Below are 121,896 nucleotides of genomic sequence, written 5' to 3'. Positions count from 1 at the left end.
GAAGGTGAATAAGAAACAGATAAGAGTTGCAATTACAGAGGTCGAGCTGGTAATGTGCCATCAGCTGGCATTTTGTGGAAACATTTTAAAAAGGCACTTTTCTCAAAGCAAGAACAATTTATTTCACATTAAAGGCTCTATAATTAGATCCCCAGGACTGAAGCCAGGTGTGTTTGTAATTCAGGTAATTTGCTGAGTTCTATTAGCATTTAAATAATCAAAGCTAAGCTTTGAAGTGAGGATGCCAGTCAGATGAGGGAAGCTCATCTTGAGCTGTGCCATTTCCATCTTTGCTAAGAAGCAGTGCATGAATTTACAGCCCAGTGTAACAGCAGTTGCTGAGGAGAAAAGCCTCCAATAAAAGAACTCCTATATGGAAAGAAACAAGCAGATATCTTCTCAAATATGTGTGCTTTTGATGTACCTGATTTTAAGTGATGTTAGGCAGCAATTGAGGTTTGGTCTCATCAAATATTCACTTCTGGCTAGTTTATTAATAGAGGGCCAGTTTTATTTATTCCCCTTGATCATCACACAGATCCTGTTCAGTCTCACTGCTTTATCCTTCTCCACTCCTGTCTTCAGTACACATGAAATTGAGGATAATGCACATCCTCACCCAGATCTGCTTTCATTTTCTATCAACAATAACCCTCTCACCTGACATCATCCTTCATTCAGGTACTGTGCTTTCAAAACACACATCTCCTTTCTCTGCTGGGTTCATTGCTGTGCTGCTTTAAACAAACCCACTTGCCAGCTGTTAAAACAGCTGGATGCAAAAATCACTGTCCCACACCAGTTGATATTGCTGGTTTCATTCCATTCTAAGCAAATGAAGAAGGCAGAAGGCAGAGGCTTAGTGAAATTGTTTTAATATTATCCAGGCAGTGAATGAAAGGACCCAGCCTGCTATTCTGCCTCTTACAGAGGGAAAGGTAAGGAAGGGTTTGGTGACAATGCCAGAGGAACTTTCAAAGAAAGAAAATCTCCTAAACCCAAGTCTCGGGACATGGTCTACTCACATAGCACAGAAATTTGTATACAGAGATGAAAAAGCTGCTGTCCCAAGAGCTGCTGCAGACAGATGAACACTTTCAATTCCTCCCACTTGTCTCCCTCAAGGAGAAATGATCTATCCCTCAGCCCCCTGGAGGGGAAATCAACCCAGCTCTCAGCTCCTGTGTGTCTGAGGCAGAGCAGACAGGCTGAAAGTGCAAAGTTCTTTCACTGCATCAACTCCTTCCTAACAGTGATGGAGAGTGGAGGGAAAGGAAATCGCTGGAAGAGCTGGTGCCAGGCAGGGGAGATGGCTAAGGGCACTTTTGTCCCTCTGGAGTAGCTCCTGCAGGGTGACCTGTGGGGCAGTTGCCACTGTTCCCTTATTGATGCCAGAGGCTCCAGTGCAGCACCTCAGCTTCTAAAGGGGTCTGGCAGGAGGCAGCTGAGCTCCCTCCGGGCAGAGTGGGGATAGAAGGACAGACATCCATGGGCAAAGAAGCAATGCAGAATCTACATGATAGACATAGAGAAAGGGGGGGATATAGGGATAGGGATGGGGATAGGGAAAAGGATAGATAGGGATAGGGATAGGGACAGGGACAGGGACAGGGATAGGGATAGGGATAGGGATAGGGATAGGGATAGGGATAGGGATAGGGATAGGGATAGGGATAGGGATAGGGATAGGGATAGGGATAGGGATGGGGACAGGGACAGGGACAGGGATAGGGATGGGGACAGGGACAGGGACAGGGATAGGGATGGGGACAGGGACAGGGACAGGGACAGGGACAGGGATAGGGATGGGGACAGGGACAGGGACAGGGATAGGGATGGGGACAGGGACAGGGACAGGGATAGGGACAGGGATAGGGATGGGGACAGGGACAGGGACAGGGATAGGGACAGGGACAGGGACAGGGACAGGGACAGGGATAGGGATGGGGACAGGGACAGGGACAGGGATAGGGACAGGGACAGGGACAGGGACAGGGACAGGGATAGGGATGGGGACAGGGACAGGGACAGGGATAGGGATGGGGACAGGGATAGGGACAGGGACAGGGACAGGGACAGGGATAGGGACAGGGACAGGGACAGGGACAGGGACAGGGACAGGGACAGGGATAGGGATGGGGACAGGGATAGGGACAGGGACAGGGATAGGGATGGGGACAGGGACAGGGACAGGGATAGGGATGGGGACAGGGACAGGGACAGGGACAGGGACAGGGATAGGGATAGGGACAGGGATAGGATGCAGGTCCCGGCTCTCTGCTGCTGCTCGCTATGCCCTGGGCAGAGGAGCTCGGTGCGGAGGTGCGGTGCCTGCAGGTCCCGGGGTCGGGGCTCCAGGGCGGCCACCCGCACCCGTCCCGCCGGGGCAAAGCGGAGGAGAGGCGCTCTCCGTCCCTCCTCTCCTTCCCTTTCCTCTCCAGGGTCTCCTGCAGTCGCTGCGGCAGCTCCGGGAAGAGGAAGGGCAGCCGAGGGTGGGAGATGAGCCGGGGGCCGGGGCTGAGGCCGGCGGCTGCGATCCGGAGCTCCCGGCTCCGGTCCCGGCCCCAGCCCTCCCCGGCCAGCCGAGGGACAGAGCCGGTGAAGGAGTGAAGGAAACGCCTGTCCTCCCTCCGACAGAGACACTTCTGCCGCTGCTTAGGGACGAGGATGGGTGAGCCGGAGCGCAGACGGGCTGCGATGGGAGCAGCAGAGCCCGGGGCGGAGCGGGGCAGGCCGGGGCTGCCGCCGGGAGCTGCCGCTGTCCCCGCTGAAAGCCTCGGAGCGGCTCCCCCCGCAGCTCTCTGAGCTCCTCTCACAGGTTTCTGGAGCAGATGGAGGAGCTGAAGCCGGCACCGGCTGCCCAGAGGTTCCTGAGTCTCCGGTTCAGCAGCCATAGCACCAGGCTGCCCTCGGACCCGACACGGCAGTGGGGCACGGAGCAATAAACTTGGTGCCAAGCCTACATCGCCTTTTTTGAGTGGGGTTTTTTTTCGGTCACGGTTTAGCAGATGGTCAGAGGATACAAAACCCCCTCCAGACCGCTCGTCTCCCTCTCCATCCTGACTCTGCCTAGAACGTCCCACCCGTTCTGGAAAGCCTTTTGCTGGAGGGTCGCAGCAGCAGCAAGGATGCTGGTTGTATCTTTCCATGACTGTCAGTGACCCTGCACACTGCACTGAAATGGGACCGTGGCAGTGAGAAAGCCACGCCTTTCCCGACGGCTTCACTGCTGCCACCAGGGAATCCTCCCCGGAGGATAGGGGTTAATTCCAGGTAGTGTCCTACACACGCCGCTGTACCGTGGGCTGAGCCGCATCAGTGCCAGGCTTGGCACAGGGGGATTTCTAAAGGCAGAGGGGCTCCATGGCTTTAAAAATACACCGGGCAGCGCTGCCGCTGCAGGAGAAGGGGTGCGAGGGCTTCAGCACCCGGGACAGACGCCAATCGCCCCGAGCGCCTGCCCGGGGCTCCCTGCAGCCTGCACTCAGCAAAGGAAGGGACAGCCGCAACTCAGAGATACTGTATCACGATCACCGGGAGAAACAATCCGTGTTTAGGATGAAAATTAATTTCTCCCCTTGGAAAAAATGAGAAATGAGGCAGCACTTCATTGCAGGATGGCCACTCCATACATTTTTATATTTGTGTTTTGATCCTTGTCTGATGGCCTCATCTATTAATTTCCTTCTCAAGCTAACTAACATGCAGGGAGAGAGCCTGGGTGGGATGTGGCATAGTTTTATCGAAGGTTTTGTCACTGGGAGATGAAAGGAATCCAATTGCAGCCTCTTCCTCAGAACAGGAGGCTGTGTACAAGCAGCTCACACTCTCCAGCTCAGAATGGCAGCAGGAGGACAGACACCACCGGCAGGATGTGCAGCAGGTCAGGGCAGCACCTGGGGCAGGTCCATCCATCAGCAGATGGAACCCACATGGTGCCAGCCCCCAGGTTTGTGGTCCTTAGCCTTACAGGGCTGAAAAACAAGGACACAGAATCATCTTGCAGGGGAAGGGACAACGTCACCTCAGCTGAGCTCTGTCCATCGTCATCACAGGATCCACACATGGGCTGCCAGCAGAACCCTTGGTGCTCTCCCTCTCTGATCTGAGCAACCAGAGCTGCTCTAACAGCCTCATGTCACCACACCTCCCATCCCATCCCCTGGGAAGGGGGAAATGGGACAGATTCCCAACCCTAAAACCAGTCACAGTAAGCTTCTTAGAAGACCCTGCTGCTCTGCCAAGGCAGACATTTTACTAGGGAAATGCCCAGCTGAGCATGGACAACGCCTGGATCTTGACTCTCCACTACTGGGCTATAAAGCCTAAAGTTCATATTAATTTACCAAGGTGATAACACTGAGATAAACAAGTGACTTTTATAGCTTTAACAATGATGAGCTGAGTTCTGACATTTCTGCTTTAGCAGAACTGTAAGATGGATAATCGAGGGCAGAATTTGGCTGTGAAAATACAGCTGCTGCTGTGCTGGGCAGTCATTTAATCCCACCTCTACACTTTGTACATGGAATACAGCACAAAACTTCCTGTCTTAGAAAAGTATTGTTGAGGCTGAAGTCATGCTGCTGCATCTTATTTATCTGCCATGGAACACAGAAGATGAAAAGGAATGAAGCAGTAAAGAAAAGATAATCTCAGGGTCCAACTTAATGACTAAAATCGTGGGAAATTAGATTGTTTCACAGGGACAGGTCACTCAAAGCAAAATATTTCACATCTGAGATTTTAATATTGTGTCTCTCAATTTCTTGCTGCTGGGTTTGTGCTCCAGGGGCTGCTGTACAAAAATACCCCAAAAAACAGACACAAAGGAAAACTCAGAGCAAGCTACAAATATTTTTGTACAGAGCGAGCAGTAGAGAATACCTAGTGTGTAGGGGGGTGTGAAAGGAAAGAAACAAGAACTACAACAATAACAGATTCTAATTATCTTAAATTGGACACTCAAAATCAATGAATAATTCTGGTTTATCTTCTCCCATTTTTGCAGTTTACAAAACAAACTAACACCTTGGCACAAACAAACACACAGCAAGAGCAGCAGGAAGAGAATACTTGTAATTAATTAACGAATTATACAGACACTGCAGTACAGATTGTTAATTTTAAAAATGAAACTATCAGGATCTTAGCTAATTTTTAAAATAGGAAAGTGTTGGAGCACATAATAATAGAAAAAACTAGTATTGCCTCCATATTCTGAAAAGAAAAACACTGAGGAAAAATAGAGCTCTTATAATAAAATACTTCATCAGAACATATGCAGAGTTGGGCTGACTTTGGGATGTATTAGGTAAAAATAGCAAAAGTAGCATTTGAGTGTGACTTCACAACCTTGAGAATGTCCTTTCTAGTATAATTTTGGTAGCTGATCATGTGAACAGTATGTGCACATGTTTGTACATAAACACCATGTTAAGACATTTAAGACATGGGAAATATATTATCATTCTATTATTATTATTTTGAAAGTGTACTCAGGAGATTCTTTTAAGATCTATGTTCATATAAAGAGTCAACAAATTATTACTAGACTGACATTCAACTTACTCATACATTTGTTGTTGTTTCAATTTAAAATAACAAGAAACATTAGGAAAATGTAAAAAAAGCCATTGCTTCACAATTTAGAACTCTTGCATTTCTGTAAAAAGATTAATTTTTAGTTATACTATAAGCACAAAGACAACAGTGGAAGAGAAATTTGAAGCATTTCTGTACTTTTGTAATTCCTTATTTAAGAATAGGCAGTTGCTAGCTAATTTTAAGACATTCAGCATGTAACAAAACAAATAAATACTTTTTGGTTTTGATACATTAAATTAAAGATTTTGTTTTAACTCCTCACAAAACACACATACACACAAATTCACCCGTTCTTTCTTTGGGACAAATTCTGATACCTTTCTGAATAACACCAAAAGCTATCTATTTAAATTCTCATCAAACAAGTTTCTTTCTTGTAAAAGAAGATTATTGCTGAATCTGACTGATTGTTCTTTAAATTTTATTGATGCAGGGTCAAGCCTTACCATCAATTCTTAAAGAAATCCCATTATTTAAAAGTTTGGCTGTTAATAAACACTAACGCTTTTCAGCGGTGCCGACGCCGATTGTCGCGGAGGGCTGGAGGCACTCGCTCTCAGTGTGCACTGAGGTGCAGATTGAGGTGCTGCCCTTGTTGGTAAAACACAAAATCTCAGTGGTGATATCACCTCAGCAGCAATGGGAAAAAAATCTGGGATTTTCAGCACACTCCGTGGTGTGCGGTGGCCGTGCGTATTCCATATATAGAAGGAAAGCACGTCCTGAAAGTCAATTTATCTTCATTCTTGACTCTTCAACAAATACTCATCTGAAAGCCTGTTGTTTCCCCTGTAAAAGGCAATTTCCTTATGGAAATCTTCTAACTGAGCAAAGTTTAGAGGAGTTTTGGGATTGTTTCCCATCTCTGTAAATCTGACCATAGGGGTCTCTTGAAAGAGAATTGCTAAGAATTTCCAACTGGACTATGTAATCACAGCGCCTGGTATCAAGAGGAGGGGGAGTGACATGAAATCACTGACTTGTGACATACATTCCTCAGCAACAGCAGCTGCTGCCTAATGACAGCTAATAAAGGGAATCTTCCCTTGACAGAGCTGCATGCCTGCAGTGGGACTGGAATGTGCCCAAGATAAACCCACTGATAACCTAGGAAGCAGGGATCACCCAAAGAGTATAAAAGACAAGCTTCAGAAGACAGACTACAGGACAAGGAAGAGAGAGACTTGAAGGGACATCTCAGAAGAAACAGCTTGAACTTCCCCATTCCCAACCAAGTCAGCGCCATGGACACTAAAGGCTCATTTTTCTATGGCTTCCTCTTGCTGCTGCTCATCCAGCTCCAGCCCAGCAGAGCCAACCCTATCTACAGCCTCAGCCCTGCCAAAGAACTGGCCAGCATGGAGGTGAGCACTCTCATTTTAAACTTTTGGGGTGTGAGGTGTGCTTTTGGAGTGTGAGCTGGTGCTTTGCCCTCCTTTTGCATGACTGGACTGCAATAACCACATCAGCCATCGCATGCCAGGGGACAAAGCCTCAGCTCTACAAAGGGGTTCAGAGAAGATCTGTAGGGAAATATCTTCCCTTGTTTGGTTCACCTGAGCTCCTGGACAGCAGTGGGAACCAAAACTGGGATGTTGTAGGATATCTGCTTTGGCATTTCAGTTATTTTTCTTTTGAAGATACATCTTCCTGGGAACAAAGTTCCAGGGAAGGAAAAAAATCATCAGAGTAGCTCCATAAGAACAAACAGAAAACTTTGAGGTGGGGTCCTGTCTGTCCTGCTGTCTGTCTATCCCTGCTCCACAGGGCAGCCATGTGGCTCTAGCTTTGTGAATTTGAGAGATCTGGTTGTGTATGGATGATGAGGAGGCAAAGCGGAGCACCCAAAGACAAACTTTTAGAAATATTACTAGAGGAGTAACAATAATTTAGTGTGGCTCGTCCAGAAAAGCTTCCAGAGCTATAAAGTTACCAGCTAAGAATTTTAATAAATTATAAAGAAAATCCATTGTTACAGCACAGTACAAACTTGAGACTCTGATGGGATCTGAAAGCTCAAACCTTTCCTTGGGCTGGTACCAGTACCCAGCTTCTCAAAGCTGTTCTCAGGCCCTAAGAACAAACTCCCTGAGCTAATAAGGACAACTGAAGCTAAGCTGCCTCTGGGCTGTTTTCAGCAGCCAGGAAGAGTGGCTTCCAAATGCACTCACTGTCAGGCAAGCCATAAGGCTCATTCCTCTCTATTCATATTCTAGAGATGTGAAATTACATTCCTCTAATTGGTTGAGCTGCCCTTGAGGAGGTTATCTGACACAAAGCTTTACAAATTACAAATGGTACCCAGGAAGCAATCACACATGATTTTACCACACAGGTATTTTCAGTTACTTTTAAGGAGTAATCCTGCAATCCCTGGGGCAGAGATTAGTGAAAACACCAAGAGTTTCTCCAAGTGATGTCCACTGAAATAGCCAGGGGTGAAAAATCAGCAACTTCTGGGAATGTGGGAGCGGGCTATTTGGCTAGAGGTTCTCTCAGACTGTACCATGGGTGGCTGAGTGGTATCTCCCTGTGCAACCCACATCTTGCATCCTCTCCTCTGCCAAACTATCTTCTAACCTTGCCAGTAAAACACACATGGTGGCAACCAGCTTCACAGGGTGAAGCTGTATCTTCCCATAGATGGAATTGCTGTGAACAGGGAAAAATAATGCAGAGGACAGAACCCAACCACCACCAGTAAGGCCAGGATTTAACCTGTCAGTCCCTAGGGTGGGCTATCAATAAATGCAGAACAGAATCACTGGAAGAGTTAGCAAATGACCACAAAACAAGGAGTTTCATTAATTTAATTCTTCTCTTGCAGGCTCTGCTGGAACGACTGGAGGATAAGTTTGCAATGATTGAAGCCCTGGAGTCCAACCCTGACCTGCAAGAGCCCAAAACCCAGGAGGAGATCCTGTCAGAACTCGCCGACGACAGTGACAACCAGAAGGCTGAACCCAGGATCGCACCCAACGCCCCTCTGTCCTACAGGAACCCCTTCCTCAAGAGACTGAGGGGGCTGCAGATGCCCAGGATGATGAGAGATTCTGGCTGTTTTGGGAGGAGGATTGATAGGATCGGCTCCCTGAGTGGGATGGGCTGCAATGGTGAGTCCTGTCTAAGCCACTTCCCTGAATAGCACAGACCATGTCCGTGCCGTGGGACAGGGAGGGAACAGCTTCTCATTTAAGTCTTTAGAAAGACACAGTTTGAGAATGGAATTAATTTGAGCCCAGTATTTAAGCTAGTGCTGGTTTTTCAAAAGCACTGCTGACAATGGTGACATGTACCAAGACAAAAACAGATTCTAACAACATTTATTTCATGTTTGGTTTGCAGGTTCCCGGAGAAATTAGGATCAACTTTCCTATTCCCTGCTCTGAAGAATGCTTTACAGTACCCCTTCCTCCCAAGATGAAAGCCAGATGCTTTCTAAGCTCCTCAACAGAAAGTTATTCCTATTTTTATTTATTTATTTATTTATTTATTTGATGTTTTTTTAAAGAACATTTCTTACGCTAGCACTGACAGACCATCTTTAAATAAAACTAACACATTAGACATCTGTGCTGGACCTCTCTCCTGTCTGTTGCATTAAATTATCTTGTGTTTGCCTAAAGTTAAAAATCTTAAATTTTCTTGGTATCCTGGTACCCACAAGCCTGGATCTTACTTACATGAGACAGAGAAAGCATCAACTTGGTAAAAATGAAAATGAGTTTTTGACTAGAGGCTTTTCCTCTGCAGTAAAATGCTAACAGGTTAGCAGGGAAAAAAAACCAACTTGCTTAACATTGAAAGATCATCACAAGTCCTCCTATAGTCAGGGTTTCAGTAATAAGAGAGTCCTTTTGCTGATTTAGATTATTCAGTCAGGGGAACTGCCACAAATGCTTCATGCAAGCAAAAGTTACATGAAAAGAAATAAATAAAATCATAACACTCCACAAGTTTTAAAATAACCAGAGGGAGGAAAGGGAATTAATTGTATCTGTTTTCTAGCAGTGACCAAATAAAGGTTACGAGCATCAACAGAAAGATACATCATTAACTGTGTCTTGTCTCACTCTGCACCTGGCTGAGATGCTGATTCCCAGAATTTCTTGAAGGTTCCTCAAAGGGTTTGAATATTATCATGATGTTCCTCATGAGAGGGCAGGTGGGATCACTTTACACAGCAGCTTGTACAGAACATTTATCACTTTCTGGGAATGGCTCCTCACAAAGCTGTTCTAACACAGCTAATGGCAACACTGGAAGTCTCATTAAGATTTATTTAACCTTAGTTGCTAGAGTTCACACCTAGGAGCTGAATTTGACCTAAAACATATTCTAGTAGCCCACCAAAGAAGGTAATATTGCCAAAAACACATTCAGTCAGCATCCCAAGGAACAAAGAGCTTGGATCCCCATGTGAGCCCTGGCAATGGCATCAAGCCCAGCTCAACACAACTGTCCTGTGAGTGACTGCACGAACTGCTAGGGACTGTGTTATTTTGAGCACCTCATGAGCCTCATTCCCAGAATCTCAGGGCATTCCCAGTCTCATTCCCATGTACCTGAGTACCCTGAGAAGCTTGTTCAGGGCTTAAGAAGGCAGCACCAGGACAGACACAGCTGGAACAGTCCAATTCTGACTCTGCTTATGCAAATGCACCTGGGGACAGAAATGCTACCTGGTGAGGATAAGGTATGGAAGGCAGGTGTTCCAGAGCTGCTGACAACAGCTCTCAGGCACCACAGCTCCAGGGAAAGGGTAAACTCAAGCACACACTCCTCCTGCACAGGGCCAGTCACAGCTAAGGCTGCTGCAACACTTAACTGGGGCTCATGTCACACATCACATTTCTGACACCCTCCCAGTCGCTCCCTGTACTGCTGACATGGGCTCCAAGAGGGATCTGTGTGCTCCTCTCCACACTGGGCCTTGGGATTCTTTCCTAGGGAAGAAGGGCAGAAGTCCAAGCTGAGGGAATAATTTTGCTGCACTCCAACAGGAAACCAGTGTCATATAAATCCTCTCCTTCCAGCAGCACCAGCTACAGATAAAATACTTTGTGGAATAGTGTCCACACAGATTTCCCTGAAAGAAAAATAAATAAATACCCAGGTTAAGGTTCCCAGCAGTATCCATGGGAAATCTCTGCAGTGAAAGCTACAGTGACTTTGCATTTAAGCAGTTTCACAGATCAAGGGGGTGTGAAGTCACCCTTTGGGGAGCCCTTGTGGGGACAATGGAGCTTTGTCTTCTAAAAAGGCTTTCCAAACACACCCACTGCAGCCCGATGGGAACATGCAGATGGACCCCTCCACACCAGCAATGGGAAACAGCCTGACTTCCCCTGTGCTGCTGAAAGTAGAAACAATTCATGTACTCTAACAATAGCTCTTGCTGGAGCTGAATTTTACCCAGTCAAGCACAACTTGCACAGACACTGTAAATTGTCCCTCCCTGTCAGCCCCTCAAGGCACAAAACACTGATTAGTTCAGTGGAATGTGCTAAAAATGGCAAGAAGAGGCAATGCTGCCTGACCTAAAGCCAGGTGGGTTCAGTATTAACAGCAAGCCAGTTCCTGGTGGAACAAGTCTGTATTGGCTTGCAGACAGTATGTTAATAGACCCTGAGGTCTGGGAGAACCTAATTGAGGGTAAGCAATCGAGGAAAAAACCATTTCTGACTGGATTTTTACTGCTACTCCCATACACACACTGAGCTGTAAAGCACCCTCAGGGAAATCTCACAGCCAGGTCAGAATAGTGCTGTGCTCAGGAGTAAGCACTGGGAAAAGCTGAATGGGAGAAACTGGACAGTGATCAGCTCTACAGGCAAACATCACCCCTAAGGATGAAAAAAAGTTGCCACTGTTGCTATGAGAGCTGGATCAGAGAGAGCAGGGAACAATCCTGGAACAGCCATCGTGTAAATGAAGCAATATCCCAGTAGGACCAGGGAAGAGACCAGGCTAACACCCTCCACAGAGCTATCGTGACATTTGCCACCTCCTGCCCTGCCAGACTTCATTCTAACTTCCTAACAGCGTTTGGCAGCACCCATGATGGGCCCTGCATAATTCAGCAGCTTGCTTTGCTTTGGTTTCTGAAACAGTAATTCCATTAGTGTGCTCCATGCATTCTGTAAGGCATGAGCCTTGTTTGGAATAGGGGTCTGCTTGGCATGGGGTATATTTGCAAATTAGATTTAGTGATTTCTTTGCCCCCTCAGACACTGCACTATCCCTATCCAGCCTCTCACTAAACCAAATGCTTCCACTGAAATCCAAGTTGGTAGGCAAGATTGCCAAGAGGAGCTGTCAGCACTGCTGGGTTTCTCTAAGAAATCCTATGTGAAGTCCAGGGCACACACCCTCCCAGTGCTGCAGGGAGACGTGGAGCTGTGCCAGGTCACATCCCAATCTGGCTGCAGCCAGCTTGCTTGATTTACTTCCCCTGAATCTTGGCCCCCAAAGGCCTTTGCTGATTGACATCTGCTTGATAAGTGTGTCCTGCACTTTTATGTGGGAAGGAAGGAAGATTTGTAAGAATGTCTCCCCTCTATTACCATCTCCTGACTGCTCTCTTGGAAAACCAGCACAATCCTGTACTTAAAGAGCAGAGGGGGGAGGAGGAGAAGTTTATGAAAACAGAAGGCAGCTAGAGTCAGGCCAGTCATGCTGGGAATTGGGAGGATAGAAAGGAAAGATAAAACTGGTGTGTTAATTCAGACATCCCAGAGAGACATTCTCTCTGTTGATATAGGCAACAAAAAGCTGCTGGGGGAGTCAACAAAGGTCTCAGAGTTGTCATGTCTGATCTGTTTGTCGTAAGTTTTCAACACAGTATTGTTTTCTACTGAAACTGTATATATGGGTTCCAGTCTCAGCTCCAAAATGCTTAGAGGATCAGTAAGATGTGTGTTAAACCATACATAGTCCATACAGGAATTGAAGCAGCCTGGAGAAAGGGTCATCCTGCTCACTTTTAAACCATGATCTCAATCTCCAGACCTCACTGACTGACTCCCCTTCCTTCCCAGACAGCAGTGGAGCTCACTGATGTCTCATCCCAGCTCCCAGGAAGCCTTTTCAGACACTGCATTTGAGCAGTGGATGCAGAGGAGGCTGAGTGTGTCCCACTGCCGCTGAAAAGCCCTTCAGCACCCTGGACAAGAAGAGCAGCTTCCCTCTCTCCTTCCACCCCTGCAACAGCCAAAGCTCTGGGCAGCCATCCTCTGTTCCTTCCAGTGCCTGCTGCATGATCACAACTGGGAATGCACATGCCTGTGAGGATGCACACACACTGAAGAGGCAGCTTGTATCCTGCTAGCAAAGCAAAAATTTAAAAAATAATAATAATCTCACTGGACACCAATAATTTTTTTCTGCTAGGGCCCCAGTGTGTCGTTACAGGGACATGGTTGGACTCAACAAATCTATAAACCTCTCCCATTCCCTCCTGTGTTGCTGCATTTATGACCAAAGGCAGCACAGAGCTGAAGCAGTTCCCCCAGTCCTTTCTCCTGATGACTCCTTCCTACCCCTGCTAGGGTATCCCTCCTATTCCTTGCTTAGTTAAGACCACTGTGGCACTTCTTCAGCTCCTCAAATCAGATTTTCTGCCATTCCCTCCCAAGAGATGGTTTTACCTAACTCAGGCTTTCCCTGGCATGATATACCCACCAAGGGAGAGCCAGAGGGCAGGAGGCAGACAAGCTGCTGGCTAACTCTGTGTTACAGAGCCTCAGAAAGCTACCACGTGCATCCTGTGCAACACAGCCCCCTGATGCACAGAAACATGGAAAGGCAGTGAGCTTTTTGGGTCAGATTATTTCTATAGTGCTCAAAGACTTGTATTTTTTGGCTGTAAGCATGTGATGAAAACTCAAAAATTGTCACAAATTCTTTTCTGTAAGGCAGACAGCAGGACACAGCAGGAAAGATAGCCACAAATTAAATAAACATTAAAGATGGAATTAAGATCTTTCACATCCTGGAGAGGTAAAACAAGAGGTGCCACACTGTAGTCTAAACCTCTTTCATAAACTTACTGGGAGGAAGGTGAGTTCCCAGGTAAGAAAAGCAGCACAATGTGCACAATTTATCTCCTTATCAAACATGGCAATTCCCTCCTTTGAAACAGCTGTTGTGAGAATGTGGAACTCCAGTGGTCACAACCTAATGGATCACAGCCATTCCTCTCTGCCTGGCTCAGGGCACCTTCTGCACAAACTGTTAGATCCACACAACTCACAAATAGCAGCTACTCAACTACTTCAAATCATTCTCTTGGATGTTGCCATGTTCTACTAGTTTTATTATCATAAAGGGCAAAAATAAAACAATACTAGAAACATCAAAAGGCCTTGAAAGTGCTGAAGGAGACACACAAACATTTTACTCTCAGACATGTTACAGCTACATGAATACTTCCCAAGTGCCATAGTTCAAATAAAAATATATTCATACAAATTTAAAAAAAATACAATTTATATACACACACCATGGAATTAGCTTACATCATTTCATAACAAAAAACAGTGCAAAAGAAAACCACAAATGGAAAGGTAAGTTGCTACCACTGGAATGGTTCACAGTAATTAATAATAGTAAATAATAATTCAAAACTGCATAATTAACACTGCACAGGAAACCACGAGGCAAGGGAGAAGGCCCCAGACTAAGCCCCTAACCTTGCCATCAGAACTAACCCAGTTCTGGGTTATCTTTCCCTTAGTGTTGCTCTGTTAAAATGTTACAGGCACCTATGTTAGAGTAAGTTTCTTGATAAATCACTAAGCAACTACAGCCAGGGTAGAAGTAGTGTGTTGTAAGAAGGGAATTAAGTAACTGAAGTGTGAGAAAAAGACTGATTCAACACAAGCTCCTTGGCATCAGTCCTCATCAGAAGGGAAATGCTGCATCTCCAAATGTCAGCTGAACTTGAAATTCCTTTTCTGCAGGCTACAGAATAGTAACTGGACACTGAGATTTCCCTTTAGAGCAGCTGACAGGGTCACCCACCATCCTCACTGAAAATTTCTTTACTGAAAGAATGAAAGGGTGTGTTTTCCAGCTGAAACATTTGAATAAGATGCCCAGACAGAGCAGACAGTGCTGCCAACAGGTACTTGGGGAAGCATCTGGTGCCCAGAAAAACCTCAACAAGATTCTCCAGCCTGACTTGTCTGAATTGACCAACTCTAGCCTCAGCAGCAAAGACATCCTGCAGCAAAATACCCTGCTGTTTGTGTAAAGAAATAAAATAGGACCAGCTCATGGCAAACAACCTAAGGAGCCTTATTCATGTGCAGGAAGAGGAACCCTCCCTTCCACACACACTCAACATGAGCAAGAGGAAAAACATTTGTCATGGGGGGACACAGGGCATTCTTGACAGGTGCTCTAACAGTACAGGATTGCCAATTCCACATGAGTGATCTGAAATCCCACAAAATCCCACAGGATTGTTACGATTCGTAACTACTCAGGAGCACAAATCTTTTGAATGAAAGGTAGCCTAACATAAGCATATTTCAAATGTAGAGTCCAACTTCAGGGAGTGCAAATTGGTGCTGGAAGATTCCTGGGACAGCTCAGTGCAAGACCAGAGCTCAGGGAAAAGGCATTTTAGACAACACCTGCAGAGACTATCCTGACAGAACAAACATCCTTACTCTACTTAAAGGGAAAGAAGTCACAAATCAAAGAGTAGTAGCTGATGCCAACTCCTATTCTCTAAGGAAACAGAGAAAATCAACAATTGCCTTTCTTCTGTCCCAATTCCCACCTAAGCAGCTCCTTATGGCAGACAACAGGTTAACTGGATGGCTCAGAGGCTGAAGTAGAAGCTTTTCTGGAATACATTCCCCATGTAACTTGTCCCAGGATCTTGGCTGAGAGAATGCTCTGTGCTTTATCAAGCCAATCAGCCCTGCAGTCCCTGAGGCACAGCACTGGCTTCCCACTGAGGGTTATCTGCACAGAGAACTCAGGAGGGCAGGTACCTGCTGGAACAATACAGGTGCTGGCCAGGATGGTACCTGCTAAAGCACTGAACTGGCTCCAACTGGTTCCTAAGTGCTGATTTTACCCTTATGGGTTGCAAACATTATCCCAAACATTTTTAGAGCACAGACAGCCCCACTTATCACCTGTAGGAGATCCTGCCTTAGTCACCAGCACTAAGTATCCCTCCTTATGGCAGCCTGAAACTACAGCAGTTCCTTCATGACACAGAGATAACTCAACCAAGCCCAGAGACCGTCAGTTCTGTTTGCCTCCAGCAACACTTCTCCATGCTCTCAGGATGTGGAGTTCCCTGGTCTCTGACTCCAGCTGGAAAGGTGCACCAGGCTCTCACTGTTTGAGCAGTGCAAGGACAAAGTGCCTACAAATGCCAAGAAATGCAGGAATGTCGAAGTGGAGTGCCACCAAGCATCTCAGAACAGTCTCTTACAGGGAAATATCAACAGCTAACAGGAAAGAGATATCCCTTTCTCTGAGATGCTTTGCAAATGTATTAAACATTCATAAACCCAAACAGTAACTGAAATGTAACCATTTTGAACTCCAAATCTGCTGAGCTGCTCTCAAAAGTCATCTGCTGTCAAAAACATCACAGAAGAAACACTTCCTCATGAAAGAAGGACAGAAATTAATGAATCCAGAGTGAAAAAACATGGGCAAAGGATATATATATAGAAAAGAAGTATGTCTGTCTTGCAAAGACAGGTGTATTTCCAAAATGCTGGATTTTTTAATACTGCTTTTGCAAGAAACCACCCTCCAGAGCAGCTACTTGATATCTGCAAACTTCAGTATCTCCTCTCAGCGGTGACAGCAACCGCCTTCTCACACTAATAAGGCAACAGTTGCAGGAAAAAGGGAGGAAGAGGAAAAGGGAGACATACAGGAGGAAGGGAAAGATGCTGCAGTTCTTTGCCCAGAGTAAGGGCAGTGGAGGGAAATGGTTCTTTTTTCCAACTCTCCAGAAAACCCCAACACAAAACGGCAGAACACGCAGTGTCAGGACAACATCTGATGGAAGGAGATAACTGGGGGAAAGGGGAAGAAAACACCTGGATCAAGAGTTGTCAAACCAAGTGCCTGAGGCCAATCAACAGCTCTGGGCTCAGGCAGCTCCTCTAATTCTCTGGCAAGCAAGATGTTTTCCAGTTCCCCAGGCTTGATATGCATGTGAGAAGCCAAACGGCGAGTCCTGGGCCTGGTGCGGCCCAAGCAGAATGCGAGTGTGTGTGCAGGCTTGGAGGAGGGAGGAAGCCACACTGACAGAGGGGCAGGGGCATCAAATGGTCTGATAGTGTTGTCTCAGTCTTGCCTGCAGGAATTCATGGGTCAGGTTGTGCCGAGTGATTATCCCAACAACCTTAAACAGGAAGAAAAGAGGAAGAAAAGATAAAAGTCAATATCAGAGATGCGCCACTAAGAGACATCCATAATAAAGTGGTTGTTCTTTTCAACACCCCAAAAAGAGGAAACCTGAAAGCAGTTCTTGACCAATGCTGAGTTAAAGTGGATTCAAGTTGAAATTCACAGAAACAAAGTCCCTCCCCTCTCCCAACATTTACTCTCCAGGCAAGGATGCTGATTTAACTACACCCAAACAGTGTAACCACTGTTATGGTGTCTGGCACCAGCAGGAAGGGAAATCCTTTCCATGTCAGATGGCATAAGGATGTAAAATCCTTCAGGAAGTGAAAACTGCAGTTGGAAATAACAAAGCTGTCTTTTAGGGCTTCATTCAAGACATTTCTCATATTACACATGGCATGACTTCAGATAGCTCCTATCAGATACATTCAAGGAAGCTCTAAAGGCCAAAACAGAGAAATGGCCAATTCTAGCTAAGAGGTGACTGCACACTGGCAGGTGACAAAAGGGACCCCCTCCCAGCCTGCTGTGGATGCAGTCAAACCACTCGTTTCAGCTGATGAAACACCTCACTGATTTTACACATAGAAAGATTTTAGAACTAGGCTGTTCTCTAGTACTGCAAGAGCATCTTGTACTAAACTGGGACAAGCCAATATCTCCTGTGTGCAACTCATAGGCCTTGCAGAGTAACTATGGGGAACCCTGAGGCAGAAAAAGCAGTGCTGCCTTACAACAGACCACATCAGGCTTAAGGGAAACAGTTCCTCATTGTGGTTATAGGAGGCTGCTGACATCTACTGACTGTTCCTGAGCATTGTAGATGGCAGAGACAAGGACAGTGAGTCAAACACAAACCATTTAAACACTCCTTTGCTTTGCTGCTCCTTTGAGTAGGAACAGAATACAACTCCCTTCCTACAGAAAAACCTCTTGCCCCGACATACAGGAAATTTTGCTCCTGGCTTTGAATAAAGCTGTGAAAGGAAAGGCAAATTAGTAGCTTCTGATGAGCTCAAGGCCTCTCAACAGATATGAAAATGGGACAGCTTCTGTCCCACACAGAGCTTCTGAGACAGGAGAGATGCACACCCAGCTCTTTGCAGGTAAAGGGGAAGCAGGCTAGGACCCAAAAGATGGCAACAGTCACAGTAATCAAGCCTTCATGGCCCTAAAAAAATCACATTCTGATCTCTTTAAAGCATTTCTGTTTGATGTTAGAAAAGATCTTAATTGTCCCAAAGATGGAAAATGTTGCACAAATACTGTGGCTTCCTTGCTCTGCTAAGACAAGACAAGGACTCACCTCTCCAACTGCATTCACAACCGGTAAATGCCTGAGTCCCATTGTCCTGAACAGGTTGAAGACTTGTGACACATGAGTATTTGGAGAGACAGTAAAGGGTGATGGGTTCATGTATGGGGTGACATCCTAAGAAAGAAAAACCATCATGTTATTTACCAGAGGCATTTTCACTGTTTTTGGGAATCATTAACAAGCAACTCCTACAAGTCCTCCACGGCACTGATGCCTGGACAGAATATTTGACTGTGGTCATCTTCTATTTCTGCACTAATATGACACTAATTTGGTTTGGTTTGTTGAGAAGCATTGGACAGGCAACACCTTATTTTAGAAGTAAAGCACAAATGGACACTGTTACCTCACAGCAGAGGATTTCCACATGCAGAGAAAGCTGAGCGCTTGAGGAGCACAGGATGTTGGTCACTGCACCAAAGAGTGTATCAAACATGCTCTCAATGTTTGTAGTTGTAAATATGTATTAGAAGACACTGTCACACTGCAGTGCATATCTTACCACTATCATACGAGGGTTCAGCAATGTGAGGTCCAGATCATGGATATCTGGATAGCGGGGATAATCCTCTGACATCTCTGCGTGGGACAGACGGGGCTGACTTGCACTCTGCAATTGAAAGAAACTCCTGTCTCACCATTCCAGACAATGCAAGCAGCACAGCAAACCATGCTCCCTAATTGTTTCCCCAGATCTCCTCCCACACCCACATCCACCTTCTGCAGAAGTGCTGTTACCCAAACCTATGCAGACTTTTAGCTGATAGAGAATGGACCTGCTCCCCAACCTCTGACAAATCTACACTCGACACTGGAGGGCAGCAGAAACCAGCCTTGTGGGAGCTGGGCCTCAGATACTCTCACTGATCTCAGTGACACAGCTGACATTGCTCTGCTAAGACCTCTACACACAGCAGTAAACCACACAGTACATACCACTGGGTGCTCTGTTTGCATTTAATATCTGCCCTCTATTCTCCAGTTCTGCATATCCTTATGCCATAGATTAATATCTTATATTCTTCGTATCTTCATGCAACAAATGAGTCTGCTGGATTACTTTTTAAACACTGGCTGTCCTTTCCTTAGGGATATTTTCAACTTCCTTTACCCTAAGAGCTGTAAGAGTGAATTCACATTACCTGTCTGCAACTTTTAGAATACACATGCATTCCTTAAAGTGTAAAAATAGATATATTCTTTTTGGCAGCCCATGAACATTGTTCCCAGCCTCCTCAGCTGAGAAGGCAGGGATGTCTCTGCTGCAATTCCTGAACAGGAAGACTCACCGACTGGCTCTCGGAGTAGCAAACCCCCCGGTCAAGAAGGGTGACCAGCTGTGAGCGCAAGATCAAGCCATGGAAGGTCAAAGGTCTGAAGCGTTCCTCCATGGTCCACTCCTCACTGGGAGACTGGTCAGGGTACAGGTTGGGGTAAGGAGTGTATCTGTGATGGATTAAACACCATGTGTTACAAGCTTCACATACCCCAACTCCCAAAAGAGCAGCTATTTCAGCTCTTTGCAGCTTTCTCCTGAACACTTCAGGGACTCTTGCTAGGGACAAGCAAGTCTTCAATCCACAAAAAAAAAATAGGAGAGAGGGGTCAAGAGCCATGAAGTGGTCAGAGCAGCAGAACAGGAGTCTCCTAACTCAATTTCAAATCACTTGCTATTAAAGCAATTTTCAGTGCCAAGTTACTCAGGTTCTAATAAAAGCTGAAGCATCTGGCAAAATGTCAGGGTCAGGATGCTGCCATTCATGAAAGTCACTATCACTGACTTAGGAAATTATCCACTAGACTGTGCTTCTGCTTGGAAGTAACAGCAAGGCAAGCCTGGTGACTCAGCCCAGTTACCAGAATGTAATCATGGGATCAGTATCATGGCACCAGGTCATTAGCTGGGATTAAGTGAGCTTTCCAGAGCTCTCACGCTTTTGCAGACAAGAGGACATCGGTTTCTACAGAGACCTTCCCAGGTACTCCATCCTCTCCAGGAAATGTCTGTATAGGTGTTTGAAGGAAATGTAAGAAGTTGGACATAATCAACCCACTTGCCTGGGACTTAGTCACAGGTGTGACCCACAGCACTGGCTCCTCAGACCTGACAAATCACTTCTAAAACATGGACACCAGCACTGGCTCCACTGACATATGAAACGACAGAGACTGTATGAAACACTCTTTACAATACATCTCAACATATGGAGAAACCCTGTTTCCATACATTTGTGCCTACCAGGACCTCACCTTCTCTCCAGCATCTGTTGCAGCAGATCCTCCTTTTCAGGAGGCTCCTCTGTTGCTATGTGCTCATCACACATGTTCCTCAGCTCACTCGAAGGGTAGGATTTCATGGACTGGCTACGCTTGCGCTGCTCTCCAGCTCGGGTGAGGATGCTGGATTTCTGGATACAACAATTTTCACATACTTACTAAGCAAGTCAACAATTATCCAAGAATGACTATGAACTATTAGGTCATAGCTTTATGCCACCACATAACATGTTCATTAGCCACTGCTGCTGCAGGACTTGCAATAATAGCCAATAGGACTGTGCAATCCAGTAACAAATCCAAACGTTTCCATGTCTATGCTAAACAGATTACTTTGTCCTCTTAACTCTTGCCTCTAGGAATGCACCCCACTCTTTTGTCTCTACCATCACCCAGAGAATAGAATGAAATGGAGTTCTTAAAAATTTTGTATTGCAGTAGGTGCTTATCTCTGACCTGAATTCTGCCCAAAAGCCTAAATAACTACAGCAAAACAAAGCTCTCTGCTCTTCAACCTATCAAACAAGCAACTCTTTACCTTGAATTTGATGTTGTTACTTATCAGCTGATTTCCCTTCATGAACTCCCTCTCATTGCCCCGATTCTCTGTCACCACAGGGAAGGCATGATGGACAGTCGTGCGCAGGATGCTAACGAGGGACTGGATCCGGGTGTGTGGGTACACGTAGGTCAAGTTGGGTTCCATGATGTCACTGGCTCGTAGTCTGAAGAAACAGAAATTCAAGATTGCTGCATGCATCACATCAGTGACAGAAGTCTGGTGATGAACAAACATGGAAACAAACCAGTCCCTAAACAAGATCCTGAAGGAATCTGATGCCGTTAAGTTCTGATAGCTCCTTTTTTACCTGTATGTTCACCTTCACTGTGGTATCAGCAGTGATAGCACATCTGATTTTTTAAATTTATTTTCTTTTTATAACAAAACATTGTATCAGTAATGCACTAGAGGAAAGGTAGAATGTTCTAATTTATAATAATGTTTCTAAACACTACTGGGAAGAAACAACAGGTGGGAAGAAGATGACATTCCACAAGAAGGGAAGTCCAATGGAATGTTTTCACAAAGTTCTTGCTGAACCTCCCAAATGCACCCTGCAGATTTACATCCATCCACCCCCTCAGAAAGGGCTTCAGCATCTCTTCCCTGCTGCAGGCCTGGTGCACAAGTCCTTTCACAGCAGCCCTCACAGTTGCTCCTCAGAGCAACCAGGTTCGTTGGAGATGAAGCATCATCCTCCTGCATTAAAGCATTTCTGAGCAAGAATCCCCACCACAAACTCTAACCCACAGCCTGGCCATGAGGAGCAGCCTTACTTATCCATTTCCACCTCTGTTTCCCACTCCAGAAGAGGCACTCCTCGCAAGTTCACATGGATGTCATAGATGCCTTTGTTGAAAAAGTCTCCTGTCCACTTGGCTACCTGCATGGCAAACACAAGGTCTACTGAGTTGTTGTTCCAAGACTTCTTGGCTTATGACAGCCCTGAAAGTAATAAAGATTCAGGGCCAGCACATGTTCAAGCAATCTGCGGCAAGCCAGAGCTAAGGCCCTGCACTCACCATGAGGGTGATCATTATGGGGAGCCCATAGGTGATCTCGTTGGTGGACTCAATGAGGATGACAGTCAGGCTGATGGTCATGCGGACCACTCCTCCCAGGAATGCTGCTGCCCCGATCAGTGCAAAGGTTCCTGAGTAGATGTGATCCAGGCCAATGTAGCTAGAGCAAAGCACAGAGCCCTCAGATTAGAAAAACCTGCCTGAGAGCTCATGGTGCACCTGCAGCACATCCCTCACACGCACACTTGATGCACCTTTTGAGGAGGTTGGCGACCAGGCGTCCGAAGGCAGCCCCACAAAGCAGTGATGGTACAAACAGACCACTGGGCACAGAGATCCCATATGTCCAGCAGGAGAGTAAGAAATAGAGAAGGAAGAACAGGGATAGGGTGACTGGGCTGAAAGTACCTGCAACACAAGAAGAATCATGACTAAAGGGGTACAGGTCTGTCCAAGATAGAGTCTTGCACCATCAACCCCTCAGCTCACAGCAGGCTCATCTCACAACAGCTACTGAGCCTCCCAGTCCAAACACACAGACAATGAGTAAGTGAAAAGAGAGGAAAAGCAGGCCTTTCTTCCCATAAAGGAGACTTTCACCAGTTGTACTAGCAGTCCTCCAGAACCATGAAGGCCTGAAGATGCTCCTAGCCTTGTGGCATTGTTTCAGGTAAGATGAAGCTCTGAAGCTTAAGTGTGGGATGAGGCAGTCTCTTCTAAGTACTCACCGTCCTGGTGGAAAAGCTGCAGGATAGCTGACTCTTGAGGGTTGAAGAAGAGCGTGGCCATGTCATTGTACGTTTCATTTGGGCAAAAAAAAGTTTTGATGCTTGAATTCACATCCTCTGATATATCCTAATGCAGGACACAAAAGACACAAATAAAAATTTAAAATTCACTGTCTCCTACATTAGCCTTTGGGCAGAATGGGAATAACACTTCTGTTACTGTTAGCCTTGCTTTGGCAAGTTCAAACATCAATAGCAGACATGGGGCCTGCAACATCAATAGGCTCCTTGACTCAGAGCCTGAGTTGCTTTGTATAAAAGCACAATGTCGTTTTCATTATTACCCTAAGCTCCTGCAGCCCTCCATGGGCTCTCACTGCAGTTCTGTTATGTACTGCATGCTGTCAAAGGCTCATTACATGCCTGTGCTTCTCTGCAGGGTGAACAATATGACAGGGAATATAATCTTCACATAAGAATCTCTTACCTGCAGGCTCAGGGTGTCATTGCCACTGTGCCTGCTGGAAGACATCTGCCGGCATTCCCCCAGAACCATGGAGGCTACAAAGACCGTGACGGTGGTGGTCAGTGACACAAGCAAGCTCTCCAAGACTCTGAAAGACACAACACAAACCATACATTGAAGCCACACTCAGCACTGTAACCTATTCCCAGTTCTCAAATGACTTTGATAAGGCTGCAAGAAGCAGCAGTCACTGTAGCTTAGCATCAGAACAAGGGACGCAGCAAATCAAGTTGAATTATGACTTGGTTCCCAGGGATTGCCTTAGCTCCCCTTTTTAATTGCTTGCCCCAAAAAGAAGCTATTTCTGCCCAGAGAACACACAGCAGTCACACATGAAAAGCCCCAGGGTTCAGTAATGAGGCTGTTCACACAGAAACAATGTTCTGTACATCTTTACAGGGTCAAAGGGTAGATAGAGAGACTGTGCATCACCCTGTCCAGTCCTATCTCTTTTCTAACTACTGAAATACACTTCTTTTCTTTTTAAACCTGAGCTTTGTGTTTAGGAGATGTCTAGAGCAAACAAATAGCTACTTCCAAAATAACACAGAAGATCCCTCTCTAAATAGCACAGATACTGTGGATTTAATTAACCAACATGATTTATGAAAGTGAGATCAGCTATTCCTTCCACATCAGTTTGGACAAGGACACAAAAAAATCCTGCATGGAGACAAAGCTATGGTTTGTTCAGCCTTTATTATAAAGAGGTCCCTCCACTGCCCTTATTAGAGGGACTGCAATTATCTCTGTATCACCGAAATCATCAAAAAATTACAGAGACTGGAATATTTGGTTTCTGTGTTCACTTTTAAATTCTGTGTAGGCTTCATTTTGTGATTTTTAAAATAACCAGTCTGGGATTTCCTTCAATCCTACTCACAGGGACTTCCAGACTGATGCTTTTGCTATGGGAGCAGAGATTCCTGTGCAAGCTCAAGAGAGCACATATACCTGACCAGCTTTGGCTTGGGATGAACATTGCGCATGCGGTACTTGGCAAGTCTCTTGTTCAGGCAGTTAAAGGTGGCTCCAAGAAGGCCTCCTACAATCCCCATCAGAATGAAGAAGCCCAAGTCCACAGCTGTCCAGAGGTGGCATTTCTTATCAGACTCAGAGCACTGTGCAGGAAAAGCATAGAAAAAAGCATTAAAGTAATTGCTGCAGTTTCCTACCAATGCTTCTGTCTCCATTACTAGAGATTTTGAGTAGCTAAAACTAAAGGGGAACAATTCTGTCTGAGGGTATCAACGTATTGCAGCTAAGTATCAAGTGCCTTCCACTGAAATACACGTGTCAAAAGAAGCCTCCAAACTAACAGACAGAAGAAACACAGGGCTAAGAAAAGACTGGAGCATGGGGAAGTAACAATAAATCTTACCTTAAACTCCCCAAAGTTCAGCAGCCCAGGGAGCTGGAAAGACCCCCAGCTTCCAAACTGAATCCCAGAGCGGAAAAAATTTAGGGTGAAGGTGGCAGCCATGGAACAGAAAAGCTGTGAAAGGAGAACAAAAAACAAAAAAAAAGGAAAACAAATGTTCCTAAAATTAAGATTGGTACAGTCAGTTCTTTGCTGAGACTTATGGCTGGGGGAAGGAACTGACTGTGGAAGAGCTCAAGCTGCAGACTGCCCAGGCACAAAAGCCCCTCTCTCCCAGGTATACTAAATCTGCTGCCTAAAGCTGTCCCATAGTTCCAGATAATACCAGGCTCATCTCTGCCCTTGGTCTGTAGTAGTTCTGGAATACCGATGGAGCAGACAACCTCCCTCCTGCCAAGAGAGCTCAGGAAGAGACAGGATAATCTGAATGCCCTCATGGATAAGCCCCTACCAAGGGGAGCCCTCTTCTTAAGGAAGAGACAGACAGCCAGAATCATCACTCACCACTTTCCATGTAAGTCCCTGGTTCCAGAAGGAGGAACCCTCTTCCAGACTAAAAAGAGTGCCTCCAATTGGGGCTCCAAAGGCAGCCGCAACTCCTGCAGCTGCTCCAGCAGATACAAAATCCCTTTTATCCCTGAAATGAAGAGAAGAACAATCTCAGTTTAGCAAATTAGAGCTCTGGAGATGCTTAGGTTCTGCAATGTAAAAGATCATCCCCATTTATGGATATATCCCAGGGATTCAGGAATGAGAGCTGGGAGCAAAGCTGGTCGTGGCAGACCATTTTGTTTATTTGTTTATTAAGCTGAAGCATCTTGCTCTTTCTGTAGAGTACAAACATAGAGCAGAACTCTGGTACTACACAACTGCCAGGTGTGTGAGGAACCATCCCAAACCATGGACTTCAGTGTAATTTGGAAGAATTACAGAGATGAAAGTGCAAGAATTTGTTCACATTCAGGAGAACTAGCTTTCTCTGTAGTATATCCTAATCAGAAGGGGTGAGTAACTGAGCTTTCAACCATCTACATGACAGGTTTGAAATGGGTAGAGATCTGCTGAGCAGCACAAGAGAACATCTGTGAGCATGAAGATCAGAGCAGCTTGGAAGAGTCACATCCTGGTGTTGTCTTGCTGCAGAATAACTGCAGAACTCTAGAAAGAGACTGATAAAACAACTGACTGGTTCAGCCCAGCCCACCACCCTTCTCCCAAGGAAGTCTGCTCACTCATCCTCCTCTCCCCTCCTCCACATCCTGGGTACAGTACCTGTCACTTCGGAAATAGGGAAAGTTAAACTGGATCTTCCTCAAAGAGATGCTCTGGAACTACAAACAAAGTAAAGATTTAGAAACACAGGAGATAGAAACTTACTCTTCCAAAGCAGTAGTGTGACCAGGACAGTGATTCAGGCCAGCACTAACCTGTGGCAAGCCTGCACCCACAACAGCACCGCTGTGAATCATTGGACCCTCCTTCCCGACAAAAAGACCTGGAAAAACAGGGCTCATGAGGAAACACACTTATCCCACTGCCTCCCTCCCTTGCTGACAAGGCCAGAAGAGATCAGCCCTGTGCCCCACCACTCCCATGCCATGGCACAGCTCAGTGTGCCAAGCCTGCAGCTTCTCACATGGAGGTGCTGACCTCCTGCTCTCTCAACAACCCCAAATGTTTGTGAAGACTTGCAGAGATTCTGCACTCCAAGTGGGTGGAATCATTGAAAAACCACTGTTACAAGGACTCTGAACTCTTCAGGTTATTCTGCCCTGTTGCCTTCAGGCTGCTCCTGACAATGTGTCCTGGAACATTCCACGTCTCTCTCCTGGATTCTGCCACAAAGAGTCACATCTGACTAGCCCACTCAGAAAAACACCTTTTTCCCCTCATAGTCCTGATCCTTCTGTTTATTCTCTATAAATGCACTCAGGGCTCATGACTCTGCTACAAATCACCAAAATTATTTTACTGGAAAGACAGGGCCCTCTGTGCCCTATGTAAGCAGGGAAAGCATTTATTCCCCTTCAGTGACTCCTTCCCCCAGTAAGATCAACACACCAGAGCCCTCCTTACCTCCTGCCACACTGAAGAGCACTCCTGTAGCTTTGCACACCACTGTCCGCAGACGCACAACCCCTGGAACCTTCACTCCATTGAGGTAGCACTTAATTTCAGGAATTCCTGACCCAGCTGCTACAGGCTACGGAAAAGAAACACTGACATTACGGTACACTGATTTCATACCTGACCAACAACATCTCATCAGAGAGCAAAGGACCAAGAGACCCTGCTTAGCTAAATCAAATAGCACTGTGAAGCTAGTTTGATGTTTTGGGGCAGAAAGTGTTTTTAGCAAGGATATTTCATATCAAGGAACTGTGTGAGAGGAAAGGAAAGTTGTGTAAAGAGCAGCAATGGACTGAAGTCTTACTTGGATCAGGACGAGAAGACTGGCAAGAAAAACAAAGGTCAGGTTGAACCCCAGCAGCTCCAACAAGGACAGTGCAAGGCAGCCTTTCTCAGTGCATTCCTCCACCGCTGCAGGGATCAAGGTCAAGGAAAACAACATTCCCCACACACACCAATACCTGGTACATTAATACCAAGTATTAATCACTTGGTAATATCTGGGCCTCCCACTGGCATCAAGAGCCAAGCTTGAGCTTCCTAATGCAACCAGAGCAGCTAACACAACCTGTCAGGAAGCCAGGTTTCCTTTTCAAAGCTCACTACTGAATTATGAGGAAGGGAAACCACTCATTCTTTCAGTCTCTGTTTATGTACCTGATACTGGAAGCATTTCTTGGTTTCAAGGGCTGAATTACATAAGCAAGTTGAAAACTTGCTTAATCATGAACAACATGCCCAGTGGCAGAATTGTGAGTCAGCTGTTTTGAGCAAAACATAGGAACAGAAAGGAAAAGGTCACTTGAGTCTAGCAAGGCCCAAGGTAAAAGATACAGCTCTGTACCACCTGAAACTTGAGCTGGGTAAAGAGCCGCACAAAGAAATCCACAAAGAGGCCCACCTGGGAAAAAGAAGACAGAATTGCCATCAGGAATTTCTACATACAAATAACAAATATCACCCTCTAGTTAACCCTCTAGTTAGTTTTACCAGAAATATTTAAGCAGGGAAGAACAGAAGATGAAAAAGACAAAAGAAGCATCGTGCAGAGTAAAACAGCTTTAGAAACTCTTCCCTCTCCCTCACTGGTACAGATCCATCCTAGAATTATTCCTGAAGAGATGCACTTCTGCATCTGATTAGTAGTCTTAGTAAAGTACTAATCTGGCAGCATTTTTAATACCCTCAACATACTTAAGGGTACAGAAGAAAACTGGTATTTAATTGAGGCATAAACTGTCATCCTTTTTTATTATGTTGTTTGCTTTGGACAAGTTTTCCTGTTTGCAAAATTAAAGGATATGCCAGACTACTTTAAAAAGAAAACCATGCAAGTTCTAAAAGAAAAAGCTTCCTGAAAAATAGTCATGCTGTAATTCCCAGAAGACAACTCCAGCTACTAAGCTCTCATGACCATGAAAGAGAATGCTTCCTCTTCTTTACTCCTTAGCCACTGACTTCTAAATTATTCCTGCTTAGTCTCCTGAATATTCCTCATTCCCCAAAGAGCACGATCCTTACCAGTCCTGTACAGACTCCAATAGCAAAAACCAGCACCCACTTCACTGCTTCGTATCTCTGGGCTTTCTGTTTGGAAAGAGAATTAAAAAAAAAAAAAAATCAAATAAAATAAAAGCAACACAGAAACAGGGATTTTCTGGAAGGTGGGTTTAGGCTCGACAGCTCAACAGCCAGAAGGATAAATTAACAGAAGATTGTGACAACAGCAAGTTGAAAATAGGACACTGAAAGACTCAACATCTTGCTCTCTTTAAACCTGAAGATAACAAGAGATGCTGGGAGCTATAATCTCCACAATATTTTTTGTAATAGTGAAACTAGGAGAACACATATAATTTCTGTCATAAAGAAGAAAAAAACCATAAAACTTCCTGCAGTGGAGGAATGACATTCACAGAATGACCTGGGTTGGAAGGGACCTTAAAGCTCATGGACAGGAACAACTTCTCCTTCCAGGCTGTGTCAAAGCCACATCCAAAAAGTCTTTGAACACTTCCACAGTTTCTCTAGATAATTTCCATAGTTTTAACTTATGAAAGAACAAGGTCCTACCTTGTTGTCCATGCTCTCCAAAATTTCCAAGTAGGGGTCATTGATACAGCGATCATAATCCAGGCTCTGAAATGCCAAAAGGTCAATTTAGGAGAATCAGCTGCAACAGATGGTGAAAAAAGTATGTCTAGAAGACCTTGTTAAAGACTACAGAAGTCATTACTACCCCCACAGTAGATTTTCCAAACAACAGTAGGAGAAAGTACTCCTGGAAACAACTTCAAATATTTTGATCATTCAGACCCTGAAAACCACAAAGTGAAAGAAAAGAACTATTTCACTGCTCAAGCTGAGAGAGACAGGGAAACAAACAGAAGCACAACTGATTTATATATCTTTATGTTAGAGAAGTCACATTGTATAGTTTTATACTTCTTTAAGTGTCTCCACTTTGACAGTGCAGAGGATCACACTGGATCTTTATATCCACCCTCTCACCGCAACTGCTAGGAGCACTAGCTAGGAACTCCTCTCCAGATGAACAGTATCAATTCTTCAGTTTATCACAGCAGGACATTAACAGCAATAGTTTCCCAATCACACTCATGGAACTCCACCAGTTCTATCCATATCTTCACCTTTCCAAGCCAAGCAGTAACAGGCTGGGCTGGTGACACCCATAGTGACAGCAACTGCTCTAAATACTTCAGGGCCACCATACAGTGATGCAAAAAGCAAAAATCTCCTGTAAGCAGCAGAATCTGATATATGGGAACATCTGCTGTGAACCAGCATGACAACACAGCCAGCAGAAAGGCAACAGTGACCAAGAAGGTACAGATGCTCTCTACAGTCACCAGAAAACAAGGCCACCAGAGCCTGTGAATCTCACATTGAAGAAGTGAGAAAATGCATCAGACTCTGAAAATGAATTTTCTCAACAAGAGTCTGACTTGAGAGCAGCCATTCAACCTACTCACAGGGCTTCATCCCAGAAACATACAAAGACAAGGAATGGTTCCATGCAAGCACAGCAACTCCTGGTATTTCTGCTGATGCCAATGCAACCTAGTGATCCATACTGACTACCTGCCCTATTACAAACTCAAACAGATCAAAACCTGTCTGCACTTCTTATCATATTAATATTAGGCTGTTATTAGTTAATTCCCCACCTCATAGTCTTTGCGTGGAAGGATCTCATCCTCCTCTTCATGAGTTTCTCCTAGGATTGTCTGCAAAACAAATGCAGGAAAGGAAAATCATGAAGGGAACGAATGCATCAACAGCTGTTCACGAACACTGGCAGCAATGTCAAAATTACAGAAGTCCTATACCATTGTTTTTTATAAATTGAGAGTGTGTATTACCAGATCACCACTTTGTGGTAACGCTAAAGGGTCTTACCTTACAGCTTGTCCCTCACCCAGAACACACATAACTTGTATATAGGAGCTCCCGACAACAAAGTCCTAACCCACATCCCGTTTCCTTCACAGCAACAGGTTACAGGGGAGCACAGGACAACAATTTTGAAGAAAGCACTCTGCAGTGCTAGACTCAGAAAGAGCCCCTGCCAGCACCACTCCTCCGTACAGCTGCAAGGAGCAAAAGCTTCAGGGGTTGGGATACGAGGCCCAGACAAAGAATGCGGGCCGGGGTAGGGACAGCGCGGGGCTCCGGCACTGGCGGTGGAGTACCAGGCCCGGCAGTAAAAGGAGTAGGAACGGGCTGTGGCGCCGGGACGAGCATCGCAGGAGAGACTGAGCCAGAAGCAGCACCCTGAGGTGCCGACACCGCGCCCTGAGGCGCCGGGCCCAACACTACAGCAGCGCTCAGCGCCCGCCCTCAGGCGCTCCCCAGAACCGGGCGGGGCCGGGCCGAGACCCGGGCTGAAGGGGCTCCGCCAGTACGTACGAGGGGGGGTGGGGGACTGGGAGAGCGCGGGGCGGCGGGCGTCCCAGCTCCTCGGGGGGGGGGGTCTCCCGCTCGCCGCCGGAGCAGCAGCACAGCCCGGCCCCACACCCGCATCGCGCCATCTTCCGCCGCCAGACCCGCCCCGCCCCGCCGCGCGTCACTCCGTGCGCCGGCCCCGCCCCGCAGCCTGGTCCCCTCATAACATGGCCCCGCCCCACAGCATGGCCCCGCCCCATAACATGGCCCCGCCCCACAGCATGGCCCCGCCCCATAACATGGCCCCGCCCCACGACATGGCCCCGCCCCACGGCATGGCCGCGTCCCGTAGCCCCCGCAGCCCCTCTTGGCGTCTCCTGCACGTGGCCACGCTCCCAGAACCGGCCCGCCGCGCTCCCACCCTTCCCCGCCCGCGCCGCCCCACCTGGCCGCGTCCCAGTCCCTTGGCGACAGCGATCCCCGAGCCCCGCCGGTCCCGCCTGGCCGGCCCGCTCTGGCCGCACCCCCGGGGCCTCGGGCGGCCCCGCCCCGCGGCGCCATGTCGGGTGAGGGCAGCCGCAGGGCCCCACGTGACCCGCCCGGCCGCGGCCGCCTTTAAAGAGCGGCGGGCGGGGGGCCCGGGCAGCGCCCGGCCCCGGCCGCAGGTGAGCGGGGCCCGGGAACGGGGATTCTATCGCCGCCGCAGCGCCGGGGCTTCCCCGCGGCGGGTCGGGCTGCTCCGGGCCGTGCTCCCGGCGGGGTCAGCTGAGGTGAAGGGGCGATCGAGCTGCAGTGTCCGGCCCCGAGCCTCCCCCGGCACTAGCGACCGCAGGTGCTGCTGCTCCCCTTCTCCCCCGGCGGCCTGTGGGGCTCCCTCCGGCCCTTCCCCCGGGCTGTCCCGGGGCCGAGCCGCTGCCCCTTCAGCTGTTCTGGCCCGCGGGCCCGGGGCTGCCCGCCCGGCTCTCAGCCTCCTGATAGCATGGCCCTGGAGCAGCCTGTGAGAAACGTGCATCTGCTGCAGCCCAGTTTAGTCTTGAGGGTAAAATTGAGCTTAGGGGGATGCAGACTCCACCCTCTGTGTGTTGGTGGCAGCTCAGGGCTGGAAGGAGTTTGAATGCCACCAGCATCATAAAAACACGGCAGGTAAATCCATGCTGAGCATCAGCAATGTGCTGAGCCACGGATCTTTGAGCTCTGTAATGTGACACAGACAGGAGCAGGAGCATTGACAGGTGTTTAAAACTGTCTGATTTTGTTGTTCTTGTTGTTTAGGTTTATCTTTTTTCTCTTTGCAATAAGTATCTGCCAGCAAATTTGTGATGCATATCATGGTAAGGAAATGGTTCCAAATGCTGCCTGTAGACAAAAATCTAAGCGAGCCTTTCTCATATCTTTGTGATTTGATATTGTTAGTAAGATACAGACCTTTCCTCAACAGCAAGTCTCATTATATAGAGGCATAAAGACGTGAACGCTTTTTCCATGTGATGGGTGTTAAATCTCAAATCAGAAAACAAAGCTCCTTTGATTTACCTACAGTGCTGTGCTATGCTTGCTAGGAATGAGATACTGGGAGTTGACAGCATGTGATTGTGAGCTGCTAGCTTGATCACCAATGTGTGCTTGTGGATAATTCTCCTAGATTAGTGCCATGTGGGTGTTAGGCAAAGTCCTTTAAGCTTGGTCAGGGCTGTGACTGTTCACCCATTTGGGTTTGCTTCACTTGTCATTAAGTCTGTGCTGCTGATTTTTACCACAGCTGCTATGTTGGTACACAAGAGATCTAAGGCTCCCACTTCCTCTTGGAACAGAAGGCCTGCGCTTCTTTCTCACATCTCCTGCCAGCTGGAGAGTTTCCTCAGGTGGTAAAAGTAGACTTTCTCCCAAAGGGTTTTGCTTGGCAACTCAAGTGTAAACAGTAGAAGATGAGTTCAAAGTCTTCTTGGCTGAACTAAACCCACAGAGCTTATGATAAGGACTGAAAGTGTGCTGGCTCATGCAACTGCTTCCTCCAAAACGGGCTCCCAAGTTATGTAATGCTTGGACAACATGCTGCTTCCCAGTGACAATATTAAGTTTTGGCAGGTACTAAAGCAAATAACACAGATCCAAATTTTGTGGTAGCTCTTGCATAACTGTCTTTAATCCCTACTTCATTTTAAAGGCACAGGTTGGGGCATTTTGTGGAGCTAAGTGGAGTTGGGTTTCCTAAACCTGCTTGTAGCACTGACTTGCAGTGCTGTTTTGCTTTCTGTAAAGCCAAGGAAACACAGCTGATCTTGTTGCAAAGCAATGAGAGGAGGATGGTCTCTGCTGGCCTTATTTCCAGGCAGCCACAATTACTGACAAAGGGAACAGTGTGTCTGGTAAAGAGTTAGTTGAGTGTGTGCAATGGGACTGGCACAGGGGACAGTTGTCTGTGGAAATGGTGTGTCTTGTGGAGAAGGCTAATGGTTGGAAATGCAGGTGTCATGCCAGCAAAGAAAACAAAGGACACTTTGTGGGGGTGGCCTGGTCAGAGGGGATTCTGTACTTTGCACAAAGTATTGCTATGTCAGAAACATTCTGGAGTACCTGACCCATTAGCACTGACTTTCCTAACTACACTGTAATGCAGTGCTGCCTTTTGGGAGCAAACAGGATGAAAACTCTGAAGATGGATACAGTCTAAGAAGCAGCTGCAGTAGGCAAAAAAAAAAAAATCTGCTGGCATGCCCAGCCCAAGGCCACAAGATGACAGAGGCCACCACCTAATTCACATGGACATCCTGGCTTGCTGAGCTGTAGTCAGGGCCAAAGTGATGTTGACCTGATTCTTCTGAGAGACAAATTTGACACAGCAGAGAAGAGCTGCACCAAAGTGACATGAAGTTATTTCTCTCGGCTGTATCTGAGTATCACATATGCTTTTTATTGTGTTTTGGCCAGATCCCCCACAACAGCTTACAGTGAAAGCTGGCAAAAGGGACTCCTTGATGGTGATGAATGTTGGATCTTGGTGTAGGCTTCTTTAATCATCTGCTGCCCACCCCAGCAATACCTTCCCTGTGCAGAGACCCATGTACTGACCGTGCCCCTTCTGCTCCCCTCTCCAGAGCTCTCACCATGGTTAATGAGACCCAGCATACCTGCAGTGCCAGTTCCAGCTCCAGGTCTGATGGCGGCAGCAGCAGCGGAAGCGAGAGCTCCAAGGACAACTCGCGCTGCTCGACCCCCGTCCTTGACGCTGACCGACACGAGCGGCTGCGGGAGAAGATGCGCCGCCGGCAGGATGCTGGAGACAAGTGGTTCTCCCTGGAGTTCTTCCCTCCACGCACAGCCAATGCTGCTGTCAATCTCATCTCCAGGTGAGCGCTGCAGGGTAGGAGAGGGGAAATACCTGTGGTGGAGGGCAGGGAAATAGCTAACGAGGCAGGCTCTGCCCCATGCTCTGTCTCCCCTTCCAGGTGATGGTGAAGCAGGTAATGGGGCTGTGCTTTCCTGCTGAGGAGGGTAATGGACACCAAGTAACTTGTCTTCCTTGGAGGCCCTGAAGAGTTAAGTGTCACGGTGGGATTACTGAGGGGCCAGGTTGTTTCCCCTCTCCCATGCCCTGGGAAGATGGAGTAGCCCCAATGTCATATTCTGGGTCTGAAGCTCAATGCTGGGCAGAAAAGTACCTGGTAAAAGCAGAAAATATTCCTTGATGGACAGTGTGGCAAAATCTCTGAAACAGATTCCCATTTCCTTTCAATATTCAGCCAGCCACTATGGTTTGTGCCTCAGTACTACAGTTTTAGCCTTTGGCATGGGTGTCCACATCTAAATGAGTATATGTCACATACTAAATGAGAGCTGATAGGTCTCAGCAGAGCTAGGAGTTATTCTGGAGCCCCAGGAGCTACCATGGACTTACTTGAAGGAAATAATTCTTTTTGTAATTGTTATATGCCAATGCCATATGTTAAGCAGAAGGACCTGTTACACCTTGGAACAGGAGAGAGACAAGTTAGGGAAGCCCTTTAGGCAGACTTGGGAACACAACAGAGTTCTGGTCCATCTTTTTGTTTTTGTGGCCTCCACAGTTCACACTGGCAACAGGGGGCTGCAACATAGTCTCCCATCTCAAAAAGAATGGGATTGCTATCTGTCAGAAGCTTTATCAGTCTATTACAGCATGCAGGGAGAAAGTCTGTTGTGCAGAGAACACCTCAGTTGCCTCATCTTCTAAGAAATTGTAAGCTCTTCCCCACAGAGCCTTCAAGGATGCCTTTCCTTTTTTCCATTGGCCACTTGCTAAACTCTTAGTGCAACACTTTTGTGGTCTATGCTGCTGCTGGCATTCTAGCAGTGAGCAAGGTATTTGAGGCACAGGGAGGAGATTTGGCTGCCTGGTGTAGGCTATCACAGCTCTAAACCCCACAGGTTTGACCGCATGGGAGCAGGTGGTCCCCTCTTCATTGATGTGACGTGGCACCCTGCAGGGGACCCAGGATCTGACAAGGAAACCTCTTCCATGATTATTGCCAACACTGCAGTGAACTACTGTGGCCTGGAGACCATCCTGCACATGACATGCTGCAACCAGACCAAGGATGACATCACAGGGCATCTGCAGAAGGCCAAGCGGCTCGGGTTGAAGAACATCATGGCGCTGCGTGGAGGTGAATCCTTCTGTCCTCTGATGTGTAGTGCAGAGGCTGTGCTGCTGTTGTGTTCCATTCCAGAGTAAAAACAGAGAAGGTTTAGGGCCTCTTGCTGCAGGAATTAAATGCTAAGACTGTGTTTCACCTGAGCCCTTTGTTAGCAGTCCCTCCAGCTCAAGGGCAGACAAAACCAGTCCATAGGTGAAACTGCAGATTTGGGAGGTTTTTACAGAACTAGCAGATGTGAGTTCAGCAGACAGTTGGAGAGAACTGTGGATTTGTTCTCTTTTCAGATCCTTCTGGTGAGGAATGGGAGGAAGAAGTAGAAGGTTTCAACTACGCTGTTGATCTGGTTAAGCATATTCGCAATGAGTTTGATGATTACTTCGACATCTGTGTGGCAGGTAAATGCCTTCTATCACAGAGTGTGTGCTAGGGTCTGAGACAGAGAAATCAGCTCAGCAGTCCCTCTCTGGACCTGGGCTCGGACAGTACAATCAGATTGGATACTTCATAATTCCTGCATGTTGTCCTGACCACATTTTTCATTCCTTCTCCCCAAAGGCTACCCCAAGGGTCATCCTGAAGCAGAGAGCTATGAGGCAGACCTGAGGCACCTGAAGGAGAAAGTCTTTGCTGGAGCAGACTTCATCATTACACAGCTTTTCTTCCGTCCAGAAACTTTCCTCAAGTTCATGAAGGATTGTCAAGCCATTGGCATTACCTGCCCCATTATTCCTGGCATCTTCCCTATACAGGTGAAATCCAGTAATTTGGATTTAGGGAGGGAATAAGGATCTAGGATGTTTGGTATTTGTGGGTCAGAGCCTGGGAGAGGTCTGTAAAATATCCTCCACAAAATTTCAGGGAAGAGAGACTGCTGAGTGTAATAAAGCTGTAGGTGTTTTGCCAAATTAAATTCTTAGGCAGCTGTTAACAAGATGAAAAGGTTTCTTGTGCCCATATGGCAAAAAGGGATATAAAGGACAATGGCCTGCAAGTCCTGAGGTCGCTGTCAGCATGCTGGGCTCAGGCAAGGACGTGGGGAGAAATCACCTAAAGTGACATGACCTGGACTGTGTTACAATCCTAGAGATGGGGCCAGGGAGTAGATTCCAGGAGCCCAAATTCTAAATCTCCTGCCACAAAATTGAGATCAAGTACCTGTGTTGCTGGGATGGCAAAAAGGGGTCTTGGAAAAATGACAATCTGCATCCTCATTGCAGGGTTACCACTCCCTGCGCCAGCTGGTGAAACTCTCTAAGCTGGAAGTGCCTCAGGAAATCAAAGATGTGATTGAACCCATCAAGGACAACGACGCCGCTATCCGGAGCTATGGGGTGGAGCTGGCAGTGTCCATGTGCCGGGAGCTGCTGGACAGTGGAATGGTGCACGGGCTCCACTTCTACACCCTCAACCGGGAGGTGGCTACGACTGAAGTCCTGAAGCGCCTGGGCATATGGAAAGAGGACCCAAGGTGAGCAGAATGTGTTGGCTGCTGTTAGTTCCCTCCCTCCCTCCCTCCATCCCTCCCTCCCTCCATCCCTCCCTCCCTCCCTCCATCCCTCCCTCCCTCCATCCCTCCCTCCCTCCATCCCTCCCTCCCTCCATCCCTCCCTCCCTCCATCCCTCCATTCCTCCATCCCTCCCTCCATCCCTCCCTCCCTCCATCCCTCCATCCCTCCATCCCTCCCTCCCTCCCTCCCTCCATCCTTCCATCCCTCCCTCCCTCCCTCCCTCCATCCTTCCCTCCCTCCATCCTTCCCTCCCTCCCTCCCCCCCTCCCTCCCTCCCTCCCTCCATCCCTCCCTCCCTCCCTCCATCCCTCCCTCCCTCCATCCCTCCCCCTCCCTCCATCCCTCCCTCCCTCCATCCCTCCCTCCCTCCATCCCTCCCTCCCTCCATCCCCCCCTCCCTCCATCCCTTCCTTCCCCCACCCCTCCCCTCCTCCCTTCCTTCCTCCCTCCCTCCATCCCTCCCTCCCTCCATCCCTCCCTCCCTCCATCCCTCCCTCCCTCCATCCCTCCCTCCCTCCATCCCTCCCTCCCTCCATCCCTCCCTCCCTCCATCCCTCCCTCCCTCCATCCCTCCCTCCCTCCATCCCTCCCTCCCTCCATCCCTCCCTCCCTCCATCCCTCCCTCCCTCCATCCCTCCCCCCCTCCATCCCCCCCCCCCTCCCTCCCCCCCTCCCCCCAGCCCCCCCTCCCTCCATCCCTCCCTCCCTCCATCCCTCCCTCCCTCCATCCCTCCCTCCCTCCATCCCTCCCTCCCTCCATCCCTCCCTCCCTCCATCCCTCCCTCCCTCCATCCCTCCCTCCCTCCATCCCTCCCTCCCATGGGTTAATACCTGTACTCTCCTTTTTTTCCTTTTTTTTTTCTTTTTTTCTTTTATCACCTTTTGCATTGCTACAGATCTTCAGCAAATGCTGGGAGGAATGGAGGAGACAGCCAAGGGAGGAATTTGTTTTAGTCAAGTAGCTTTAAAGTAGCCATTCTGGGACTTAAAAAACCTAGAGCTTAGAGCTGCCACTTAAGAAGCATGTTTTTGATGCCCATCACAACCCCTTATGGGGTAGGGGTATGCTTCCACTGTGTATTTCTAGGGTTCTCTGCAGCTGAGAAAGGGAATGTGGACTTCTCTCTGAGTCCACAGATGAGATGAAGCAAAGGAAAATTGACAGCTGTTTTTTACTTTCCCTTGAAATAACTTCCCATAGTGCTTTGCCCTTACCTTTTCCAATTTCAGGGGTTAGTCCCATACCTTAACATTAAATAGACCCTCCTGAGCATCCTGTGAAGGAACTAAGTATTTTCCATAAAGGAAGAAGAGTTTCCTGTCCTACTTCTTGACAGACAGAACTCCTCTCAGCCCCTGTTAATTTTCCCCAGGGGCAAATTGCACCATGGGAATGGTTTCCAGCCTTTAGTGGGAAGTCAGCAGAGGAACTGTGTTAACATCTGCTCATCCCATGCAGGCGCCCTCTGCCCTGGGCAGTCAGTGCTCACCCCAAGAGAAGAGTGGAAGATGTCAGGCCAATCTTCTGGGCCTCCAGGCCAAAGAGTTACATCTATCGAACCCAGGAGTGGGATGACTTCCCCAATGGCCGATGGTAAGCTGTCACCTGCAGTAAGGCAGAGCTGTAGTAAGAAAGCCTGATGTCCTGGGCACACTTGAGGTGGCTTTGTAACAAAGTGGTTCCCTGTTGCTTGGATTTGAGTGAGGTGAGGTGAATGGCACCAAGATGTTGACGCTTTTGGTGTCTAGGTGGGTTTTGTTGTGTACTTCTAGTGCTGGTTGGCTGTCTTCCTGCATCACCAAATCAGCTCATCTTCCTCAGTGACTTCAGGTGTGTGTTTTCTACCCTTACAGGGGTAACTCCTCCTCTCCAGCTTTTGGGGAACTGAAGGACTATTACCTCTTCTACCTGAAGAGCAAGTCTCCCCGGGAGGAGCTTCTGAAGATGTGGGGAGAAGAACTGACTGGTGAGGAAAGTGTCTTTGAGGTGTTCACGTGTTACATCACTGGAGAACCCAACAGGAATGGGTACAAGGTGAGTAAGAGCCCAGGAAAGGATGGCCTGTGTGGCACAAGCAATAGTGCACATTTCCTCTTGCTCCTGGTACCACATTGTTCTTCTAAAGAAGAATTGGCACTTTGTCCAAAAGGATTTGTTGGCACACTGGTTGAAGGGGGTCCAGCAGCCAGAGCTAAGGCTCAACATAAAAGGAAGGGTACTACAGTATGACAGGACCAGTATTGATTGACTTCAGCAGTCATTCTTACAGTTGTGCATATCCTAATCCTTGAACCAAACTTGGGAATTCTCTCCTGAAGCAGGTGTGTTTGAGCCTATTAAGGCACTGCTGAATTCCTTCAACACCTAGATGGTTAATCAAAGGGTTGTTACATCCATTGTGAGCCATCCTTTCTCCTCATGGTAGGTTACATGTATGCCTTGGAATGATGACCCTCTTGCTACTGAAACCAACCTTCTGAAGGACCAACTGGAGAAGGTCAACAGACGAGGAATCCTGACCATCAACTCCCAGCCAAACATCAATGGCAAACCATCCACAGACCCCATTGTAGGCTGGGGGCCCAGTGGAGGTTATGTTTTCCAAAAGGTACTGTATTACTCTGGGCTAGGCAGCAAAGTTTGACCTAGTTTGGTTTGTGTTAGGCTGGGAGGTCCCAGGCTTACATCCACATAATCCTGCCCTTGCCTTATCTTAATGCATTCTTGGTGAGATAAGGCAAAGCTCCTTTGCTGTCTTAAAAGCTACAATTCCATCTCTATGGCTGACTTCACAGCTGTTTTTCCCCACCTCAAAACATCTATTGAACATCTGTGGAGTTTCAGTGTTATTCTCAGCAAGTGATTATTGGTAATTGATTTCTAGAGCAGGGCTGTGAGATTTTATATATACGTGTGCCTGCCCCCTGATTCAGTGATGCACAAAGCATCCAGGTTTTTCACAAAATGGGAATCAGTGAGGCAGTATCCCTACCACCCAGCAAGTTCATGGTGACAAAGGGGTATTTAAAAACTTCCTCTGTCCTTCTGTATGGCAGAGTTCTCTACAGTTACCCCTGGCCCATGCACTGTGCTGTTCACACAACGTTCCTTTCCTTCCCTGGCCTGCAAACAGTCATGCCTGCCATGCCTGTCTCCCCTGTCAGGTATTTCAGGCCCTAGAGCCTTGCCTAATGGCTGTGACAGGAATATCCCATCAAGGTAGATGTCAGGCAAGTAACTCATACTGGATAACAAAGCATCCTTGTTCAAAAGGGATCCAAACGGTAAAGCCAGAGACCAGCAGATGGCAAATGCAGTTATGTTTTCAAAGGAAAAAATTCCCCTGAGGTGAGGGAAATCCATCATCTCATGAAATAGCCAGGAAATGGGGGGAGGGGAAGCAGTTGTTGGGAGCAGCCAAGCACAGAATTTGGCTGTATAAGCACATGGGGAGAATTGTGAACAAAAGATGAGGACAGGGAGTGGTGCTTGGGAGAGCCCAGCTGAGACCCCCGAGTTCTGCTCTCACCAGGCTGGGCTGCCTTGGCAAGACACTGCTGTAAAATAAAGATTAAGCTCAGGCTTCTTCCAAGCATTCTGGCAGACTGCTTCCTTGTGCAGCAGTTGTGGTAATACTGGAGTTCATTCCAACTTGTCTACTTGTGTGGATGCAAAACAGGAAGCGTGTAGCTTTCTTGAGTGCTCTGTTCCTGGGCTGTTCTCCCCAGTTATTTTTTTCCCTAGCTCACTTACTAATTTGCTCTGCCCTTTGCTCAAGCCTTTGTAGTACATGTCTCTGGGGATGAACATACAAAGCAGCCCAGACTCTACAAATGTCACAGTTTACCTGTGTTTGTCCAGTTCTGCTGTGATTTAAGGCCCTGATTCTCTTCCCCCTTCTCCATCCCTCCCTGCAGGCGTACCTGGAGTTCTTCACCTCCAGCGAAATTGTCACGGCACTGCTCAAAGTGCTGAAGAAGTACGAGTTGCGAGTGAACTACCACATTGTCAACGTCAAGGTAAAGCTGTTATTCACAGGACACTTGCCTTTCACCACCCTGGGAAAGAGATATACCAAATACTCAGACATGAGGGCTGAAGAAGGGAAGGGAAAATAAAGCAGGTCAGCTGCAGTGTGCAGCAGCTGTCTGATCCCTTAACAAGGAGGGGGCAAATACACTTTTTCCAACTCACTCAGTCCCTCCTCCACTTGCTTCAGAAAAGTTTTCCTTCCTTTGGCAGGGCCAGAATATCACCAATGCTCCAGATCTGCAACCCAATGCTGTCACCTGGGGTATCTTTCCAGGAAGGGAGATCATCCAGCCCACTGTGGTGGATCCTGTAAGCTTCCTCTCCTGGAAGGTGAGTCCTCCCTTCTGTTGGATACATTGCTGTGATGCCCTGGAAGTTCAGAATGTCTGGTTTAGTTTTAGTTTCTGACACTCCTCACAGCTGAGGGCTGTGAGGAGTGGTTTGCAGAGGTACAGGTCTTGCTCCTCCTGCTTCAGCTCCAGCAAGAACTGTTCCCAGACACAAAGCACCCAGTAGTTGGGATCTGGAGCCACTACTGTCACTGCACCAGGCCTCAGAGTGCTGGACAGTGGCTCTTTCTCCCCTCGTACACACACAGGGGCAGCATTGAGCCATCCATTGTACTGCAAATGTGTCTCCTTTCAGCTCTGGGTACTTCCCACTGACTGGAAAGTACAAAGCTCCTTGCTCAACTCTTGCCATTTTTACTGAGAAGAAACAAGCCACAGTTTAGCCAGACATGTGTAACACTGGGTATCTTAAATTAAGTAACATGGAGATGTTTCACAAGTGACAAATCTTTTTTTTGTTCCCATGGCAGGACGAGGCCTTTGCGCTGTGGATCGAGCAATGGGCCAAGCTCTATGAAGAGGAGTCACCCTCTCGCATGATCATCCAGTACATCCATGACAACTATTACTTGGTCAACCTGGTGGACAATGACTTCCCACTAGAGAACTGCCTCTGGCAGGTTGTGGAGGATACGTTTGAGCTGTTGAACTCTCCAACTCAGCAGTGAAAATTCTTCTCATCTCTTCCTCCTTCTGTCCACTGACTTCGGGGAAAGCAGCAGCTCCTGTGCTGACAATGGACACACTCCTAAACCATGAGCAGGGTGCTGCTCTGATCCACCCACACTGTGCTCTTCTGTCCCCAACACAATGGCTCCCTGAGCCATTCTCACTGAACAATAGCCAGAACTACCTGAACCTCTGAGCTCAGGCTCCAGACTAAAGCCCAAAGGCCAGAGTCTGCAGGATGAAGAGCTGCTAATAATCATGGTTATGCCAATTACAGTAACAGATTCTGGTAACTTTCCCATGCCAGAAATGCTGGCAGGGGGACTGAAACACTCCTGTCAGCTGTACCTATGCAAGGGGATTATATCAGCAGTTACCAACCTGGAAAAGAAGGTCAAATTGTTTTTATATTGCACTCCTAAACTGTATTTCTTCATAGTTGATCATATGGCACATTTGCACTCACTCCAGACGAAGGTTCAAATTTTCTTCCTAACTTTTCTCCTTGTATTGTATTTTCTGTTTTCTTTTTAATAGGACTATGGGAATTCCCATTCTGGATAAGACTAAGTAGGAATGACACTATTTCCTAGATTATATACAATAAAATACAAATGTCTCTTGTACTAGGGCGTGCTTTAGCAGAGACTGGTGTTGATTACTAATTAATCACCTGCCACAAGGGAATTGATTTTGTTTCTGGGGCAGTTCTGCCCTCACTTTCAGTGCATATTCTGAGTATGGCCCAAGCTCCATGGTAGAGTGGAGGAAGCTTAAATCCTAGAACTTACCAAAAGTAAACAGCTAGGCTATTTAGCTCAATTCTGCAAAGTCATGTATTCTTTTCCCGTGCCTGTAGGGAAAGATAAGCTTAGATCAGGAAAGATAACCTCTCTTTCCTGACCTAATGACTCTTAACAGCCTTAGGCCCCATGGCATTGGAATAAGGGGTTGGGAAAGCTACTGAGACTGCTTTGTGTACTTAACAATCCTGCAAAGCTGCCACAGGCTAGGAAAATGACCCCGGAGCAGTTCCCAGTGGGATTTCAAGATCTCCACCATGCTGTGAGCATCTCTTTCAAACAAGAAGGAAGAAAAGCCTTGTCCAGATTCTTCAGACCCTCTTGTTACAGCTGTCTGAGACCGGGCTCATATATCCAGGGTAATTACAAGGCATCAATCACAGAGGCAAGTAATGGGAAGGCTGGGAATCAGACACGCCTGTCTTGCCTCAGCAACGCTTTTGGTGCTCAGCTGTTCCCAGCAGGTTTCTTCATACCTTGCCCATTCAGCACAGAAATGAACCAGCAGGAAGCAGTCAGGAGGTTGGCCACCCACTGAAAAGCTTAATGAAGAGCTGATGGACCTAGACAGGGGGAGGAGGTGGGTGCCTGGTGGAAATCTGCCCCCACCCCCACCAGGGTAAAAGCCAAATCTAAAAATAATAAAAATAAAGACCTGTGTTTGCACCTACTCAGGTGCTGACTTTGGAATCAATTTGGATCAGTTTGGATCCAGCACCCACAAACTCCTGCTCATCTCTAAGACTATATTTGCATACTCCCCCTTGACACCAAACTCTTGTCCAGGGGAAGAAAAACACTGAGTAAAAGGAACATCTGTAAGGTGGGTTTTTTTGACCTTTAATCAAAACTCCAGCAAAAGCAGGGTCCAGAGAAGAAGAGAATGCAACCTCACAACTGTGAGTAACTTTTCCATTTGTGCTACTAAGCAGATAGAAATCCTTTCAAGAGGACCTTTCACTAGGTACCATCTCTTCCTGGTTGTTCTTTGGCTGTCACCCTTCTGGCCAGCAGTGCTGCTTTTATTGTAAGAGCAGAGTGTTCTCTCTCTTGATGGCACAGGACCAGCTCTTTGTTGTGACAGGAGCCATATCCTCCACGTGTTCTGAAATGAGCAGCAGCTGCAGGCAGGCCCCCTCCATTCAGCAGGATCCTTTGTCCTTGCGCTGGAATGCTGTGAGCTGCCGCCACCTTCCAAAGGCCTGAAAGAGGAAAGTGGACAAATCAAACACTTGGGTTACCCCTGAGGGGCTGCAGCCATTCTCACAGAACCTGTAAACATAGCTTTCCTTCTAGCTATGGCTCTGCCAGCTGCCTCACCCTTCAATCAAAACCCTTCCCTGTCTCTCCTGGAGCCAATATGGGGCATGCAGAGTACAAATCAATGTGGGAGATGAAAGACCAGAAATACCCTCTAATTTCAGTACCTCCTTAAAGCAGGACCTAATCCTACATGAATCTTTGGGAGGCAGGCAGGGGAGCAAACTGGGTATGAGTTCTAAGGCTTTGCCTGCTTGCTCAAATTCATAGTGATTCGCTTGCCCCTGGGTGCAAGTCAGCACAGTCCTCCTGCACCAATGTGGAGCCTGTTTCTCCCCTGAATGGGGTCTCAAGAGACAGGGATTAGGGGATTAACATCACTAATAACAGCAGAGAAGGGGGCACATGTCAGGGAAATTGACTCCTGACACAAAGCTTTGAAAAACACCCATAGATGAACCCATGTAAAGCTGGAAGCTTTTTTCCTTTTTTACTGGCAAGTCCCATTCCTTGATGTATTCAACTTCTCCCTAAGCAAGTGCATTGTGCAGGGAGAGAGATACAGGGGGCACCAGTTGTCCCTTGGGGGTGCTTTTTTGTACCACTGAATTGAAGAAGGCATAAATGCTTACCTGACACAACAGGCTCCTGGCTTCCTCCTCCAAAAGATTCTGCACCACACAGCTTTGCAAATATCTTCGTCTCCACGCCCTCCAGGCCTTTTCTATCAGCCGCTGCTGGTCCTGCCAGGAACAGAGGCAGCACACAGATTAACTGGGTTCTGGCAGGCAAACAACCTCACTTCCCTCCAGTCCCACCTTGTTCCAGTTGCTTTCCTGAGTCCCTCTTAAAAGATTTTGCACTGGTAACAGAGCTCTTGCTGAACTACTCTCTCCAGCACAGTGTGGCTAAGTCCCAGTACCCTGGAGAGAGGACAGTGCCCCACTCTGTTCCAGCACAGCTCCTCTGTGACTACAGATATCCTCACACAATACAGGCATTGTCTTGTTACCAGGGCAGGCCAGAGTACATCTCACACAGCTAATGCCCAGGAACCAGGCAGAACATGAGTATGAGCAGAAAGGAAAGTAAAAATGACAGCTCTTGGTAAGATGTGGACACCAGTGGGATGTATCAGGCACATAGATGAGGACAAAGATTGTAATAATTGCTGTGAACTTTTTCCACAGTCTACAGACAATCTAGACAAATCCTGTTTCAGCTTCCCATCTGTAAGGGCAAAGCACAGCTAAATCTGTGGATATGCCAGTTTGTCAAGCTGACATTTCAAAAAGTACAATGGAAAAACTAGCCACAGCACTAAACCAGGATTTTACTTGTTAAACCCCCAGGTCTCATCTCCTAGGATGTATGTGGGGCTACAGGCAGAGCAGGCTTGCCCATTAACACCCATCACTGCCACCCCAGTGGCCCCAGACACTCACCAACACCTGAGCCAGTATCACCACCCTGCTGGCTTCCCTCCACTGATGCCATCCCCTTGCCAGACAGAGCAGTTTCCTGTCATGGTGGTACTGGTGCAGTACCACTGTGTGATGCCACCACCTCAGATATTTCCTCCTGCAGGCAAATGAAGCAAATGAGTTTTACCAGCCATACAAGGGAGCCCTTCCCTGATGGTATCAGCATGAGGAAGCTCAGAGCCCTCCACTTCACTTACCCAAGACACCTCTTAGCCCAATCCTCCAAGTCCACCTCTGCTGCGTTCCCCTGGATCCTGCCATGTGCACAAGAGGGTCCTACCACATCAGGTCTCTCCAGCAGCCTTCCAGGCCTCTTTTGGCTCCTGTAGATCACCAGCCAGCGCTGAATGGCACTGGGGAAAAGTCCAGTTGGTGCTGAATCTTCTTCTCTGCCTCTTCTGCTTTCTAAGAAACAAAAGAGGAATCACACAGGAGCTAACCTTGGAGCTAGAGAGGGAGACATCAGAGCTGCCATGAGCCCTTAGTCCTTTAACTCATGAACACAGAAGAAATCCACTGTGTTTGATTGCCATGAGCTCCTATTCCACAGAGGAATCCCAGTCATTAAGCTGGTAAACCCTAATCCCCTTCCCTCATCACCCACACTCCCCACATGGGTCTGTGAAAGGAAGAGAGGAGGGAGAATCCTCTTACTCGTGGGCCAAGAGAGAGACATCTTCCTGCTTTTCCTAACACCTATGAGGGTACTGCGCTGCCGTAAGCACTGGGAAAAGGCAGCTGCTCTTGTCCAGTAGTTGCAGGCCTGCAAACAGAAATAACACAGCTGCAGCCAAGAGTAAACACAATGCACACAGCACTCACACAAACCAGTCTTAGAGAGACAGGCTCACAGCTCTGCAGGTAGCTTAATGTGCTAGACCCCAGGCTGGAAACTGCACAGATGAGATCTCAGCAGGACTGACTCAGCCCTTCCAAATCAATCGACCTCTTTGTAGTTTGCTAGCTGTGAATCTTTTGAAAAAAGCTGCAACTCTGACAGCTCACTCTGCTCTGCAGGGACAGTGATTATCCTATCTTATCTTTGAGCAGAGAGGAAGGAGTGCTCTCATCTCTCTGGTCAAAATGTCCCCTTTCCTTATTGCTGTGCTCCATATGGTTGTTGCAATCAGTGCCAGATTATGGTGATGAAGTTGTGTGCACAGTCTGTGAAGAATTTCACAGCAGGAACTAAGCAGTCACCACAAATCAAACCAGGTTTTTATACAAGCCTTGTCACACTATCTCAGTGCCTTGTGACTCACTGAGTTAATAATAACTGTCTCATAGGGACCTATATCTTTTCTTACTTGTTTGACAGTAGCCACGGATCCCAGGCGCAGGGCTTGCTGTCCTCTTGCAGCCACTCGCCAGCGGTGACAGGCTTTACCTGGAGAGGGCTCCTGCCACTTGTGGTTTCTCTCTCCTGGCACTTGTTCAGCTCTAAAGAGTTTGTCCCTCCACTTAGTAAAGCTCACAACCAGAAGACGGTGCTCTCTGACTCTTCTAAAGTAAGAGAGAGCTTCACGCTGCTTCAGTCTACCTGCAGTGACCTGGGCCCAAGTGACAATGCACCTGAAAAACAGTTAAAAGCACAGAAAAGAAGCAGATACATAAAGTAACAGGCCTAATTTCACCTTCTCACCTACCCTGCAGTGTCCCTCATAGATGGTCAAAGCAAGCCAAAGAGCATTCAACAAGAAAAAAGCCTGCTCCTATTATTCCTTCTGCAATCAAGATTTATGCATTGATCTCCATGCTATGTATTTTTCCAGAGCCTCATCTTTGGGAGGTCCAAGTTCAGACTCTTCAACTATCCTGCAGAAAACCTGCCCTCATTTTACTTCAGGTTCCCAGCACTGTTACCTCTCACCTACTCAAAGCCCAAGAGACTCTGCTTCACTCTGGCCATTTTAGCATTTCCTCCTCTCCAAAGGCCTCTGCAAACTGAATCCAATCTTGTAGTATGTTTTTTCTTTGCCTACAAAACAAATGCTTTTCCTAGGCCGCCTTGCCAGTACACATACTGGATGCCCTCACAAAAAAAAAGGAAATAATTAGTCAGTCTTCAATCTACCTCTGTGCTACCAGCTGACCAGAAAGATGGTGCTTGATGAAGGCTTCTATTTTCTTTTTCATTATGGGATAAGAGTAAAACTGCTAAAATCTCCTTCAGCATGGAACCCAGCAGATTCCTGGCTTGCAGAATTTATGACAGCCGCTTGTTGTCAAGATTCAGATTTTGTTTCTTGGCTGTCACAAACTAAGGCCCTGTGTATGTGGGATGTACAACTAGAATCTTGATGAAGACAATTTTATTCCAAAAAATCAACAACTTCGGGACCTAAGTATTACCAGCACTGTAAATCTGCACCCACAATGATCTCTCTGTATCTTGCAGGCTGACACACAGGAGGCCAGTCTTCCTCTGCAACCAGAGAATCCAATCTGCTTTTAACTCCTGGCTTATCCTTTTGGTTCCTTTTTCCATTTTCATTATGCAAATCATCCCACTGCACCATAGGGTAGAGGTGTAAATATCCTGTGCCTGGCAAGCTTTATGGAAGATCAAGAGAAGCTATTGCAGGTTATCCTAGCATGAAAAATGCCCCCCTCAGAAGAGACAGAGCTCAGCCTGTACCATATCCAGGTGAGAAATAAGAAGCACTCTGTCATCAAAGGAGACTCAGAAGGAAGATTAATGATGGAGACATACTCAACAGGAAGGAGCAACATTAAGGGTTTCTCCCAAATACAATTCCCACGAGGGAGCCATACAGATGGACTTGCAGAGGAAAATGCAATTGGGTGGGGTAAGTGAAGAGTCTAAACACCACAGCCACCAAAATTTTACTGGATTTTTAGTTGCTTTTTCCTCTGCAGATCTTTGTGTCCTCTCAGTCTGAATCTGCAATTCAAAAGAAAACCTACTAGAGCCAAACCTGCAATTCTTATGCCTTAAATGAACCCTTAGCATAAATAATCTTATTCATTCTTATCCTCCTGAATTATTTCAGAGAAACACTTCAGCAATCCTGGTTCACTAGAGCTGGACACTTCTCTGCACTTCAGGCAGGCACCAGCTTCGTACAACATAAAGCACAAACAAAACTGTTTTCAATGAGAAGGCCACTGAACACAATTAAGAGAGAAAATAAATTAAATTCTTGTCTTTTGGGGACCTGCAATATATGACTCAAAGACAGACTACAACTTCTCCTATATTGTAATAAAACCAAGATGAGTTGAACATCATGGTTCTCCCTCCATAAGCTTTATACTGCTTTGCTGCAGGAACAAATTGAACTCAATTTTTCACATTAAATTAAAATCAACACACTGTGTCCACAATCCTAAAAGACTCAGATTTGTAAACATCAGAGCTCTGTAAGATCTCTGCCCACTACTCCTTGCAGCAAATACTGAAGTGCAAATGAGGCTTTCAATTTTTAAACTACACAAATTTGTTTGCATCTCTCCCTCACTTAGTGCACAAATACCACTCTGTGTAACTAAGACTGAATACAAGTTCTGGAAGGAAAATAATTTTTAAATGGGAAAAATGAGGTGGGGTGTGAGGCTTTAGGTAAGAAAGCCCTTAATATAGACGCATCTCCATTTATGCATGAGCTATTCACACTTTCAAACCCAAACTCTGCTCTTAATACAGTGGATACTACTACATAAATTGCTTTTCATGCAGTGCTTCCCTTGGAAATGCTTTGAGAGCAAGAAACAAACCTGTGCAGGAGAAAACGTTCCCAGAATAAAACAGCGTATTTCTGCTTCCTTGTTTGGCAATACCATATCTGCAGGACCAGCCTCTTCTTCTCCTGGCAGCTGTGCCAAGCCCATTGCTGCTCCAGTTCTCTCAGAGCATGCTTCCCTGCAAGACAGCACAGCTTCCTGAGCTCAGCCCAATGATTTCCCATTGCAGAGTCCAGACAAGAGCAAAGAACACATCTGCTGTGAACACCAAATGGGACCAAACTTGCTAAGATTTCCTGTCCCCTCTTCAGTAGCTAAAGAGACTTTTCAATTCACCTTGTAGTTTTTTGTCTGGAAGGTAGTCAGACCCTCTTTCAAATTTTCCCTTCAAGACATCACAGATTACTTCCACTGTTATCTGCAAGGCAGTTTTCCATTAAAAATTGTGAGTTTTTCTTGCCTGGCACAGCATAAGTACTTAGAGCATATGGAATTTCTTGAGGGATAAGGATTGTTAAGCCAACCCAAAAGACACACCCTGTTCCCACTGAAGCAAAACATGCTGCTTGGACTGAGGAGACATGTTCAAACTTGGAATGCTGCATGGAACTCCATTTAACTCCTCAGCTGCTAAAATACACTGCTTGAACACTCTTTTGGTAATGCCAAAGGAGCATCTTCCCTAATATAAAGCACTACAAAGGAGCAGGGCACATGTCCTGCTGACAGCCAGAAGAATGCAGTGACACATGCACCTACTGACTCCTGGAGTAGTATGTGCCTTTCCACAAGAGCAGTGCACAGAATTACAGCCAAAAGCGTGACTTTCTCCATCCCAACCATTGCCAAAGCTTCTCTCTTCCACAGACACAAGTGATGCAGTGGGATGGGGTAACTCACTTTGCCAGCAAGAATGCCAATGCCACAGAGCATCAGCAGTCATCCGGTGAATGTGACACCTGAATCTCCGGTCAGCTTCCACTTTCTGGGCCAGTCTCGTTTTCCACAGGCTGAAAGCCATCTGGGAACAATGAACTCTGTGTTTTAGGGCTGCTGCTGCTTTTTGGTTCTTATTTTCCATGACCCAGTGGTGCCAGCTGTGAAAGGCTCTGAGAAGAACAAAGGTTGATGCACTGACTGCAGGAACAGCTCACAGAGATACACACCTTTGTAATGGAATATTTAGCAACAAACATACACACGAGGGAATTTTGGAAACACATCTGATCTGTTAACATCCTTTCCCCATGAAATGTCAGGGGAAATGATGGACAGGGACAAGCTGCTGAGAGTAAAGTGTTCTGTCTTGGCTGTGCCAAGCCTGTTTGTGCTCTTCAGCTCTAGAATCAGTAGAGAGCAAGGCCAGTTCAGTGGATAGGAAGTTACCAGGACTTGTTATCAGCTGAGCTGGGCTTGCTCTAATTTGTGAGGCATCCCATCAAACCAGAAATTATTGTATTCCTACATAACAATTGTGAAGCTGGAAAAACCCCAAAATAATGGGCTGCAAAACTCCCACTGAAGACAAAAAAAGCTAGAGGAAGAATTATTTTCCTTTTTTTTTTATTAAAGCAAGTGTAAAGCTTTCAAAACAGAGAGCTTTAAGAAACTTCTGGAAAGCATGATCCCTACCGAGACAGCTGAATGTGCCTGCGGTACTGCTGGGCCTTCACATGATGTCGAGTTTGAGCTGACCAGACAAGGAAGCACCTCTGCAGGCAGTATTTCTCTGCTTGCTGCCAGCAACTCTTCACCTCCTTGTCAGAACTGCAGCCCTGTAATCCAGAAAGGCAAGAAAGGGCCTTGAACTGCTGTAGTGTCAGTTATTCCACACAGCTCAGCTGCCTCAGAGTCACATTCAGTGCCACTGTGACTTCTGTGATTTCCCAGCTCTGTTGCTAACCCACACACCCCACATGAACACCCAGACATGAGGGTCTAACACATCACTTTTAAATCCTTGACATCTGCCCTACTTCCACTCAACTGACAAATGGTGAGGAAGAGTTACACTGAGAAAAGGCTCAATCTCCCAAATCTTCTCTTTGAGAGAGAACAAAAGAGATAAAATAGCAGTGAGACCTTCCATATGCTGATATTGAAATCCAAAGGCTCTTTGCTAAATTTGAATATGCAGAAAACACTTGTATATTTACATTTTACACAGCACTTTCTAGTCTCACCTCTTCCCATGCAGAGTAACTGGTGAGAGGCTGGGAATTATTATCTGGACTCTGCAGCACCAAAGACTGGAACTGATTTTCCACAAACCTATTTCTTCTGCAAGACAAAAGGGTTGAGTGAGGGAAAGAAAGAAGAAGATCAAGTCCCCTGGAAGGATGGTGTGACATGACATGAGAGATTATTCAGACAGAAGGAATTCAGCCAGTCCAAACAAGGGGTCACTCCTACCAGCATCCCAAAAAAACAGTCTCCAACTCACCCAGATCCAGGGAAGGAGGTCTGCAAGCACAGCTCCCCACCCAGCTCAGCTGGCAGCTCTGTGCACTGGTGGAGGTGCAGGAAAGAGCCATGACATGAGATGTGTGTGACATCCTCAGCAGTCAGAAAGGAGAAGCCGTGCTGGCTGCTCTCACTAAGACTGCATTCCTGCAGGTATGAAGGGAGGAAGATGCTGTGAGGTGAGTGTCCTCTCGGTGCAAGAACTCAGCTAACAGCTCTGACCATGCCATTTTCTCCTTTTTTTATTGAGGATTCAGGCAAATCCAGAAAGCATCCCTAGGAACTGCAGGCTAGCCATGATACCTCTGGAGAGCAAACATGTAAGTGATGGGAAAGTTATTTCTATACTAATAATTTCCATACTGAATCCAGAAATACATGTATTTCTATACTGAGAAAAGGGGAAATGGGCTGTCTCGGGGAGGAAGGTTTTTATATCTCATCCTTTCCACCTTGCAGCCACAAATGGAAGCAAGTGTACAAGGGAACCTCACTAGCTCAGCACCTTCCCACATCTCTAAATGATGAACCAGAAAAGGCACAGAGAGCACTGACTTTACACTTTCAGATTTCATTTCAGCATCAGGACCCCACAGATTCAGCACTAAATTTTAAGCACAGTTTGCTGATGACAATATCATATTGAAGAAGAAATTTTCCCCTGAAAAATCCCAGCAATTTAATACCTCAGAGCAGTCTGGGTGTACCAAGACCTTCTCACCTTTTCCAATGAGCTTTGAGAGGCCAGAGTAGCTGGTGCACTGCTGTCAAAGCCAGATGATGTTGAGAGATCCTCAGAAAACAGTATGGCAAGAGGTTCCTCATAGACAGCTCTATGCAAGTGCGTAGAACTTTGTTCAATTGTCTTCAGCATGAGATACTTTTGGTGCCATAATTTCAAAGTTTTTCTGAGTTTACACTGCTCCAAAGTCTGAGAGAAAGAACTGAGACAGAAGATACTGAGACAGTAAAGTGACAGAAGAACACCAGAGGGGGGGGTGAGTAGCACAGACATGATGGACAATAGATAGGGTAAAAGGGGTTCTTGCAAAAGGTTCAGAAAGTCAAGTGGACACTACTAATGGGGGCAGGACTCCAGGGACTGGCTCTTCTGCACTCACTCAGCTTTGTGATGCTCACACAGCCTTGTTTTCCACAGCAGATATACTCTCTGCAGCTTCAGTTTTTGGCAGAAGTCATCAAAAGAGTAGACTGTTTTCTCCAGAAACTGTCTCTCTCCAGTCCATGATGTCTCACCTTCATGCCTCTTTGTCACAGTCTCGTCAGCTACTGAGCTTATAACTGCTCCTTAACCAGTTACATAAAGGAACAAGAGATTATCTGCAGGCATTCCAACTCAGCCCAGCCCAACCCTCAAACTGTTTCTTTTCAGCAAGGTTTAAGAGTTTATGTTTGGTTTATGAAACAGAGTGACAAACCTCCCTGTACGTTCACTGACATACCCAGAAGCAGTCCTCTGCCCACTCTGGTTTGTTCATATCTGTATCATCTGAGCCCCTCTGTTTTCAGGCTGTTTTCAGTGTACAAGAAGAGGAAGGAGCCTAAGCACCTCTAAAGTTTAGATTCTGCACAGACCCCAAACTGCTCACCATAATGCTGCCTCCATCGTAGCAGGAAGAGGTTCACCACTGCCTGCTTATCACCTCCTCTGACCTGCAGCATCTCAATCCACTGCTGGAAGTGCTTCCTCAGTGATACTGCTCTGAGATGGGCCAGGTTGCACCTGTCAAGTGCCTTCTGCTCAACAGTCTCCTTCCATGTACAGAAGCACCTGAGAATACCAAAGGAAAATGATGAAAAACACTTACACAAGCTTATGTGTCTTCCTGAGGCTGGGTTTAGTCCAGGAGAGCCAGGCAGAAGCTGTCCCATGAGCTTCTATTTGTTCATTCCAGTAAAAAGCCACTGTCATGCTTAGAGCACAGCAGCACAGTGGCTCTTGGGTTTGGTATTTCAGGACATCAAAAGTTGGGACAAAAAAGTTTTGGCAGTGCACAGGAGGTAAGTCGTAACATTTCTGGCCACAGCAGTTCCTTTTTATATTTTTACCCCTATTTTCATCTTTATTAACTCCTAAAACAAAAGGATAGATGTCTTTAAGATGGAACAACTACTACTGTCTGGGTTGGCTCTGTTATTTTTTGGACTTTCACAGCAAACAGATTTTTCACATGAAAACTCTCATCAACTCACCGGGAGACCAAGTTCCTTTCGATTTGAGCTGTCAGTGTTAGAATCTGTTTCATTTCCAAGCTTTGGGAATGCCACATCCAGAAAATGTTTCGTAGCTTCTTTTTTTCCAGCAGAGCACGGGCTTCCAAAAGCCTGGCTTCCTCTTTGCTCAGCAGCTCCTTCTGCAGGCGCCACAGTCTGAAAGCTGCTGTCACAGGGCAGGAAGAGATTGACAGAAGAGAAATAACAGAAGATCTTCAAACAGCTTAGTGTCACACAGCAAACATTCCCTGGCTTTACTCCAAGCTGCCAGAGGAAGGACACTTAAGGAAGGCAGCTCACATTGCTGGAGTGACACATGCTGCAGCTGAATTAATACAAGGAATGAGGGAAAACTTGTATGACATGGTGAGTGGCCATCCTCCACCATCACAGATACTGGCCCAGCTACTTGCAAGATCACATTCTGAAAGAGCTCAAAGCAACAACTAGACACAAACCACAAAAACTGGTGAAACAGTGAATACCTCCAAGCTGTTCCAAGGCTATGGAATGTGTGCTTACCAGCCAGGCGTCTCATGTCTCTGATTGCTTCTGCTCTCCAGCAAAACTCAGCTGCTCTCTGCCTATGACAAAGCTGTGTCCACAGCTCTCCCTCCACCCTGAAAGAGCCACCAGCATGCCTTAACATCCACCTGTCCACAGAGCAGAATCCAGGGCTTTCCTCTCTCTTTTTGTCCTTCTACCTTCAGAATTAGAAGTCTCAACAAAAGGCTTTTCTTTTGACACCTCTACTGTCAAACTACTGCTAGACACTGTAGTATTGCCTCACTCCAAACTCATTTACACCTGTATCACATATGCAGGTGATAGCTGAAGCCAAGAATTAGTACAGGAGTATTTCTGTCAGACACTCAAATCAGATTGCAAACACTGATGCACAGAGCTCTGAAATAGGATTGTTTAGTTCTTGACACTAAACTACTAATTCTTGCAGCATTTGTGCACAGCAATAAATCCAAGGACATGGAAACAAGTCTGCCATCATTTGAGAAAAAAAATTCCCTGTGTTTGTAAACCTCCCTTTGTCCAAGATAACAGAAAGAGAATGCTCTCTGCTTACCTACGAGCCTGCTCTGCTTCCTTTGAGTATCCTGTTCCAAGCTGATGCTGAGCTGAAGTTGTCATAGTTGCTGATCTTCCTACTCCAAAAATCCCTGCTGATGAACTTTGGGTAAAGGAGTAAGGCTCAGGCTGCAGAGCTTTCTTCTTGCTCTGTTTTGCCACAGCTTCTTTCCACTGAAGAAGAAACCACATGATTAGAACAAACTGCAGGCAGAGTATTGGTACCAGGGTTTACATCACTGAATTTCACACAGGGTACCCCTTCCTTCTCCCTATCCAAACAGGATTTGTGCCCTGTCTGACTGCACAACAGAAAGTTCACAACACTGTCCCCAGCCAGTGCTCACCTTCTGGAAGCTGGCAGCTAGCAGAGCTGAAGCATATCTCTGCTGGGCCACCTCCAATTGTGTCCTCCTTTGGTGCACAGTCCACTGCAGAGCACCAAAGCCCTTCTGAAGCAGCTGGTGTCTGTAAAGCTGCCTGGCTGCCCTCTTCCAAAGGATATGTCTCCTCCAGGCTTGGAAACACCTTGTTAGGATTTGTTTGTCACACAAGTGCCAGAAACTTAAAAACAAAAACCAGAGGTGAGTTCCTGTTAACAGAAAGGAAAGTTAAACCATCCAGGAGGTGGCAATCAGAGTTCAGCCATCAAGCTGTAAAAAGGTTATTTCAAAACATTCTCTCTAAAGAATGGAAAACATGAAATCTCACACCAAATTTAGGAATCACTGTTGCTAAACTGGTAGCAAGCTCATTCATGTCTTATCCACAAATTTGAATTCCACCTCATGGGTAAGTCTAGCTCTTGACCTTCTCTGTGCAGTGAGCACACTGGAATTTGCTGCATTGAAGAACACTGATGGTACCAGCAATTCTTCATTGCCAGCAACAACCAAGGCTGAATTTAGAAGATAGCATTGAAAAGATACAAAAATAATTTTTTAGATTATGTTCCATTCCAAATGACAACTCTCTGAAAAGAAGTGGATGCAGCTCCTCAGCCAAGCACAGCAGATTAATGTAGGCTAAGCCCTAAACCCAAATGTTCCTAGGCACATGGCTCCTTAGCCTCTTTCCAGAAGTGCTCTTCTGTTAACTACCATCACACCCATACTTAAACACAGAGTCTTTTTACCTTTGCTCATTCACCTTCAATGACCAGGAGCTGTTTTCTGAGATCTGCAAACAGACAAGAGACAGTAATTCACAGTTATTCACACCGCTCCACTCTGTTGAAGAATTTGATTTTGTGGCACACATCATTTTGGATGGAGATCAGAGCAGGACTGCCTCAAGGTCGTGTATTATGTGGGATGCCTTGGACACTGCTCCCACACCACTGCTGTGTGAATATTATTATATACTTCAGACATGAAAAGGCACAAAAAGCCTGAAATCTCAGGGCCCTGCAACAATGTGCAGAGTAAAAACCAGTTTAATGCTTTCCCTCGGCATGCAGATCAGAGAATATAAACAGGGTTTACATTCCCAAAACAACCAAGTTGACAAGCTGGTCTTTAGGAAGAAGCATAAGAGATGGAAAGAGGCATATGTTGGGATGAAGAAGGACTGTAAGAGGCGAGATTCTGGCCACTCAGTGAGAAGAAAAAACTATACAAGGGACAAGCATCACCATCACTTGTACCTCAACTCTGCACCTCTATCAAGTGGCAGAAGCAAGCACAAGTAATACCTGTGAACAGAGATGCTTCACAGTGAGCACACCCTCACCTCTCTGGGCACAGTTTTCTGTGTCTTGCTCCCTTCTTCACAGCACCGTGGTTCTTTGGCATTCCTTTCTACAGAACATTCTTCAGACTGCTCGAGATTGCCATCAGCTTCCAAATTCCTCCGGCTGCTTTGGTAGGAGTATTTGTTTCTCCTTTCTTCTCTGCTCATGTTCATACAATCTACACCAGAATGTTCACTAAAGCTTTCTTCAGCTGGTGTACCCAAAGGATTGGAGTAGCTGCTGCCCACTGCAGCCATTCTTCTGGCTGCTCGTGATCTGGAGTCACACACCTCTTCTGGCTCTTTGCTGCACTTAATATGAGACTTGTTGACTTCTACAGATTTAACACTAAGCTGCTGGCCTGGTCTAAGCTCTTTATCTCCAGGATGAGAAGTGATGCTCACACACACTTCTGTAGGAGTCCCACACATGGCTACACCAACATTCATCTGAGCCCCCCCCAAATCTGTCTCCAGTAACACCTGCAGACCCTCTGGATCTGGTCTGGCTGAAACGTCTTTCTTACAAGACTCAACACATGGAGATGCCCCATTAGATGTCTGTTCTCCTTTGACAACCTTTCCAGGAGAATGGCTTTTTCTTTGAACATAAAGACTTCCAGTTTCCAGAGATGGCTTTACCAGGGACTGGCATCTGAAGAACGGGGAGCAACTGAAGGAAGAATCTGCTTCTGTATCCACTAGCCTGCCAGAGCCCACTCCAGAAGCAAGGGTTTGTGGTTGGATGCCACCTGAAATGTTGGTTCTCCATGTGTTTGAGCCAATGTAACCATATCTGTGAGAGACAGAGAAAGGCTCAGCAGGACTGAGGTTCCTTGTCATTGCACTAAGGCTCCAGTCTTTAGCAAATGGGACACCCCATTTCAATCTTGCCTGAGCAGCACTGGTTTTTACTGCAGCTAGCTGTTCTCCCATGGTCACGATACTGGGACCTAAATTATCAGGAGCAAAGCATGAATGGCCAGTGACTGGAGAAGACTTGGGCTCCAGAGGGAGGGAAGCCCGTAGCCCCATCAAAGCAGTTTCTTGCTTAAGCCTCTGGACTGAACAGTACAAGCTAGCAGAAATCTGTGAGGATTGCAAAAGACACTGAAAAGACTCCAAATTAGATGGATTGAGATTCCCCAGGGCTGAACTGTGACAAGAGTTCACACTTTTACTTGAGCTCCTTAAAGAAGGACCCACCACTTCATGCTCAAGAGGGGAATCTGCAGCATGGGATGACAAATGTGCATTGACCAGTGAAGGGTTCACAGGATCCATACAAGAAGCAGCAGAAGGCTGATGCTGTTGGTTTTCCACCAGATAGTCACAATTCTTGTTCCTTCTTTCTGAACAGTGATGGTGAGCAGTGGGCATGCAGCAGCTACCAGCTGCCTTTGCTTCCTGATGGTGTTAAGGAAAGTCAATACTCTCACTCCTTCTCCTGTCCAAAACACAAGCCTCAAGGTGCAAGTGCCTCTGGGGGAGATTCACAGGAGGGAGCACTGACAAAGCAAGATGGGGACTCTCTGAACCACACACTTAGAGCTGTGCTGCTGCAGCCTAGAGCACAGATTATTCTGCTGCAGCAAGCAGGAACTGCAGAACTGGCTGGCAGTGTCCAGGAACAGCTGAGAAGGGCAGGAGAGATTAGTCTGTCTCAGACTGGGATCTCTTCCCATCTGACAGAGGTGTGGTACACAGCTGGCCCTCTGCTGCTGTCTCTGGGCTTACATAAAATCCTGTAGCCTCAGGCCAGGGATGAGAAATGTCTACTCGACTTCTAGTGCCCAAATACAGATTGAAATTCACGTTCTTCTGAATGTTTCTTTGCTCTGAAGGAAAAGAAGAAGAAATATAAGCAAAGGACCGTATGTATTTCCTATCTCATCTTGCCTAGTTTGCCAAAGCCTTTGGGTACTTTCCTTGTGAATTTCTTGTCTCTGATCCACCAGTCACAGTCCTGAAAGTGTTATGGAGACTACTCTCTTCCTGTTTTACATCAGACAATCATACATGGCACAGCAGGAATGACTGAAAAGGGCAGATTCAGTTCTCAACAAAAAACCTGGAAAACAAAGACTTCCAGCATTATACACCTGCAGACTCAGAATGAATTTGTTGCTAGCAAGGCTGAATTATCCTGCTGCCAAGACAAAGTGTGTAGAAGCTTTTACTGCATGCTTTGCATTTCACCAGCTCTACATGACACTGACCAACAGGTCTAAAAAAAATGTTTTCACAGAAGTCAGAGCAACATGGTTCCAGCTGGCATACAACACTTACCCCTCATCACTGATGGGAAATCCAGCTCAGATCTCCTCCACACTCATATTTTCTCCAGGGCTTGTAGGAAAGGTAGGGCCTTGATTTAAAGTTCTCTTTAACTGCTTTACAAGTGAAAATCTGTTCACATATCATGCTACAGCCCTGCAAAGGTCCAAGGCTACACAGACCTATTTCTTCTTAGTCCACACTAAAGGATGAAACCATGTTTACATATTCATAAAAACCACACTGTCCCCTAATCTGGAAGAATTACAGCATAGCTGAAAGACCAACTTTGCAGTCTAGCCACTAAGTCTGATGGTTATACATATAACACTCGTGCTGAAAATGGATTCTTAAATTGCTGCTAATAGGTAAGTGCAATTTCAGAGGACTGTGCTTCCAATCCCTCAGATTTTAAAAGCGAGTTGTCAATCACTGTCATTCTAACCACCATTTTTTTCCACCTCTCTTTTAAAAAATGAAAATGGTATTGTATAAAGACACACACTTCTCTATCATCTTAAAAACCCCTAGTCAATCTGAGAAGAGACAGCAATGAAATCAATGCCCATTGTTTTTTTCAAACACACTCCCAGAAAGCCTCTTGTCAAATTGCACTGTTTCCAAGATGTGTTTATCTCATTCTCTTCTAAGACAGCATTGAGGCTCAGTTGTCCCTGTTTGTAACAGCTCATTTTTCCCTCTCACATGCAAACTCCTTCAGTAATCACCACAATCTGGGGAGCAAACACAGTTCCTAAAGCAGCAGGAGACAGTCAGGCGGTGCTGCAATTATCCCTGGGAACTGCTGTTACTGCCTTTCATATATCACCAAGGGTGCCATGAACGGAAAGATCCCATTATTTTTTCCAGACAAGTTGAAGTTGGCAACTACAGAGTGAACAGACAAAGCACAGCTGCCTTCCTTAGGGTGCCTATCACTGCATGAATATAACCACAAAATGCAGTGGACTGGTGTTCCATGGAAGCACTCCTTGCATCCCAGAAATATCCAATCAACAAGCAATGTCTCACAAAAGGAGGTTACAAAGGATTCAAATCGCAGAAGGACATAAACCCACCATGTTTTTCAGTGTTGTTTTCCTCTGTGAATACCCAAAACCTGGCTCCGGACTACCTTATGCTCAAGAATCTGGACATAATCTATTTTCTTGATAATAATCTATTTTCTTGATAACTTGTGATTTTTTTAGCTCTCCATTTCAGTTCTTTTTGCTAGGTACCGAGTTCTCAACACATCACCATGGTTATTTCAGGCGGTGTCCTTCACCTCACTCATTCCTAATTTCAGTCTCATTGAGATCTGGAAGAAATAGCATCCTTTCAAAAACATGTTTATCTGCCTTCTGAAATTACTGCTCAGGACTTTAACAACTTTTAAGCAGTAGGGTTAATTTCACAACAAGATTTTATAAAGATTTTTTTCAACTTCTTCTGAGGCCAAAAGAGATACTCAAGGCAAACTGCACGTTCTGTGAACTGCAAAATCCATGACCAATGGATTTTATATTAGTTTTTATGATTCCAACTAAAACATTTAATGCATGCTTACAATATACACACTTTGCAGCAACTCGCTAACGCATTAAAACCCAAAACAAATTAAATTAAGCAAATAAAAATTAAGATGATCAAGTTATTTATGTTGTTATAGGCAAAAGGAAATAAATAGCAGAGTTCATGAAAGGTAAATCAAGCTCTTTCAAGCAAATGCCATTTCAGCAATACGGTAACAACGCCAGACCCATAATAAACACATTTGGCCGCACACCCAGAGCTTTTTTCCCCATCCCTGCAGACCAAGGCTGATCCATTTCATATTCCAAGCAGGGGCCAGTGATTACTCCGAGACCACACTCCATCTGCCTTAGAAAGCGGGTTCTTCCCAAACACTGCTCAGCGCTCCAACCCACACCATCAGGCACGCACAGGTGTCTTCCCTCCCCAGGGCTGCCATCCACACACCCGCCGCTGTCCCAGGCTGCAGCAGCGGCAGCGAGAAGCGAGAAGCTCCTCGCCCACGGCCCAGGCTCCGCTGCCCCCGAGCGCTGCACTCACCCAGCCCGAGAGGCACCGGCTGCGCTGCTGGGCCCCGGGGACCGGCCCCACGCGCTTCCTTCGCGGCCACAGCCACCCTCGGCCTGCTCCAGCTGGGGCTCCGTAAGCAGCTTATCCCCGCGATTAGGTCGGTGACCGGGGCTACAGATGGCCGGGGAAAGCCGCTCTGGGCCATGGCTAATTAAAGCCGGGGCCCGTCCGGGGAGAGGGGGGCTCATGCCGGGCGGGAGCCGTGCCTGTCCCGCGCAGTGCCTCAGGACAGGCGCCATGTCTTCCTCTTCCCCCGCTCCGCCGGAGCCGGGCCCGCCAGCGCTGAGGGAGGCACCGGCCCTGGGCGGGCCAGGCGTCATCCCGGGGAGCTGCCACCAAAACCTCGGGCACAGCAGGACCCGAGCATCTAAAAAAACAAAGCAAAACCAGCCGCATGGAGCATCGCACCCGTCTGGGTGAGATTTTGCTGAGAGCCCCAGCGTGAAGCCAGCGAGGCGATGCTTCGGCACTGCAGGTCCGTGAACCCCCTCATGCCCTCCTGAACCAGATACAAACACTCTTCTTCCTTCTCAGTCAGGAGAGGGGTCTGTTTTTAGCATCACCTCTGATTTATTGCTCAAAATAGGTATCCTTGAGGCACTGTAAGATGAGTGTTACTCATGCCTTGCTCTGCTTCCTGGAGCTCCCAAATGTACCAAATTTTCCACAGTAAAACACATGGCAGGTCAGCTAGATGAGTATTTCCAATGTACAGTATCTGGGAAGGCCTCCCTAGATATAACTGACTGTCCCAACACCCAAACCCCACAGCATTAAAAGCAGTGATTTTCACTCGGTGGTCCATTGGTCTAGGTAAAAAAAGCCCTGAGCATTTAAATGTCCTATTCAGGGATCTATGCTGTCACTGTAAAGTTCTAAAGAGCGGAAAAAACCCAATCACATAAAGGTTCTGGAACATAACAAGCCCCAGCAATTTCTGCCTACTCTTTCTTGTTTGCTATCTAGTAACAAGAACAGGCCAATTCCTATTCGTGTGCCCTATTATATGTAAAGCCTGTAAAAAGAATGCACAACACTTCTATGGCACTTACCATGTGCTTGGTTTAGGTACACCAAGAGATCACTGTAGTGCTTGTGCAGTGAAGTAAAGGAAGCATCTGCTTACGTTTGAAGTGATCAAAGTTGGGAGAAAACTGCTTGGGTTTTAAAAATACAAATGGCATGCTTCTGGAGGTTAGAGCAAAGTCAACAGGGTTCTTGGTTACTGAAGAATCAACATAGCAGCAGGTCTTGTCAAGAGAAATGCAGTTGTAAAATAACAGATATAAACTTTGAAAATTAACTTGCTTAAGGAAAATACCTGTCTTCCTAACACTAGAATTCTGACAAAGCTAACATACTCATTTTCTTCTGTAAATGAGTCCTGTTGAAATTTATTTGCTTATTTGTTTGTTTGTTTGCTTCTGGGATTTTGTTTGTTTGGTTTTCTTTTTTTAGAATCTTACCTGAAAGCCACAGCAGGACAGATTTATCACACATAACAACAGAGCCTATAGTTTTCACACACAATGGAACTCAAGTCTACAGTGTAAATAAGTCTATCTTTCCTCAATTCCCATTTTACTAGCCCATCTTCCCACCCACACAATTATAAGCAGCGTCTTCTACTTCTCAGAGTAAAGCTTAGAATAAAAGCCATCGGGGCCCTGTAGACCTTCCCCCCATAATGACCCTCCCAGACTGCCTGGCTACAGTCCCAAGCCCTCAGGAAAAGCTACATTTTCAAATGAGACAAAAGTGACCAGTGTAACTTTTTCTAACACAGAAAAACTGTGTTCATTTTATAGTTTTCTTAGAAAAATGTAACATTTCAAGTTCTGTTAAGACAAGCAGCTGAAGGCAAAAGGATATTTCAAGGCACGAAGGGTCTATAATCTACATTCAACAGTCATTTAAAGTATCCTGAAGGACATTCAACTTGTGTAAAAGCATCACTTAATAAAACCCAATTCCAGGTACCAGGAGCACAAGAAGTTAAATAATGCCATCAAAAACAGCTCTTGGGAACTCCCACATGTTTCCTGGAAATATATCTGCATAAAATCAGACTACACTGTACTGTTTTAGGGCAATCCATAAGCATTTTAAAGATTGCTTGTCCAGGAGTACTTTGAGTGGTTCTCTTAAAACGAAGAGGAAGCACAAGGAAAGACTGGAGGACTGCAGAAGGTGCATCCAGTCACACACATACAGAGAAGGGATTTAGGGGGAGGGAGGAAAGGAGAATACTGGGATTACAGTGAGTCACTGTGCTTAACATGACACTGTGCTTAACATGACACCTCCAAAATCTTCTGGACTTACTGCAGAACCCATCTGCCTAACCTTTAGGTAGGCAAAAGAAATATCAGATCTCCTGTTTGCCCAGTAGCAGGTGCTGCTCCACGGGAAGAGCGGGAGGCTGGGCTGGGCGAGGGCAGTGTCTGTGCTGGGCTGCAGGGTGCCTCAGTACGGCGGCTGGGCTGCCTTGCCTGGGGAGGGCCACTGTGGAGGCGCGTCTGGCTGATCGATGGGCTCGTAGGTGCTGCGGTCCTGGCCTGCACTGGTGACACCTGAATGGAGAAGGAAGAGAACAATCTTGGGTCAGAGCACAAGAACTGAATGCTCTAGAAGAAAACAACAGCTCAGGAATGCACATTTTACCAGCTCCCAGCACCTGTGGTCTGTGATCCTCACTGAACAGGCAGGAGGTAAGAAAAGTCACCCTTCCAACAAGCCTATTCTTTCCCTGAGAAATGCTCTCTTAGTAGCCACATGGCCATGTGGAAAGCAAGACCCACATAGCAGCACAACAGGTTTCTGCAACAGTGTATTTCAGCAAGACAAAGTGTGTGAGAGCTCATGGAAAAATGAACAGAGCCAGAAGCTGCAGGAACTCTAGCTAGCTGACAGCATAGATATAAAGGCATGATACATCCACAAACCACTCTTCCCAACAATGCAGCTATGCCTCAAGTGTAGCACCAAATTTGAATCCAACAGTGCTCCTAACTGCACTATCAACAATTTATCTGTGCAAAATCATGTTACTCTCCAGGGCATGAGCAGGGAAAGACGAGGCAGACAATGTGCATGGATAGCTCTTTATCTATGGGCCAGGCATTTGCCATGGGGTGAAAGCAATCTGAATCACAGATAGCCACCAGACTATGAGGGATTTGTTCTAAGCAGCAAGGATGCTCCCAAGCAACAAAGAGGGACTTCACGTAGGAGGAAAACAAGACAGAAAAGGCCAGGAAAATTTCAACACTGCTGGGTTCAAAAGAAAATGCCAGATAGCAGGAGAATGAGAGGAAATTTGTCAAGCACATTCAGCAACACAGTACAGAAAATCTTGTAAGAAAGGCAATTCAGGAGGGGATGTGAAACTACAAAGTGTCTGAATTCCCACCTGTGCCTGAGGAGACTCTCAGTTTGAGATAGTGTGGTTGAAAAGAAGTGCTGCCAAATGCCAAGCAAAGAGATGAACTCCTCAATGATACCTAGACTTTCTAAGGGATACACAGGTTGAACCCCAATGACAAGCACAGTGAGCAGCTAGTAAAAACTGACACAAAAAAGGCACTGCATGTGATTCACATGCCTCCTCTCCTCCAAGACCTATCCATCTGGATTTTCACAAGTAGCTGGCAGAGAGGATATCCACACTCCACTAGCAGAGAGGTGCAAATAGCACACAGTGCCCTAAGCCATCGTTTCCTTCCATGGCTTCTCCTCCTCTGCAGGTTTCCACCTCTTTTCACAGGAGTGTGATCTTTGCTACCACCAAAGCAGAATAAGAGACAGCTTCCAGACACTAATGCAGGTACACCATCTTTTGTCCTGCACAGCCTTCTTAGGATAACAAATAGAACTGTGACAAGCTGCAGGTTTTGCCAGCATGAATTCAAACAATCCCTGGCAAACAATCAATCCCTGGCAGCTGCCTAGGCATGCACTAGTACCAGGAATGCTTGGCAAAGCTGACCAAGACCCAGAACATCTAGACAGAGCACATCCTCTCTGCAAATCTTCCACATTATCACTATCAAATACCAGGGGAAAAATTAAATGTCTCCAAGCTAACTTCCATCAGGTAAACATTAGTCCCATATTCCATGTGAGGAACAAAGTCCAAAGCAATCAAAGTAAATAAGACGTGTGAGGCACACAGAAAGCTTGGAGTTAGAAATCCAGCTTTATTTCCCTCTTGGTCATAATCCAGTCAGAGGAAATACTGCCTCTACTTTCCTGCAGAAGGAAAAGAAAGGGTTGACAAAGAATGGACACCCAAAAGACTCCAACAAACACACACAAATGCAGAAGGAGGAAGAAGGAAAAGCTGCTCAACACCATTGTGGGCAAAATGGCTTCAAAAACCTCAGGTCTGCAAGGAGAGAGAGGAAGAATATAAACATAAAGCCAAAGACACACCAGAATGACAAAATGGGAGAACAAACATGAGCAATACAGAGCAAGCACCCTGTCTGCCTGGAAAGGAGGGCAGAATCCAGAGCTCAAGCTGAAGGGCCCAAAATGCAAGGCAGTCCTGAGGAGCTGGCCCACACTGACATGGAAGCAGAAAAAACATCCTACCTATGTTAAAGGTGTACTCTCCTCCACGCTCTCGATACATTCGATACACCAAGTAGCAGGACACAGGTTTGAGAAGGAGACTGAAGATGGCCATGCCTATACTGAAACGCTTCGCATCACTGAGGAAGTCGTGTGAAGGGTAGAAGATAGAGATGTGAATGATGTCTGTGAGGACTGTGAGCAGCAGGCCAGTCAAGAACTAGAAACAAGGACAGAGAATGGGACATGAACAGAACAAGGGTTTAACCACTGACAGTAACAGTCAGCATCTGTTTCCTGTGAGATCTATGTTGCACAATCATCCTTCACCCCAGTATCACACAGCACTCTTGGTACTGCCCCAGGCAGACAGATACTCCTAGATGAATGATCTTGTATTTTGTGCCTTTTCCTGTCAGATGTTTTCTCATAATATATTCTAGAATTGTTTATTTTTGTTTGCCAATCTATTCAATGTTCAGAAAAGGGTTTTGTTCAGAATGTTCAGAAATGTTCAGAAAAGCCCCTCCAACTCAAGCATATTAAACACTTTGAGTCCTCATCTGGCATTACAAGTAACAATAGCAGATAAAAAAAGGAAGAATCAAGTATGTCTCATCTCAGAGAAGAAAAATGATTGGCAGTGAGTGCTTCTCACCATGGTTTACAGAGCTCATAGATTTATATGCTCTCTTAAAAAAAAACAACAAACCCACCCAAACAGGGAACTGCTGTATTGGGAACAGATGAAAATCATCACCAGCTCAAAGACTCTGCCCTCCACCCTCTTCCTGAGCAGCCTGGGGGAGACCAATACACTCACCATCGTTATGGCATCAAGGGAATCTCGCTGCACAATGGCCCAGATCCCAACAGCAAGGACACTGAAATTCCCCCAGGCATAGGAGATTGGCAACATGTAATTCATGCATCCCCTACCAAATGAGACAAAAAAACCAGCTCACATTCACAATAATCCTGCAACAGTTTGGTTTCGTCCCTGTTCCCATACAAACACCTCACTCTTATATTTAGGATCTTCCTGCACACAGGCACGAACAGGGAGTGCTGATTCCCAGGGAACACCCCATTCTTAGTTTGAAGGAATACCCTCTTCTCCCCCAGGCCAGACACTAATCACTCACCACACTGTGAGCAGCCAATGTACCAGAATGATAGCCTATGAAAAAAAAACAAAACAGGAAGACAGATCAGCATGTTGGGAGAACTCTGGGAGGATCAATGTGAAACAGCACGCTCTTGTTCCCAAGAGATGGGTGGAAGAGTGGCCTGGACCCATGAACCAGTGCAGAAAGATGGTAAAGCAACTGGGACAGTGTAGACAAAGCTATTTTTCTCCACATCTGCTGCTGAGTATTTCCTGTGGTGCTACAGTGTAATCATTCATTCTTCTTGTCATCTCTGTCCACAGCTGATTCAGGGACCACTTAGCCTTTTCTAAATGGGTTATTAATTTTGGAACTCCAGACAAGTTTGCACAGAAAGCCAGGCAATCTGATTCACGCTGTGCTAGCACAGTTTATACATGACCAATCTGGCATCCCATTACCAAAAAGCCCATGGACAGTCATGCCTGCAGCTCCCACAATTTCATTCCAGTCCTCAGCAAATACTTCTTTCCAGTCTGTTCAGAGCAGTGGTCCAACCTCACTGCAGTATTAACAGACCTGAAGGCTTCTTCCAGAACTCTGTGAACTGATCCTGCCAGAGCACACAGCTCTTTTCACTCCCAGTGAAGCCACCAGGTCCAACAGTGCCCTGAGGAGCAGTAAGACAGTGCTGTCACAAATTCTGTATTCTGCATGTGTCTTTAATGATCCTGGCCCTTGTGCTTAATGGGACAAATTCAACAGGAAAGGATCGTACTGTACTAAGTGATACAAGGATTCTCTTCACCACTACCACTTGCCATTTTTGTAACCAAGGAAACACCCTACATGTTTATTCAGAGAGCAAATGGGAACAACAATTTATCACTTCAGGCTTCTTCTACATCTATAGCCCGCTGGTCACGCCAACAAAGGGAGATCCCTCATATTTGCTGTCTAAACATTTGTGAAAACAAAAATATGGAAGACAGGCTCTATAATCAGCCTCACTAAAGAAAAGCTGAAGCCTGGACATATCAGAGGATCCATGGGATACAGGCACACTTTCATTTTTTCCTAGCTGTGAGAAAGGCTTCAAATTGGCATTTCTGCTGGCCTTGGTATCAAAAAAAAGCAAACCCCCATTACCAAAACCCCTCTGAAGCACACTTCCCCCAAAAGGAAAGAAAAGAAAATTGGGAACTGAGTACGTAGCAAAGGCCTAAATTAGTCTTAGTAAGTGGGCACAGGAAAGCTGTATGCAGACAGGAACATTAAGACACAAAGAAGAAATTAAGATCTACTGGCACCCTGCTAGATTCTTTGACTTATAACATCTCTCCATGCTCTAACTTAAAACAAAACTAGTTGTAGGAGAAGAGAGTGGAGCTGTGGCGTAAGTGAAGCAGAGTCAGGAAAGCCCAGGGGTGGCCACTGGCTGCAGCTCACACTGCTCTGCCAGGACACCACAATGCAAATGACTTCCAGCTCTTCCTTCACTGCAGTGCCCCATCAGCTGCTGAGCACTCACTAGACCTTGCTTCCAACTTCCATCACTCATTAGACAGGTTTTTATTAATTATTTTTTTTAATTGATCATGAAAGCTTACAAAATGCTTCGCGACCCCTCACGCTTCCCCTTCTCCCAAATTGTACCACAGACACAATGGAAAAACTGCTAATCAGTAAAATACAAGATGCTCCTGGATAAGAATGGAGACGTGCAAATACTATTTCCTCAAGAGACTATCACAACATCAGGAAAATTCTTAATTAGGTAGTATTTAATTGCATGTTATATACCCACAAGACCCCTCAAGGCTCACCAGTTAACATAATTAGGCAGGGTGGGTTTTTATTTAAAGCTGACTAGATCAATACTGCAGCTACTAAATTATGAAGTATGTTTAGTCATCAGCATAAAGCAGGCTGATACTATGAGTGACTGCTGAAATAAAACCAAGATATTCCCTTTTTAGTTATTAGTCCCATTTACCTGACAGTACTCCAGTTCACTGTGGAATTGACTGGTGGTGTTGGTATGCTTTAACATAGAAAATATAGTGCTAATGAAAAACTACAGTTACTATATGAGATTAGTTAATTTGCAGGCAGTCTCCTGATAAGACAGCAGAAGAATTTAAATTTTTTCCATCTGTCCAAGGATTTAAGACCGTAGCTAAGACAGACATACATTTCTTCATTAACTCCTAAGACTTGAACTAGTGGTGAGAGCAGAAAATAAGAAAGGTAGGTCCTTTGTCCCCATCTCTTCTGGGAAAAAGGATGGCCATGTAATTAAAAGCATCCCATTGGAAACTGGGGAGAGCTAAGGAGAATTCCTACCTCCTTTGCAAATCCCAGCATGTGATGGAACTAATTGCCAAGCATAAAAAGAGCCTAGGTCTGCCAGGGTCTCATTAGATGGGAAACTCTTTGGAATAGGAACTCCTTTAAACATGCTTCAACACAGAACTTAGCACAAGGTTGAATTTTGAGTTAAAAATGAAACAGTTCCAAATTATAATTATTTTCTTGTTGTATCTAAATTTCTATTTTACTTACTTTTTTTGTATTTTTTTTTATTTTAGAGTGAGCTCACCTACTCTATGAGTGACATTCACCTAAAAACACACAAAATCAAAATATGAATCTGAGTGGCCACCTGTGAGGATGCTCCTCATTATTATAACAGAATGATAATAATGAGAGTGCTTAAGCAGTGGGACAGGCTATCCAATGGGGCTGTCATGGCTCTGCTCTTCTATTAAAACTCAGCTGATTTTTTGAGTTGAGCTATTTGATCTAACTTTGCAGTTTGCCTTGCTTTGAGCAAGAGGTTTAATCACATGACATACAGACATCTCTATTATTCCTTGATTCTGTGACTTAGCATTTAAAATTGCCTAAGCACAAAATGTGTGTTTCCAGGCACACGGATTATAGAGCATTGCCTAGGCTTGATCAAAGTCAAACATTATATTTCAAGGCTCTGCATGATTATTTCAATAATCATAGGTGTCAAGCTGTCATGGTAGAAGTATGGCTCTGCTGCTTCCCCCATGTTTTGCTGAGCATGGCTGTCAGAACCGAGCCAGTAGATCCTGTTCCATGAGAACGTTCCCCACCCACTCCAGGGCAAAGCCTGCTACATTAATTTTATAGCTCTTCAAGCAGCTTAAAGAGAGACCCTGAGGCTAAGATACTGCTACATTCTGGCACAAACACAGCTCAGTCATGCAGCTTTCTTGGAACTACTTCTATCACGAGGCTCATCTTTATAATCTCACAGAACCAGTAAGCAGATCATGCCAATGAATAGTAGCAGTGTGTGTTATTTCCAGGTCCCTTCTGAGTAAGAATCTTCCCCACCTTTGTGGTATTTTCCAGGGAATCAGGCCCTAACTTGGGAACAGTATGAAGTGTAGGTACAACTATTAACTGCCTATTCCTGCCTTTGCAGCTCAGAGCAGAACTGGCAGACGTGACAAGGAATTTCTTAAAGCTGAAAACAGTTCACTCAGGACAAACACACGCTTATCTAGTAAGAGATTGGGGAATGGTTGTCTGAAACATGAGAAGAAAGGCAACATTTTAGTTTTGTGGTCTTTGTGACTCATTCATTGAAAAATCTGTTTCTCAGCTCCCCTATCTCCATTTCCCATGGTAGAACATGTATTTCGTGTTGGCAAACTTTTTAATTAAATGTCCCTTGTTTTCACTGTTGTTTTAGCATGGAGAAAAAATAATCAAATCAAGTTAAAAAACAAAGCAGAAGGCAAGATCTTTTTATATTCCTAGTGCCCTGGGAATCACACAATAGTCCAAACTTGTCAGAGCAAAGTATCAGCTAGTTTCCAGAATGTAATATAATCCACATGCTGGGCCTTGAAAAATCCATTTGCTTACTTGCCTCTAACAAGGGAAGTTGCTTTTCTCGGTGAACTAGTAAGAGGGGTATTCATCATTATATGAATACCCATCTTTTATTTAATACAGTCACATGAAAGCTGTCCTGTACAAAGCTGAATTAATAATGGTAGCTGAGATAATACTATTCTCACATCCAACCCATAGGCAGCCTGGTCCAAGGCCACTGCTCACACAGCAAAAAAAACTCTGATGTGATCTGTGATGCTTTCACTCTCTGGGCAAAGCTTTAACCAAAGAAAGCATCTGAACCATGCTGTATTAAATGAAATCACAAAGTAGTGAAGCTAGGAAAGGACACACACACTTAGAAATCTCAGGGCTCTGAAAATGTAAAAGACAAAAAAATAATAGAGGAAAATGTCACGTGTCTGGTAGCACAGAAGACATCAGAATCAAACATCAACCTCAAAAGCAAACAGCGTGATTTTAACATCCACCTGGCTTGTCAGCAAGGAAGTGCTTCTTCCAGAAGTGAAAAATGTAAGGTTAAGTCTCTTTTATCTCCTTTCTCTGGTTATCAGATATTCACTGAAATTTACAAAGTGCCCTCAAGTGGAGCCTGCCCTCCCCAGAGGAGAAGCAATTGCAGTTATCCATCAGATGATAACCCCCAAGTAAATGGGCTTATTTTTCTAAGATACTTTGTCTGACAAGCAAAAACTTTGTCTCCTCAGGATCTCGTATGGTGTTTATCTTGGCTGAGCTCTGGTCAGCTGAGCTGGAAACCTCCATGGACACTAGTTAATAGCCAGCTGTAGTCTCTGCCCAGTCCTTGGTCACTTTAGCAACATCCCTGAAGTAAGAGCAAATTTTGGAGCCATCACCTGGTGGGTTTAACCATGAATCATAGAATACACTGAGTTGGAAGGGACCCATCAGGATCACCAACTCCTGGCCCTGCACAAGACACCTCAAGAATTCCACCCTGTGCTTGAGAGCGTTGCCCAAATACTCCTTGAACTCAGATAGGCTTGGTGCTGTGACCACTGCCCTGGGGAGCCTGTTCAGTGCCTGATCACTGTCTGGGAAAAACGTTTTCCTGATACCCAACTTAAACCTCCCCCGACTCGGCTTCAGAACTTCTACAGCCTTTGCCCATGTAAAAGAAAAAAAAGTAGGAACTTCAGTTTTTCCTCCTCAGAGGGCTCCGCAGTTCCGAGCAGGGCCTCAGCCAGGACGCGGACCAGGCACAGGGCTGGAGAACATGCGAGAGGAGAGGAGGGACACAGGGAGGGCCGATCCCAGCGCCCGCGGCTCAGCCCCAGCCGCCCTCCCGCTGCCCTGGCCCCGCTCCCGAGCCCCGGGGCCAGGGGAAGCCCCTACCTTGAGGCTGACGGCCGGCAGCTCCATCGCAGCAGCCCCGGGACCGCCGGCGGGGCCGCTCCGCGGGGCAGGGCCGGGCTCGGGGCCGGAGAGGGGCGGAGGAGCCGGGACACCGCCCCCGGGCCCGCCCTGCCCGCGCCCGGACACGGCGGGCGGTGCCGGCGGTTCTGGACGCGCCGGGGCCTTGGCTCGGCTCCATGAGGGGCTGGGAGCCCGTGGCGGCTGGGGGGGTCTGGCGGAGTCCGGCTGCTCGGCCTGCCTGCTGTGAACCGCACGGCTTCTGATCTCCTTAATGCCTCCAAGGCGGGTGCCACGAGGATGGTGCCAGACTCTTCCCAGTGGTACCCGGTCACAGGACAATGGGCATAAAATAAAACAAGTTCCAGCCCAACATGAGAAAGAACTTTACGTTGAGGGTGGCGGAGCACTGGGACAGGCTGCCCGAGAAGGGCATGGAGTCTCTCTGGAGACATTCCAGACCCAGCTGGACACGTTCCTGTGTCACCTGCTCCAGGTGACCCTGCCTTGGCAGGGGGAGGGGGCAGCAGGGAGTTGGACTAGATGATCTCCAGAGGGAGGCCTCTTCCAACCTAACAATTCTGTGATTTTGTTTCCAAAGCCACCACTAAGTTAAAAATATGCACGGATCAGTTTGTTGGCTGCTAACACCCAGCCAAACTCCTCCTGCTGCTTGCACATGCTGTGTAGTGAGACAAGTTTGGACATTACAATTTGACTGTAATCAGTGTCCAGAAAAGCTACTGCTTGTGAAGGACTTACGAGCTTTCTGCAGGAAGAGTTTTTGTGCATATGTCTATGACCAAAGAGTGAGGAGTGACAAAGAAACTGTTGATAGACCCCAATAAAAATGTTATTTTAAGATGCAGATTGTGCTCAGCCATGTCACCCAACAGCTAAGTCAAGGTCAGTCTTAGGGGTTGAACCAGGTGACTAGGATGGCTGGCAGGTACTTAGTTGCTTCCTTTGGCCCTGGATTTTTCCCCAGAGCTAGATGACTGAATCCTTTGCCTAAAAACCTGGTACAAATAACAAGTTTTTAATTTCTTATTCTGAAAGAAAGCTGGTTTCATTTTAGAGCTAGCGAAGTTGGTAAGTGACCACTTCAGCCCCACACAGTTCAGCTATAACTTACCATTTCCTGTCCAGTTCATGCCAGCAGCCTTCTCCCCAAGTCTGACAAACAAAATAACAGAGCCCAGAGGTCAGGATGACACTTCTCAAACCCTCCCATCCTTGCCTAATGTGTGCTGTCTGCAGTGTAAGACTGCAATGTCTTAATAAGTCAGCTCCTTTCTTGTCATTATTCCTTCTTACAAAAAAGATGGGGCCTCTAAGAAATTAGCTGGGTCAGAGGTTCATTGCAGAAGTTGGATGTGGAAATGCATGAGTCATCCTTCAGTCTCATTTGCAGTTCAAGCAGTGAGAATTGTGCAGTGCTGAATCTACTGTCAGGCATTCTCAAACAAGCCACAAATGTAGTGCTATCCAGCCTGTCCTTGACCATGTCCTGAGTGTTACTGACTGCTTGTATGCAGCACACTTCAAGATTTCCCAAGGCAAAGCATTACGTGCCAAAATGAAATTACCTGGAAAATGCTAGAAAGCATCAGGATAAAACTGACTGGCTGCATAGCTCAGAACAACAATAAAAAACCCAAAAAGGCTGTGAAAGTCCCCTCAGGAATCTCTGAATGTGTCACTTTCAAAGGAAAGATTGAAATATAACTCATCTATTGCCACATGACACATGAGCTGTGACTTCACTTCCATCATTGTGTCTTGCAGGGAAATCCTGCCTCTGTCTACAGAAGTAGTGGAATCAAATGAGATCAATGTTAGTGGTTCCAGTAATGTCAAGGAATGACTGGATTTTAATGTAAATGACAAAATTATATGATACTTGGGGTGGTGGGAAAGACAGACTGAATAGCCATTTTGCTGGCTCAGTGTGAAGTGCACTAGGATGCCCTTCTGCCAAGACAGGTATTTATTAAAGGAGAACTGTTTGTTATGAAGACAAATTCCACTGTCCCAGCTGAACGATAAGCACTGTTTGAATGCAGCAGCATGTGGGCGTCTTTGCTCCCTTCAGCATTCTCACTCAGCCTGAGACAGTCTCATTATCATTTATGCAGCATGAGCCATAATTTGAATTGATGTGTCCACTGTTTAATGCAAAGCATTTCTCCTTGTACAATAAAAGCACTTTACTTCATTTTGTTCATCAATGTATTGTGTAGTTAATTCATCCCTGCTTGTTATATCCTGGGCTTGCATATCATGGACTCAAGGGACATAGAAATATCTTAATGATCTCATGGATATGAAAACAATGAGAGCTATAACTGACATTATGCATTTATGTCTCTCACACCTGTGTGATCTGGGGGTTGCTTGTTTTTTATTTCTACTTTGTGCTGCTTGTACCTTGTAAATTGCCTCTCTGTGTAACCCACTCTCTTCCCTTCTTTGTGTGATAAAGCAACACAACATGGCAAAGAAGATAAGCAGCAAGTTAAAGAAGACCTGCAGGGAGAAGCAGATGACGCAGAAGACTGGATACAGAGATTTTTGTGACTAGAAGACTGCTCCAGGTGAGTACAGTTCACTGCAACCAATACCCAACAATTAGCTGCTTTATGCAAAATCTGTTGTTTCAAAAAATCTATCAGTTTGCCTTGTGCAGACTGAGTAAAAGCCTAATACATAGCTGGATCCCCTTCTGATAAAATAAAAGTGAGGCTAACAAGGCAGAAATGTTTTCCTTTGCATTTTCAGGACACTGTACCTTTGGTGCATAAGGTGATAGCAATTCCACAGGGAGGTGAAGGAGTTAATACAATTGCTCCTGCTGTCCTTATCTGGCCCATGGAGGTGGAGACATGCTCACCCCTCATAGTTCTGCCCTTCTTCCCCTCCCTGGGGGTTCAGTCTGAGGATAACTAAAGGCTGCAGCTGACACCGGTATCTCTGAGTTTTGCCCCTGGCTATGGAGTTGAGAGCAATGAAGGCACCAGCTCAGCACAAATACATATATTAGCCACTGAGCCTTTCTGAATAAGTAGTGAGGAAGGGCATATAGAGAGTTGCCTGACTCTACAAACTCCCTTTTAAATCTCAGTGGGAAATCAGCAAACAGAATAATTATCTGGATTGGAGGGGAAACTGAAGGCATCTTGCAATGCTGGTGGAAAACCTCCTCCTGCAATTGCACTGCAAAACAGACTATGGCAAGGTGATCTGGGGAGTGGAGAGGGTCACATTAATGTGGTGTCTTGACAAATGCACTTGGAAGTCCTGATCTCAGCAGCAACAACCTGCTCCTCTAATTTTCTAAAATCTAACTAAAGCTTTGAGATATCATTAAGAGACCACTCTTCAAGATTCACTGACACTCCAGAAAATGAACTGACATACCAGAAGTGGTTTTATGGAGCACATATGCTCACTCAGAACATTCCAAGAAAACAACAGCCCTCGGGTTTTTTTCTGATAAAAAATATGAAAGCTATGTTTATTCCAGGCTTCATGTAGCAGAGAATGACTGTCATGGATGTGAACAATTTGGTATAGCATGGGTTTCAAATTGAAGCACTTTCACACACTGTGGATTTACAACAGGGTAATTACTGGGGGAGGGAGGGAAGAGAGAGGGTTTCAATAAAACACCTCCTCACGAAAATGAATGCAGACTATTACAGACCCGAGACAGAATGATTCCCAAGTGTTTTAATTTGTGCTTCCACTCCTTGCCTTTCTTGCAGTCATAATTTTGGCAACTACCAGCAACATCCCTGAGATTCAACAGCACTTGCAGAGCAGGCAGCTACTGAAATGATTATGTCAAATCAGCATGCTGTTCTCTCTTTTCCATGTTTAATGATTCTCACCCTTGGAGAAGCAGTTTAAAGTGATGCATAACCCTTGGACTCTCAGAGGCTACTATCAGCAGTAGCTTTAGAACAGGAATTTGGGTGGGATTTTGTCACTCACCTTTCTTGCATGCATGCTATGTGATTAACTTTAGAAATTATTGCACAGAGCCCTGCTATGGCTGGTTTGGGCCTGGTCCAAAGTCTTTCAAGACAATAGACAATCTTGCAAGAGCTCTGACTTAAATTCTCTGGGGGCAGCAGAGAGGCTGAGCTTTTGTGAATTCTTAATTTGAGTTACTTAAACAATCAGTTGAGAAGAACATATAAATCAGGTCTTGCTTGACATTTGTATCTCTCTCTTGTTCAGACCTAATGCCCCCAAAGGCAAAACTGTCACTGATGGCACCATGACTATGAGATACTGGGAAGGAAGGGGAAAGCTGCTAAAAGTAACCCGTGATGGCGATGCTCTGCAGCTGCTGTCATGCCTTTGAGACAGCACAGAGTGGCACTAAAAAGCTTTGCTGTGCTCACAAGTGGGTTGGACTTATACAAATGTTGCCCTGGGGTTTTATATCACAGGCTGCTCTTGCATTCCACACCTTTGCACTTTGTTATTTCTTCAGCAGCTTTCCTTTGCACTGCAATTGTGAAGTCAGTAGTTGATCTGGCTGATCCATAATTCAGGCTGCTTCTTTTCACACTGCTGTGGCTATGCAGCATGTGCCTGTAGCACTGCTCACCCTTCCTGCTCCACCTCTGCAACACCACAGCTTGACTTGTCAGGAATGACACTTGGTCACAGGCTGTCTTTCTGAAACTCCAATGTGAGCAATCAATCCAGTAATCCCTGACTTGTCTGATAATAGTTAACTGAATTTTCTCTGACCTTAACTAATCCCACCAATTAAGAATAATCTTTATATTCAGAGTTAATAGCAGACTGAAGGCTGAAAAAGCAAGAACTGAAGGAGTAAGTCTCCTTTTAGAGTCTAAAAGCTCTGACTAAATTCAGACTTGCTTGTATTTCACAATTTGCAACACAGTGTTGCCTTAAACACTGTCCATGATCCTACAAGGATCCCATATGCAGAGTAAGAGGCAAGGAATACCTGCATCAACAAGGATGAAGACACCTGCAAAATTTCCTGCTCACTTTCCGTTGCACTGTTCTCCCCATATCTTGGCTCCTACACTAAAAAGCAGTGTGATATCAAACCTGGTTTTGATAGTGCCTGTGCATGTGGTTCTCATCAGTGTCACATAGACCAGAGGCTGAGAGCTGTGCAATTGAATGTGATCAATTAGGAGTCTTTTTCCCCTTTATGCTTCCACTGACAATGGCACTGGCAGCACCACCCACTATTCTGCATCTGGACTGAAGGAGGGGCTGCATTGCCTCCCCTCGGTTAACAAACTGAATCCTTGCTGCTGTGGAATCGAGCTGAAGGCAAACCACCTTTCTTTACTTCTGTCTTTTGTGCTAAGGCTGTCATGCTGTAAACAGAAACCTAAACAGCTACATCCCCCCCTGTGGTAGGTTTTGCCTAAGTGCTCCTGTACAAATTCCTCCTTCAGCAGGTGTGCACAGGTCAGAAGTGACATTCTATTCACAGTATCTCTCTGTGGCCATGACTGGGCACTCATTATATTAGAGATGTAAAGTGTAACGTTCACAGTCTTTGAGTGAATACACAATGCAAAGTGGCACCACAGTGTAAACAGGATTGCAAATTGGAGGTTTGACTAACTAAATGGAACACAGGGGGTTTGGGGAAGCTGTGTAAAGAGGATTCTGCCCACAGCACCACAATTAATATTTCTGCTCCTAAAGAAAGTGCTATACATCTCCAGGCTCTTGGATATAAAAAGCTTCATAGCTGCCTCCCTGCAGGAGTCAGGGCATTGGGGTGTTAGCAGGAGCAAAGAACATCTTCACCAGCTACCACCTCTCCAGGTTAACACAGGTAGCCTTTGTTGCTCCAATATATCAGTAATTAAGTACTAATATAAAGAAGTTTAAAACATCTCTGTGGCTACACTAGGCAGAAACAGATACCTGAAATTTGATTGAGAATACAGGCAACTTTGGACAGAGAAATTTTTCTACCCGTGGCACAATTGTTCTGTGTGATTACCTCAAGCCATCAATGTTACCTGCTGACCAACTTCCTTATAGGCTTTTCTGGCTCCCCCACATCCTTGGGTGCAGTCAAAAAGCAGAAGAGTTTCACAAAGGATATCCATTATATCTTTATTTACATATCACAGAAACACACATGCAACATGTCACAGGTTTTACTACAATGGAACAGCCTGTCCCTATCTCCTGTTATCAAAAACTTTATTTTTGGCTCACTAGGAAAACTATCACTTCCCCAGAAAGCTCCTAAAAATAATCATTAAAAATAACAGACCTGGCAGGATAGCTAAATGAGTGAAAGCTACAGGCTGGGATGTCTTGCCACATCCTTGCAGACACCAGGTGGTTCTCTGTAAGCAAGAAAGGAAGGAAGGATGGAGTGGGACTGGATGGTCCCAAAGATGACAGGTAGGAAGTGGTAGTGTGTAACAGTTGGGGAATATGTCTGGAGCAGTGAAAAAGGGAGAGAGCAAGAGGTCTGCCAGAGGGTCCTCTCTCACCTAGGCAGGCAGCTTCCCGCTGATCCATTTCCCATCTTTGTTTCCACCTGCTACAAATTTCTTCTAGGAACTTCCCAGTCCTTAAGGAGGATCTACCTTTATTCTCAAGCAATAATTAAGGGGCAAAGCTTAAGCTCATATCCCCTTTGCCCTGAAGGATCTTCCACATCTTGCCTCTCTTGAGAGAAGATGAAACTGCAGAGCCTTTTCCTGCCAGGACCATCAGAATGGGAGTCATGATCATAGCTTACTTACTAGGAGAGGAGGACTCAGTTCAATGGCAGGAATGTGCTGAGGGAAGGGAGGGGGAGTGCAGTCCTGCTATGGAAAAGGTTCATGCCATTCTATTTATAATGAACATGAGTTTCAGTCTAGCTGGGACCTGGCATGTTCAGAGCCTGCAGCTTCCATCATTTGCTCAACTTTTCCCTCTAATTCCCATTGCTAGGTATAAACAGTTTGACCCCAGCTCCTGACCACAGAGGCAGGAGTCCCATCCTCCTAAACATTAATGAAAGATCCCTGCTCTCCATTGGCGGATTCAGGCTCCACACAGCGCCCTTTCCTCCGGGTCACTCTTCGGTTCCGGTGGAATTTGGCATAACAGCGTAGCCCTATGGAAAAGACATGCAGAAGTGAGGAGGGACCAGGGCTCGCTACAGCAGTAACACCATCTGTCTGCCTCAGACTGCTGCACTGGGGACAGTCCCAGTGCTGTGTCAAACAGGGTGGCAGAGAAATGCCTCACACAGACAAGGCATATTGCTCTCTGGGCACTGGCATTCTGTTTGGCTCACTGTTCTGGTTTGGGATGCATTGTTCAGGCAGGTTTCAGTGGCTTCTTGAAATACCAATGAATTATTCCAATTGTTTCCAGTGATTTTATGGAAGCCCTGCTTGGTTTCCCCCTATTACTTCCCATTACTGTCTAAGCAATCTCTCCATTGGGAAATTACTATAGACTTAATGTGCAGCAGCAATGACTAGGGACCTCCCCTTGCTATTTATTTCCCTGAAGCTTCAAGAGAGAAGGGAAGAATCTTTGAAGTGTTATTACTGGGAGGTCTGATCCAAAGCCCACTGCTCATCTCCTTTAATTTCTGTTTTAGATGCTCAATATGCAGGGTCTAAAGAAAGCTAGCTAATATAACATGGGTGAGTATGAAGGGGAAAAAGGCATTTTATTTATAAAAACCATAAGTACATACTCTCCCATGGCAGTGGAAGGCAATGGGAGCCTCTGGTCATGGTAACTACTTGGTTTCTGACCCCAAGAGGTTGATTTTATGGTATTTCTTGTCTATGTTACACCAGAATGCATAACTAGTTGGGCCAGACAGGGTACAGCCTATGGGTAAATAATTCTCATGAAAACTCTGCTTTTCAGTAGTGCAGAATCTCATCATTGGGGTTGGCAGGATCTGATTTGATCATTCTAGAAACTGCAGCTCTTTTAATTTCCAGAGCAGGCAGCAGAGGATTTATAGCTTTTGTCATAAGACAGCTCAAAACTGTTCTTGGTTGTACACTGGAGACCCAGATGATGTCACAGAGCAGTCTTTTGGAGTTATGACCCTGGGCTACACTGAGACCAGCTACCTTAAAAAGTTGGGTTTGTGCCCCTCATTACCAGTCACCCCAGGGCAAACTGGCTTCCTAGGAGAGGAGCAAGATCTGAGCAAGATCAGAGCTCTGCTCCTATCTAAGCCTCTTGTCTATCTTACCTGGATCTTCCATCTCTGGGGATCTTTTTTATGCTACACAAGATGCACATTTACTATCAACTTGTAACTAGCTTAAGGATAAAGCAGGGCCTGGGGCAGCCTAATTAGGGATTGCAGAAACACGTTTCAGGCTAGTCTATCACAAGGGCATCTCTGATTAGGACCTTGCGGTGTTACACAACACGCCCAAGGTGAAGCCTATCATTTAACATTGCAGCTCCAGGAAATCTACCCATTTAACTGGGTAAAAAGTAGGCAAACAGCCTGGTCAAATCACTGGGTAGCTAATGCAGGTCACAAAACTTGGCAAAGTTTTGTTCTGGCAGGCAAGACACAGTGCCTGGAGCTGATCCTGAACATGTTTAGACTAGAAGAGTGCCTTTTTACACTTTTGCAATGCACCTGCCTAGTAAGGGCTGCTGTGGATTCTTCGGAAATAGTTTTAAGAAACAAAAGCCTGAATCCTTCCCACATCTACTAAATTGCTACAAACTCAATTGAAATTAACTTGGGAAAGTCATGTTAGGCACAAGGTCTCAAAAACCAGTGTTTTCATAGTCTATGATACTTGAAAGCACCACTAAAATGTTAATATATTGTGGCTTCTTGTGTTAGGCATCAGGAGCTTTGTTTTCAAGACTGAAAACAAGATATCTAGAAGACTCAATAGTAACACTGTGAGCCAGTGGCAGAGAAAGGCTAAGAGCAGGAGAGCTTGGCTCCTGCTTTTGCATACAAACCACTATTCCAAGTCAATGCTAAAAGTTGGGGAGTGTCTTGGGGACTCTTTATATCCCATAACCATTTTTGGTTTTGTTTCATGTCCAGAATGGTCACTGCCTCCCCCAGCTCCAGGAATATCGTGATGGGTGAGGGGCAGCCCGGGATGCTGCAGGTTTTGTGTACAAGGGACTGTGCTTCCTGCCAGCGGGGGATTGGCGAGGCAGCCACACGGTATGGTGGGCCTGACCTGAGATCCTGCTGCCCTGTGGTTTTTACCTTTTTCTTTTTTTTCCCCTCTTCATCTTTTTTTTCCTTCAGCACTGTGACTAGGGCTTGCTGGCTTGCTCCTCTGCCACTTGGGAGCCCAGAGCCAGTGTGTGCTGTGCCAGGACCCCGGCCGAACACTCCTCACCAGTGATCTGTGCCAAGGAGTGATCCCCCATCCAGCCCCTGCAGTTTCTTTGGACATTTTGCTACACTTTAGCCCAACACCCATTGTCCACCAGGACCCTCCCCTGCTTCTGCTTCTGCCACTGCTTGGGGCTTAGTGCTACAATTCGATTTACCACCCTGGGGGGGTCTCTGCCATTCCAGCCTGCCGCTCTGAGGCTCCTGCTGCAGCCCATTTTGCCATGCAGAGGGGCACCGTGCTCGGCTGCCGAGGGTTTGTGAAGAAGCAAAGCCTCTCTCCCATCCCTTCCCGTCCCAGGCACGCCGCCATTGCCGTGTGGAGAGGCGGCCCCGCCACAGCGCCCCCTGCAGGCGCGGGGGAATCCTCGCCCCGCCCGGCCCGGAGCCAGCAGCGCCCCTGCCGGCCGTGCCCGGAACTGCGCCAGGGGAAGCGCCCGAGCCGGCCGGGGCTGCGGCTGTGCTGCTGCTCCCTGCTCGTCTGGCTGCACACACACACTCGGGAACAACTGCTATTCCTTGCCCATAGCTTTGCCTGAAAGCCCTGTAACTTCAGTTATAATAATTCAGAGGCAAGTGAGTCTTATTTTCCATTCCAAGGGAGGTTCTCACCTTCCTTGGCAGACACCTGTCCTTTAAACCAAGACAGGGAGCAAAGAACTGGACTCACCTTCAGTGCACATACAGTCATCATAACACTTGTTGTTAAGGCCTCGATTGTGTGGTTTGCAGAGGTGTTCACGCAAGTCACAGCAAGAGCCTGCAACAGAGGACATGGGGTCAGCACAGCTCAGGTATCCCCTTACCAGTAGGGCTACTGACACCCATGACAGCTCTGTTGTACAGACATCATCCCACAACATGCCTAGAGAGCCTCTGCCCTTCCCCTGCATACCACTTCTTATCAGTAGTAGAAATCAGGATGCATGTCTTAAAACCTGGGCTAGATTTCAAACATCTCACGTTTGGAGAAATGACTTTGCCAAGCTTGATCCTGACCTGGGAGGCAGTCAAGGTGGTGATCACATGGCTCTCCTTCAGTTGTCATGGTTTCATTTCCACTGTTGGGGCTCTTACTGCGGCGTTTTTCTACGGGGAAAAAAAAAAAAAAAAGGTGCTGATAGAAAATTTCACACTAGTGTTTTCATTTTGGAGAATATATTGGTCCAGGGTAAAAACAGCCTCAAATTTCAAATTTGAAGTCTAAATCTTCATAGTCTAATCTCCTCCCTACTTCTCAACTCTCCATTTATCATTTTTCCTCTGCCCTCCAAATATGCATCCAAAATGAGAAACATTCTGAAGCTGAGCACAAAACTCAATTGGCATTATGCTGCTTCTCTCTTTCCCCACCACTATGATGTCATGTCCTTCAGCATATCTATGAATACTAACCGTAGACAAGCCTTACAGGATGACTTTTGGGAAAGAGGACAGGGAGGTTTAGCACCTTTCTTTTTAGCAGATGGCCACATTTCTGGTTTGAGATCCTCATAATCGGTCCAGTCAAAGAGTGCCATATCCAAGGTGGGCATCACATCCCCATCTTGCCTGTGACGGGCCTGCAAACCACAAAAAAAGCCAGACAGACAATGAATTACACTTCTGTAGAGACATTGAAGTGTTTGCAAATTTTCATGATGCTTTTACACTTAAAAAAGGTTTTATGATTCCCCCTCCCCTCCTCTACTCCTGTCTTATCCACTGGTAATTCCTGGCATCTGGTTTTCAAAAGTGAAGAGCTGTCCCTTGTTGAGGCTGAAGCCAAGAAGGAAGTTTCCACTTCTTCTGTGTGAGAACAAAAGGTGAGCAATGAGCATTAGGACATGCTGGCTCTTCAGCCAAGGGCTCTTACTGTCTCTCTGGTCCTTGAAACTCAGTGAAGTTGGATAGCTGAGAGACAGGCAAAGCTTGGAGGTACAGAACAGTTGCCAGCTGTCTCTTTACCTGTGACCGTGGTGAAGTGGCTGGAAGAACAGGAGGCTCTTCTGTGGAAACAGCTGTGTCCAGTGCAGCAGTGAGGAGCATGGTGGGAGTCAGACTTGTAGCTTCCTCTGCCTGAAGATTTTGAAACTGTTCTTCAAAGCTTTTGGGTCTCTTGTACAGGGAGCTTGGCCCAGCATCAGGATTCTTCCCTGCAGAGGACAACAGGTACAGTGGCATTACCTTTCTCACCCCTTTTCTCCATGTGACAGATTTGAGTCAAAGGAATTCATGTTTCATCCAGTCACTGACCACTGTTCCATGACCCTGAGCCACTGTTTAGAGCACTGTAAAACAGAGTAATGAGCTATTACAGGGATAAATCAGGTCCAGAATGTATGCAGCTTGGTTTTTGCATGCTTAAGACATACATAATCACACCTTCCTGAAGATATGTCTATGCCTTGTTTAAGAAGCAAAACATGTCTTTTTCTGGTCTCTAGAGTAAAAAATGTACCTGTTTAACCATTTTTAAAGCATTGGATTAAGCTGTTGCAAATACCTGTGAATACATTCTTATTTGATTTTAGTAGTGATTTATTTCAATTTAGCTCAAGTCAGGACTTACCTAACTTGAAATTATCTTCACAGATATATCCCTCTTCTTCATAAGTATTAATTTAAATATAGACCTTAAGTTAACCTCAAGAAATAAACTCTGTTTTTAGTCTGCAAATATTGCTTCAAAACAGCTTTGTTGCATACTCTTCTATATTACTAACACAAGCTGTTTAGTCGGTCCCCTAAAAAAACAATAGAGCTCTTCTTACTGAGGCAGGGAGGAGTGATAGATGGAACTCAAGGACGTGACACCCAGCTTGTTACATAGTGTAGATTGACACAGATTGCCTCCCTTTAACAGAACTCAAGGTTTACCACACTGAGCTCATACCACAGAGACACACACCCACAACTTGACCTGCAAAGGAAAGCAGCCCCAATCAAAACCAAGCAACATTTTAAAGTTATCAGTGCAATTTCACATATGCAAAATCTGAATTTTTTGTTGTTGTTGTTCAGCATAAACATAGAAATATAGAAGCTCTGGTGAGAAGAAACTGGTCTTCAAAGCAAAAGGTGGGGGTTGTGTTTTTTCTAATTCTCATCATTTTCTGAAGTCATGGAGAGACTGAGCATGGCTCAGACGTACTTGTTCCTAAATTGGGCTGTTTGCTAAAAAGGAAAAGAAAAAAAACCAACAAAGCAGGCCACCCTAAAACAGCCCCTCAAGTCTTAAGGACTCTCAGAACTCCCCCTGTAAGAAAAACCAGGTCATTTTCACAAAATTGCAGCCAGCACTAAAATTCTCTGGTACTGCAGTTCCCCTTTTTTCTTGTGCCTCTTTTGTTTGACAGATTTCTCCCCAGAGCAGGCACACACTCCACACCCTCCACACACCCATGTGGCTCCACCACAGCTGCGTCTTCTTGCCCTCACACAAGAGATGCTCATTTCCAGTGACACAACAGCCCCAGCTTCCCTTGGAGCTCAATTACCTCGGTGGTGTTTGAGCCTGTCCCTGCGGCTGTGTCGACGCTGCTCTCGGTTCTGCTTCTTTCCTTTCTCAGAGCCCGGGGACTGGTTTTCTCTCTCAGGATACAACAATTCAAACCCCAGGAACACATCCTTATTCTGTTTCAGGGCTGCTGGCTGTCCCTCTGCCACCAGCTCTTCCACAGCTGAAGCTCCGCTGCCCATCTTGAGGGTCTCTTCCCCAGCCAGCTGCCCTCTTGAAGGCATGGCATGGACCCTCTCCTTCTTAGCTGAGCCTTGCCTGTGATGGCGCCCAGTTCTGGGCTGCTGCAGCCACATCTCTTGGTTTTGAAGGTGGTTGTTGTTCTCTGGGGCATTTTTGAGCTTTGTGCCAGGGTTCAGGGAGACTGCAAGACTGATGTCAGAAAGAACCAGCACGCACAGGAAAAGGAAAGAAGAGAAGGTGGAAGAAGTTTCCATAATCATGGGTGCTCTGTCTCACCTGCAATTAAAAAAGAAAAACAAAAAAATAACAACCAACACTTAGGAAATGTAAAGGCCATGAAGATTCAGTCCTAGGACACTTAGATGAAAACCATTATGGTGTTCTGAGCTGGAAGCAGGTCATTCCCTCTTTGCTTATCTTCTCCCAGCCCTGGTTACAGCAGCTGAGACACATCTGCAGGGCCTGCAGGGCTGAGAGGTCCCAGTTTCATGTGCAAATGAGGCCATCAATCAGTAGGACACTTCCCTTTGATTCCTCACTAGCCCCCCTACCCTCCTATTCACAGCCCACCATCTGAGGGGCTGGGGGGGCTGGCTCCTGCCCACAGCTCCTAAGCCTGGCACCACACCAGCTGCCCAGCCAGGGCTGTCTGCTGCCAGGTTGGCATCCTGGGCCAGGGGCACTGGCCCCTCCTCACAGCTGGTTTCCTTGCAATGAAGATGTCAAAAAGAACAGAGCTGGGGGCAGACGGTGGCCTCACAGGACCAGCAACAGCCCTGAGTAGCTCAAGACAGAGACTTCCACACATGCTTGTTTCAGGGTGGCTGAAATTGGTCAAAGAAAGAAAAAACACAGGAGATTTTGTGCTGGTACCTCATGGCATAGCAGGGAAATAAAAAGGCTCTCAGCAGAGCAGGGGCTGCTGGTCTAAGGACCAAGGGGCAGAGAGGCAGACTGAGGTTTCTTTAGGTTGTCCCACTTTCCCTCCTTGATCCTTGCACAGGTCACCAGGCAAGGCTGTCACTGGGAGGGCAATTTAAGTCCCAAGGACATTAGGACCAAGTTTCATTCAGTCCACCAGCACAGTGGCTGCAGACTGTTCTCATTCATTCTGCATCACTGTCATATTTTTGAGGGACCTCTTTCATCCTCGTGTTTGTGTTACAAGACATGGCTTTGGGATGTTGCACAAGTCAGAGCATTCTCTAATTAAGTTATTCAGTCATTCTTCCCTGTCCTTTCCCACAAAACGGGGAAAGGTATTTGCAGCATTTATAGTGCAGGTTTTCCAGACTGTCCCTCCCTCTGCACAGCATGAAGACATGCTTAAAAACAAAGTTCCCTGGGACTGCCAGAAAACCAGGCCTGTGCTTCCATTTGAGAAATACTGTCACAGAGTTACAGCCACAGCTTTTCACTCAGCCTCATCCCAGTTTTTCCTGCACTTCAGCCCTTGGCTGCACCTGATTTCCCTCTGCTCACCAGGTGAATCACTTTGCTGCTTAGGGCTCACACTCCCTTCTCCAGGTGATTTTCTGCTTGACCAGTGTGTTGATTTGGCACTGCCTGGTTTTTGGGAGCAGGGAGGGCCATGGAGGTGGCTCCTGTGAGAAGCTGCTGGAAGCTTCCACCACGTCTGACAGAGCCAATCTCTGATGGCTCTGAAGATGGCCACGCTGCCGGCCCAGTCAGAGGTTGGTAACACCGCTGCGATGACACATTTTAGAAGAAAATCAGAACAGCGGAAGCGCTGTTTTCCCAGGGGTGCCGAGGCTCTGCGGCCATCCTGGGGTGGCCCGGGGTGAGCCTGGGCAGCCGTGCCATGGGCAGAAGGGCAGGGTCGTCAGCGGCTTCTCCTCCCGGCTCCCTGCACGAGGAGAGGCGTCAAGCAGCGCCCGCGCCGCGGCGGCCGCCACTGCCCGCACCATGGCGGCTGGACCGCCCGGCCGGCCGCGGAAACGTGGGAGCGACTCCCGACGCGAAACCCAGACGAGATCAACTTCTCGGTACCGTGAGGTCCTGCCAGCATTCTTCCACTGGGGGAACTTGTTGGCAATGGTACCTACGAGCAGCAGTTTTCTTGAGTCAGAGGAGAGGAGGAAGTGAGGACGTGTGAGGGAAAACAACATGGTGGCACCGAGGGCAGTGGGGAAAAAGGAACAGGAGGAGGCGCTTCAGGCACCAGAGCCGAGATTCCTCTGCAGGCCATGGTGAGGAGCATGGGGAAACAAACTGTGCCCTGGTCATGAATGAAGTCCACGGGGGATGCAGAGATCCACTCATAGCCTGTGGGAAAAGTGCTCACAGCTAAGAGGGTGGATGCCAGAGAAAGCTGTGATCTAGTGGGAGACGTGAATAGACAGAGAGGGCCCCTGATCCCAGAGATGGAGAGAGAGGGCTCTGATCCCAGAGATGGAGAGAGAGAGAGGGCTCTGATCCCAGAGATGGAGAGAGAGAGGGCTCTGATCCCAGAGATGGAGAGAGAGAGGGCTCCTGATCCCAGAGATGGAGAGAGAGAGGGCTCTGATCCCAGAGATGGAGAGAGAGGGCTCCTGATCCCAGAGATGGAGAGAGAGGGCTCTGATCCCAGAGATGGAGAGAGAGGGCTCTGATCCCAGAGATGGAGAGAGAGAGGGCCCCTGATCCCAGAGATGGAGAGAGAGGGCTCTGATCCCAAACTAGAGCAGCTGATCCTTCGAGGACTGCACCCCAGGACGAGTGACTCACTCCACAACAGTTTTTGGGAAGGCTGTTTGCCCATGGCAGGGACCCCCCGGCATAGCAGAGGAAAGATTCCTCTCCCTGAGCAAACAGAACTCGAGTTTGCTCGAGAAGATCTCGAGTAATGAACTGACCAAAACCTCCATGCCCTGTCTCCCTGCACTGTCGGTGGGAAAGACAGAAGGGCTGGGGAGGGGAAAAGGTGTTTTAAAGGCTTCTACTTCTCACTGTCCTTCTCTGACTCTGTTAATAACCTTATACTCTGTTAATATACCTTATACCTTTAAATTTGAATCTGTTTCGCCCTTTGAGTGTTTTCCTCTCAATCCTTAACTCATGAGCTTTGTGATTTTTTTTTTCCCCTCTCCTCTGCCCAACTTTAGCATAAGAGGGTGAGCAAACAACATTTGTGGGTGCCTGGTGTTTGGCCACTATCAAACCACGACAGACCAGCCATTGTCACCGGTAAAGGGCAGCAGGTAACAGCCTTTGAGGCCAATTCTGACTCCAATTTTTGTGGAGTTGACAGAAGATACCCTAGGAGTAGCCTGGGCTCTTCCTTTCCCCTTTCAGCCTGAGAGACAGATGTGGAGAATTTTGAGTCAATGGAAATTCTGCCATCACAGCAGCCCAGCATCCTGGAGTTAAGAGAGAGATGCCTTCATCCTGTTACTTGACAAAGCCCTGCTCATGCACTCACCAGCCAATCCTTCTTTCCAGATCTTTCCAAGATTCCTCTCTGTTGCTGTTCATAGCCTGGGAACATGTTTTCAGTTGAGCCATTCCCTGGAAATAGGCAGGCAGCACAGGGGCCTTCTTTTCATGCAGTTTTCAAAAAGCAGGTCTTTCTACTGGCCATAAAAGACAATAAACTGTTCCTTGAGGACTGATTTAGGAGGCACTGGGAAGCTCACTTGCTGAAGGCATAATGCTAGAAATACTATTTTATTGGCAACTACCTGGAAAAAAGGAAAACCAGACTGACAGCTAAATCTATTAAAAAAAGCATTTGAAGTTCTTCTTCAAAACTACTAGAACAAATAGAAACGCACAGCTCTGCATGGGGTCATTTGCTTTTTCCCCAGACCATGGGGTCTTTGTTTTTTTCCTAGGATTTTCTCTTTAACAACCACAGCAAACCAGCTGGATTAAGACATCACTCAGAACAACTCAAAGAGCTAGAAAGAGCATCTTACCTTTTCATCTGCAGGCAAAATACCAAGAGGAGAGAACAAGTGCAAAGAGAATGCAAGGGTGTCTCCAATCTCACTCTCACAGACATGGCCCTTTGATGGTAAACCTGACAGACACATTTTGATTTTCAATGGGAGCTGGGAGGCAGCTAAATGCTGCAGGGCAGTTAGACAGAAGGTCTGCTTCAAAGCATAGGGGGCATTTATTTAAGCTGCCCAGCTGTCTTGTTGGCATGAGCCAGGAGGAAAATGCAGGTAGAAACACAGATTGCCTCATCTCTGCGCTGGGAGAGTGGGCAGGCTAATGTGCTGTGTTACTGTTACTGGGAATTTTGCAGTAATAATGCAGATAAATACCTGTGCTACACTGTTGTCAGGGGAGATCTGAGCTGTTTGCTAAACTGAACCACTGCATTGACAAGTTTTGGTTAAATGCAACACTGCTGTGCTAGAGGCAAAACAGTCCCAGCCTTCTGTTTCCATGTCCTGATCTATCTTTAACTCCAGAAACCTCTTCGTACCTCCTTCATTTTTCTTACCCTATAGAATTCACACTTACAGAAGACAGCTAGCTAATATAACAGCATCCCTAGTTCTCAGTGCTCAGGTTCCTCAATGGCTAAGCACCAAAGTAAACTTCACCCTCTTTTCTAGCAGTCCACAAAAGAAGCCCATGTTAGCCCTGGCCTCACTGCAGGCTACATCAGCAGGGTGAGAGCTTTACTGTCACCTACAACAAAGGATGAAATTCTGCCTGAGACACACACCAGGCAGAAAGAAGTCTGGCCTTGTAAGGAGTTACCTTTAATAAATTGCTATAAACAAACATACATTACAACAAAGCCCAGAATTTTTCCTCTTCTTAGGGCTCATGTATTAGTAAGGGAAATAGATTTGCCAGGTAAGGCTATCCCTGTATTTCTTCACAACACCAGACCTACATCCTTATTGTTCCACTCCTCTCCCTGCACTGCTTTATATATCCTCAGGATTACAAGCCACCTGTGGTAGCAAATCTGCCTCTCACATGAACACATGTGCAGCAGAGAGCTGCCCAGAGTAAAGACTTGGGGCTGGGGAGTGAGTTGCAGTGGTTTTCCAGCCACAGTTTCTGATCCATTTTGGGTTAGTAGTGGATGGTTACAATCCTGTAAGTGAAATTGCATCTTGGATAACTTTCCCTGTAGGAAGTCTCCTTCTCTGGACTCACTAATATAATTGCTATTTCTCTGCTCTCCATTTGTAATTCTGCACTGAGCAGGTACACAAAAATTCATGCATGTTTTTCCCCTACAAATACAGTTGTGTCACCTTGGCTCTGAAATAGACTCTGAAACTGTCCCTGGTGTATTTGTTTTGTATTGGACAAAGCAGGAACATCAGATCTTGCTTTACATTCATTCACATATCTCACTTAAAATCATATCTGACAGTCCTAGTTTTAACTTTTCACACATGTTCTTCATGTCACAGCCAAGAGGAACAAAACCCTTGAACCAAGAGATTGTCAAGATCCTTGATGCATTTAGTATGCTGAAGGGCTGAACCAAGTTGGACCCAAGCACATGTGCTGGGCCAGGCTTCTTTTTGGCTCTGGTAAGCTCAGACTTTGGCAGACGTGTGCTAAGATTTCCTGGACTCCAGACAATCCCAGCCTGCAGCAATACACAAAGTGTATGGGCATCTACATGGGTGTTGTGTGTATGTGCCTGTGTGGCAGGGATGACAGACAATAAACCCAGCTTTGTGTGCCAGGCTCCCTGTAAATAAGAAGCCACAGGGTGATGGATGGGCTTGAGAAGGCCTGGAGCAGAATGGATGGGGTAGGCTCTATGGTGGCTGACATGCAGAGAGCTGGCTGGAGCCATGAGGATGGCATTGTGCAGATAAATGAGATTTCACTTCCCTGCTGGGTCTCTTTCCATCTGTTTTTCTGTTTCTGGAGGCAAATGCTGGAAAGCTTCATAAACAGTCTGCCAAGAGACTTTCCCATTTCTAAAAGCTCAATCCCAGTTTTCTAGGGTCTCCCAAAGCAGGCAGGTAATATTTGCCCTTCTCTTTTCCTCTCTGGGGCAAAAGTACTAACACTTTTATTCTTTCCAACACTTCCTGTATACTTGATTTGCAAAGAATTTAAATTGTTTTTGCTGTTGTCCCGGACATCCTTGGGATGACAGAACAGCAGAATTCCCCACTCACGGATCTTCAGACCTTTTGTGTTCCTTTTCAGAGCTGCCCTGCTTTTTAGGTTTCCTGTTTCCATCATCACCATTCCTCCCTATCTTGCTTTTCATACTTACTGGACTCCAAAGTTTCTTTGTCCCTCATGGCTGTGATGCAAGACATTTCCTCTTTGCAGATATTCAGGCTACCTGAACACCCCCCACCCCCTTTGCCCTTTGAAACATTTGGTTCCTTTACCTGAGCTGTTTTCTCTCACTTTTGCTATCCCCAGACAGCACTCCAGAATAGAAAGGGCCAAATCCAGTAATATACCAGTTGCATTAGTGGCACAAGAGACAGGACATAAGGATTCAGATTTGCAAGGCATTAGGTAGTAGTTGTAGTTGTAGCTGCCCCTTCACAAAGTCTCTCCCTGGGGCAATTTGTATCCAGTGACCACTTGAAACTTGATTCACTCAACATTAGTTGTAGAGCTGCTCACACATCAGCTCTGGCTGGCAGTCTGTGCTCTACCCTCCTGATTGATCTCTGATCAGGACAGAAGTCATCAGTTCACACAGCACAGCCCAGGGAGCTCCCTCTCCTGCAGCCCAGGCTTGTGAGCTTCCCGAGTCCCTGCTGAGCTCCAGCACCCCAGTTTTAGTCCACAGTGGACACCTTCAGGTGTCCCCTAGCCACAGCTGTGCCACCTTTTCTTCTGAGCCTAGTCCAACCTGCCCTGAGATCTTCCCAGCACAACATCTGCCAGGGACAGGTCAGCCCAGCGAGTCACTGCATTGAAGGGGAAGAGGGGCCCATGCATGAATATGCAGTACCCTCTGCTCTGCTTCCCTCTGGGACTTCACAGTGTGGCTGACGCAGCCATCACAAGCGACCTGCTATCAAACAGAGCCTACTCTACCCAATAATGAGACTAAAATAGCAATGAGCCCGAGATTAGCATCCAAGATATAGTTGCTTGCTGTCAGCATGGCAGAGAAGACTCTTCAGTTTCATGCACAATGCCAGGTGACAAATGGGACACAATCAATAGGAAAGGTCATTGCTCACCCGGCTGGAAAGTACTCGCCAGTGTTACAGGGAAGAATGGGATAGATTTACCCTAATCTTTGCTGGGAGGGAGACATGGATGTGTCCCGATTGGCAGAACAGTTAGGCTGTGCTTTCAACATTCTCCCTTGAATGACATTCTCACTTTGAACCATACCTATAAAATTAATGCCTCCTTCTTCAAGGGAGAGGAGACGGGAATGCAAAACCACTTCCATTAAACCCTTTGGCTGACAGAAAACTTCAGGTGTGAATTGGAGAAGTGTCACTTAAATTCTACGTGATGAATTACTAGCTTGCAATAAGCCATTAACTGATGCCAAATTGATTTAATTCAGAAATGAGATCTCACGTTTATCAACAGAGGAAGAGGAGAGAACAAGCCGCGGGTACCCAGGGGCTCGGTGCATGGCAGCGCACGGCTCTGTAAACACAATGACTCGGTGGGAAAAGCTTCCGTCGCCCCTCGGCATCTCTGGCTCGGAGCTGGGACATACCCCTGGGGTGCGCGAGGGGCTCAGGCCCTGAGAGGGACGGTGCCTCTGTCCGAGGCGACTTTGCTTCCAGGAGCGATCTGGGGAGGGAGCTTGCAGGAGTGACCCACAGTGGGGCGGTGGGACGCGAGCCCCGGAGCCCGTACCGCACATCCCTGCGAGGCTCACGGCGCAGGGCACGGAGGCAACCCGTGTGACCGAGCCGCGGCGGCAGCGGTAGAGTCCGGAGCCCGCTCCTCTGCACGGGTGACAATAGGTCTGACCGAAGGCACCGCGCCCCGGCACTGGCGCTGTCCGAGCTCTGTGCTCGCTCGCACCGCTGAGCGATGCCGCCGTGCCGGGAGCTCCGCGCGCATCCCGACGACGGCAGGACCGGGGATCCCCGTCACCCCCAGTCTTTGTCTCCTCCGGGGCGCACGGAAAGTGGGAAGGTGTCCCCCACTCCTCCCCAGTCCCTGAGACAGCAGAGGGGAATCAGCTCGGCGGAGCATCCACCCCCGACCCCGGGGCGGGGTGAGCAGGGCGCGAGCAGCGCTGCCTACCTGTGCGGAGGTGCCGGTCTGGCGGAGCCCGGCAGGCAGGGCAGGGCAGGGCACGGCAGAGCTGTGCGAGCGGCGGAGGGGAGGCAGGTCTGCGGGGGGCAAGGGGTGTTCAAACCCGAGAGGAGGAGGAGGAGGAGGAGGAGGAGACAGGGGGAAGGCAGTGGGGGAATGTGGAGAGGAACCGGGGACGTCGGGAATCCCGGGGGACCGGGGTGCATGGTGCGGGAGGAGGTGGGGCTGGGAGGGGCGGAGGGGCTCCGGCCGTGCGGGGGGGCACAGGGGGAGTGCAGGGGCATGCCAGGGGAGCGTGCTGCGGGGCAGCCCGGCGCTAAGGAGGAGGTGGGTGCGAGAGCGCAGGGTGCTGGTGGCAGCAGCGGTCCCCGCCCCGGGCACGGACGGGACAGACAAAGACCGGAGACAAAGGCGTGGCAGCCCGGGGGAGTGGAGGGGGGAGCGGGTGAGCCGGTGAGCCCCGCTCACCTGCGCGGTGGGGCGGGCTCCACGCTCCCGGGGGGTTCCCCCGCGTTATGGTCACGGGGCGGGAGCCCCGGTGGCGGCTCAGCGCTCCCCGCTCCCTGCACCGAGCCCCCGGCCCCGCCGTGGCGGGGGAGCTGCGGGGGTGCCGGGACCCCGCGGGGGCAGCGCGGCCACCCCGCGCCCGCTCCTCCCGCCCGCCGGGGGGCGCTGCCGGCCCCGCCCTGACGTCACCCGCGCGCGCCGCCACCGCCCCCGCGCTGGGCGGGCGTGAGGGGCGGCGGGCCCGGTAGGGAGCGGGGGGGCGCCGGGGCGAGAAGCGACACCGGGAGGGGACACGGGGACGGGGAGGAGCACTGGGGGAACAGGGGGAAACACAGGGCCGGCCGGCGGGTGCGCTGGGCGGCAGTGGGGAGGCGGGCCGTGCGAGGAGCCCCGTTTCGGGAGGGAGCAGCGGCGAGCGGGCGGTCCCCGGGCTCGGGAATGCTGAGGGAAGGCGGTGCCGCGCGTCCAGTGGGACCGGGACGCTCGAGGGAGCTGTCCCCGTCCACCCTCCCTTCTGTTGAGACACCGGAGTGGGCGGGGGAGCGGCGGTGAGCACGGGCAGGGCACGTCGGGGCTGCTGCGGTGGCCTGTGCCGGCTGTTCTGGGCTAGTGCTCTAGTGACAGGCACGGGAAGGATGCTGGGTTATAGCACATGGTATGCCCCATCCCTGGAAATGTCCGAGGCCAGGTTGGATGGAGTTTGTGCCAGCCTGGGATAGTGGAAGGTGGCCCTGCTTCTGGCAGGGTGTTGTAATACGATGAGCTTTAAGGTCCCTTCCAACCCAAACTATTGTGTGATTCCATGATCTTCCAGCCTGCACAGTCCTTGAGCGTTCAGTGCCTAGTTCCTACTTTGTGACTGTGTGGAAGGGTGGATCCCTTGGGTTGCTTGAGCCTCTCTTTAAGAAGGGATGAAGTTTAAGTGAGGATGTGAACCTAAACCTAGAAACACAGATTGTTTATGATACTCTAGATTTTTTTGTACTAGCATGAGTATTTGTATTGTACATATATATGTACAAATTAATACTAGCATTAATACTAATACTAGTATTAATTTGTATTATTACTTTTTGTACTAGTTTGAGACACTGTGGCTGGAGAGCTTGAGAGATGCTTAACTATCTTAATTTTATTTAGTGTAGCAGATCACTAATATTCCAGGAAGTCCTTGTATACAGTGGTTTAACTCTGTTTTTTAAAAACTGGGGATGAGAGTAGCCCCTGTTTTGTGCAGGTTGAACAAATTCTTCGTAGGTCTGAAAAACATGTTTTGTTGCAGCTGGAACAGCTTGAAAATCAGTGTCTAAAGAGCTGATTGGAACATTTGTGGTTTGTCAAAAGTCTTTGTAGGATACCCGAGTTACTGGTGGAGCCAGGGTGCTCCACAGGCATTTAAAGACCTCTACAGTTCATGAACGGTGCTGCTGTTAGTGGTTAGAATTTGCTTGCATGCAGAGAGTGTGGATAAAATAATGAAACAAATTAAAGTTTTTAATAGATAATTATGTACACTGTGGCTTAAATTGTGTAAGGCATGGAGTCTGCTATGCAGGGAAAGCTGCTAGGAAGCTGAACTCCAGCATCTGCTGTTTGATTGTTGGCATGTGAAACTGAATTTGTCACCATAATGTGTTGCCCTTTGTAGCTCACAAGTTTCAGGCTCCCCAGGGATGTAGGCCCTACAGAGTTCAAGGAGCAGCTGAATGATGCTCTAGGTCACATAGTTTAATTTAGGTGGTCCTTTAGGTGGTGAGGAGCAGGGAGTTGTACTCTGTGATCCTTATGGGTGCCTTCCAACCTGAGGTATTCCATAATCCTGTGTGACAAAGTTGACTTAATTATGCAGCTCTACAGGGTTTGGGTTCCTTAGGACTGCAAAGAGAAACTCAGAAGCTGTTGGCAGTGGCAGCAGATGAGAGCCTGTGTGATAGTGTGTCAGTGGAGGATCCAAGCTTGGAGAAGCAATGCTTCATGGTGGTGTTAGAATAAACCCAAAACCCTGAGAAGTTCTTGTGTTATAGTAGGAGATAGGGCTTAGAAAAGGCAAGTACTGTGAAGCTTTAGAAAAACAGTGTTTCTTGTGTTACTAGAAAGTATTTGTCTGAACTTTCCTGTATCCCAGAAAGGGAGAGAGACTGAAAACCCCTGGAATTAAATTATGAATGATCTCTCATCCTGAGTTTTGTGCACTGCTGGTAATTCCTGAGGACATGTTGTGCTTATGGGGGGTGCTCACACCTCTCACTGTGGGTTCACAGGTCTCCTGGTATACAGCTCCATGAAATCACTAGATGAATAATACAGGAGCCAGAGGATAACCATTCCTTTTGTGGTTACTTCCAGGGCCTGGGGAAGATGACCACTCTCACACGGCAGGACCTTAACTTTGGGCAAGGTAAGGTGCTGTACTGAGGGCAGCTGGTGTCCTTGTGAGGCTCTTGGGCACTGAGCTTGGGGGAGTGTTGCCGTAGGTTGCTCTAAACTTTCTGCAGCTAAGAGGAGGCAGGTGGAATTTATGCAGAAAAAAATACTTGTAAAAAAAGTTCCCCTGAGCCTATGGTATTGCTCTACTTTCCCACACCCTATTCCAGCATCCTTTACTTCTGTTTTTCAGTTGTTGCAGATGTTCTTTCAGAATTCCTGGAAGTGGCTGTTCACCTCATCTTGTACGTCAGAGAAGTTTACCCTATTGGGATCTTCCAGAAGAGGAAGAAATACAATGTACCTGTCCAGGTAGGAGATTTTTCCTGGAAGCTGACAACCACATGGACAAGCAAAACAGCCAACACTCACCAGAACAAACTTACACTCTGGAAGTCATTGTTTAATGTACAGCCTGATTTTTGAGGAGAGCTTAGTTCCTCTCGTAAGAGAGAACAGCCCTGTAGCTGAGGATACAGCAAGTGCTCATGGAACAAGCAGGTCATGGACAGCAGTAGTAGAAGGCTTCCCAGCTCTGCAGTGAGGTAACAGCATGTTTCCTAGGAAGTAGAAATGGTTGGAATATGCTATTCCAAATATGCTGTTGTGGGTATACATTCCAGATATACAACAATTGTGTGGATGCCATGATCTGCTTCAGCTGATTAACCCTTCCCTGAAAGAATTGCTAGTTTGAATGGGCAACTCAGCATTTTCCAGCACTATTTGAAGCATGACTTGAATGCCTTGTACACACTGGTGCTTCTGTTTAAATCTTCCCTTTTAATATTGTCCTGGCTCAAATCAAACACAGCTCTGACTCTTCCCTGTGTTTGCTACAGATGTCCTGCCACCCAGAGCTGAACCAGTACATCCAGGACACGCTGCACTGTGTAAAGCCACTGCTGGAGAAGGTGAGCTCAGACCAGGGACCTGGGCTAAAGTACTGCAAGTGGATTTGATAGAAAGTAAGAGAACATAAATATTACCTTAACTGCAACATTTGTTTACAAATTTACCATATACAATATAGTAGCTGATAAAAGTTCCTAACAAAAATAAAACCTAAAATCGTAACTGTTCCTGGCAGTTAAAACCCTGCCTTGCTTGTCTCATATACCACACAAGGACATGTCTGTATATTTACATCATTCTACCATTCTGCTTTACAATCCATCCCAATTTAAGCACCTGTTGTGGCAGAACAGTTTGAATGCTTTGCTGTGAACCAGCAAGCAAAGGTAGGTCTGGACTCCAGGTTTTTTGAGAGAAGGATGTGACCAATGAAACATTCCAGGAGGCTGCTGGCAGGCTTTGTATGCCTTGCTCTTTATAGACAATTTGAATGCACATGTAGAAAATGGAATTAAGTCTGTTTTAAATTGTGGTTGTATAAAGCTGTTCTGTTTAGGCAATGGTCTGAATGTATCTTAACTTCATTTGTGTCCAGAGTGATGCAGTGAGATGGCTGTGCATTTCCTCCCTTGTTCCAAAATAGGATCTAGAGGAATTTAGCACACTTCATCTCCCCCAGAGATGGCCTTAGCCACCCAGCAAGAAATGGCTTTGCAAAGGCATTTTTTCTGATTGCTAAGAATAATCTGGACTCGGGTTTTGGATAAAGGTTTGTTCTCTTGGCCCCAGCAACTGAGTGTACTCCACTGCATCAAAGTACATGAAGCACACTGTGGGCAGCAGACAGCTCGTATTAAGGAAGATATTTTTGTCTTGGTTCCTGCAGAACGATGTGGAGAAAGTTGTGGTTGTAATCCTGGATAAAGAGCACCACCCTGTGGAGAGATTTGTCTTTGAGATCACCCAGCCACCTCTTCTTTCCATTAGGTGAGGTTTCCACTCCTGCTTGCCCATGGCACCCAACATCCAGTCCTGGGAGATATTCTGGGAGAAACTTTAGGCCTCTGCTGCATGCCAGTAACAACTGCTGTCTCCTCCACAGTTCCGAGTCCCTGCTGTCCCACGTGGAGCAGCTACTGCGTGCCTTCATCCTGAAAATCAGCGTTTGTGATGCTGTGCTGGACAACAACCCCCCAGGTAAATAAATGTCACTTGGATCCCAGCAGCCTAATGCTTGGCATTCCTTGGCTTGGCCAATCCTCTGGGAGCTGTCCCCTGAGCTGGAACCTGATACTTCTCTTAGGTTGCACCTTCACAGTTCTGGTTCACACACGGGAGGCTGCCACACGCAACATGGAAAAGATCCAGGTGATAAAGGTGAGTGATATCCTTGGACACCTGATTGTGTGTAAAAAGCTGCAGAGCAAAGACTGGGCAGTGCAGTTTTGGCATCTCTAAGGTTAAGGCAGAGAGGTATTTTGAACATAGGTTGGTGTCACATGACAACATAACTGTACTTGAAACGTGGTGAAATGTGCTGGTGAGCTGAACACATTTGCCACACACAGCCACAACTTCAGACAACTTCAAGTCTTGAAATAGATTGTAACAATACTCACTGCCCAGTGCTTGCTTAGAAACACTTAGAAATACTCAGGCATGTAGAATAGGTACTTGAATTTAATCAAGCAAAAAAACCCTTACCCACCATCCACTGTGTGGTAGCTGATTTTGTGTAAAGAACAGGAAAGACAAAGATTCAAGTAAGGAGTAGGTTTGGGGGCACAAATACATTTTATCTTGCAGGAAACTGTGCAGAACACTTTATAAAGGAAGACTATTTTTAAAGAATCTTTGCTTAGATACAAGGAACTCCTTTCCTGAGTCACGTTATTTTAGGTGTCCTAAGGCACAAGAAATAAAGCTAGCCAAGTATAAAATTGTTTCAAAATGAAAGTCTGTTCTGCACTGCTTAGAAATGGAAACTTGTGGTGTAGTAGAACCACCTTTAGACTTCCAAGGCAGGATGGAAACCCATGCCCTAAGAATTCTGGAGTTGCAGTTAAATCCTGGTGTACTGAACTGGGCATGGTAGCTCAGGACAGCTGAGAGTGTATCTTACTCATCTCACTTTAAAGAAGTGAGATGTCACCTCTGCAGTAAGTGAAGTGGGTTGACCTCACAGTTTGATGCTGTAACTGAAAATAATTATGTTGAGCATGAGGAACAAGCGTGTAAGTGTTTTGTTGTAGTTGGAGGTTTGAATTACCTGTTCCCTCAGCCAGTCTGTCTCTCTTCTAACACAAAGCAAGTGCTGAGGAGGAGCTCACAGCACTGCTGGGTTCTGCCAGTAACACCTTGTGTTCCTGCCCCCAGGACTTCCCTTGGATCCTCGCTGATGAGCAAGATGTACATATGCACGACCCCCGGCTTATTCCCCTGAAAACCATGACATCTGACATCTTAAAGGTGAGCAGAGCATGCTGACCAAGAGGTGCTGAACCTGCTGTAGTTCTGAACTTTGAATGCTCTGACACCAACTCTGCAGTTTTCTGTGATGTTACAACTTTAAAAAATACTGGTAAGCAGTAGCTTAGTCTTACAGATGTCTGTGCCAGTAATCAAAGCAGGGCAAGACTCCTTATAGTAACATAGGAAACCTGATTATGGGGGAAGGTATAAGCAACACCTATTCAGCCTGTTGCAGGCCTTTTTTTTTTTGTTCAATTCACCTACCTGTATACCAACACTGGACTGTCGCTTTTTCTCCCTCTAGATGCAGCTGTACGTAGAAGAGCGAGCTCACAAAGGCACCTGATTTTAAATCTTCCTTGCCTTCAAGCTTCATCTGATCTTCCAGTGGAGTAAGATCTGTCACAAACTGTATCTTGATAACCATCTCTTCAGCTGGCCTTCTGGGTGAATGTAGAGCAGCTGCTGCCTCTTTGTTTTAAGTGCTCTTACCACTGTATAAAGAACTGACTTGGGATGGGGAGCCAGAGCCTGTTCCCATGTTGACTTGTGTGAGAGTACAGGAGTTGATACAGTGCATCCCTGGGGAGTCAGTGCTTTATTACCAGCCCAGTTCTCACCTGAAAAGGGTGGCTCCATTGCACACAGGCAGTGACAGACAGCAAGGAGCTGTCACACAATCCATGAGAGCAACATTTGTGCTAAGGGGGAGTGAGGCCTTATGTAGTGTCTGTCCACTGTGACTATCCCAAGTAGTCTTCAATAAATATTAAGTTTTACCCCAGTTGAACTGGGCTGAGTTCTGTCAAAACCAGGCTCCCTTCTTCGCTGAGGAATTATTTTTATTTTCTGTGGAGCTTCCACCACTTTTCTGGCCCATATGTGGACTCTGTCAATTCCTCTGAAAGGCTGTACAACCTTGGTCTCTCCCCTTTCACTCAGAGGTGGCATTAGCAATGTGGAATTTGTCTGCCCAGCAAGGACATCTGCCAAGTATCCTACTCCTAACAGAGAATAGGTAAGGAAAGCACTGTTAATCCTACGCCTGTCAGAGGAGATGGAACACGGCCTTAGCATTAATTCTGAGTATATAAGGGTGGCAGACACTGTTCACAGTGAGCTGAGCTTGTTTGTCAGAGAATTTGGTACACTAGCCTGTCCAGTACCTCCTGCTTCCTCCTAGATCAAGGCTGGACACTGCTTAAACATTTTATATTGGGTTACACTGCTCAGTACAAACCAGTGGTGATGTGGGAAAAGCCCAGCACAATCAAAAGGTGCTTGTGTTGTTAGGCAGCTGCCTGAAGGGACTCCCTACCTCCTCTTTCTCTCCCTGTTTATTCAAACACCAAGGGACTGTTTTGGATAGGAAGGCAGATACCATTTTGATCACACACTTGCAGAAAGGGCAAGGAATTCACTACCAGTGACACAGCACTTAGGAACAAGGGGTGACAGTTTCCTGTGCTAGGAAGTGTCTGATGCAGATCATAAATCTTAACTGAATCTTAAAACTGAAACAGGAAAGAAAATATCATACAAAGCAATCTGTGGCAGAGTCCTTGTAGATACCATTGGTAATCTGAAATTAAACATTTTAGCCTTATCTTTCTTAAGTTCCATAAACAAGAAAGTATCTTTAAGACTCAGTGTGTTAGCATAAGAATGTATTAACTAGAAAAGATAGATCTCATATTTAATTGTCCCAGTTTTTCTCTGGAAGGGCACCAGTAACTGGAGTAGCATCCATGGTAGATGAGAATGGAGATGAAGACAGAAGCCCTTCCAAAGGGCTGGGCCTGCAGAAGTTCTGCTGTGAACAAGAGCTGCAAGACAAAGCTAGGACACACCCAGAGAGTACAGGCAAATAGTGCACCTGAGGCCAGCTGGTTACAGTCCTGAGGTAAAAGCAAACCCTTCCACTGTGCTTCATAACGATGTCTGGGGCCCAATGGTGATGCTGCTGTTTGTCACTCGGATCCCGTACCATCCTGCCCAGAACTGGGTGTCCTGGCCTCCGTGCTGAAACCAGATGTAACGAACTCCTTCTGGGTAATTCTGGAAGGTGTGAGAAATCTGGAGACAGAAGAGAATTCCTCTGAATTTGCGTAAATAAACCAGCGCTCACCTACAAGCTCAGAAAACTACAGTGTGTGAGTCTTAGAATGAGCTCTTCCTGAGCTCAGGTATCTTTCATGGAAAGTGCACCATACCTGCCCTTTCTTCCTTTTTTGGGGGATGGGGAGGGGAAAGAAGCCTTTCTCCTCCCAAAATCCTGAGTTAAACTAACATTAACCTTGATTCTTAAGTGCATGTATACGTAATATCTAATGCAGAATGTACAGTAAATCAAACCAGTTAAACACCTCTAACAGTTTAAGAAAAGTTAAGTCTTCAATACTTGGCTATCCATGCAGTAGTTTTAAAACAGATTTTTGATCCAAAAAAATCCCTAAAATCTGCTCTTGTTATTTAATTATTTAGATATAATATTACATAAAACCAAGAAATAATTAAAAAGACTGCACTAAAACAACACAGAAGCCCACAGGATACTCTAGAAAATGCTGGGCACCTAAAAATAGCACCTGTCTCATTGAGGACACAACTGCTTCTTCAGCATCATCAACAGCAAGGACTGACTCACCTTCTCCATGGAGTAGAGGAGGCTGAAGAGCAGAGAAAGTCCACTGGCACTTTTGGCCAAGTAAGACTTGCAACACACAAATGTCACAACACTGCTGTAAAGCTCCTGCCTCCAGGGCTGCTGCTCACCTCTCTCCACTTGGCATCACTCCACTGCTCAATGACCACTGGCTCAGGGTGGAATTCCTCCAGGACGATGTAATCTTCGGAGAGCAGCCTCACGGTGAGCTCGTAGCGGCACCCGCAGTCAAACCTGGCAGCGTACCTGGAGAGGCAGGAGGAATCAAGGAGCAGGGCTGTGTATACAGCATTCAGTTCTCTTTATTTTTCAAAAGCAGTCTTCAAGGGGATCCCTGTCTGCAGAGGAAAAGGAATGTCATCCCCACAGCTATAGAGAAGTTATAGAACTTACAGCTCTCCTACCTTTCACAGGATTGCCACCTTGTAGTCCACTGAGTAAGTTTAGATTTAGTTTATTCTTTACTCAAGAACTACACCTCTCAAAGAATAAAGAACTGAATTTTTAGCATGAAAAGTTCCAGAAGCCTAGCTTACCTCTAGACCAATGCCAGTAATTCTTATTTTCAGTGGTTCCACTCACCAGTCCTTGACTGTAATTTCAGGCCGTTTCTCATCCATCAGCTGATTCCAATAGCCTTCTTTCTTCAGGGTAATGAGTTGAGACTTGAAGCATGGCCTGAAACAGACATAGAAATACAGTTCCACAGAACACATCTCTTCTCTCTTGCTGTCCTTTCCCTGACAGCTTTAATACCCACCCAGATCCTGAAGGCCCACAAAGCTAAACCCTGACTTATCCATATCCTTATCCTTAGCAAGAACCTGACAAAAAAATTAACTGAATTAGCTTCACCCCAAGATAAAAATAATAGTTACCTACAAGCTGGATTAAGGGGAGTCTCTGTACTCATGTACTGGTAACAGGAAACCAGTGCCTAGTGCTTGTAAAAGCTGTTGATCCTCCTCTGATGACAGCTTTTATTACAAGTCTTAGTGTGACACACCTACCACTCCTGTAGGTTACAGAGCTTTGACCTTGTCATGTAAGTTAATCGATTAAGTTTCCCAGATCCTTAACCTTTCCCTACCACCTTTGGGAGAGGAGAAGCAGGGATCCCATGTAGATTATCCTAAATACAAAAATTACAGGAAGTTGCTGGTAGGCAGAGATATTTAGCACCTGCTGTGATCAATTCTCTCAGCAGTACCCATCTCTTTAGATTAACTGGCATAAAGGGTTAATGAAGCTCCTTCCTTTTCCCACAGGTGATCTAAGGTTTAGACCCACCAGCAGCCTTCTAACCATGGTGCCTTTTCTGACAGATGGGAGGAAGCAGTTTCCAGTTCCAGGTTACTGGAATCCAGTTCTTACCCATATGAAGTGACAAAGTATTTGTGTACTGTGGGGTCTGGCATATCATTTCCGTGAGCTCCAGGCAGATCCTCAATTTTCCACTTGTCTCCTTCGTTATTATCAAGTGTCCAGTGCTGGAAGTCCTCTAAAAACACAGGTGTCCAAGGTGAGGGTTAGGACCTCACTTAAGCTACCAGCAGGATCTCAGCTTTCATTAGAATCAGCAACAGGAGAATTCTAGGAAGCTGCTTGGTGTTTTCAGATCCACTGTATTTTTCCTACAGCTGTAAGTGACTCCTGTCATTATGCTGCCATTACCTTTAATGTGGCTGTCAGCATCTAGGACAGGAGGTAGCAGATTTCTGACCTCATCAGAAAATCATCAGCAGCAATAAAGTAGGATTAATGTAGTCATATTAATCAAGTCTTTGGTAACAAAAGTTCTCCAGCTGCCCAAATGTTTAATCCCAATACCTGATCGTTTCACTACCACATTGTACTTGCAGTGCAAATTAATTGTCACTGCCTGCTATATTGGAGCCTTATGACTCCAGATTTTTTTGGCTAAAACCACAAAGCATTGGTAAATACATACCTATCTACCTACTGCAGTTTTATTGCAGGAGCTGAGCTGTGAATCTGACCTAGCAGAGCTACACACCCTGGACAGTCCCACAGCACCAGCAGCTGAGGCACGCAGAACACTGACTCATTCTGACTGCTCGGAAACTCTCAGTCCTTTACTATAAATAACGAAACAAACCTTCAGCAGAAGGGTTTTTGATTAAGTTTCTCTTCAAGTGGCAGAGCATATAGAAGATCCTCCAGTCCGAGACGCTTCTGTCCAAGCTCTGACGATAAAACCCATCGCGCTGGCACTTGCGCTTCCACAGGGTGGTGAGGTCCACCACGTACCGCCACTGCGTGCACACCAGCCGGCAGGTGCGGAGCAGGTCCCGGGCGGGCAGCAGCGACAGCAGCTCCACCAGCACGTCCTCGGGGAGGTCGCCGATGGTTGTCATGGCAGACCGCGGGCCGCAGGAGCGCGATGGGAAATCCGCGGCGCCACGGGCCGAGCTGCCGGAAGCAAAGGCAGTTTCGCCACGTTACGGACAGACCTTCGGACAGCCCGCCCGGCCCCAGGCCCGCTGCCCGCCGTGCCCCATGCCCCGTGTCAGTGTCACTGTCCCTGTCCCGGTCCCGGTCCCGACCCCGGCCCCACCTGGCTCCGCCCATCTGCGCCTCCCGGACACGGATGTGCGGGGCTGCGGCCTTTCCGCGGGGCGGGGCGGGGCGGGGCGGGGCGGGGCGGGGCGGGGCGGGGCGGGGCGGGGCGGGGCGGGGCGGGGCGGGGCGGGGCGGGGCGGGGCGGGGCGGGGCGGGGCGGGGCGGGGCGGGGTCCCGGTCCTTTTTAACACCGGAGCCGGGGTCTTTTTTATCACCAGAGCCCGAGTTCCTTTTTATCTCCAGAGCCCGAGCCGCTCTCCCCAGGCCCACGGATCCTGATCGGACAGCGCCGCCCAGGTAAGAGCGCTCGGTGCTCCCCCTGAGTCCCTGCGGGTTTTCTGGGGTGTCTCCTGGGCAGCCGGGGAGAGAGGAGGGACACGCGTGTGTCCCGAGCGCGTCAAGGGGTGGGTGCCACCCGGGAGCATGTCCGTGATGCAAAGCCCTTCACAGCTTGGATAAAATAACTGGAGTGGGAAGGGAAAGGTACCTCTGTCCCGAGTGCGGGAGGAAGCCTGGTGCTCCATCCAGGCAGGGAGCAGGACAGCCTTCTGAAGTTACTGTACGAGATTAAGACAGCATGGTCCCTCCAGCCTGCTTTTAAAAAAACTGCATTTTAGCCTTCGGGACTGTGGTTGAGGGTTGGAAGTGTGGGGAGAAGGGGAAATCACTAATTCTGTCTCCATAAAAGCCAGGGAATTTTAAATCACAGTTTGCCCCTGCTGGGTGCAATGCAGATAGAGGACACATCTGAACGTCTAGATTTAGGATGCTGTTACAGCAGTGACTCCCTATTTCTTCCCTTCCTTGCCAGGTTTGGCGCTGCTGTATTTTGTTAAGTTGCATGCCAGGGTATTTCACCTGTGTTCTTAGTGCTCTCCCAGGCTTAATGAGTCATTCCTGAGGATTTTGGCTGCATCCATGTGGTTTGCTGCAATCTCAGCAGCTTTCCAGCACCAGGACTCAGCTGACATAAAAGCAATGTCACAGTGCAACCCTTACGGATGACATGGGCTCTGAATTTGCACACTCATCTTTCCATTATCCTGCAGCACCCGGACCTGGAACTCAGGGCAGCAGAGAGCTGCTCGGGGTTCAGAAATAGCACATGAAGTTGAAGTAAACACTTCTGGCTTAATTCCTCCAGTTAGGAGGCCACAGACAATAGAATATTGGAGAGCATCATCTGAGTTATTTTCAGTTATGCTCAGACCTTTACTTTATACAGGCTCCTGATTAAGGTGATTAAATGCCAGCACTCTGAGGGAAGCCTGTCAGATACAGAATGAACCACTGCAAAGGTGGCTGGCATGATGCTTAACGCTGATATTTGAGTAGTGCTTTGCAGAATTTGTTATCAGGGTTGTTCTTAAAGGCAGAAAAAGCACCCATGTGCCTCCCTCTGCAGAGGAAATCATTATTAAGAAGCTGATTTTTACAGCAGCAGACATTCTGGAAGGACTGGTTCCAGCCTGGAAAATGAACAAACTGCCCACAGTTGAAGTTGTCAAATACATACATTTTGTGGGCAGATTTAATTCAGGGCTTTTACTTAGAATATAAAAATAGTAATCTGCTTTAGGATATTGAGTTATTAATGAACAGGAGGCCTTGAGGCTAGGAAGCAAAATCATGCCTTCACATAACACATTTCTTTTCCCTTTTTTCTACTGTATCAGTATCTGACATTGCTGAGGGTGGGAAACCCTCACCACTCCTTTCCATCTTTCCCAGACAGCTTTGCCCAGCCTGCCCCAGGGATGGAGTCCCTCCCTGAAGCAGTCCTGATCCGAATCCTGGCTTCCATACCTGCGGTGGATCTGGTGCTGGTGTGCCGCCTGGTCTGCTGCCAGTGGAAAAACCTGGTTGATGGAGCTGCACTTTGGATCCTGAAGTGTCAGCAGGAAGGCATCACCAGAGATGAGTCAGATGCAGAGAACTGGCAAAACTTCTACTTCCTGAGTAAGAAAAGGAAGAATCTCATCAAGAACCCATGTGGTGAAGGTGAGAGACATCACAACAAGCTTCAAGGTGTCTAAGAGATGACGAGTCACTGAGAATTGCAATCTCTAGTCTGAGAATAGATCTTGGTTGCTGTCAGGTTGCAGAATTTTCTCCCTGCTCAAGAGTCAAGTCACTAAATCTGTGTAGCCAATTCATATAATGAGTACAAAGGCCTTTGATAATCAGCCTTTGCAAAGGGCTTTACATGACAATAACTTTATAAAACCTCTGCAGGGATCTAAATCATGTTTGAGACACAAAGATGTCCTGTGCAGAAACCATCCAACACAGTAATGGTCGTGGCATTTGTTTCTGTATTGCTTCTTGCCAAGCCATGACAGGAGAGATGAGCCTTTCCCAGCTCAGGGCCAAGTCTGCCCTCAGCTCACAGAGCCCTTCAGGCTTCTTTCCTGGGAGCAGCTCAGGCCAGTTGTGTTTTTACCCTCCTCACCTCAGCCCATGTTAGAGACTGGGCACACACCCCCTGTGCCATTATTCTGAATCTGTGAACTTCACTTTCCAGAGCTACGAGCTGCTCAGCAATAAGCAGCAGGAACCAAGCCTCACAACCCAAGCAGCAATAATTTCACACATTGTAAACCAAAGCAGTATCAACACAGCTTCCCCATTTTGTTTACAGATGACCTTCTGCAAGCTTTTCCAACATCCAGGTTTCCCTGTCAAAAATCCTGATGTTTAAGGTCTTATTGCTTCAGGAAATACCACTTTTGCTTTAGAAAACTTAGAAATAAAGCAATCAGCATCTGTCCCCAGAGTCTTTGTGTGCTGTGACACTAAAAATGCTGAAACACTGTGCAGAATACCTAAATTATTTTCCTGGAATACATTCTTAAACACTTGTACACAGCCACTTTGCTGGAAATGTTAAAGTTTGGTGTGATTAGGCTCAGTCAGACTAAAGGTTTTTACCTGACCTCTGCTTAAGAAACATATCCATAGTCTACATGCAAAATCAGCGCTGTGTCCAATATCAAACTTTCACAAGCCAGAGGAAGGTTCCAGTGGGACATGGTCAGGTTCCCCATACCCACAGGACTCATCCAAGTCTCTTTTCTGCCATTTGCAGAAGACTTGGAGCACTGGGGAGAGGTAGAGAATGGAGGTGATGGCTGGAAAATTGAAGAGCTCCCAGGGGACTTTGGAAAAGAATTTCCTAGTGAAGAAGTCCATAAATACTTTGTTACATCTTATGAGTAAGGCTGCTTTCTTCTCTTATTCAGGAATGGGGGCATTTTTGGTTCCCCCAGTCGCAGGAGAGACTGTGATACCAATTAACACCTTGTGTTTCAGGTGGTGTCGAAAGGCTCAGGTCATTGACCTGAGGGCTGAGGGTTACTGGGAAGAGCTGATGGACACAACCCAGCCTAAAATCATGGTAAGAGACTGGTAAGTATTAAGGAAGGCTCTGAGGACAGGCAGAGGGTTAAGAAAGGAAAGGAAGAGTAGGGAGGATATAGACCTCATATATATTGGGCTTTAAACTGTTGGAGCACATGAACTCCAGAGCCCAGGTTCCTGTGGTGAATGAGGGGAGGTGGTGGGCTGGACTGAGAACCATGGCAGATTTCCATCTCAAACCAAGGCCACAGTAACTTGGTGAGTGTGGTGGAGCCTTGGCAGAGCTCTTACAGGTAATGCCAACAGCTTGGATGTCCTTGTAGGTATGCAGGACGCAGGGATGCTGGCTGCCTCTATGAGCTGTGTGTGAAGCTGCTCTCTGAGAATGAGGATGTGCTGGCTGAGTACAAAAGTGAGACTGTCACCATCCCACAGGAAAATGATGGCAGCTGGAGTGAGGTGAGTTAATGGGCTCAGCAGGTGATACTTAACTTACGTGAATTAGGAATATTTTTAAGCAGAAAAATTCTCAAAGGGGAGTAGAAGGTTCTGTCATGGGTTCTCTGGAGCCATAACCCTATGACTGAAAAAGGAAAAGGGAGGCTGCTTTACAGGAAACTTGGAAACTTGCTGAGTCACCACTAGCAGGTGTAAGGTGATGTCCACCTGAGACAGTTGTCAATGGAGTGATAAAGTGGCCTCAGAACAATGTGATCAAAACTTCTCCCACTGTAAATGTCCCCACTGTTCCTCAGCCTGGTGGGTCTGACTGTGGCCAGTGGGGCTGAAGGCTCTGTGCACTGAACAATGCTAGGTTTGTGGTGGTTTGACACTTACTAACAACTGTTTTGTCTCTTTTCCCAAAGATCTCCCACACCTTTTCCAGCTATGGGCCTGGGGTCCGTTTTGTCCGCTTTGAGCACGGTGGCCAGGACACGCTGTTCTGGAAGGGCTGGTACGGTGTCCGTGTCACCAACAGCAGTGTGACAGTGGAGCCATAGCTGTGCCTAACCAGGATCTGCATGCTGACTTCCCTCAGGGCATCCCTTAGCCTTTGGATGGTTTCTGCATGGTGCTGCTTCTGGCTATAAGGCCTTTCTGCATAGGAACATGCGTGCAAGATGCCAGGAGCCACCACCCATCCTTCCTCAAGAGGACTATGCAAAGAATGTGAATGAATTTGTGAATGCACCACAAGACTCAGGCTCAGCCCTTGCACTGATGTTCTCTGTCAGACAGGAGATCACCTAAAAATCCTGCAGACCTCCTCTCTTACGTCTCTAGTCCCCAGCACCCAGCCTGAGTCAGATCTCTCTCCTGCCCACTTTTAGACTTGGGTACCCTTTAACTTGAAGGGATACTTTAAGTTTATTTTCTGAAAGCTAGTGTGGAAAGAAAAGAATAAAGAAAACCACAGATCAAAACATAGCAGGGAAACCCAGAGCCTGTTCCCAGCTGTTTCCATGAGCTGCAGTAAGAACCTTGGCTTCTCCCATGTATAAATGGGTAACATTGTTTAGCACAGAGGGCCTCTAGCTTGGCTGTCCATGCTATTAGTTTAATTTTTAGTGATAATGCAAAGCAAGAGATACTGAATCCTTTTCTCTTACACTGTTCCCAGCATGCATTTATCAAGGAAAGTGTTGGGAAGAGAAACCTGTCTGGTGTCCAACCCTGGGGCTTCAGTGAGCTCCCTCAGATAGATGGCATCTGAGAATAATTGTTAAGGGAGAGAGATGACAACAACTTAGGGGAAAGGGTTAGAAAAAATTTGGGATAGGGTCCAGGAACAAATGAAAGCAAACTCATTTACCCCTTCCTGGCCTCTGCATGCTTCATGCAACAAGCCTCCTGTCATCCAGTGTGACTCTGCTAGCAGGACACAGAAAGCTGTTGGCTTTTCCACCTCTACTGACTGTCTGCAAGCAGAACATGTCTGCCTCGTGCTTGCTGACAGGACAGCACTTCATTTCCCACTTGTGCTTCTTGATATCACTCAGGGCTGTGAGCCCCATCCTGAACAGACCCCTAAGCTTTTCTGAACCAAGACTGTCCCTGCTAGTTATTCCACTCAGAAGAGCATCTCCTAACAGAGCTGGTGTTGCCTAGGGAGTGTATTTATATTTTTATATCCATCTGTCTTCCATCCTGGGCTGCCATTTAAGTGCCCCCCTTCATGTGCAGTGACTGCTACTGCCTGCAGCCAAGGGAAAGAGCTTCCCACCTGGACACTGTGCCTGCTACTTCCTCAGGCTTCCTGCCCAGCTGCAGCCAGGTGCCACACACACACCAGAGTCCAGGCAAACATAATAAAGTGACACGATTGTGTGTGGATTTCCTCGTGTGCTGGGTATTTGTCCCCCGTGCTGATTGTGTGGAGCATGTCAGGCAGTTCTCTCTGAAAGCAGGAGTTGTTTATCGTGTGTAATGCCATGGGTGTCCCTGGAAGAGGTTCATGCTCTGCTCCCCAGCACCCTGGACCTTTGGGAAGCACTTGATGTGCAATGGGTCTGCAGTGTAACAGCGAGCAGAAGTGCATTTCAAACAGTGGGAACTCTTTCAAGGCACAGAGAAGGTACAGGAAGGATTCTACAGAGTCCAGCCCTGCTGCACACCCTCCAGGTCACTTGTCACTAGCTCTGCTGTGAGTTCAAGCTTAGTTGTGACCCAGGAGGCACCAGAATCAGTTCAGAATTTAATTATTTTCCTTTTCCTTACCCCTGCACACATTGTCATGCAGGGCTGTTTTACCCACCTTTAGTCTTTAATGCAGCTGTTAGTTAATATTCAGCTCCCTGCCAGCTCCCTGCCCCACAGAAGAAACAATCCCTCCATTTGTTCCTAAGGAATCAGTAAAGTGAGAGGATCAATATTTCACACCTCAGTGCAACTGTTAAACTGCACCTCTCCTAAGTCTCCATCTTACAGTCAGGATAAACCTCAGGATTAATATGATATTGTGGCCCTTGTACATAGGAGGTGGGACCATGGTCCCCACTTGGGGTTTATGTGGGCTGAAGCACTAAACACACACAGCCTCCCCAGCAGCTCTGGTACAGTGAATGCAGCTGCCCAAGGCCTTTTCTCCCCTCTCTTTATGCCTGCACCCCACAAGTTCACAGGGCTGTCAGGCAACCTGCAAAGCTTGTCCTGACCTTCCCACTCCCCTCCAAGAGGTGTTTTCCCAGACACTCGGTGCCTGCAGCCTCGTTGCTCGCAGAGCTGCTCACAAAAGCCACTGCTGACCTCAGGGGAGCAATTACTCCTCACATTCAGCCATGTCAGTACTAGATTCCCAAAGCAAGTGAGTGTCTGGGTACATGGGGAAAAAAAAAGTCTTGCTCACATAAATATTTTGTTCCAAATGCCTTTTGAATTTTGATCAAACACTGTAAAATCCGAATACACTGCACCATACACGTACACCCAGTTCCAAGGCGACGTCAATTCAGAGACATAATGGCTTCTCACACCTTACAGACCTCATGGAAATTGAGATGATGCAATTTCATAGGATTACAGAAACTAAGTGTAACTGTGACAAAAGGCCTTACATGTATTAAATCTCCCAGCTACTGCAGGTTGCTGTCACCCACCACTTCAATGTGACTTCTTTCTGCTGGCCAGCACCAGTGAGCAGCTGTGTGGCACTACACAGTATCTTCTGGGAACGCTAGTGACCAATGCAGATGTGTTCTGTACAGACAGAAAAAGACAGAAAAAGACAGAAAAAGACACAAAAAGACACAAAAAAAGACACAAAAAGGTCTGCCCACGTGATTTAGATCAGATATTTGCATCCCCCAGACTCAGAGTATTTAGAAATCTGAGCATTAAAACACAAAGATTGAGTCTTGCTGAAAAATTCATGATGAAGAAAGAAAAAAATTCCCAAAGAGCCAAAACCACACAAAAGGGTCCTGTCCCAGTCTTGATCATGGCAACAAGAGCTGCAGAAAGGGCTAGTGTTCCTTTGCACATCATGCCCACAAGGCACCCCAGCAGTGCTGAGCTACACTGAACACAGAAGAATTTTCCAAACACCCACAGGGGGATGGAACAGGTGGATGATGTAACTGGAGAGTTTAAGACACAAACATTTCACTCTTTGCCAAGACACCACGTGAACCCCTCTTACCCCAGCTGTTTTAATACTCCCAGGCACCAAGAGAGGCCCTAGCACAGCACAACAACCCTGTTCTGCTCATACCTTGTGTCTCCAGTTGTACAAGATACCACTGTAATTTTCTTTTCTACAAAGCCCACTATAATTAATCTTGGATATAAATGCCATTATGGTTAAAAGTGGTTTGTTGGTTTGTTTTCTCTTTTGGTTTTTCCCCCTCTCTTGGGATTTTTAGGTTTTGTTGTTGTTGTTGTTGGTTTTGGTTGGGTTTTCTTGTGTTGGTTTTGGTTTTGTGGTGGATTTTTTGTTTGGTTTTTGGGGGTTTTTGTGTGTTTTGGTTTTTGGTTGGCTGGTTGATTTTTTTTCATATTAACTTCTACAGCAAGTCTCTTGCAGAGGAACAGAACAGAGCAATATGGGGTCCTGGCAAGGAAGCACTGTCATACATCTCCTGTCAAGTCAAATTGAATTTTTCTATATGAAGCATCTATTATTGCCCACCTGGGGGGTTGTGGACAGATTGAGGAGTTTTCTCCCCCACTAGGCAACTCAAGATTGGGGATGGGACAGTTGGGGGAGGAAATAAAAGTAATCTATCTGAGAATTCCCTGTTGCTTGCAGCCCAGCTGTTCTAGCCAGTTGTAAAAGGGAGGGCAGTTTAGGAACTTGATTTCTTCTAAATGAGTTTACAGAGGTTGGGAATGGCACTTCCTGAAAGACAGGCTAGCAAAGCATCAACTTCTGCAGCACAGAAATCCACCCAAAAACTGTAGCAGAGATTAACAGATTGACAGATTATTCTGAGTTGGAAGGGACCCAAAATGATCAGAGTCCAACTCTTAAGTAAACTCAGCCCACAACCTTGGTGTTATGAGTTATTAGCACAAAATGAGATAACCTCAGGGTCAGGAATCAATAGGGTCACAGGTAGTGGAATGGAAAACCAGGGATTTATCCTTGCCTGTCAAGAGCAGAAACCCTCCCAAGAACTGGAAAGCACTGGACTAGTGAAGAAACACTCCCTGAGTACACATCTCCCTTTGCAGCCACGTCCTCCACTGCTGTCCCACATCACACAGGTACCTCAGGGGACAAAGGATGCACCTGTCAGCAGCCTTGGTCCTGAGCTCACCTGAGCCCTGCTCCTCCTTCCATGCAGTTATCTCCTTCTGATGTCCTCAGAGCAGAGACTCCCTGGCCTCAGTCCTTACCTAGCAGGGAAATAAAGACCTAAATATGCTTTCTTACCAGGGAGACACTTTGGAATTCCAGAGAGAGCAGCTCCAGTGGGTTCAGCTGGAAAGTCTCACAGAACCTGGCAAGCACAAGGAGTGCTGGGCTCCGAGCTCCCTGCACAGCAGCCTGTGGGTAAAGCCCGTGCTGTTCACAGAACACACTCGTGGGCAAGCCTGACACACTTGAGGAAGAGATGTCACAGGTACAGATGTTATAGATACATTTTATATTGTTGGCTTTTCCCAAATATTAAAATGAATGGTATGTGTATAAGAATGAGAAATTTTGTTGTATTAATATAGTTTTCTTTATTTCTGTTATTGATGAAATTTAGAAATAGTAGTATAATACATATATGTTAGGCTATGGCATAGTATTAAAATAAAAACTGCTTTTGTTTGTATAACCCAAAGACTGAGGAAAAAAAAATAGCTAGAGAACTCCTGAATTTGTAAACTCTCTTATCCAGATGAAGACAGCAGTGACCAGAACTCTGGGGGGGAGGAATTTATTGCATTTCTGGTATCAGGGAATGTAAATCTCGATGGTGCCAAGAAGATTGATCTATTGGGAAGGGGGCAAGAGAAAACTAAAGAGAAGAACACCAAAGATCCTGAGAAGAATGGATGAATATGTATGAGAATTTATGGATATGTAGTAGGGTTCTGTTTTTAAGGGACAATCCTTTGTTAGCAAGGTGTGCTCTCTTGGCTGAGTGCAGAGACACCTGGCTGTATCTGTATACTTTACTTTATTTTTTTCTCCTAATTGTCTTTTTTATTAAATTTAAAATTCTATAAAAATTATGTGAACCTCGTTTTTGACACAGAGAAGCCAGCCACAGCCAGGCAGGCCCAGCCGGGGGCTGTGTCACCCTCCTCGAGCCGTGTCCCTGGGCTGTGACAGCAGAGGGCACTCGGGCTGCAGGAGATGCACAGGAGCTGCAATGTACAGCTCTGGGTGCTGCGGTTTGGGTCTGCTGCTGAGCCCTGCACCTTGTTCTCGCTGCCTGCAGCTTAGGCTCGAGTGAGTGTTTGCTTCTCCCCCTCTCGCAGTGCCTGCTGGCATGGTTTGCAGCGCAGCCTTTGCTGCACAGCCCCCAGTGCTTATCCCTGCCAGCTGGGACACCTGAGCACATTCTGGGAGGATTGTTGTCTCTTGGACAGCAGACACAACACACCTATTGCATGCAGGCAGCCTTTTAATCTGCAGTGAGTAACCAGAGCACTGAAAGCTGCCTGAACATAGACTAAAGCCTTTCAAATTCAAGTGGAAGCAGCACAATTTGCTCAACACTATCCTAGAGCATTGAAGTATCACTCAAATTAGTGACATGCCTTTCCTTGCAGAGTATTTTCTAACCTTATTGCAGCCCACAAGACTCAGAAGAGTCTCACCCAGAGCAGCAGGGCTGTGTGTGTCTCCCTGTGCACCGTGCCCAGGCACTCACAGCCCCTCTGCCCACTCCCCTGCATCCCTCCCCAGCCAGGCAGGAGTCCCAGATCCATCCCACTCTGGCTGACCTCCCTTGCAGGCACTCAGAGCAGCTCATCTGGAGCTGGTATCTGTGCAGACCCATTAACCACAGTGCAATCAGTGCTCCCTGAGAGGCTGCAATAAAGCCCTGAGAGCTCTCCCTGGACTGATGGATCAGGGGAAACAAATCCACTGCTGCAGGACTCGGGCACTGACAGGGAGGGGAGGAAGCTTTGGCAGCGCCGTGCCTCCCACAGAGCACATTGCAGATGCTCAGAAGCACTAAATGCAGCGGGATATAAAAATCCAAGCCTCCCTGAGCACCAAGCTTCTTCTCTGAAGAGCTGAGGGTAGAGAAAGGATGGTATCAGAGCTGTGCTACTTGCAATCCTTGCTGAAGGTCCTGAAGTCAAGCAGTGCTGTTTCCACCTCACCACACATAGTGCAGCTCCTCTCATTAATATTGACACACGAAGCACTGCAAAATGAAGCAGATAAAATCCTGATCCAGATATGAGTAATGACTTTGCATTTTATTTGAAAATTAAACCTAATCTTGTGTTGACTGTGCTATACAAGGCAAAATAATGAAACAGATTAAGATGAGATCTTGTTCACTCTTGCTGAACAAAAGCCAATTAATTGTCAGCAGGATTTTCATGAAGTCTTTTTTCTCCCAGACAAATACAATCAGACAGAGTTTGTGTGCTGGTGCAGGAGGCTGGTTTATTGGTAACTCTGCCTAGGCAGATAAAAACTCTGCAAAGACTCAGGTACCTACAGACACTCCTACCTTGCTTTTCCCCAGTCTCTCCTGCCAACTTGCACACAGGAGAGAGATGCTTTGGAACCAACACACACTTCCAACCTTACAACCCAAATGCCTGCTCCAAGTCCCTTTCTCCTGTCTCACTCAGATCCCTTCCCACCTGTACCTCTCTCCTGACTGATTCACCCAGCCTCTTTTCAAAGCTTTCTGGCTAGAAAGGCTTTACCCTTGCAAATGCTTTCTTACAGTTCTCCATCATGGTGAGCTGGTTCCTCTCTCACTCAGACAAAATCCCTGTTGCAGTCTTTCTGCTATTTGTCCATAGCAGAGCCATCTTCTACCTGCCTGCCATGATGACAAGCAAGGAAGTGATATAAAATATAAAACAGAAATCTGTGAAAAGGCAACAACTGTGGGAGAAGTTTCTAATGTCACTGCTCTCCCAGAAAAATGAGGGAAGACTCAGCACAATGACTGTGAGACCTGAGGAAAGACTTCAGCACTGTAAGGAATATCACCTGGGAGTGGTTCAGGCACTGCTGGAACATTCCTCACTGTGTGGGAGCCCTAAGACAGCCCTGGAGAGTGGGACACGAGGAAAGGTGCCACAGATGTGGCACTGAAGGGTGGTGATACATCACAAAAATAGTTGGCATGGAAGAGCAAATCCTAGTTTTAGCTGAGAAGTTTCAGGGTAGGAAGAGAAACCAACACCAGAATACCTGGAAAAAGGAGAACACCTGAAGTGCCCCACTGCCACGGCAGAGTGAAGCTAAAACACACCCTACCTTTCCAACTCATGACAATCCTCCTTTCTCTGACAGTACCGAGAGCCCCACACAGCTCACTGGGGAAGGAGTCTGCAACAGCCAGAAATGAAAGGCCTTGAGAGAATTTGTGAGCAATTTACTTGGAGAAAATACTTCTTACTTTCACACCAGGTTAAAAAAAAAAGTAAAATTAAACCCCTCCAAAGCCTGCAGCACCAGCATTGACAGACAAAAATGACTTAACAGAAAAAAAAACATGGGCAGGGAAAGTGATTTTCTTTGCCTGCATTGCCAGGGGAATTAAATCTTGTTTTTTTCCCCGTCACCACCAAGTGGAATAATCCAATATATTAAAGTTAATGTGCTTCTTGTATTTATTGCTGTGTATTTGACCTAACAGAATTTTATTCCTACATCAAGAATAAAAAAACCATTCCGGAAGGCAAACTGCAAAGCTCTAGATCAATTACTACCTTCTCCAACAGCTGAAAAGTGAGTTATTTCTTGTAAGAGAGAAAAAAAAAAAGTAGAAAATAATAATAAAAACAAAAAAATCCTTTTCCCTGTGCAGCAAGTTCTGCACTGCAGACCTGGTGAAGTTCAGCAATATTGAGTTTGGTTTCTAGGCAACTTTTAAAGAAATCAGGGAGCATCCCCAGTCAGATGCTCGTGTCACCCAGTCCTCAGAGCTGTCACCCACTATCAGTGGGCTGGGCAGAGCAGAGAGCACAGCTCCAGCCCACTCCCACCACAGGGATTCGAGGCACAATGACCTGTCCAAGGCTTCTGAGCAAACACCACCACAAAACACAGCACTCGGTGTGAGAGGCCAGGCAGAGTGGACAGAGGCAGGGGGATGACTCAATGATGATCCAAAACCACTGAAATAAACATGAAAACAGTCCTCATTTGTCCTGTCTTGGGCCAAGCCTGCGGGATGTCGTGTCTGGGGGGGCAGCACACAGCAGCTGACTCTTTTTTCTTCCTGCCCAGGCTTTGACACTTTACCTGGGGGGGTTAACTGGCACATCTGGGGACCCCCAGAGGCAACACCAGCTCCTCGATGACACCTCAGGGGGCTGTCTGCTGGAATATCTGAGGTAAGACCCTTCAGCTCAGCCTTTCACAGGAAGGCTAGGTGCTCACTAGGAGCACTAATCCCTCCTGATGCACTCTCAGGGCATTGGCTGCACCACCTGGGGAAGGGGGTGATGAAAATGTGGCACATTCGAAGAAGCACAGGATTCCTCTAGATTTTAATGGTAGCAGCATTTATAAGGGAAATCAGATAAAACAAAAGAAATTATACTGATTTGTTGCCATTGAGGGCTTCAGCTCAAAGAAATGAGTAGTTGCAGTACTTACGGTTTGACAAATTCATTACAGAAAAGGAGATGCTGCTGACAGACAATCATGAAGGTCAGTGCTTCTTTTCTCAGCAGAGAGTTTGGGACTCAGTATGGATAACAAAAGGTGAAGAAAGGGGCTCTGATACCGGCATGTAAGCCTAAAAGGCAAGATCATATTTATTAAGAGAAAAAAAAATAAAAATGCAAGGGATGCATTAACTCCTGACCTATATCAAGACAGGGCTTGCTCCAAGAACGTGAGACATGAAATAACTATGTGCTTCTGAGCTATTAGCACATTTTATTTCATTTTTACCATGAGCCAGGAATGGCAGAGGATGGCAGAGACATAAGCCAGCCACAGGGGAAGTCTTTGAGCACAGCCACAGATCTGTGCCCACAGCTTTTACCTGAACCACCCTGCCTCCCCACCCAAGCCTCGCTCACTGCTTTGTGCAGCCTCCAGCACAGCACAAGGCCACTTGAAGGGAAGTTTGGTCACAGTAAGTACACATTCACAAAAAGTATTTCAACTGTTATGATTTTAGTACAACAAAGACAATTCTTCTAAGCAGACAGGGCTAAATTAGCTTTTTATTCTCCCACATGTCAGCATGCTAAGGACAGAGTTTAAGGCACTTTGAATAGAAAAACTGTGAATTACTATTCATGCATAAGTTTCAGTTACATTTAACTCTGACCTCTGGCTCAACTGCAACCAGTAAATCTGAATAAACTGGTCTTTTGAATAATTTCTTGGAAAGTCTGTTCAAGTGTTTTGTACATGCAACCCTAACACTCACTTGTGTGGGAATTTTAAATTATTGATCAGGACAAGAGCTCTCCCTTCGTGCACACTCCACCTGATCCTTTCATTTACTGTGCTTTTTGCCTGCATGCAAAATGAATGACATTTCATCTCATTTCCAAGTAAATTCCATGATATTTCCAGCATGAAGGTCTACCTCCCTCAATGACAATTCCCAGCAGATGGGAATGTAGACAAGCTCTCTCTCCCTGAGCAGGTGCTGCTGCTCACCCCTTTGTGGCAGAAAGTTCTGAAAGGGTTGTCATGTCCAGCAGGCAGAGAAAGAGCCAGGAAATACCCAGGGCTGTCTGGCACATGAAGTAAAAAAAAGGAGAGCACGCTGCCTGTCATCAGAGAGCAGAGCTGGGCAGGGAAATGTCAGGACAGACACTGGAAACCCATCCTGTGCTGCCCAGCCCCGGCTCAGGGCCAGAGAACAGCCAGAGCCAGCCACACACTCTGAGTTTCCTTCCTCCTGTATGGTGACACCCATCAGCAGTGCTACAACCTCCCCCTACATGAGGAGCAGCTGCCTGCAAAGACCTTTGAACTGCCTGAATAATTCAACATTTTCCTGTCCTCCCTACTAAGCAGCCTGGCCAGGCAGGTCCCCTCCATCCCCAGAGAACATTGGAGCCAGCCAAGAGCCAGAGGTGCTGCTATTTTCCTAACAACTTGTATGCCATGACCCTGGCCAAGCTTTTCCAGGCTGCTTTCAAATCCTTCCTTTGCACTCACTCCTTCATAAGTTTAATGATCTCGGATATGAGAAGGTGGGACAGCCAAGCTGGAAGTAATTCCTGTCCAGACACCTTCCTTTGGACTGTGAACAAATGTTTCATGCCTCCATTCACTTTGCTCCTCTGGTCTTTCAGAAGTCCTAATGAAGATTTCCTGGGAACAAGTCCTGTTTTACAGGCAGAGCTTGCACAGCAAGCACAAACCAAAGCAGATGAGCACAACAATGGGATGTAACATACAACAGCCTGAGCACACCCACAGACCCCTATAGACCCCTACAGACACACACAGACCCACACAGACCCACACAGACCCACACAGACCCCTACAGACACACACAGACCCACACAGACCCACACAGACCCACACAGACACACACAGACACACACAGACACACACAGACCCTACAGACACACACAGACCCCTACAGACCCCTACAGACATACACAGACCCTACAGACACACACAGACCCTACAGACACACACAGACCCCTACAGACACACACAGACACACACAGACCCCTACAGACACACACAGACCCTACAGACACACACAGACCCTACAGACCCCTACAGACACACACAGACCCCTACAGACCCACACAGACCCACACAGACCCCTACAGACCCCTACAGACACACACAGACCCTACAGACACACACAGACCCTACAGACCCCTACAGACACACACAGACCCCTACAGACCCACACAGACCCACACAGACCCCTACAGACCCCTACAGACACACACAGACCCCTACAGACACACACAGACCCTACAGACACACACAGACCCTACAGACCCCTACAGACATACACAGACCCTACAGACACACACAGACCCTACAGACACACACAGACCCTACAGACCCACACAGACCCACACAGACCCCTACAGACCCCTACAGACACACACAGACCCTACAGACACACACAGACCCTACAGACACACACAGACCCTACAGACCCCTACAGACACACACAGACCCTACAGACCCCTACAGACACACACAGACCCTACAGACCCCTACAGACACACACAGACACACACAGACCCTACAGACACACACAGACCCCTACAGACACACACAGACCCTACAGACACACACAGACACACACAGACCCACACAGACCCACACAGACCCCTACAGACCCACACAGACCCACACAGACCCTACAGACCCCTACAGACACACACAGACCCTACAGACCCACACAGACCCTACAGACCCACACAGACCCTACAGACCCCTACAGACACACACAGACCACACAGACCCACACAGACCCTACAGACCCCTACAGACCCCTACAGACCCACACAGACCCTACAGACCCACACAGACCCTACAGACAGCCACAGTGTCTCCTCTCCCTTCTCAGTGTCCCAGAGAGGGCTCTGCTCCAGACACTGCCCTGCTTGCCAGTGCTACACAGGGTTTGTTTCACAGCCACACCTGCAGTGCAATTCCCATCCTGACCATGACAGCAGCCACTGCTCCCCTCTCTGGGTCTTTTCCTTGCTCATCATCCCAAGCCATCCCACAGGGAGCTCATCTTCACAGCAAATCAGGAGTCTGAGGCTGGGCTCAGAGACCACACAGCCCAAATAAATACTTGATACTATCACAGTCCTACCTGGAAAGAGACTTGGAGAAATTACCCTGTATGTAAACTGCAAGTCACTAGAAAAGGAGGAACAGAACCTTTAGAAAGCAGCAAATGTCCCATAAAAAAACCAAAACAACACAGGGTTTGCAACAACTGTGTTTGTACAGAGTGCTAGGGCTGAAAAAAGAGAGACAGAACTCCAGTGAAAAGCCAACTCAGTGTTCCTCCTGGCACGTGCAGGAATGCAAGTGAATTTCAAGAAATCTGATGGTACTACTTCAATATCCTCAATACTTTGGGGATTGGTAACCTCAAAAGAGACCTAGTCCCAGGCTGAGCTGCTTTTGTGCATCCCACTGCAGCGTTCCCATCCTGTGTTCACAGCCAGGGAAGGAAGCAGGTGATAGACATCAAGGACAGCTTCAATACAAGAGTAGACACCATCGATCTCATCATGAGTCAATTGACTTAGAGTCCACTGAGGCATTTATTTGCCACCTGGAAATCTTTTAACCACAGCTCTGAAGACTGTTCAGTGACAGGAATGTTTCTTTGCACTGTCTTTCTTAGGAATTAATTCTAGAAGCTTCATTATAAAGAATAAATAACAAAGGTACATGACAAAGGACTCCTTGAAAGTCCTGGGGGCCGAACTTCTCCTGTTCCTTGAGAGATCTGAGGTTAAAAAAAACCCCAAAAACAACTCAGCACTAAGTCATTGGAGCTCCATGAATAATTC

General features: G+C 46.8%; 9 protein-coding genes across 23 annotated transcripts; 4 read left to right on the top strand and 5 right to left on the bottom strand.

The window, feature by feature from the left end:
- Positions 1–605: 605 nt before the first annotated feature.
- LOC102110039 (uncharacterized) lies at positions 606–9,091 on the top strand. The gene is made up of 8 exons (XM_014257243.2): positions 606–681; positions 2,267–2,337; positions 2,442–2,671; positions 2,819–2,931; positions 6,120–6,300; positions 6,719–6,971; positions 8,435–8,720; positions 8,953–9,091. The coding sequence occupies exons 1-8, from the start codon at positions 606–608 to the stop codon at positions 8,967–8,969; spliced, it is 1,227 nt and encodes a 408-aa protein (XP_014112718.2). The 3' UTR covers positions 8,970–9,091.
- Positions 9,092–13,983: 4,892 nt separating this feature from the next.
- Positions 13,984–30,209, bottom strand: CLCN6 (Cl-/H+ antiporter 6). Its single transcript, XM_005528393.3, has 22 exons — positions 30,134–30,209; positions 29,019–29,084; positions 28,467–28,532; positions 27,780–27,846; positions 27,250–27,356; positions 26,892–27,018; positions 26,243–26,310; positions 26,088–26,146; positions 25,320–25,452; positions 24,816–24,929; positions 24,389–24,555; positions 23,396–23,522; positions 22,909–23,035; positions 22,435–22,588; positions 22,181–22,340; positions 21,935–22,041; positions 21,135–21,321; positions 20,570–20,727; positions 19,609–19,765; positions 18,822–18,929; positions 18,308–18,433; positions 13,984–16,996 (listed from the first exon to the last, which is right to left on the bottom strand). Exons 2-22 carry the CDS (start codon positions 29,028–29,030, stop codon positions 16,916–16,918), a joined length of 2,412 nt encoding a protein of 803 aa, XP_005528450.2. The 5' UTR covers positions 29,031–29,084; positions 30,134–30,209; the 3' UTR covers positions 13,984–16,915.
- A 1,876-nt stretch (positions 30,210–32,085) lies between these two features.
- On the top strand, positions 32,086–42,686 carry MTHFR (methylenetetrahydrofolate reductase). Of its 3 annotated transcripts, XM_088066448.1 has the most exons (13): positions 32,086–32,182; positions 32,611–32,713; positions 33,947–34,198; positions 35,256–35,494; positions 35,770–35,880; positions 36,041–36,234; positions 36,703–36,953; positions 38,453–38,587; positions 38,848–39,028; positions 39,420–39,602; positions 40,912–41,013; positions 41,237–41,356; positions 41,847–42,686. In XM_088066448.1, exons 2-13 carry the CDS (start codon positions 32,616–32,618, stop codon positions 42,042–42,044), a joined length of 2,064 nt encoding a protein of 687 aa, XP_087922574.1. In that variant the 5' UTR covers positions 32,086–32,182; positions 32,611–32,615; the 3' UTR covers positions 42,045–42,686. The 3 variants fall into 3 exon arrangements, with proteins under 3 accessions (XP_087922574.1, XP_087922575.1, XP_014112704.2); XM_088066449.1 differs by lacking the exon at positions 32,611–32,713 and having other exon boundaries at positions 32,169–32,182; XM_014257229.2 differs by lacking the exons at positions 32,086–32,182; positions 32,611–32,713 and adding an exon at positions 32,766–32,936.
- Positions 42,687–42,817: 131 nt separating this feature from the next.
- C24H1orf167 (chromosome 24 C1orf167 homolog) lies at positions 42,818–61,702 on the bottom strand. 8 transcript variants are annotated; one of them, XR_015774484.1, is made up of 21 exons: positions 56,810–61,147; positions 56,214–56,257; positions 55,426–55,642; positions 55,077–55,252; positions 54,518–54,615; positions 53,975–54,161; positions 53,371–53,552; positions 52,882–53,068; positions 52,482–52,704; positions 51,741–51,907; positions 51,481–51,577; positions 50,930–51,072; positions 50,198–50,406; positions 49,331–49,475; positions 46,900–47,164; positions 46,247–46,355; positions 45,790–45,997; positions 45,554–45,689; positions 44,741–44,851; positions 43,803–44,050; positions 42,818–42,898 (listed from the first exon to the last, which is right to left on the bottom strand). XR_015774484.1 is itself a non-coding variant. In XM_088066443.1 (21 exons), exons 2-21 carry the CDS (start codon positions 58,187–58,189, stop codon positions 43,991–43,993), a joined length of 4,344 nt encoding a protein of 1,447 aa, XP_087922569.1. In that variant the 5' UTR covers positions 58,190–60,407; positions 61,163–61,702; the 3' UTR covers positions 43,668–43,990. The 8 variants fall into 8 exon arrangements, 6 of the variants coding, with proteins under 6 accessions (XP_087922569.1, XP_087922570.1, XP_014112713.2 ...); XR_015774485.1 differs by having other exon boundaries at positions 43,817–44,050; XM_088066443.1 differs by lacking the exon at positions 42,818–42,898 and adding an exon at positions 61,163–61,702 and having other exon boundaries at positions 43,668–44,050; positions 56,810–60,407.
- Positions 61,703–62,960: 1,258 nt separating this feature from the next.
- Positions 62,961–72,215, bottom strand: AGTRAP (angiotensin II receptor associated protein). Its single transcript, XM_005528302.3, has 5 exons — positions 72,133–72,215; positions 66,913–66,947; positions 66,591–66,702; positions 65,789–65,987; positions 62,961–63,765 (listed from the first exon to the last, which is right to left on the bottom strand). Exons 1-5 carry the CDS (start codon positions 72,157–72,159, stop codon positions 63,659–63,661), a joined length of 480 nt encoding a protein of 159 aa, XP_005528359.1. The 5' UTR covers positions 72,160–72,215; the 3' UTR covers positions 62,961–63,658.
- Positions 72,216–78,395: 6,180 nt separating this feature from the next.
- On the bottom strand, positions 78,396–94,049 carry DRAXIN (dorsal inhibitory axon guidance protein). 4 transcript variants are annotated; one of them, XM_088066573.1, is made up of 8 exons: positions 93,873–94,049; positions 93,393–93,481; positions 85,006–85,484; positions 83,474–83,661; positions 82,977–83,088; positions 82,526–82,615; positions 82,197–82,286; positions 78,396–79,285 (listed from the first exon to the last, which is right to left on the bottom strand). In XM_088066573.1, the coding sequence occupies exons 3-8, from the start codon at positions 85,466–85,468 to the stop codon at positions 79,173–79,175; spliced, it is 1,056 nt and encodes a 351-aa protein (XP_087922699.1). In that variant the 5' UTR covers positions 85,469–85,484; positions 93,393–93,481; positions 93,873–94,049; the 3' UTR covers positions 78,396–79,172. The 4 variants fall into 4 exon arrangements, with proteins under 4 accessions (XP_087922699.1, XP_087922701.1, XP_087922700.1 ...); XM_088066575.1 differs by lacking the exons at positions 93,393–93,481; positions 93,873–94,049 and adding exons at positions 89,126–89,229; positions 89,954–90,059; XM_088066574.1 differs by lacking the exons at positions 93,393–93,481; positions 93,873–94,049 and adding exons at positions 88,630–88,780; positions 89,954–89,985.
- A 58-nt stretch (positions 94,050–94,107) lies between these two features.
- Positions 94,108–100,446, top strand: MAD2L2 (mitotic arrest deficient 2 like 2). Its single transcript, XM_005528300.3, has 9 exons — positions 94,108–94,155; positions 96,258–96,309; positions 96,529–96,647; positions 97,178–97,249; positions 98,077–98,177; positions 98,293–98,387; positions 98,494–98,567; positions 99,567–99,659; positions 99,967–100,446. Exons 2-9 carry the CDS (start codon positions 96,270–96,272, stop codon positions 100,006–100,008), a joined length of 636 nt encoding a protein of 211 aa, XP_005528357.1. The 5' UTR covers positions 94,108–94,155; positions 96,258–96,269; the 3' UTR covers positions 100,009–100,446.
- Positions 100,447–101,457: 1,011 nt separating this feature from the next.
- On the bottom strand, positions 101,458–106,855 carry LOC102108949 (F-box only protein 6). Of its 3 annotated transcripts, none has more exons than XM_088066404.1 (7): positions 106,717–106,855; positions 105,398–105,501; positions 104,447–104,760; positions 103,702–103,828; positions 102,910–103,005; positions 102,438–102,573; positions 101,458–101,738 (listed from the first exon to the last, which is right to left on the bottom strand). In XM_088066404.1, exons 3-7 carry the CDS (start codon positions 104,703–104,705, stop codon positions 101,592–101,594), a joined length of 765 nt encoding a protein of 254 aa, XP_087922530.1. In that variant the 5' UTR covers positions 104,706–104,760; positions 105,398–105,501; positions 106,717–106,855; the 3' UTR covers positions 101,458–101,591. The 3 variants fall into 3 exon arrangements, with proteins under 3 accessions (XP_087922530.1, XP_087922531.1, XP_005528356.2); XM_088066405.1 differs by having other exon boundaries at positions 105,398–105,504; positions 106,717–106,854; XM_005528299.3 differs by lacking the exons at positions 105,398–105,501; positions 106,717–106,855 and adding an exon at positions 104,906–104,979.
- On the top strand, positions 105,068–111,798 carry LOC102108766 (F-box only protein 2). The gene is made up of 6 exons (XM_005528298.3): positions 105,068–105,207; positions 106,642–106,911; positions 107,999–108,125; positions 108,223–108,318; positions 108,594–108,729; positions 109,137–111,798. Exons 2-6 carry the CDS (start codon positions 106,668–106,670, stop codon positions 109,269–109,271), a joined length of 738 nt encoding a protein of 245 aa, XP_005528355.1. The 5' UTR covers positions 105,068–105,207; positions 106,642–106,667; the 3' UTR covers positions 109,272–111,798.
- The last annotated feature ends 10,098 nt before the right edge of the window (positions 111,799–121,896 follow it).

Source organism: Pseudopodoces humilis, chromosome 24 (assembly GCF_049639895.1).
Source record: "Pseudopodoces humilis isolate 2021_Gansu_Grassland_sample_001 chromosome 24, ASM4963989v1, whole genome shotgun sequence".
NCBI lineage: Eukaryota > Metazoa > Chordata > Aves > Passeriformes > Paridae > Pseudopodoces > Pseudopodoces humilis.
The sequence above is the reverse complement of the archived record's forward strand: the minus strand, read 5'-3'. Positions and strand labels throughout refer to the sequence as shown.

What these genes read in the sequence shown, in the direction of transcription:
- LOC102110039 (XM_014257243.2), top strand. Translation starts at nt 606, where the DNA reads ATGCACATCCTCACCCAGATCTGCTTTCATTTTCTATCAACAATAACC. An exon ending in GTGGTGTGCGGTGGCCGTGC is followed by an intron (nt 6,301 to 6,718) that starts GTATTCCATATA and finishes CTGATAACCTAG; the next exon opens with GAAGCAGGGATCACCCAAAG. An exon ending in AAGAACTGGCCAGCATGGAG is followed by an intron (nt 6,972 to 8,434) that starts GTGAGCACTCTC and finishes CTTCTCTTGCAG; the next exon opens with GCTCTGCTGGAACGACTGGA.
- AGTRAP (XM_005528302.3), bottom strand. Translation starts at nt 72,159, where the DNA reads ATGGAGCTGCCGGCCGTCAGCCTCAAG. An exon ending in TGCCGGCCGTCAGCCTCAAG is followed by an intron (nt 66,948 to 72,132) that starts GTAGGGGCTTCC and finishes TTTTTTTCATAG; the next exon opens with GCTATCATTCTGGTACATTG. An exon ending in CCCTTGATGCCATAACGATG is followed by an intron (nt 65,988 to 66,590) that starts GTGAGTGTATTG and finishes CCTTGTTTCTAG; the next exon opens with TTCTTGACTGGCCTGCTGCT.
- MAD2L2 (XM_005528300.3), top strand. Translation starts at nt 96,270, where the DNA reads ATGACCACTCTCACACGGCAGGACCTTAACTTTGGGCAAG. An exon ending in AAAAGATCCAGGTGATAAAG is followed by an intron (nt 98,568 to 99,566) that starts GTGAGTGATATC and finishes TCCTGCCCCCAG; the next exon opens with GACTTCCCTTGGATCCTCGC. An exon ending in TGACATCTGACATCTTAAAG is followed by an intron (nt 99,660 to 99,966) that starts GTGAGCAGAGCA and finishes TTCTCCCTCTAG; the next exon opens with ATGCAGCTGTACGTAGAAGA.
- LOC102108766 (XM_005528298.3), top strand. Translation starts at nt 106,668, where the DNA reads ATGGAGTCCCTCCCTGAAGCAGTCCTGATCCGAATCCTGGCTTCCATA. An exon ending in CAAGAACCCATGTGGTGAAG is followed by an intron (nt 106,912 to 107,998) that starts GTGAGAGACATC and finishes TGCCATTTGCAG; the next exon opens with AAGACTTGGAGCACTGGGGA. An exon ending in AAAATCATGGTAAGAGACTG is followed by an intron (nt 108,319 to 108,593) that starts GTAAGTATTAAG and finishes ATGTCCTTGTAG; the next exon opens with GTATGCAGGACGCAGGGATG.
- DRAXIN (XM_088066573.1), bottom strand. Translation starts at nt 85,468, where the DNA reads ATGATTATGGAAACTTCTTCCACCTTCTCTTCTTTCCTTTTCCTGTGC. An exon ending in CAGGCTCAAACACCACCGAG is followed by an intron (nt 83,662 to 85,005) that starts GTAATTGAGCTC and finishes TGTCCTCTGCAG; the next exon opens with GGAAGAATCCTGATGCTGGG. An exon ending in TGACTGTATGTGCACTGAAG is followed by an intron (nt 79,286 to 82,196) that starts GTGAGTCCAGTT and finishes TCTTTTCCATAG; the next exon opens with GGCTACGCTGTTATGCCAAA.
- CLCN6 (XM_005528393.3), bottom strand. An exon ending in GTCGCCAACCTCCTCAAAAG is followed by an intron (nt 22,341 to 22,434) that starts GTGCATCAAGTG and finishes GCTTTGCTCTAG; the next exon opens with CTACATTGGCCTGGATCACA. An exon ending in GCTACTCCGAGAGCCAGTCG is followed by an intron (nt 18,930 to 19,608) that starts GTGAGTCTTCCT and finishes TTTCAATTGCAG; the next exon opens with AGTGCAAGTCAGCCCCGTCT.
- C24H1orf167 (XM_088066443.1), bottom strand. Translation starts at nt 58,189, where the DNA reads ATGCCCACTGCTCACCATCACTGTTCAGAAAGAAGGAACAAGAATTGT. An exon ending in GTTACTCTGCATGGGAAGAG is followed by an intron (nt 51,073 to 51,480) that starts GTGAGACTAGAA and finishes TCTGGATTACAG; the next exon opens with GGCTGCAGTTCTGACAAGGA. An exon ending in GAACGTTTTCTCCTGCACAG is followed by an intron (nt 47,165 to 49,330) that starts GTTTGTTTCTTG and finishes ACTGTTTTTCAG; the next exon opens with GTGCATTGTCACTTGGGCCC.
- LOC102108949 (XM_005528299.3), bottom strand. An exon ending in GAAATTACAGTCAAGGACTG is followed by an intron (nt 102,574 to 102,909) that starts GTGAGTGGAACC and finishes CTGCCTCTCCAG; the next exon opens with GTACGCTGCCAGGTTTGACT. An exon ending in GTGATGCCAAGTGGAGAGAG is followed by an intron (nt 101,739 to 102,437) that starts GTGAGCAGCAGC and finishes TTCTGTCTCCAG; the next exon opens with ATTTCTCACACCTTCCAGAA.
- MTHFR (XM_088066448.1), top strand. Translation starts at nt 32,616, where the DNA reads ATGTTGGTACACAAGAGATCTAAGGCTCCCACTTCCTCTTGGAACAGA. An exon ending in GCTGTCAATCTCATCTCCAG is followed by an intron (nt 34,199 to 35,255) that starts GTGAGCGCTGCA and finishes TAAACCCCACAG; the next exon opens with GTTTGACCGCATGGGAGCAG. An exon ending in GAGGTTATGTTTTCCAAAAG is followed by an intron (nt 39,603 to 40,911) that starts GTACTGTATTAC and finishes CCCTCCCTGCAG; the next exon opens with GCGTACCTGGAGTTCTTCAC.